The 135,286-nt window shown below is 31.9% G+C and overlaps 11 protein-coding genes, 1 long non-coding RNA gene, 1 other non-coding gene and 2 pseudogenes across 18 annotated transcripts; 6 read left to right on the plus strand and 9 right to left on the minus strand.

The window, feature by feature from the left end:
• Window positions 1–23,823: 23,823 nt before the first annotated feature.
• Window positions 23,824–28,598, plus strand: LOC129902421 (serine carboxypeptidase-like 17; annotated as a pseudogene).
• Window positions 28,599–29,163: 565 nt separating this feature from the next.
• LOC129902423 (UDP-glycosyltransferase 79B3-like) lies at window positions 29,164–31,906 on the minus strand (annotated as a pseudogene).
• A 1,377-nt stretch (window positions 31,907–33,283) lies between these two features.
• Window positions 33,284–34,249, minus strand: LOC129904275 (uncharacterized). Its single transcript, XR_008770413.1, has 3 exons — window positions 34,168–34,249; window positions 33,554–33,629; window positions 33,284–33,388 (listed from the first exon to the last, which is right to left on the minus strand). It is a non-coding gene; the product is annotated as an uncharacterized LOC129904275 (long non-coding RNA).
• A 2,541-nt stretch (window positions 34,250–36,790) lies between these two features.
• LOC129903388 (protein TIC 22, chloroplastic) lies at window positions 36,791–42,099 on the plus strand. Of its 3 annotated transcripts, none has more exons than XM_055978924.1 (9): window positions 36,791–37,336; window positions 38,024–38,086; window positions 39,084–39,158; window positions 39,662–39,712; window positions 39,906–39,965; window positions 40,067–40,132; window positions 40,775–40,810; window positions 41,475–41,610; window positions 41,742–42,099. In XM_055978924.1, exons 1-8 carry the CDS (start codon window positions 36,899–36,901, stop codon window positions 41,565–41,567), a joined length of 882 nt encoding a protein of 293 aa, XP_055834899.1. In that variant the 5' UTR covers window positions 36,791–36,898; the 3' UTR covers window positions 41,568–41,610; window positions 41,742–42,099. The 3 variants fall into 3 exon arrangements, 1 of the variants encoding a protein (XP_055834899.1); XR_008770269.1 differs by having other exon boundaries at window positions 36,792–37,336; window positions 41,475–41,669; XR_008770268.1 differs by having other exon boundaries at window positions 36,793–37,336; window positions 41,475–41,659.
• Window positions 42,100–44,177: 2,078 nt separating this feature from the next.
• LOC129904582 (UDP-glucuronate:xylan alpha-glucuronosyltransferase 2) lies at window positions 44,178–48,755 on the plus strand. 2 transcript variants are annotated; one of them, XM_055980143.1, is made up of 4 exons: window positions 44,178–44,631; window positions 45,269–45,902; window positions 47,212–47,619; window positions 48,065–48,755. In XM_055980143.1, exons 1-4 carry the CDS (start codon window positions 44,461–44,463, stop codon window positions 48,589–48,591), a joined length of 1,740 nt encoding a protein of 579 aa, XP_055836118.1. In that variant the 5' UTR covers window positions 44,178–44,460; the 3' UTR covers window positions 48,592–48,755. The 2 variants fall into 2 exon arrangements, with proteins under 2 accessions (XP_055836118.1, XP_055836119.1); XM_055980144.1 differs by having other exon boundaries at window positions 44,548–44,636.
• On the minus strand, window positions 46,072–46,144 carry TRNAR-CCU (transfer RNA arginine (anticodon CCU)). The gene has a single exon. It is a non-coding gene; the product is annotated as a tRNA-Arg (tRNA).
• Window positions 48,756–55,231: 6,476 nt separating the features above from the next.
• Window positions 55,232–58,561, plus strand: LOC129903068 (UDP-glucuronate:xylan alpha-glucuronosyltransferase 2-like). The gene is made up of 5 exons (XM_055978549.1): window positions 55,232–55,456; window positions 55,808–56,033; window positions 56,493–56,885; window positions 56,977–57,366; window positions 57,932–58,561. The coding sequence occupies exons 1-5, from the start codon at window positions 55,292–55,294 to the stop codon at window positions 58,450–58,452; spliced, it is 1,695 nt and encodes a 564-aa protein (XP_055834524.1). The 5' UTR covers window positions 55,232–55,291; the 3' UTR covers window positions 58,453–58,561.
• Window positions 58,562–61,042: 2,481 nt separating this feature from the next.
• LOC129902311 (protein WEAK CHLOROPLAST MOVEMENT UNDER BLUE LIGHT 1-like) lies at window positions 61,043–67,911 on the plus strand. 2 transcript variants are annotated; one of them, XM_055977499.1, is made up of 3 exons: window positions 61,043–61,169; window positions 63,985–65,121; window positions 65,563–67,911. In XM_055977499.1, the coding sequence occupies exons 2-3, from the start codon at window positions 64,021–64,023 to the stop codon at window positions 67,432–67,434; spliced, it is 2,973 nt and encodes a 990-aa protein (XP_055833474.1). In that variant the 5' UTR covers window positions 61,043–61,169; window positions 63,985–64,020; the 3' UTR covers window positions 67,435–67,911. The 2 variants fall into 2 exon arrangements, with proteins under 2 accessions (XP_055833474.1, XP_055833475.1); XM_055977500.1 differs by having other exon boundaries at window positions 61,043–61,159.
• A 194-nt stretch (window positions 67,912–68,105) lies between these two features.
• Window positions 68,106–71,554, minus strand: LOC129903944 (protein CYPRO4). The gene is made up of 2 exons (XM_055979467.1): window positions 69,767–71,554; window positions 68,106–68,683 (listed from the first exon to the last, which is right to left on the minus strand). Exons 1-2 carry the CDS (start codon window positions 71,408–71,410, stop codon window positions 68,393–68,395), a joined length of 1,935 nt encoding a protein of 644 aa, XP_055835442.1. The 5' UTR covers window positions 71,411–71,554; the 3' UTR covers window positions 68,106–68,392.
• Window positions 71,555–72,671: 1,117 nt separating this feature from the next.
• LOC129903873 (alpha-amylase-like) lies at window positions 72,672–74,267 on the minus strand. Its single transcript, XM_055979387.1, has 4 exons — window positions 74,178–74,267; window positions 73,956–74,099; window positions 73,087–73,844; window positions 72,672–73,002 (listed from the first exon to the last, which is right to left on the minus strand). Exons 3-4 carry the CDS (start codon window positions 73,837–73,839, stop codon window positions 72,748–72,750), a joined length of 1,008 nt encoding a protein of 335 aa, XP_055835362.1. The 5' UTR covers window positions 73,840–73,844; window positions 73,956–74,099; window positions 74,178–74,267; the 3' UTR covers window positions 72,672–72,747.
• Window positions 74,268–75,845: 1,578 nt separating this feature from the next.
• LOC129902425 (alpha-amylase-like) lies at window positions 75,846–78,969 on the minus strand. The gene is made up of 4 exons (XM_055977659.1): window positions 78,877–78,969; window positions 78,181–78,319; window positions 76,838–77,646; window positions 75,846–76,488 (listed from the first exon to the last, which is right to left on the minus strand). Exons 1-4 carry the CDS (start codon window positions 78,967–78,969, stop codon window positions 76,234–76,236), a joined length of 1,296 nt encoding a protein of 431 aa, XP_055833634.1. The 3' UTR covers window positions 75,846–76,233.
• A 1,721-nt stretch (window positions 78,970–80,690) lies between these two features.
• On the minus strand, window positions 80,691–83,478 carry LOC129904330 (alpha-amylase-like). Its single transcript, XM_055979890.1, has 4 exons — window positions 83,322–83,478; window positions 83,063–83,195; window positions 81,671–82,476; window positions 80,691–81,076 (listed from the first exon to the last, which is right to left on the minus strand). The coding sequence occupies exons 1-4, from the start codon at window positions 83,397–83,399 to the stop codon at window positions 80,822–80,824; spliced, it is 1,272 nt and encodes a 423-aa protein (XP_055835865.1). The 5' UTR covers window positions 83,400–83,478; the 3' UTR covers window positions 80,691–80,821.
• Window positions 83,479–86,958: 3,480 nt separating this feature from the next.
• Window positions 86,959–88,316, minus strand: LOC129904127 (sterol carrier protein 2). Of its 2 annotated transcripts, XM_055979662.1 has the most exons (5): window positions 88,199–88,316; window positions 87,887–88,032; window positions 87,736–87,796; window positions 87,487–87,589; window positions 86,959–87,254 (listed from the first exon to the last, which is right to left on the minus strand). In XM_055979662.1, the coding sequence occupies exons 2-5, from the start codon at window positions 88,016–88,018 to the stop codon at window positions 87,173–87,175; spliced, it is 378 nt and encodes a 125-aa protein (XP_055835637.1). In that variant the 5' UTR covers window positions 88,019–88,032; window positions 88,199–88,316; the 3' UTR covers window positions 86,959–87,172. The 2 variants fall into 2 exon arrangements, with proteins under 2 accessions (XP_055835637.1, XP_055835636.1); XM_055979661.1 differs by having other exon boundaries at window positions 87,887–88,316.
• Window positions 88,317–92,998: 4,682 nt separating this feature from the next.
• On the plus strand, window positions 92,999–96,339 carry LOC129904124 (thioredoxin-like 4, chloroplastic). The gene is made up of 4 exons (XM_055979659.1): window positions 92,999–93,103; window positions 94,904–95,540; window positions 95,807–95,860; window positions 96,014–96,339. The coding sequence occupies exons 2-4, from the start codon at window positions 95,070–95,072 to the stop codon at window positions 96,134–96,136; spliced, it is 648 nt and encodes a 215-aa protein (XP_055835634.1). The 5' UTR covers window positions 92,999–93,103; window positions 94,904–95,069; the 3' UTR covers window positions 96,137–96,339.
• A 1,545-nt stretch (window positions 96,340–97,884) lies between these two features.
• LOC129904425 (abscisic acid 8'-hydroxylase CYP707A1) lies at window positions 97,885–101,576 on the minus strand. The gene is made up of 9 exons (XM_055979993.1): window positions 101,306–101,576; window positions 100,762–101,083; window positions 100,331–100,480; window positions 99,983–100,234; window positions 99,786–99,875; window positions 99,450–99,528; window positions 99,084–99,190; window positions 98,845–98,963; window positions 97,885–98,259 (listed from the first exon to the last, which is right to left on the minus strand). Exons 1-9 carry the CDS (start codon window positions 101,515–101,517, stop codon window positions 98,154–98,156), a joined length of 1,437 nt encoding a protein of 478 aa, XP_055835968.1. The 5' UTR covers window positions 101,518–101,576; the 3' UTR covers window positions 97,885–98,153.
• Between the last annotated feature and the right edge of the window lie 33,710 nt (window positions 101,577–135,286).

The following is a 135,286-nucleotide window of genomic DNA, read 5'->3' on the forward strand; positions in this document are numbered from 1 at the left end:
TTAGAAACAAGTTTTTATATTTTTTTTGTATTTGAATGTGAATGTGAATGCTTCGATGGATGAGGAATTAGTACAAATGAAATTAAGATTATATATAATTACTGTTCTAGTGGGTGCAGCATTTTTTATGGAATCTTTATTCAATTAAATTGATCGATTGAGTCCTTGAGATTATGGAATTTGTGAGATGTGCCCACTCAACTTTCAGAATTTGCAAAAACTTCCCATTTTGCGAGGCTACGAATATCATACTTGTATTTTTAATAACCTTTTATAAGTTTTATTTTACTTTTTAAAAAAAAAATTCACTTATTGTCAAAATAAGATTATACTCTATTTGCATCACTTTAAAAATTAAATTCATTCCTTGATCTCTCTTATATTAAAATCATCTCAATTTTCCTGTCAATGAAAACGTTGCGTGATAACTGTATTTGATGAACATACAACATAGCTGTTAATTAGAATTAATATTTAATGAATAAATAATTCAACTTTATGTATCAGAAACTACAACTTAATTTCAGTACTTTGTTATGGGGTTAAGTAAGAATCGATTCAAAAGTGGTATAAACGTGTATCACAAAGAATATAATACTAGGTCCGGGCATCAAACACTCCACTGGATAAGAGTGTTTGTAAAGCAAAATATATTACTAGTGTTATTTTTAATTGATAATTTCAACATCTTTCCTATATTGTTGCCTGCCTAGAATTGACTTAATGCCTTTTTAGTAGACCTCTGTCTATCTTTATTTGCCTACTATATTAAAAATAGATATCCAATAATATTACTTGTCCAATTTATGAAATCAAGAGATAATTTTAACTTAGTTCCTAATTTATCCTTACCTTTAATTAGTAGTAATTTCCTTATTACATTTTTCAAGACTTTGTATTTATTATATTCAAACGGTAATATATATGATAAAATTACCCTTTTATTTTATAGTTTTTTAAGAATTGTGCAAAGTCAATTAGGGCGCGTATTGGTCGGTTCGATTTGATTTTGAAATTTATCAATTTGACTTATCAGTTATCAGTTTATAGACATGCCAAACTGTTATAAAACTATTAAGATATTGACTTATCAGTTATCGATTTATCAATTATTAGTCATTATCGGTTCGGTTATCAGTTTAACTATTAAGATTTGATACAAAAAGAAACCATTGAAAATCACTTAAAAACAAGGTGACAAACCAAATGAACCATGCACACGAGTTGATAAATTACTTCTTGCTCAAAAGCAAATATAAAACATCGTATAATAACCAAGAGTTTGAGGCATCAAGAAATAAAAGTATGAAAACTAAATCCTAAGTAAAGGACTTTATATATCGAATGGTAATAAATATAAATTATTAAGTTACTATCGGGTTATCGGTTAACTCGTTAAGAAAAAATCTTAAACCGTTAAGAACCAATAACTCGATAATAAAAAAATTAAAATCATTATCGAAATCGCTAAACCAATAACCCATTACTAATAAACTAATAACTCTTTTACGATTTGATTTATCAGTTTCGGTTCAATTTTGAACAGCCATACAGTCAGTAGTGGATAATATTGTTGGACAGAAGGAGTATTTATTAAAAATAGTCTTTTTATTTCATTTGATATGACACTATCTCATATGTAAGTATGTTTCAAAATTCAAATTAAAAATAAGAGTATCTCTTCGTACTTTTAAAGTTGGAAGATAGAAAAAATCACTCAATTTCTTGGCTGTTATAATATATTAGATAGCATGTAATTTTTTTAATTTTTTTTGTATGTAATTAAGCATATATTATTATCATAGAGAAGTTTACAACTCAAAAAAAGAAAAGACAAAAAAAACTAATCTAACTGGACAGATCGAACATAATTAATAACTGTTATGATCTTAACCAGCTGATAAAATGTTGTCGTTAAGAGTTGAAGTCCGAAAAGAGTATAAATTTTAACTGAGTAAATAAAAGAATGAAGGGCCAAGATTTATTTTAATTAATTAAGCTTAAGGGACGAGATCGTGCCACGTGGACTGATGGTTATATATACAATCACAGAAGAGAGAGAAGGCCAACTGAAATCTGGTAATTCTCAACCCTTTGCTCGTGCTCTCTTCGCCCTCTTAAATTCTCTGCTTATCTCATCTCAATCTGATTCTTTTCTCTCTTCTTCTCCTTCTGCAGATCAATTTCCGAATAGAGCTCAATATCAATCTAGTTTCTTTTACTAGCTAGAATTTTCCAGTTGTTTGAGTACCATTTCTTTTCTTTTTTTTGATAAATCATAGAAAATTCCTAAAAAAGTGTTGAGTTGATTATTTAATTTCTATATTTGAATTTTGATTTCAGTTGAGATCATAACAATTGGTATCAGAGCATCGATTGTACGACCTATGGGTAAGAAATAACATAAGGGACTCGCTGGAAGGTAACTGAGGACAAGCTCACTCGCCATGAAGAAATTTTGACGGATCTGCTGAGTTCTCAATAAGAGGCACGAAATACACAAATCGAAATTTAAGGCACATTAGAGCTTATTCTTGAAAGGCTGAGTGCGTAGGAAAGAGCTCCTGCTGGTCAAACTTTCGGAAGGGTTTTACTTTCAATTCTAGCTTAGAATAATAGAAACCGACCCCAATAGACTCTTATCCTTCGACTAAGATGGGAATTGCCCTCTTTTGAAGGTCAGGAACCTAAGGTATGGATTCGAAAATGAGAGAAGTACTTTGTTCAATATAAAATACTTGACGAATATAATGTGGAATTTGCTGTTTTTTATTTGAATGGATTGGCTGAGGATGGTATCATTCATTGGTGTTGAGTAGAGGGCTAGTGACTTGGATCAAGTTCAAGGAGGAACTAATCAGTCATTTTGGTGAAATACTAGTGGAAGATGTGGTTGAGGAATTCAACAAATTAAGCCAAGTAGGTTTTGTTGATAAATTCCTTGGGAAATTTGAGGACCTTAAGGCTCAGATGCTCATTCAAAATCATGCACTAAATGAAGCTCACTTCCTGTCTAGCTTCATAGGAGCGTTGAAAGAAGAAATCAGATTTGCTGTTAAGTTGTTTAAACCTACTATGTTGAAGATAGCCATTGAAAAGGCTAGGATGCAGGAGCTAGTTATTGAAGCTGCTCAAAAGAGGAATAAGACAAGTACCTGATCTACTCAACCTGTGACTAATACGGTTGTTAACAAAGAGCCTACTAACCCTGCTGTTAAACACAACATTTTGACTCAGTATAGAGGTATATGAGCATAGGAAAATCAATCATTTGTGCTTCAAATGTGGAGAGAAGTATGGGCCTGGTCATGCCTATAAAAAGTGGCAATTAAATTGTTTGATAGGGGAAGTAGAGGTTGAGATTGATATGAATGAAATTATTACACCTCAGGAAACAGATGAACCACCTGATGTAATGATAGAAGGAGTAATAGAACAAGAGATTCAACAAGTTGTCTGCCTGAATGCCTTGACTGGTAATAATCAAGGTGAAAACACTATTTTAATAGGTGGTACTGTGAAGAAGAGACAACTTACTAAATTGATTGATTTAGGTAGCACTCATAGTTTCATAGATGAGCACACCGTCCAAGCTACTGGATATCACTTAAGCCATTGCCCTCCTGTGAAAGTGACTGTGGTTGATGGCAACTATGTGATGTGCACATCCCATTGCAAGGGTTTTTCATGGAAAATATAAGGGAGAACATTTATGGAAGACCTACTTATCATTTTTTTTAGGAGGTTGTGATTTAGTACTTAGTAATGACTGGATGAAGAAGCACAACCCCACCAAGTTCGATCATGAAAGAAGATGTGTCATTATTGAAAAAAAACCTAATAAACTAGTTTTGTCGGCTCTAGTAGAAGGTAGTTTGAAGATTCTTACCTGTGGTTCCATGAGCCGAATACTGAAGAAAGGACATGATCTTAACACTCACCTGTTCATGATAAGCATGATGCCAAATGCAAGTAAAGACCCTACTGATGCTGCATTAAAAGAGGTGATAGATCAATATGTTGAGGTGTTTGCTGAGCCTAAATCCCTTCCACCTGTGAGATCATTAGATCATGCCATTTCACTAAAGCCTGGGGCTATGCTAGTTAGTCTAAGACCCTATAAATACAATTACAACTAGAAATATGAGTTGGAGAAATAAGTTAAAGAGATGCTCACTAGTGGAGTTATTCAGCCTAGTCAATCTCCATTCTCTTCACCAGCCTTACTAGTCAAGAAGAAATATGGTACTTGGAGATTCTATGTTGATTATATGGGTCTTAATGACATCACTATTAAGGATAAGTACCCTATTCCTATAGTGGATGATCTCTTAGATGGGTTGTGTGGTGAAGTCATTTTCTCCAAGGTCGATCTCAGGGCAGGCTACCATCAAATAAGGATGAAAAGGGAGGATGTGTTCAAGACTACTTTTAGGACGCATGCAGGACATTATGAGTTCAAGGTGATGCCATTTGGTCTTACCAATGCCCCATCTACTTTCCAAGCCCTTATGAACCAGGTTTGCCAACCTTTTTACGAAAGTTTGTCTTAGTATTCTTTGATAATATACTTGTGTATAGCCTTACAGTAAATGATCATGTGCAACACTTCAGAGTTGTGTTTGAGACCTTCAAGAGACATTCACTCTATTCTAAGAGATAAAAATATTCATTTGGCCAATCACAAGTAGAGTACTTGGAGCATGTTATTACCAGAGAAGGTGTAGCTATTGATCCTCACTAAATTAGAGCCATGGTTGAGTGGCCTAGACCAAAAACACTCAAAGCTCTCAGAGGATTCATTGGTCATACAGGGTACTATAGAAAGTATGTTGTTCATTATGGTACTATCAGCAGGCCCCTCACTGATTTGCTAAAGAAGGATGCCTTCAAATGGAATCCAGAGGCTGAACTAATATTTACAGCCCTTAAAACAGCTATGAGCACCACACCTATGCTTGCACTTCTTGACAATTCACAGGAATTTGTTGTTGAAACTGATGCTAGCTATGAAGGTATTAATGCAGTACTTATGCAAAAAAGAAGACCAATTGCTTAATTTAGTAAGGTGTTGGCACCCAAGAACAGAGGCAAGTCTATTCATGAGAAGAAGTACATGGCCTTGCTAAGTGTTGTGGATAAGTAGAGACACTATCTCCAGTTCAAGTACTTTGTTGTGAGTACTGACCACCACAGCTTAAAGTATTTACTAGAACAAAAGGTAACCTCGTCTATTCAGCAGAAAGGTTTAACCAAGCTGTTGGGATTTGATTACGAGATTCAATACAAAACAGGTGTAGAAAATATAGTTGTTGATGCTTTGTCAAGGCAGCAAGAAGGGCTAGATTCTTTGGATGATCAAGCTACGGGGAAATTGATGGCTGTAAGCAGTTGCACTTCAACTTAGATACAAGAGATTATTGGGGGCTATCAAAAGGATGCTCATGTCCATAACATTCTTACTCTACTGTCAATATACTATCATGGACCTAGTTTAGGGCACTATTCAGCTGGAATACTAAGAAAGAAAGGCAAGGTATATGTAGGATCTCATGAAACTCTCAGACAACAACTCATTTTCTCTTTCCATGACACTCCCCCTGGTGGTCATTCTGGTCAGTTAGGTACATTAAAAATGCCATCACAACTTTTCTATTGGGCAATGATGAAACTTATGGTGAATGATTATGTGTCAAGTTGTGATGTATGCCACAGGAATAAGGATGATAATGCAGCATATCTAGGGTTGTTGCAACCCCTACCTGTTCCAAATCAAGCTTGGTGCCATATCAGCATGGACTTTGTGGAAAGTCTTCCCAAGTCTAAGTCGAAAGATGTCATATTAGTGGTGGTTGATAGATTTACTAAGTATGCCCACTTCATAGAATTATCGCACCCCTATACTGCAGCTACTGTTGCTTTCATATTTTGGAAGAGGATACATAACATACATGGCACTCTTGAATCTATTGTGACTGATAGAGACAAGGTGTTTGTGAGTAACTTTTGGAGAGCTTTATTCAATTTACTTGGCATTCAACTCTATTATAGCTCTTCTCTATCACCCACAAAGTGATGGCCAAACAGAAAGGGTTAACAAATGCTTGGAAAACTACTTAAGATGCATGGTGGCAAGCAAACCTAACCAGTGGAAACAATGGTTGTCAGCAGCTGAATGGTGGTAAAATACTAATTTTCATACAGGGTTGAAGTGTACCCCTTTTGAAGCTCTTTATGGGTATACACCCCCTCAACTGTGTATTGGACCTCTATTAGAAAATGTGGTGCAAGTAGCTGAAGATATGATCATGCAGAGGCAACAATTTTTGCAATTACTTAAGGATAACTTACATGCAACTCAAGCCCGGATAAAGTTCTTTACTGATAATAGAAGAACTGATAGAGAGTTTGCAGTGGGAGATTCAGTATACTTGCAACCATACAGACAAACATCATTAACACTACGGAGGAACCTTAAGCTCAACTCTAAATATTATGGTCCATATTTGGTTATTGCTAAGATTGGTAATGTTGCTTACAAACTAGCATTACCACATGAATCTAAGGTCAACCCTGTATTCCATGTCTCATTACTCAAAAAGAAAGTGGGCGATCGTGTCGTGGTTCAGTCTACTCTGCCTAACACTAGAGTTGATGGTTAGTTTATAGTGCAACCAGTTGCCATTCTGCAAAGGCAAATGGTTAAGAAGAATAATGTTGTTGCTGTACAGGTGTTAGTTCAATGGTCAAATCTCCCTCTTGAGGATGCTACATGGGCGGACTACCAACACTTACGCACCACCTTTCCTAATTTTCATCCCGATCCTTGAGGACAAGGATCATTTAAAGGCGGAGGGTATGTTATGATCTCAACTAGCTGATAAAATGTTGTCATTAAGAGTTGAAGTTCAGAAAGAGTATAAGTCCTAACTGAGTAAATAAAAGAATGAAGGGCTAATATTTATTTCAATTAATTAAGCTCAAGGGACGAGATCGTGCCACATAGACAGATGGTTCACATCACAGAAGAGAGAGAAGGCCAACTGAAATTTGGTAATTCTCAACCCTATCCTCGTGCTCTCTTCTCCCTCTCAAATTCTCTGCTTATCTCATATCAATCTGATTCTTTTCTCTCTTCTTCTCCTTCTGTAGATCAATTCCCGAATAGAGCTCAATATCAATCTAGTTTCTTTTACTAGCTAGAATTTCCCTGTTGTTTGAGTACCATTTTTCTATTTTTTTTTATAAATCACAGAAAATTCCTAAAAAGGTGTTGAGTTGAGATCATAACAATAACCTCTTATCTTCTAAACATCTATCGACATCTTTATTGTTATCCTATTTCATCGTCAAATTTTGGGTAAAATAAAGTTGATTGAAGAAGTTTTATTTAATTCCGTTAATAAAAGAAAATTTCCTCTTTTTTTATTGTTTTGTTTGTCCACTACTTCATATATTATATGTAAAGGGGATGTGGGTAGGATAAAGGGTTTCTTATATATTTGGAAAGTTTGAAATCAAAACTAGGGAATTTTTAACAAACAAGATCAAGAATAACTATTCTTTTGTTTTGACACAAGAAAAACAATTTTTCTACATTTCTTTCTCGTATGGAAGACTAAAAAGACAAATAATCTCTTTTAGAATATTTTTTTCTTCCCCGTATTTATCTCCCGTGCTTTCTTATATTTAATAATTAAACTAAAAAATAATTTATTTTTTGGAAAAGAGCCAAAATTATCCTTCACCTATTTGAAATAGAGCACATATAATCTTAAACTATATTCTGGCTCAAAAATACCCTTCACGTTATACTATTGGCTCACTTCTACCCATCTGTTTGACGGAATGAAATGTGGCATTCCATGTGTATAATTTACGCCACGTAAGACCTCCACATAAGCACCCTACCCTACCCCATCAATTAAAAGACTCAAATCCACCCATTAAAAGACCTAAACCCATCATTGACTTCGTAGTTATGGTTTTCTTGACTCCCGTAGTTATGACTGCCACAATTAATTTGCAATAATTTTTAAGCAAACTATTAATTGGCTATTTAATTTGCTAAAGTATAGTTTTCATCTAGTAGACATAACTAATAAGTTTAATTTTCCAAAATGGCAATAAAGCAAATGTGTAACCTGATCAAGCAGGTGTTTTTTTAGGAAGAAGATGGGTGTGGTCGGGCCTGGAGTGAGCTGCAGAGCAACATAATCGTATGTTCAACGTGATCAATAGATGCTTGGAAGTAGCTGAAGTGTTCTTCCTGAAGCCAAGCCAACAAACAGGGGTGTCTGACTGCCGCAAATTGTTACGGGAGTTGCTTAAAAACTGCTGCAAATTAATTGTGGCAGCCATAACTATGGGAGTCAAGGAAACCATAACTACGGGAGTCAAGGATGGGTTTGGGTCTTTTAATGGGTAGGTTTGGGTCTTTTAATTGATGGGATGTGGTGGGGTACTTATGTGAAGATCCTTTGTGGCGTAAATTAATACACATGAGATGTCACATTTCATTCCGTCAAATAGAGGGGTAGAAGTGAGTCAATAGTATGACGTGAAGGGTATTTTTGTGCCAAAATATAGTTTAAGGATATATGTGTTCTATTTCGAATAGTTAAAGGATAGTTTTGACCCTTTTTCATTTATTCTTTAACCGACTAAAGTAAATTCATATAGTTTAACTTTCTAGCTAGAACGACAAGTATGAAAAAAGCTAAACTATTGGAGTAAAAAGTCCATTAGTACAATTACGTAGTAATACCTACCAGCTATAGCCCTATAGAAAAACTCAAAAAAGGGCAGTACGGTGCACTAGGGCTCCCGCTATGCGCAGGGTCCAGGAAAGGGCCTGACCACAAGGGTCTATTAGACGCAGCCTTACCTTGCATTTCTGTCAGAGGCTGTTTTCAAGACTTGAACCCTATAGAAAAACTCACATAAAGAGAAATTAAATACAAACCTGATGATCAAACCATATAGACAGATTAATATTTTACCATATTCTAAATATGCAAATTACATCACGCTACATAGTTATTTACTTGTTGCAACAAGCACAAGCTAGTGTATTATACCCATGTTTTGTTGCATACTTGACAAGTTGATCCAACCCCACCGTCTTATCAATACGTCCATCGCCACTCTTATCTGCATGGCGGATGGCACGAGCAGCTCGCCAACTCGGGGCATTGGAGCCTAGCTGCCGGAACAACTCCTTCAAATCTTCTTTGTTGAAGTAATTGTCACCCTTGGAATCATATTTCTTTATAACTTTGGTTAGTTGTTCATCAGACAAATGTACATGACTGCAGGGACACTTTTTGTTGTTGTTGTTCCTCCAAGACATAACAAAGTTCGACATATTTAATTTAGATGTATTTTGTGTCAAAGAAAAAAGAAGATTCAAAAAAGTAATGGTTTATATGAGAGGATGTATGTTGTTAATTCTCAAATGATGAGTATTTTTAGGTATATTTATAACAAGTTAGTTCCTAACTAAGGAACAAAACTTTTTCATTTTTCTGACCACTGGTCCACTCGTTTTGTGGCAAGCAGTTATCTCTATTATCAATCCGTGTAGGTTGAGTATTTAAATCACGCTAGAGGATAAGTCATTTTGCATGGTTCAAATTTACATATTTAAAAATTATGTAAAAAGTATTACTGCTATCATTTTAAAATAAGTGAGTTGTTGAATCAATACACACTCATTTAGAAAAAAAAATTAGGACATAAATATGAACAATTAACTCTCTTGAAATTATCACTTAGAAAATGAAAATGAGGAGCAAAAATGAAAAAAAAAAAATCCAACAACTTTCTCGATCTTTGAACAATTTACTTATTTTGAAATATGAAAAAAAAAGGCCAACAATTAACTTATTTTAAAATGTAAGGCAGTATAAATCAACATAATTAATGATTTAAAAACATATATGAAAGAATTATGTAAAGAAAAAGTCATTTAATTTTTTAAATTCATATACTACTACATAAATTAGAACGAAAAGAGTATATATTCCGAGCTTTGTTTACTTCCAACTAATATTCATTTCTCATCCTATTCTTGGTTATGGTCTTTGCGGAATCACCTTAACTAAATTTCTTTTGACTGATGCATGCTTGATTTCTTTACCTTTTTTACTTATCTTATATAGTACTACTGATTATTGAATTGATGTAAAAAGTCCTTTAGATTATGAAATTTGTTAACAGCCCCTGCAAGTTTCAGAATCTGCAAAACTCCCCCTTCATGGAGTTTGTTTGGATAATTTTTTTCTTATTTAATAAGAGATTTTAGATTTGAGCCTTTAAAAAATTTTAAAAATCTTATTGATAATATTGCTCCCAGAATTGAGCCCGACAATGCGCATATTCAATACAACAACAACAACAATGACCCAATGAAATCCACAACGTGAGATCTGGGGAGGGTAAAGTGCACGCATATTCAATCAGGTTTCAAATAAGAATATTAAATGGAAAAAAAAAAGTTACAAGAATATATAAAGGAACAATAATGATTGGAATTCTCTTTAGAAATAAAGTGATAAGAATTTCTTTTACCAGGCCAAATTAATACGCAAGCCTTCTGACGTCACATACATGATATCAGTTATGATCCATTTTCTAGTGGCAAGATTAGAAGGATAACTCGATACAAATTAATTTCATTTAAATTCTATGTATTAATAATTTTTATTAAATGTTAATTAATTAATAGCTCCCTCTATTAAGGCAATAATGTCGATCTCGATTTATAATCGTGAATTTAAGTTATATATATCATTAATATAAGATTTTTTTTATCACTATCATATCATTCAAAAGATTTTTATAAATAAGACTTGAGATCTATTATTTAGAAAATTAAAACGACATACCTATTATGACAAATAAAAATACACTAATGGTGAATATTATAACTTAACCTCTTATATAGTTTGAGAAAATGACTAACAGAGAGAGGCAAAGTCCTCCTAGAAGGTAGAGACGAATATAACATTTCAGATTTACTCGAGCCCAATATTTTTAATTTATATGCAGAAATTTCTTTAAAATTGTAAGGAATATTATATTTGATTCCGTAATTTTCGAACAATGAATTCAACATAAAAAAAATCTTAAATATCAAACATATCAAATAGTATAAAATCCCACTTTCAGGGGGTTTGGGCGGTGGAGTGGTAAAAGAGAACATATACCTTTCCTAATCCATTTGCCTGTTTGAAGATAAGAGTGAGCTTGTGGAGGGCATGCTTAAGAATCTAGACTAGAATTATTCCAACATTATTTAATTACTTAAAAAATATTATCATCATTCATTTTAACTACCATTTTAGTTTATTTTATGTTCATTAATATATTCTCTAACATTACACAAATTTCAAACTTTTGAAAATCCTCGAATTTCAATTTTTGACGAGTCCTTTTCATACAGTTTTTGAAAAAAGAAATTCAATAATGTTTTTTTGAATAGAATAAAGAGAGGTGAGAGGGAAATAAAATAAATTGAGATTGTTCAAGGTGTCAAATTTTGTACCCTTGTATGAGCCAGGATAAAGGGAATTAATGAATCTAATTATTATGTTTTTTTATTCTTTGTATCGTAATTTATGTGATTTTTTAAAAATTTTACTTTTAAAATTTGATCATAAATTCGAATATAATTGATTTTTTAAAAATAAAAATTATATATTTAGAAACTATATAAAATTCACTTTAAATCATAATAAGAGATAATTTAAAATATTTTAAAAAAATAAATGAAAAAAAATGTGGTCAAAGAAAAATTGTTGGACTCTCGAAATTCAAGATATATATACCACATAAATTGGTACGTATAGGAGAAAGTACCTAAAAAGTCACTTAATTAATTAATGTTGATATACATTATTTGATATCTCTTTTATATGTGTGAGTCGTTTAATCTAAAAATTTAAACCATTGAAAATATTATAATTTAATTTAGTTAGTTATATTATGTTTTAATAATATTTCTGCTTTTTGTATTAGGCATAAGTAGAGTTATGGTTGGCCGGTGGCCAGTCTTGACCCAAGGAGTTAGTATTATACAAAAAAGTTAATAATAAAACTACTAGTAGATACATTTTTTTTTATATAGAATCCATCCACGCAGGCTTTCACTTAACTCATAGAGGTATCCGTTGCAGCTTAGGATAAATATTGTGGCCTAACATGAAATATTCCATGATTCTAACGATCATGAAAGTGAAATTGGGAAATGCTTGCGTATTATTGAGGCAATAAACTAGTAAGATGTTGAAAAAATTAACTAAATCATCTCAAATTAAATTATATCATTTCATCCTCCATATATAAATGTTAATTAGTGTTAGATGTAATCATTTCGATTCAATTTAGAAAATTCACAAGTAAATACTACGTAATTATACATATATACCAAACTAGAAGGCTAAGAAAACTCATTGGGATAATTAACTGAGAGAAGAAATTAAAATTGCGAAAGGAAATGTGAAGGATAGGTTATATCATATTGGCTAGAACAAAATTTACATAGAAATTAGAAAACATGGAACACATATATAGACCACATGTCCAACATGAAATTTACATAGCAGCAGTACATATATACTGCAACACCCCAAAAGACCCTTTTCTTCCAAATATTATAAGATGATCTTTGGTTCTCAAACAAACAAAAAATACCAACTAAAAATATAAAAAGGACACACATAATAACACATATATAGGACCTAGCCTAGCTTTTTGTTTTTCTTCGTTTCCCACATGGTTAAGAAATCCTAATGCCCCATCTCAAAGCATATTGAACGAGCTCACTCAATTCATCTTCGTTAACATATCCATCACCATTTTTATCTGCAAAACGAAGGGCTTTCCCAGCTTTCCAACGACAAAAATGCAACCCCATATCTTTAAATGCTAATCTCAATTCTTGTTTGCTAAGTTTTCCATCTCTATTTGTATCGTATTTCATGAGCATACCTTTCACTTGCTCTTCACTTAATGGATAACTTACTCTTTTAGGATTGACAGTGAGCCAAGGCATTTTCTTATTTGAAGTTAGAATAACAAGGGAGTTTCATATGTGTATATATATAAGGGTCAGGTTAGAATTCATGATGGTCATTTTATATTTGAGAATATGATTAATGAGAATTTATTCTTCCTTCAATTATTTTTTTCCACTTGTTCGAATATATGGGGTGAAAGAGATTAATCCCTTGATTTTTTTCATTGACCTCATCAGTTTATATACACAAAATATAAGAGTATAATTAAGCTATAATTAAGGAAACTAAATATCTATATATTAGGAATTAAATATATACAATTTGTTATAATCTGTCAGAATATATTTTCATATATTCTAACACACACCCGCAGTGGAAGCGGGAGGTCGCCGAATGCTAAGACTGTCCCAAAAATCCTCAAATAACACCAACGGAAGGCCTTTGGTGAAGATATTTGCAATTTGATAACGAGAGGGAACATGTAACACTCGAACCTGGCCAGAGCCACCTTTTCCCCGTACAAAATGTATATCCATCTCAATGTGCTTAGTGCGTTGATGCTGAACAGGATTACCAGCCAGATATGGCACTAACATTATCACAGTAAACCAAAGTAGCCCGTGGAATAGGACAATGAAGTTCCAAAAGCAAGTTTCGCAACCAACATGACTCAGAAACCACATTGGCAACCTCTCAGTATTCTGCCTCTACACTCGAACGAGACAAAGTAGCCATGAGATCAAGTTATCACCCATAAAGACACAATAATCCAATGTCGAATGTCGTGTATCGGGGCATCCACCTCAATCAGCATCAGTATACGAGACAATAGTGGTTGTAGAAGAGGGATAAATGTGAAGACCATAATTCAAAGCACCTCGTAGGTAGCGCACGATACCCTTCAGAGCGTGCATGTGTTCATCCCGTGGGTTATGTATGAATAAGCGTACTTGTTGCACAACATAAGTAATATCCGGTCTCGTGAACGTTAGGTATTGCAGTGCCCCTACAAGACTTTAATAAAGAGATGGGTCTTCAAACGGCATGCTCGTAATAGCCTCGAGCTTCGATTTTGGAGCAATCAGAGTAGGAGATGGCTTACACGATGACATGCCAGCTCGGTCAATGATCTCGGCCGCATACTTCTTTTGAGATAAAAATAAATCGCATGTATGACGAGTGACAGTAATGACCAAGAAATAGCTCAATGACCCAAATCCTTCATAGCAAATTCGGAGCTAAGAAGCGATATGATAGACCGGCGGAGGGCATTAGAGGAAGCAGTTAAAATAATATTGTCGACATACAATAAAAGATAAGCCATAGAAGTACCTCGACGATAAACAGACAAGGAATGATCGGTCTTACTCTGAGAAAATCCAAGGGTATGGACATAATCAACAAATCGCTTATACCAAACCCACAGAGCTTGTTTCAGCCCATAAAGAGATTTTTTCAGCAAACACACATGATTAAGTCTATCAGGATCTCGATAAACCCTCACAAATTGCGAATACTAATTTGTTAAGAATTAATCGAATTGAGGATATGTCTATCAGGATCCCGATAGCCCAAAAGTTGATACATGTAAATAGTCTCCTTGAGTTCGCCATGCAAAAAGCATTTTTGACTCAAGTTGATGAATCGGTCACGCCTTGGAGAGAGCCAAACTAAGAACCATACGAATAGTCGCTGGTTTGACAACTGGACTAAATGTCTCATCACAATCCACGCCAACTTTTGGGTTTTACCATCACCTACAAGACGAGCTTTATGTCGCTCAAACGAACCATCAGATTTTTCTTTATGAGTCACATACACCGAATAACATTAACATTTGGAGGACGAGGCACCAACTCATTCGTCTTATTTTGAATAAGAGCATTATATTCATCATTCATAGCCATTTTTCAATTCGGGTCACGAAGAGCAGACATAGGGTTACGGGGTAGAGGGGACTTCGAGACGGATGTAAGAAGGTTGAACGACCTGTTAGGCTTATAGATCACATGCTGACTCTTAGTAACAGGACCGGTGGATAGACTAGAGGGAGAGACGGAGTGGGTGGAGGAGGAGAGCTAGGTGGGAGAGCGGAAGAAGACAATGGGGTCAGCCCAATAGGCAGCAAATGAGTAATCTGCCCAGGTGAGGGAGCGGATCCGCTGGCTGGACAGCAGTGTGGGAGGAAGGTGGCGATCCGGTAGATTTGTGGAGGTAGTGAGATGACGAACTACATAGGGAGAGGGTCCATCGTCTAAAAATTGGTACGTGTGATTTTTAAGAGTATGTAACTTGGTAAAAGAAAATTGTGTCTCATCAAATATTACGTAACGGCTAATGATGATTTTTTGAGATGAAAAATCAAAATATTTATACCATGATGATATGAGGATATCCCAAAAAAACACACGAGGTTGACCGGGGTTGAAATTTATTTATGAGTGTGGAGAAAATGAAAGGATAACATAAACACTCAAATACACGAAGATGTGAATAAGAGGGATCCTTCTAATAAAGAATGCGAAGAGGGGATTGATAGTTTACTAGTTTATGAGGAAGGATGTCGAGTAGGTAAGTTGGCATTTGCAAAGTATGATGCCAAAAGTAAGGAGGAAGGGAAGCATGGCCAATAAGGTACGAACAATGTTATTAATCGTATGAATTTGTCTTTCGACTTTCCCATTTTGAGGAGATGTGTGAGGACATGAAAATCGAAACGACATACCATTGGCTTTACAGAAGTCCCAAAAGGGGCCATTATCAAATTTCATGCCATTATCATATTGAATATTCTTGATGTCCCGCTCAAAGTGAGTTCGAATAAATGTCTTGAAAGTTAAAAATGTGAAAAAGCTTTGTTATTTTTGCGATAAAGAAAACGTCCACAAGAATTTAGAATAATCATCCTTAAACAAGACATAAACTTGATGACCTGAGGAACTCAAAACGGGTGATGTAGTATAATATCACAAACGAATCTATAATTTAAACTTTATTGCACTATATAAAAAATAGCTTTTAGTGGCAATAAATATACAGATTAACAAAGAGTGTCAATTAAGCTTTTACCGGCATTAGTTAATTGTCATTGAATCCAATATCGCTATAGGCTTTAGGGTCATATACAAAAAGTGTAAATTGCTGTTAAAAATACATATTTAACGACAATTAAGCTATTGCCCCTTAATTAATTGCCGATAAAAATTATTTTTGATGTTGTGTTGGTTGTTATGTTGAAAAAAGACTGTTTAAAATTAATTTCAACTTTTTTAGAGAAAAAATCAATTTTAAAAAAGAAGAGTCGCCATTTAATTTTTTAAAGAAATTAAGAAAACTTAATTTAAAAGACCTTAACAGATTTAAGTCTTAAAAATTTAGAGAAAGGTTCTTATTTCTACTTTGAGAAGGTGTTAAGCATTCAAAGTGGTCGCTAACGTGCGGTTATCCGATGATTTGAAAAATTATTTGACTAACTTTTAAAAATATTAATTTAAAAGTAAACGAAGACTTTAAAATTATTTTTTTTTATAAAAAATGATCAAACTTAAACATTGAAAATAATATACATGTGTATAAAAAAAAGTAAAAGTTTATCAAATGACTAAGTAAAGGTAGAAAATCATTTAAAGAGTAATTAACATGAATTGGTTTATCTTTAGGGAAATCTAATTAAGTTAAAACAAATTAAAATAAATATCTAACCAAACATAAATAACATAAGTAAATAAATTATTACAACTCAAATCAATATAAATAAACAATAAATAACACATGAAAATATGGTCCGACACTTAGTTTTTGTACGTCTGGACTAAGCTGTTGGGCTATCTGCATTTTGGGCCTTAAGCACAATTTCACTGTCTATCGCAACTGTATATACACTATATATCGGACTATATATACGTTGTATACAATATTATTTCTGTCTATCAAATTATATACATACAGTATACCATCGATTTGTTCCATTTATTTGTTGTATATCACTATGTATCAGACTGTATATATACTGTATATCAATGTATACAACATTATTTTCTTACATATCAGACTGTATAGATACTATATATCAGTGTATACGACATTGTTTTCCACCTCTATTCTATGTATACAACCCAATATCAGTATTCAAACCATGTATATTAGCTTCCTTTCCATGTATCAACTTTTCAGCAATTCGAGCGAGATGATGGGAGACTCAAAACTCAATGATATGCGAGGATGGAGTCCAAAGATGGACTCGAATAGATATCACATACACCAAAATAAAATTACAGAAGCATTTACTCATTTTAAGCTAAACCAAAGAATATATCATGATATTTTAAGTTATTAAATTGATGAGCATCCTAGAAGTGACTAACAACATGCATATATGTAGACAAAGGAAAGGAAAGAAGAAATATATTCAAGTAACAAAAGAACACGGATTTAATAAATACGCTATACTAGTTCAAATTTTAAAGAAAGAATTAAATCAATTAGGCCATGAAAGTTCTAATTAAATAACAACTTTAAGCATATTTTTATTATCTAAATCCTGTTAAAAGAAGAAATTAAAAACATGAAAATCTATATTATCAAAGAAAACTATTTGAAAAATTAATGAACAAAACTAAGATCTTTCATGAAATAATCCTAACACATGATAGCTAATTAATCAACACGTGCTAACTATAAGAAATTTCTATCATTAATCTAATTATTCTTAATACATGCGGAAGACAATTTCACCACCACCCAAGAGCTTGATGGAACTCCAATTTACAAAAAAAAAATTAAAAATTTAGACTCGAACCTTCGTGGGTTCGATGTTATAAGAACATTGTTCTTAGCCTAAATTTTGACTTCAATCTCCTATTTTTCTTGAAGAAAAATATAGATTGAAAGCTAGAAATTTTCACAACTTTCAGGCTGGGGACAAGAGTTCAAAATCTTAGCCAAGTTAAGAAAATTTCTAATTTTGGGGTGGCTAAAAAAACCTCCCACTTCTTCCCTCTTCTTAATAAGAATATGAGCCTTTATATAGGCTTCCAAAATCCCAAATTTTTCATCAATTTTCGATGTGGGAGAATGGTTTTTTTTTAAGAAAAAACTAAAAATTTCAAAAATACAAACTATAATTAAATTAACCTAACTAACATTGTATTTAGTAAAAAATAAAATCTTTTGAGATGATTTTCGAATAACCACATATATAGTAATTAAAGATATAGTTATATATAAAAATATGTATATTATACTAAAAAAATTTAAAAAATAAAAATAATTAAGAATAACATGAAAATATCTTTGTTTTTATAAAAGCCAATTATTTCAAAAATATTCAAAATTCAAAGAAACTTGATAGCTAATTTACGTTGTGAGGGATCAAAATTGGGTGTGAACATTGGTTCAACCTTTAAGTACGTCCTAAAAGAATACCAGTTAAAAAGGAACTAAATATTGTCTCAAAGAAGTTTATCTAATAATTCTCTTTTGCTTTTGTTGTTCTTTTTGGATATTTTAAAAAAAAAAGATCTTTCAGTATCTTTGAACACTTCTATATATGCTTCGATATTACTAATTTTTTTTCTTGTGATACCAACAGTGACCTATGTGAAAATATAATACCTATGTAAAAATTAAGGGAGGGATTGTGCGTATAGTTAGGTAAATGTAGGCTTCATTGGTTTCACTTAATGAAATTCTAAATTTAAATCATTAAGTTTATCAGTTTATCTATATTTATAGATAATTTTAATTATTCAAACCTTAATTGTTAAGTGTGTGACTTAGTCATATGATAAAATTTTAATATCATTAAAATGTTATATATCGATCATTTAAGAATTTCCACAAAAGATATATACTTCACAACTATTTTATATATCTACTTTCACCGTTAACCAACTTCGCTCAACATTATCAACAGCTACCACAAGGTCCACAATCACCATTCTTAGGCATAATGACCATTACCACCAATTATCACAATCATACGTCAACTATTAACATCACACTAGTTACCATTTGACTTTAAAATCTTAATTTATATATTAATATTTAATTATGTATTCAAATTCATACGTTTTAATCTTGAATGCAAACAAATAGAGCTTAATATCTTAAAGTTGGTTTATTGATTAACTAGCGTGCAAGCTTCGGAAGAAGCGTGATATTTAATAATTGAAATTAAATATATTATTAGACAACTAGAATAATTTCTAGGTTATTGTTGAAGAATAATTTAATTAATTATTAATAAACCACATTCACCAAAAGTTGAGCTACTCGATATTTCTTGAAACCTTTTTCTGTGGAAAACATTGATATTCCACAGAAATTGCTTGAGTTTTATAATAAATGAATTGACAACTCGATCAATCCATTTGATTAAAATTGCTTTTTACGAATCTTTTTTGGACTCTTTTTCCGTTGTAATTATTAACTTTCTCTACTTTATATTTGTTTATATTTTTTTTCCCTAGTAGCTTGGTCGAAAAGCAAGAAAAAGTAATATATTAAAGCATATTAATTTGCTTCGAGTAGTTTTATATATGTAACATTCAGAGCACTAAATAAATCATACTAACTTTTTACTTCTTATCCACTTATTCTTTTTAATATTTTTTTTTTAGCCTGCGTGCATACATGGTAAAGATTACTAGATTTTTATCCCAGAGAATTGATCAGTCTCATGATAGAGAAAGAAAAGTCATGTTTTATTTAATCTTATGCTCTAGCTAGAGCCTAGAAGTGTATCACATTCCTTAGTTTGGAATATTCTACAACATATAAAGTATAAACTCTTTATTAAATTAATTAATACTAATATATTATAGTCATAAACTCAATTTTTTCAATACCGGACTATATATCACGCAATCCATATTCCATACTCCATACAACTTATAAGGTTGTTCGATCAAATAAGAGATAAATTTAAAATTTAAATTTAATGACTTAAACTTTTAAGATTTTCAATATTGAACTCATTTTAGTGTTAAATGACTTTATTGATATATATATCATGTCAAAAATTATGGGTTAACCGTACTTAAAGGGCTACAGTCACCCCTGACTCATATGCGAATTCAGAATTTGAAATATTTTAAATTCTAGTTCAAAATTCTACAACAACTTATTTGATTTATTGGATTCAAAATTCATCATCCATATATTATAATACGTAGCACATTACTTAGCTTTTTTTTATATGAAGCAAAGAATAAGTTCCCCCTATTATTCAAGATTCATTTGGGTAATCATAGATTAATCTATAGATGGATATAAGAACATATATAGAAGATGATAAGACAGGCAGACACTATAAATATGTACCGAAAGTTTAAGAATATACAACAGAAAGTAGAACAATATCTCGCCAAATGATTTATGTTAATCTTTTAACACATTATATGGCTCTCTTTTACATTAATTCAAGAAAGTTTATTATGATTACAAATATGTTTGTTCTTTTAGTTATTCAGATATCATTATTAAGTGTATTTTTTTTAATTCAATAACATAACCATTTAACTGATCTGTATAAATCTGAAATGATTAATATCTATAACAAAGTCTTAATAGATTATTAAAATGTCAGTCATTCAAGAATTTATACGAAACATGAAATTTAATATTCAAATTCATACATTTTAATCTTAATATATATACAAACAAATGGGCCATAATATCTTTGGGGTATCAATTCTAGTGTGCAAGATTCGGAAGAAACGTAATATGTAATAATTGAATTAAATATATTAGACTATAGAATATATAGTTTCTAGTTTGTCCAAGCATAGTTTAATTGATTATTAATAAACTACATGCACCAAATGTTGAGTTACGTTACTAGATATTTCTTGAAACCTTTTTTTGTGGAAAATATCGATAAGTTCTACCGAATTAAATTAAAGATCTTCCTAATTAAGATTATAAAGCATAACTTTATAGTTTTTTACTTTTTATGCACTTACTCTTTTATTTTAGCCTTGTAGAAATTTATATATGTTTAAAGCAGATTTTATCAATCTTATAATAATTAGGAAAACTCTTATTGAATATTATAATAAGTTTAAAATTTTATCACAATTCATTTGATTTATTGAGTTTGAATAACTCATTCGCTAATGGAATCAAAAAAACTCCTAAATCATACTCTATGTATGTCCCTTCACTACAACAAATTCGATTATCAGGAACAAATGATTTCGTCACTTATAAATTATATTCCGTCATAAAAGATTTTGGGTGATAAAAAAATCGTCAATCCTTTATTTCTAAACGTAAAACACTAAAAGTATATAAATACGATTTAATGTTTTGTCGCCAAATAAAATTGCCAACAATAACCCATCGATCTCTATTGGGACAATATTCACATACGTGGCACAGTTGCAACTTCTTAGAGAAAAAATATTAGATAAAAAGTAAGTAAAAGGGAAAGTCATTGACTTGTTGAAGACTGGGCAATCATGAATGTCTTTATCCTAATCCTAAACACTAAATTGGAAGATCACCTAAATTTCGGCTGATAATTAATTATTTAATATCAGATATATATGTTTCATAATCAACTATGGTATAAGAAAATAACAATGGAATCACATAAATATATTTGTACGCCTTCACTTTGCCACAAAAAGATTCTGCACTTGCCAGCTCCACAAGTATAGGTTGGAATAAAATCACATATGATTATAATAATGGAGTTATATGTGTGAATGAATTTTTATATATTCAATGTAATTTAATATATACTTAAAGTTAAGACTACTTGTTTTATTTTTTAATAATGCCAATTTAATTAATTATGGATAATAAATCTGCCTCAACTGTAGTTAAGATGACTCGACGACAGCATAAAAAAGAATTGCACGTGCTTAGTCCAAGAAATTGAAATTAAACTCCCAGTAAAGGAATATGTTAAGAAATGAAAAACAAATTATTCCTAATCAAAAGTTTCTTTTTACTTTTCAAACGTCATGTCCAGTCAAATCAATAATACAAATAAAGTCTAAATGCTCATAGAAAACTAATTAAGTCACATCAAATTAAATGAAGAGAATAACACATACCAAAATAGGAGGCTAAGAAAGCTCACAGGATAACTGAGAGAAGAAAATTTAGAAAATATGAAAGATATATAGATTTTATCATCATTTGGCTAGGTACTAGAACAAAATTATATTTACATGAAAATTAAAACATCGAACATCAGACCACATATGTTCGATATGACATAATTTACGTACCAATAATACATATACCCGAAGACCTTTTTTTTTCCACCCAAATATTACAAGATATTTTTGGTTCTCAAACAAATACAAAAAAAAACCACCCTCCCGTCCCCCACCACCCCCCAACCAAAAAAAAAAAAAAGGACACATATATATAGACCCTAGCCTAGCTTTTTGTTTTTCTTCGTTTCCCACATGGTTAAGAAATCCTAATGCCCCATCTCAAAGCATATTGAACGAGCTCACTCAATTCATCTTCGTTAATATATCCATCACCATTTTTATCTGCAAAATGAAGGGCTTTCCCAGCTTTCCAACGACAAAAATGCAACCCCATATCTTTAAATGCTAATCTCAATTCTTGTTTGCTTAGTTTTCCATCTCTATTTTTATCATATTTGTTGAGCATACCTTTCACCTGCTCTTCAGTTAGTGGATAACTTACTGTTTTAGGATTGACAGTGAGCCAAGGCATTTTCTTATATGATATATATAAGTAGTGGTGGATGAATTTTCAAGGAGGAGTGTTAATATCATCTATATATATAAGGGTCAGCTTAGAGAAAGAAGAATTTATTCCTTTCTTCAACTTGTTTTTATTATACTTGTTGGATGTGTATGTGGAGATATGGGTGTAATTATTGGCAAATTTGACCGTGATTCGGAACATAATTTTTATAGACAAGACAGTTACTCAACTAATAATTTTTATTTTAGAAAATCACTTAACTTTATTTTGTAGCATAAAAGTCATTCAATTAGTACTAATTATCTCAGAATGTCACTCAACTATTGTCATTTCACCTACAAAGTACTAAATATCTAATAATTCTATTTTGCTTAATTGGATGCTTTTAGAATTTTGAATTGAAGATCTTAATTATTATTACAGTATATTTGAACACTTGTGTTTCACGCTGAACTTGATCAAAAGTGTAAGTTTAGAAAAAGCATTTTTTAGGCCTTCATGGATGATTTGCAGCATAATCATCTTAATTAGGGCCTACGGTAATAAAAGTCTTTATTTATGCTAGTTAATCCTACTAAATTGGAATATTAATTATCTAAATTTCGGCGGTAGATCACTTTAACATTTGTTATGAACAAACTAATTAATTATATGAACTATATTAAATTTAAAACTGTTGGCTCCGTAACTGATTGAAATCAAAGCATATAATGATTAATTAGGGTGCAAAATTAAAAAACTTGTGAACATCTTAGAAGAAAGGAATTAATTTGTCACGATTCAAAAATTGAGCACACTTGTCTGGTGGAAAAGGACAGGAGTCATCACACCCAGATTTTCTCACATAATTATGTCACTAATTTCATTAATTCTAGATTTAATCAAAAGTTTTTATTTTGCACCCTAATTAATCATCAATATTTATGGGTGCATTTAGATTTTTAAAGTAGTAGTTGTGCCTTTGGGTCTTTGAAAGAGAAGTACCCCAAAAGTGAAAACATGAGTTTTCGTTTTTGTCAAGCATGTCATTTCATTTACTACTCCTTTTATTTTATTTTATTTTATTTTATATGAATCTGTAATTATTTATTAATTAAATACGTATGTTGGAATTGGTAAAGATGAGGAGTTGCAACTTTTCTACTCTTTTTTGGAATCAGAATCTGAGCCTACTACTGGTCTGTTAATGCCCTTGTCAATGAAATAGGTACTCACATATTTTTTTTTTAAAAAAAATTTCCTCTCTATATTTGATACTTGCATTGAAAACTGATTATGAGCCCATGTGGATGAGCTTAAAAAAAGTAACTTTTATGTATGAAGTGATTTTAGAACTTTGAAGTGCTGAAAGTTATTTTTATAAATAAGCAGTTGAGTGTTTGGATAAAAGTGCTTAAATGAGGAAAATGATGTGAATTCTAGGGTTAAAAGAATAAAAAAGGTAGTTTGGGAATTTAGTTAAAATATAAGGATATAAAAATAATTTCCATGGTTAAAGAAAATGACTTTAAGCAGAAAAAAAAGTTAGGAATTCTAACTTTTCATTTTTGACTGATTTTTAGAACTTTATAGCTTAAAGTTAGCATTAGACAAACACGTTCAAAAGCTAAAAATGAGCTTTAAATTAATCAAACCAATTTAAAGTCCATCCAAACGAGCTCTATATTCGAAATGCATGAATTCTGGCCATTGCGTTTTGCTGAACAAGTCTACAACGGAAGTTTGCCCTCATTCGTACTAAACCCACACGCATGGACCAAGGTAATAATTACATGTAGAAGTGAGAAAATTAATCCATAAAAATATGATTCACTAATTCATTTAAATTTGGATGGCTTGGCCCATCAAAGTTTGAGCTAATATGTAGCTCAAATTATTTATGAAATTTTTTGTCTAAATATTTTTTAAAAAATATTTGTTTTTATTTGATATACGCTCATAAACTAATTAGACATGACATGTTTTCATGGGCAGATTGATCAATGATCAATCCAAACTTAAAGCGGATTAGATGAAACATATTTTCATGAACTGATTTTACCATCCTTAATTACATGAATATAATTATTTCACTATTGTTTTGACCAAAAAAAAATTATAATATAATATAAAGTATATAAATCAAATTCCCTTTAAACTTAACAGTAAAACTTACTTCAGCATTTTAACTATACGAGCGTTTAAATTTCTCCACTTTACAATTTTCAAGTGAATTTAATCCTACCTTAAGAATATAATATCAGTCTTATAATGAAGAGTGCATTACACACGCACCATGTCATTTCTATATCAACACCACATCAGCGTCACGTCAAAAATTGTTTTGATTTTGATTCTTTTTCATTTATTTTTGTTTATGCACGATTTCAAAGCTAATTAATTTTTTTAAAAATAGAGAATTTTTCTTTTAAAAAATTTGAGTTCCATGAAAATGTATTAAAATTTTCAATTAAACTTGCCATTGTTTTTATTAGTTATTAATTTTGAATTGTCCGATAAAATCTCTTTTTTCCCCTATTATTATTAGGAGTCTTTATATTTCAAGAAAAAAATTAAAAATTGAATTTTCAAAGTATAGAATAATTTTTTTTATGTGGGTGTTGAAGTTTCTTGTAACTTTTATGTGTGTGTTTGACGAAAATTGATGGATAATCTACTTTATGTGTGGTGTGGAGTTTGAAAAAAAAAAGAAGGGTGGGGAGAGATGGGGTATGAAAAAGGAGAAAGAGAATGGAGATTCAGAAGAAGAAGAAGATGGCATGATCAGGGCAGAGAGGGGGTGGGATATGTGAGGAAGAAGGAGGAATGGGGCGGGTGGGTGTGAGGAAGAACAATACAAAATATATTTAATGAAAAGAAAAAAAATGGCCCCATTTGTTTTTTTCTTTATTTTTTAGTGTTATTATGCGTTTAAATTATTTTTTTTTGCCACATCAGCTATGTGAATGATATTTAATTCACTTCAAAGTTGTTAAATGGGGTACTTTAACGTCATTGTAATTAAAGTACTAAAATAAATTTTGTGGCAAAAAATTCAAGAGAATTGGATGTATTTTCTCTATAATATAATGTATGCATCCATTTTCAGATAGCAAGTATAATATTCTTGGATCAACCAGTAAATACTGGATTCTCATATGCAACAAATTCAGCTGCATATAAGTCCACTGATGTACAAGCAAGTGAATATGTCGATGAATTCCTAAGAAAGGTATGTACGTAATTTCTGAAAATTGCTATTATATATAAACAAAATTGAAATCATGTTTACTTAACCATTCATTAATTATTTCAGTGGCTTAGTGATCATCCACAATTCATTTCAAATCCATTTTATATTTCTGGAACCTCATAATCTGGCAACACTATTCCAATTATCACCCAGTTGATATCAGATGGTGAGATTCATATATATATAAATGTTGGACATGTTTAAGAGTATGCATGTACACGATACGTACATATTGGATTATGTATACTTCTAGTAGTGCTACACTCTTGTATTTTGAAGAATTTATGCTAATTATATACACATCTGACATGAATCGAAGGGTGCTCAGCTGAACATTTTTCTTTAATTCATATATATAAATATATTTTAAATCTTAAACACCTTTTATGAAATGCTTGATTTTGTCATTTTTTAACTCCACTAATTATGCAGGAAATGCAACTGGGAAAGAGCCATTGGTTAATCTTCAGGTTAATATTTCTTCTTTTCTCTAATTTGTAATCAAACCATACTAATTAATTACCTTCATCAAGTAATCTTTGTTTTTCTTCTAAATGTTGCATGCTTGGTTAATTAATTTCAGGGATATTTAATTGGCAATGCACTAACAAATCATCCTCAAGAAAACAATTATCAAATACCTTTTAGCCATGGCATGGGACTTATATCTGATGAACTTTATAAGGTTAAGTCGCAATTAATTTGCTTTTTCTATTGATTTTCTACATTAATTTCAAAATTTAAGGTTTTAAATTTGATATGTCAAATTAATTAACTTGAATATATTTGTCTGAATAGTCATTGGAGAAGAGTTGTAGAGGAGTATCTACAGACATAAATCCCAACAACACAGGGTGTGCAAGTGACTTTCGAATTTTCAAGCAGGTTAAAACCGTCTATCAAGATAATAGCGAATAAATATATATTTTATGTATATTAATATATGATATATGTAAAATATACATTTTTAATACAAAATATTATATGTATATATATGACTAATGAATTTAATTATTTTTAGTGGATCGACTAAATATGTAAGCTATCGATATATTGATTTAAATTATATATTTAACAATAAAGAATTTTTTACACTATCGATACAGATGATAAGCAATATTAATGGGGAACATATTTTAAGGCCCAATTGCGAAGCTCATGCTATACTACAAGGCCCACACAAATTATCGGGTCAAAAAAGATTACTTCATGATAAACTCATCTCCTTGCAACATGGCGTCCAATGTGCTGTAAGTTCTTTCTATATATAGATTATTACTAGTCAATTTATTCGTGTTTCGCTTTCAAAAAATTGCATTTGATATATATATACACAGATAGATCACCTAACACACATTTATCATTTTTATTCCTATTAACACACTCACAATTCACACAACAAACAATTTCACTCTACTAAATTTACTTTTTTTAAAAAAAATAAAATAGAATTTAGGAGAAGGTGGAATGAGGGAGGAAATTACAAGATGGGAAATCGAAAACTACGTATAGAATGCAATATACAAAATTCTTTATCATAATTGTTGACGTAGTGGACTATAAATGTAAAAGAGTTTTTTTTTTCAACTCCTTCATAGGAGCTTCTGCCTTTTTTCACTCCCTTATTGACTCGAATTCACAATTTTATGGTGCTTATTATCTGAACAATGCCCTCTTGTTGTAAGATAATTTATTGTATTGTTAATGTGTATAACTTTATTATTCCCAATTACCTCAGTTTGATTGGCGCAAGCTTGTAAAGTACTGGTCTAATGACCCTGAAATCCAAGAAGCTCTAGGTACATATATTACAATATGAATATGTTATATATCGTATAATTATCTATTTTCTCCGTCTAATTTAATTTATAGACACCTTTCGAATTTCAGTATTTTTGTAGGGAATCATAGGAAGTTGGATGAGATGTAGGAGAAGTATATATACATCTCCGATAATTACACAATTACGGTACATAACGTTGTACTATATCATGCAAATCTAAGTACTAAAGGTTATCGATCACTTATATACAGGCAATTAATATTCATTGTTACATTTTTTTTTGATGTATCCAACAATAATTTGGTAAAATAAAATGTACATTTTTTATATATATATTTAAACGGTGGCGATCCTGACTATATGGTACCTTTTCAATCGACACAAGTATGGATAAAGTCTCTAAACTACTCTATCAATGATGACTGGTGTCCATGGAACGTAAATAATCAAGTTGCTAGGTAATTAATCTCCAAATTTAACATCCTTAATTACAATTATGATTTCTTAATTAAAACTAATTATTATGTGATCAGTTGATCATAATGCTTAATAATTTTTCTAATATAATATTCATGCAGTTATACGAGGTCTTACTCGAACAAAATGACTTATGCAACAGTGAAGGTATTTGGAATTAATTGCGCCACTAATTTAGTAATTTACATTATATATAAATTATATAAGAACTGAAACAATTAATTCATCTCAATGAGCCAGATTGAATTTTTTTAAGAGCTTTTGATTTATTTATTTTACTTTATTTGTTTTTCTTTAATAGGGAGTAGGACACACAGCTAGTTCCTATAAGCCTGAAGAATGTTTTGTTATGTTCAAAAGATGGATAAATCAGGATCCTTTATAATTGTTTCGATTTTATCTATATATTTTCTCACTATTACTTTCTCACTTGAGGTCAATTAATTACCTACATGAATATCATTGAAGGCGTTAATCATGCTATTGAATTTTGAATAAATAAACCATTATGTTATTATTTTTAAATTTGTATTAATAATACTTGGTTTAGTTAGTTGCAACGATACATGTATTAAAGATAATGCAGGTGTCCTGAATGAGTAATTCATGAATTTTATATTAAGATCAATATCACGAAAAGCATGAGAAGATGATCAAATGTTGATAATGAAATCGAAAATTCAAAGGGAAATTTCACTAAAAATGTATATTTTATGTATATTAATGTATAGAAGCATTAGATGATCATTATAAGTGCAGTACATCTATGAAGATGCAAGGTTTTAAAAGTTTATGGATTCTGAATTTCAAAACAGGATAACAATTGATTGGAGTTGGATTATTCATACATATAAAGTAAATTTCTTAACACAAAACACACTATCTGAACCAAAATTACTTGACTTTGCCAACCCCATAACTTTAATGGTAGATCCGCCCCTGCTAACTATCTAGGTCTTTTCAACTGGAAGTCCATGCAAGTTGTGAATGAAGTTATCAGTATAGTTACTCATAAAGCCAGGACTTGAAAAAAGTTCCTTCCATTTTCTATGATTCTGTTTCAAAAGACAACCAATTTGGCTATCTTTATCCATCACACATTTCACAGCCTTGCACAAATTCTCCTGTGTAAACAAATCATTTTCATCCTTCTCCACTTCTACACCAAACTTGAGTTGTTGTTCCATAAGCCTAGAAATTCAAGTTTGTTCAAAACGCCTTGGCAAAAGTACCAATTGACAATCACACAGTACCAAAGACTCCCACATTGACCCATAACCACAATGAGTCACAAAACAACCAACTGATTTGTGACTTAAAATCTCCAATTGTGGCACCCAACAATCAAGAATCAATCCCTTTTATTGAAGCCTTTCTTTGAATCCCTCTGACAAGGCTTCTTCTACTGAATTTGTCCCTTCAGGTGGCTTAACAACTAAAAGAAATGGTAACTCAGTCAGTTCAAAGCCTAAAGCAATTTCTTGAAACTGTTTCTTTCCAAGAATCAATTCGCTTCCAAATGCACAGAACACGAATGATCCTGACTCGAATTTCGCGAGCCAATTTGATAATCCATGTTCTTCTAAAGACTCCTTTTTCAGCTTGGAAATAACAGGTCCTGTGTAAAGGACTGGCTTTTCAGAATGTGTTGCTATGTAGTCACAAAAGGTTCCTTCAACTTCTCTACATGTTTTCATAGCTATTGCATCGCATCGTGCCATTCCCTTCATCATTCGTTCTTGAAATGTCACCCCCTTGCCATATTCATGAAATATTGAAGTAGTCTTAAAATAGATGATTCTGTTATTTAGGAGGTGTCTGTCATAATTTCCAATTACCAAATCTACAAAAGTTGTTTTTCAAATGTAACCAGGCACTGCGTGCTGGAAAAGGGGCAATACTGCAACAATAGTATTTGTATTACACTTGTCACTTCAACAGACACTTCCTAGTGCATCATAAAGAGGTTTATCCCATAACACTTGCAAACATAGTAACAAAGTTGAACAATCATGCATCCATTAAAAACTAAAGTTGTCACATAACAAAACAGTAACAAAGTTGAACAGTCATGCATCCATCAAAAACTAAGTTTGTCCCATAACACTTGCAAGCACAGTAATGACGACTATGGTAATCGTAAATGCAGTAAGTTGTTTAGTGAAAAGAGACACTAAGAAGAGTCTTTGTTCAGAGAAAGAAATACGAGGAGGAGTCTTTCATTAGATCACACAATTCATCACAGCATTTGAACAAATCACCCTGAAAGCAAAAACTTAGCTGTTAGAATATGAGAAGATAGAAAGAGAAAGAAAAATTAAAGTAAAGGACCTTACAATGTTAAAAATCCTTTTAAAGGCAAGTGTCATGACCCACCAATCATTTTAAAAGGAGAAAAATCTAGAGTTATGGAAATGTTAATGAAAGACTCTAGAACATTATAAAGAAATCTTAAAAACCTTAGAAAACTCTGGATATATAGAGAATTTTAAAAGAGGTAAATATAGAAGTACTTATAAAGGAATTTTTATTTACACTTTAGCTCCTACTGAGTAGTATAAATAGGAGGGGCATTCATTTGTACCAGCATCAAGCAAATCAAGCAATATTCCAAGCAATACAAAGCCTTCTTTAAACACTTTCTCTAGTGTCTTTCTTCATTCTAGCTCAAACACTCTCTCTTGTGTCTTTCTTCAATCTAGCGGTCCCTGAGTGATCTAGTTTGAAAAGTTCTTCAATCTAGCGGTCCCTGATCGATCTAGTTTGAAAAGGCTTACTTGAGCTTACAAGATCGTGAAAGAGTCGCGAGTAAGTTGTTGAGTATCGCACCGAAGTCTTAGTTGAAGTCTAAGTCCGTGACACAAGACCTCAATCATCTAATGCCAATAGTGTTGTCCTTACTTCTATGAGGGTCCGAGAGGGTCCATATTACAAAAGACAAATTAAATAGGGGAAAGTTAACGAACTAAGAGTTACCTTCAACAACATTCAATATGATTTTGTCTGATTTGGAGTCTTTCTTGACTCGTCCTGACTATAGTGTGTGCAGAACCTTCATAGATAAAACGTCGTGAAAACAAAAAGTGTTACCATATGGATCTTCCAGTTAAGGATCCTCACAGTCGACCATTTCAATCTGCCTAATGTTCCCCATCAATGCCTTGGGACTTCAAATCTTTCAACAATTTCCCCACTTCATTATATCTCCGCTGGTTCATTTTTGCAGCAAGAGACAAGCAAGCATAATGTAGTAACTCCAAGCGTTTATTCTACTAAAAAGACATTTGGTTAATTAAATGGCTGATCATTCAAATGGCCCATCATCACACAAAAAAAGGCTTACATTTATGATCCTCAGTTCAAGAATTTTGTAGATGGTTAGCAGTTTTTTCTTAAATGAAAGTTTGTACCCGCTTGCATTGCTTATGCAAAAATTGTTTATGCTAGTCTTTTGATGAATAACAATAATTTAAAGTATACGTAAAATTAGAGATTCACACGAAGAAAGAAAATAAATGATTCTCTCCGTACACCATCTCTTTTGAGATTACTTATTAGAGTTTCGTTCTCCAATCCCATCATGCGGCATATGGTACATTCATCATCCGGGCCCTTAACATCATCTTCATCATTAACGTCCAAGTTCTTATTCTCTATTAGTTCCTTCTTAGATTCACTAAGCAGTTTCGTCATAATGGAAAGTATGTGTCCAGAACTCGCACGACAGGGCTATAACGGAAGAAAACCAAATTTAAACTTTTCCTTAGTAGAGACAGTCAAATTCAAGCACAATCACATAAATCTAAACTTTTCCTTAGTAGAGACAATCAAACTCAAAGCACAAACACTATTTTAGGCATCAAGCATATCACAAAAATAAATATAGCAAGGCAAAACTAAATCAACATACGAGATGCCAAATTTACGTGGAAAACCTTTTCGGTGTGAAATAAAAATCACAAGGCCAAAGGTCCACTATAATCAGCAAGAATTACAAATGTGTTCTCCAAAATGGTCACCAATTAAGTGCCAAACAATGAGTAGCATCAAAAACTAAAGACGTAAAAGGATTAAAATCACCACAACGCAGTTACTGTTCATGAGCTGAGCTAAAATATGGAGCTACAAGACTCCAAATCCACCTCTCTTAGTTCCAATCGAAGATTAAGTTTTCTAAAAATCAGCTCAATTGGACAAGGAACAAAGTGAAATCGCGATTTGAAAATGACCGCTAGGGCTTGTGCGAAAATCTGCACTCTCTCACTTTTCTCTCTATTGTGGTTGTTGATATATCTTATAAATTTTAAAAATAAGACCTAAAAGAAGTCTTACATATGCACCGTAGTTTTGGGCTCATGGGCAAAAGTGGACTAGTCCAAATTGAACGTATATTTATCCATATAGAAAGTAAAAAGACCCAAAAACCCAATAGAACTTGCAGTTAGGGATGTCAAATGGGCGGGTTGGGTTGAAAGTGAGGATATTAAAATGGGTTAAAATAAAATCGGGTTGGGTCATGACCCGCCCAATTTGACCCGCTTAATCTCAATAATTTTAACATATTATTATTTACCTTTTATAACCACAATTTGAATTTCAATTCAAGAAAATATAAAATAAAAGTTTACAAATATATAAATTAATCCTAAAAGATATAAAATAGATAGTAATTTATACATTTAATATAAGAACATACATTACACCAATGCAAATAAAGAGCCTTAAAACGGGTTGAAATTGGAGATTAAATTGGCTCAATTGAAGATTCTTTTAAAATGCGTTAAGACTTGAATGGGTTGAGATTGAACCCAATACAAATTATCTTGAGTCCAATCCATAAAAATTTGGATAGATTACCTATATTTGGGCTTATATTGACACTCGCGCATCCTTATCACGTTGAAGATTTGGAGAAAAAGGGTTGAATAATTATGCATAATGTCAAATGGCCCCTTTTCTCTTATTCAAGCTGGCCAGGTATTTCTTCAACCATATCTTTTTCACAGCGAAGATAGGCGTCATCAAGAATTTTGTAACAATGCAAATTTGGAATTTCGAAACCAACTTGAGAACTCGAGGCCTCCCAACCTTTTTTGTCAAGCGTTTCAATACATTGAAGATCAACATCGCTGTCATGAGTTCCTTCACTTTAGATATTATCTTTTTCAGTTGAATCTGAAATAGATCAACATATACACCCAATAACTTAGTGTTTCATAAACATCGAATTAATCAAATATAAATGGAAAAAAGAATTTCATATGAACAACATAGAGGATATTTCCTAAAAAGTATACTACTTTGTTGATTTTGAGTAAATTTCAAAAGAAGATGTTGCACCTGCTCATTTTTGTTTTCGTGGTTCCGAATGAGGGATTCCATAACAGCTGTGGTCCTAAGTATTGTTATATTATTCCTGCAAGTTGGGAAGATTTCAGCTACCTTTCCTTCTTCAGGGACGGATGCAATAAGAGGCCAGGGTGTTCACCCGAACACTTTGGACAAAATATTACAGAGTATATTTAAGTTAAATTTTCCGTGTTATGTATATCTATTAATTTTTGAACACCCTAAACATATATGACAATGTATATTTAGGTCCAGTTAGTTTTTCGAACACCCTGATAAAAATTCTGAATCCATCACTTTCCTTCATACCTACTGCTTGTTCTTGGATCTCTGAGGCTAGAGTAGAGTCACATCTACAATGACAATATCATTTTCATACGTACAGTCATACACATTTAGGAATAGACTAAATAAATCGAAAATCAGCCATACAGATGGTATTTATTCAAGTATATTCAACAATACGACGATGACAACAATATTTTCATACAAGCTTGATATCCAACATTTCTTTTGATTAAAGCCTGAGGGGACAGTTAACTTTCTTCAAAAATATCATCAAAGAAGAGTAACAAAGAAAAAAAGCAATTGAGATTCATATATACCTTCACATTTCGTCGTCAAAATCTCTTTCTTCATCAATCTTTCGTTTGTAATTAAGAGTTGAAGATTACCTTTGATTCCAAGAAGCTCATCAACATGTGAAGTACTGTTCTGTTCAATCTCATTATGTATTGCTTCAACAAGCCTTATGCTATACTCACCAATCTTGGAAATATTTTTGAAAATGAAAGATCAACTTTTTTTGAAAATGAAACTTCAGCGCGTCTGTTTGAGAGGGAAGCGGTTACGTTATAACAAACTCATTACTTGTGAAATATTCCCTTCATTGTCCTTATTTTGTCTGTTTTTACAGTTTATACTTACAACTGCTTGGGTAAACTCTCAAAGTTTTATCGATGTTATATAAATTGGGACAACATATAGTAATAAAAAATTACATAAAATGTACTAACAATTACAAGTAGCATAGAACATCTAAAAGTCATATTAAAAATCGGATGGACTTTCCAAGTCATACAAATTAAATGAAAAAATAAATATATATTGGGTTTGTGTTAGCACGTACTCCTGAATCTAGTATATATATATAACACTCAGGAATAAGTAAAAGGGAAAACTACACAAATTAGACTCATTGGTAAAACTATTTACCCAAATTAGACCCAACCCAAACGATTTACCGTTAATGGAACCATGGACCAAACTATTATGCGCCTACCCACTTTCTTTTTTCTTATTTCGCGCATGACGTCAGCTTGAGATCAGTATCACAACTATAAATTAATCCTCTGTGATACTATGTCAGTATATTGATACCATATTTGTATCATATAAAACTGAGCTTAATCGTTTGTAATATACCGTCGATATATTGATACTCTATCGATATCATATATAATTGAGCTTAATCCTCTTTTTCTCTTTTTGAAAATTTAAGAAAATTGTATCTAAATTATGACTCTTTTTAAGTGTTTTAAAATTAAAATATTGAGTTGAAATATAAATTAATGATACCATGATAGTATGTAGATATAATGTATGGTATCATGGATGATTGAGTAATATCATCGAAGGACGGAAGGAAACCTCCATGAAAACGCCGCCAGTTACTCTTTGATACCACCAGAATATATTATATTTTGATGGTATCAAGGAGGAAGGAGCAGTCATTCAATAAAGACACTGCTTAGTTACTCTTTGATACCATCATAGTATATTCATATACTATAATATACTGTGATGGTTGGACGTTGACGTCAGCGCGCGGATTTAAAATAAAAAAGGGGATGAAAGTAATAGACATTTAAGGATAAATTATTTAATTTTTGGGATATAAGTGTTCTTTTTCCTAAGTAAAATCTGAAAATCAATGTCAAAAAATGTTTGTTTTTTGAAAATTTATAAAATATATTATTAAAAAAATATTTAATTTGCGTTTACAAGAAAGACACATATTTTGTCAAATATTAATTTTAAATTTTTGATGATTCACTTTTCAATCTAGGTGTGTAATTTCATTTGGACAACTTAAAGTCAAAAAAATGTCTGAATAATGTCTTATATTGGTTTGATTTTATTCCGCTCCTCCTATACCAAATCTGGAAAAATTGAAATGGCATCATTTTTCAAAAAATTATATTAAACCTCTTCTGATTAGCCAAATATATAATAAAGCAATGGAATGCAAATTTATGACTATATAAAAATGCCTCAAATAGGATAAAAGGTACCATTTACATCAAATGAGAACCTCCAGATAAGAATATTTTCAAACTCAATATAGACAAAGCTCGCAAATCAATCAAAGCAAGAGAGGAATCGAAGGCGTATTTAGAGACCATAATAAGAAATGGGTCTTGGGTTCAATATGGGAATACACTGGGCCACTAATATTTACATGGAAGCGCTATCTCTGCTACATGGTTTAAAGTTTGCTATACAAAACAACTTAATTCCCTTAGTAATCGAAACTGATTTCTATGAAATCATCGACATGTTATCTAACAAAGAGTGATTCTATCAAAATTTAACTGACGGTTGCAAGTATCTATTGCATGAAGAAGGAGGGGCACCAATCAAACATATATATAAACAAGCTAATGGAGTAGTGGACTAGTTAGCAAAAAAAGGATGCGAACTTGATACTTTTGGAAGCTTAATGTTGTACCCCAATTCCTCCGCTTTTGCTTATTTTGATTTTGAAAGGGACAGAATAGACACTATATTGCCTAGGCTAGTCTCCTTATGTAATGACTCTTTAGTTTGGTCAATGAATGAAAATCCTTTATTACCAAAAAAGAAAAAAACTTGGACAACTAAACAGGTCATCGTTAGAGGTGTTTAAAATGTTAGATTTCAAATAGTTTAAGTGTTCATTTGATAAACTAAGATCGTGACTAGAAGGATCTAGTTGACAAACGAGTCAAGTATAAAAGTTTCACAGGCTATTCTGCATATATATATATATGTTTTGTATGAATACTTTATCAGGAAATAAGAAAAAAATGAAAAAATTGAAAATCTGCCCAAAAAACTCTAGGTTGTAAAATTCAACTTTTATTAATTTAATTTAATTTAAAAATTCAACATAATTAATTTAATTTGATATTTGAAAAATCTGAATCAAGAGTATGCATGTACAACCACCCCTATGCAAACCTATGTACAATCAATGGAATCCAAACCCTCAACCGGATCGGATATGAAAGCCCAAACTTGAAATATGAAAGCCTTCTTCTCCGAATCCCGTTCCCCTTTCTCTCTGAACAATCAATGGAGTCCAAACCCTCAACCGGATTCGGACCCTCCAGTAGTCTTCTACTTTCTCTTTCCACCTTCGTCCACCAGCACTGCTCCCGACTCGGTGCCGAACTCACCAATCGTTTCGACGAAGCGAAACGGCTCAGTTCAAAAATCGCCGCCGATTTTATTCAGCAGCCACTGCCGGAGGCGATAGGGAGGAGTTGCTCGTTGCCGTCGCATTCCTATCCACTATCTCTTCCGTTCGCTTCAGTTTCGCAGCGTCAAGAGAAGGTCGCGAAAAACAGCGGTTTGAGCTCGGATTATGTGGCTAAGACATTAACTGGAACTTCTGTATACACTGTTAGCAATTCTAACAATGAATTCGTCCTCATTTCCGACCCGAATAGTGCAAAATCAATCGGATTATTGTGTTTCCGTCAAGAAGACGCCGAGGCATTTCTTGCTCAGGTGAACTTTTTTTTATTTTATTGAAATTTTGCTCTATGGAAGAGAGAAAAGGGAGATATGGATGCTCTTTTTAGTTTTTTTTTTGTGTGTCCGGATGTCCAACTTAAATTCATTTTGTACTTGAAATAAGCGCCAATAAAAGTTGAGTTTATTTGGATAAACTCATTTTAAGCCGATTATAAGTTGAAAATGGCTGATAAATCAAAAAAAAAGTTGTCCTGCACCTATTTATTTTTTAACTTATAAACAGTTTTTAACTTATAAGTTTTTTTTAAGTTATAAGCTACTTAAAAATAAGTCAATTCAAACAGGCAATGAACTCATTTATCAAAGTAGGGAAGCAAGAAGCGGGAAAGAAATAGTATATAAAGTAGCACAAAAGAGAAACCCAAGTTAAAGATGGATTCTTTATAAGAATTATTTGGTATTTATCGTTGGAATATTGCCTTAAAGGACAAATTATTTAGTATTGGAATGTACAACAACAACCCAGTGAAATCCCACATCGTGGGGTCTGGTAGTATTGGAATGTAATGAACCTAAATATAGAGGAATTGATACATAAGATAGCAGATACAGAAGACTTATAATGTTGACGTTTTTAATTTGCAATTGAGTTGTTATAGAAATTTCCATATAAAATGGAAGGCTAGTTTGCGGAGAAATGAACATGTGAAGGTATTTCAGGTACGCTTGCGGAAGGGGGAAGTAAGGGGTGGAGCTAAGGTTGTTCCGTTGACACTTGATCAGGTGAATGTTTTTGTTTCCTTTTGCTTTGGATTTTTCTTTCAAAGATATATCTGCTGTGGTGATTTATTTCTTCTTTCTTTTTTACAAGTTTGTACATTCATCAGAAAAGAATTGCAAACTTTAGGACTGACATTAGATTAGTCTACGGAGAAGGCCATTTTCTTGTTTAACGATTGAATTTAACGAAATTTTAGTACCATGAGAGTGTCTGGTAATAGATATGGTATTAGTGAATGGACGTTTTGTCTCTAGTGCTCAAGACTGATTGGTGGAAAGTCAGAAGCTACTGATGATCTACTTGTATGTATATGTTCGATCTAATTCTGTGCATATTTTGAGAACTACTTCTTGCAAGAATGGGTATAAACTTTGATGGTTAGTGAATCATCTATTAGTTACAAAGGGTTGGATTCAAGTATAGCAGAATGGATAATCCGATCCTGACTTGTTTAGATTGACACGTAGTTGATTGATTGAATAAAACAGAGCATGCATCCTATTTTGCATAAGCAATGGAGTATTTTCAAAAGCGTCCCTTGAGGTAAGGCTCAATTAGATTACCTGGCCTTCACAGGTTAAGATTAATTCACTGAGATATTTTCCTTTACCCTTCTTTTTAGTGATTTGTTCACTTTTTTGCATCTTTAAGATAAGTTGTATGCATTATCGATACATTTCGTATCTCTTGTTCATCCATAAAAAAAGGGATCGTATTATACTCCTTTTGAGCCTCAGACTTCTGATTTGTCCCGTTTTATGTATCTTCTTCTGCTATTAAGTTAAAAAGAAGAAGTTGAAGCCCAACTTAAGAATGTAAGACATTTTTGTCTCTACTTAACAGGTCCAGTGTACATTAAGTAATCTATTTCATCTAGTTGCAGTTGTCTGTATGTCCAGGAATTCCTGTTTTTTGCTTTTCCATTTCTTCCTAAAGGTGTTGCTCCGCACTAGTCCCATATTTTGATTGGTTACACTTCTTTTTTGTATCAAATTGCAGGTTTACATGTTGAAGGTTGAAGGAATCGCATTTCGGTTTTTGCCAGATCCTGTTCAAATTAAGAATGCAATGGAGGTAGTTATCTGTGTTGATCTTCCTTAAGTTTTGAGTCTGGGATCCTTGTAGTTTTCACTGAATGCAGTAGAGTTGCACAGGATGCCTATCCAGTTGTGCTAGTGAAAGTTATACTGTGTATTCATCTACATGTGATAGTTTTATGTGAAAGTACACTAGCATGTAGTTTTAACTAATGACCAGATGTAGTAGAATTGCTTGCAACCCACCAATTGTAAGTTTCACTGGCATGCCCTTATTTTTTCTTTTCTCTTTTCTGATAATTAAAATATTTCCAAAATGGAGGTCTTTCCGAGATCTGAACTTGGGTTACTGACATGCCTTGTATGTGGGCTCTTGCTCACTAGCCTAGCAGATGAAGCATATATTACTAATGCTTCACCTCCATTGCCACCCAACTTCTGTCTCCTCCTCCTAAAATTACCTCTTTGGCTAAACGTGATATTTTAATGCATGCTTATTACAGAGTTTGTTCATTTTAACATTGACTTTTTCTGTGACAGTTAAAAGCTTCTGATGTAAAGACCGGATTTGATGGAGTCCCTGTTTTCCAGGTACCATATAAACTTCTTTGCAAACATATGCAAGAAAACCTCTCGCATTATATACTCAGCCTTTGTATTTTTTGGGATTATGAACCTTCACTCACTGGAAAGTTTTTGCTAGACATTTTGTATATTAGGGGGTGGACTGTATTGAATATGATTAAACTCCGCTTAATTCTTTATGCGTTTTGTTCTTGTGCAGTCAGATCTCCTAGTTGTGAAAAAGAGAAACAGACGATACTGTCCAATATACTTTCGAAAGGTATGTTGGTTTAATATCTTGAACTGTAGCTAGTCAAAAGAAAAAAAAATACATGTAAATTATATGATCTATTTCATTTGAATTCAAATTTTGGTATACAGGAGGATATAGAAAAGGAGTTATCGTCAAGGGCATCTAGAGGCTCTAGTGTCTCTCAGCACATTATGGTATCATAATTACTTCTATCTTTCTATGTGCTTTCTGATAGGGCATGCAGATAGATTTAGGATGGTCAAACATGGTAAATGGTGAATATAAAACGTCTCTAGGGAAGTATTTTTTTGGTAGGTGCCATGGAGTAAATTTCATTGGCAGTGATCTCTCTTTTATCAATTCTAGCATTGTCCAAGTGTGGAGAGGATTTTAAAATTTGAATTACATGCAACAGGTTCCACTTGGAGAGTCCAACATAGTAAATTTTGCATGTAATGGAGAGGATTAATGGTTGAAAGTTATTGCTTGAAAAATGTTGCTGTCTCCCTAGTTAATTATCATATTAATGCAAAATCTCTTACTTCAAAGGAAACGGAATTATGAACCCTGAAAGAGGTTTGATGAATGCTAAGGGACATTAATGCTTTGCTGTTAAAACCTTTGTATGTAAAAAATCACCTTGCCCATCCTCTTACTGGCAGTATCTTTTTTCTAAGTTATCAAAATAATAGTGTTTCTTTTTGTTTCTAAAGAAAGGACAAGATTGGCTGGCTTTTCTGTATTCGTCAAGTTTTTTTTGTCATCAGATCTGCCATTGTAACAAGACACTATAGCAGCTTATTTAACTTGCTGATATTCTTTTTCCTCATCAACAGGTAGGGACTTTGGAAGATGTCCTTAAAAAAATGGAGGTAGGTGCTTGGACATTTTCTATGTTGTTAGGCTTTAATTTAAAAGTTAGATTATGTTTTGAATTCTTAGTTTCATTGCTTCTATTGGCATCAATAACATCTGTTCTCGCACTACACACATTGTAAAGATGAACTTCCCCACCTCTGAGTTCAGAATCATAATTGAGGTCATATCAATCAATCAATTACGTCTCGGTCTGAAACTTGTTGGGGGGGCTGATGCCGTAATTATTCAATTCGAATATAGTAACATAATGAGTAAACCAGAAGACACGGAAATTAAGACATTTAACAGCTTTAACCGACTACCCTTTTTTTCAAAGCGATGAGGAAAATACTAAAAACTTACACCAACAGTTCATACTTTCAAAAGATGTTTGCCCATTGTAAAATGGTTCCTTGCTGGAAAATTGGAAGGAAGAAATGGGAAATGAAAACACAAATGCAAGTGCAGAAATGAAAAAATGGAAGGGATATAGCTTATCCCCAAATTTGAATTTCAAACAGTGCATAGAAGAAATGTTTTCTGAGATAACATCTTAAAAGCTTTTCTATTCTATCCTTTGTTTAAGCAAATGTAACAGTATTCCAACATGAAAACGTCCCCCCACCCGTTTTCCCCCTCTCTCGGTTACTTGTCTAAACTTTGTATTTCCTGCGGCAGATAAGTCAGAGAAATTCTGGCTGGGAGGATCTTATCTTTATTCCCCCGGGTAAAAGCCATTCCCAGCACATTCAAGATGTTACAAAAGCATGAATCTCTTGCATGCAGCTCCTGTTTGAAACAAATTAAAATAGAGGCAGGTTCACATTCTCCTCTGCATTTGGTCAACCCAAAGAATCCAAATAGTTAAGCTCCGTATGCTTTCTACCTCTGACTTGTTTTATTAGTAATTTCTAGAAGCATTTACTAATTACTTGATATGTTCAGGTACTGCTGAATTAGCTTAAAGATACACAAAGGATCAAGTTTTGCTTGAAAATTTAATGGAGGGAACAACAAGCATGTTATACATTAAAAGTCAATGAGTTGGTAACTAGAGGCACAATTTACTTGGTGTCATCTGTACATTGCACAGTTTGAATCGATGAATTATGTTTTCACTCTTTTACCAATCTTCTATATTGATGAGGTAACTTTAGTTGGTAATACATTCACTATTTCATACTTTTGGAGGTCATTCTGATCAGTGGCTGAAATTCAATCATATCTGGTGACTTTATTAACCTCATGTTCTTGAATTTTGGTGTGTCGTTTTGTTTATGTCATCCAGTGTTATTAGTCTTGACTTGTGGTTCATGCACGAGCATGAAAAAAACAGTAGACGACATAGTTGAGCAACGCTGATTTGTAATTTGCACCACCTAACTGCTACTGAGCTACTCAAAGGGTGAAATGTGCTGGCCTTCTTTGAATTGTTCATTTGAAGGTTACTCTTAGACAATTGGACTTTGTTGTTTTTCTTTTCATTTTTGGCAAAGTCCTTTTTACCTTTACATATTTCTCTGGGAAAAAGTTTTTGTGATAATTGTGTTCCCAGAAGCCTTTTGAAAATGGGAAAATATGTAATGCAGTCAAAATGTTATGCACCTTTTTGGTTTGCCAAAAATTAACTTACAAGCCTACTACTACTATGTACCTACAAAAAGGAGAAATTTTGACTCATCCGCAACAATGTTCCTTCCATTAATTTAGTTTAATATGTTGTTAACAACGTAGTTTTGATCATTTCCTCTCTGATTAAAAAAAAAAAGGGAAAAAGGAAGATGATAGATGACAAAGGTGAGATGGCTATTAGCTGTTATGCAATACTTCCGTTCGTTTCAAATTATCTTTCGTGTTTTCTTTTAATATGTTCCTTAAGAAAGTATTAGTTAAAAGTTGTTTTTGATTATTTTACACTCATTTATGTTTTAAGGTGTAATCTCTTTTTATTAAATATTTACTTCATTGAAGTGTTTGTAGTCTTCAAGAACAATTATTATTAAAGACAAAATGGTAAAATATCATTAATTTTGTTATAAACTTCTAAAATGACAAATAATTTGAGATAACTATTTTTAGAAATCACGACAGATAATTTCAACGGGAGGAAGTAATATTCGTGTAAATTATTGAAAGGGTTGACATTGAGTGTACAACAATGATTTTCTACCCTAATATCTCTTAGTTTGGTCGACGTGGGAATCTATCGTTTTGGTAAAGAGTGGTTATCCCACCTAAAGCCTATTAAAATGATCATTTGTTAAAAATAATCATTGCTGTTTTATATATTTATTTCTGATATATAAGATAAAAAATTATAGCAATATAAATTACATTAGTTCTAAATGTGTAGAAAATCAAGTATTGGTGCGACCTTGCAATTTTGTAACAGCTAAAAGTGACATTTGTTTGTTCATAAGACATTGACAGGCCAACTACAGAAGTTGTTGGCCTTAAGCTATTAACTGCCCTTCCAAATATTTCAAAATTGTGAATTTTAATACTTTCTTAATTATTTTTTTGTAGTAATTCTTACTCCAAATGGCAAAACATTGTGCTAAGCTGACAAAAGACGTAACTCACGTGTTCTATAATCAGAGGCGGATTCAGAATTTGAACTATATGAGTTTAATCTTTAAGTTTATAGCATTTACCCGTTATGATTTTAAAGTTATAGGTTCATATTTACTATTTATTGATATTTTATAAAATTTCTGCTTCGCTTCAAAAGTAATGAGTTCAGATGAAACCTAGTACAAAAAGGGTGGATCCGCCCCTACTGATAATATTTTTTAAAAAAATCATATTCAGAGGTGAATCCATGATTTAAACTCTATGGGTTCAACTTATTTTAAGCATTGAACTCATTATATATTTATTTAAAATTATGAATTCATACTTACTATTTATTGCGACTTAAAAGAATTTTATACACAAACTTATATTTCACATTAAAAATAATTGGATTTAGGAGAATGCAGTACCACAAGTCTACAGCAGCCTATGAGTGTATCTTAATAATTGTTTATAGTAAGTAAACTATCTTATTATTTTTAGGCCAATAATCTCACTTTAATGAGTGGTTATATAATTATTTTCCTGAGTGATAATAACATATTACATTATTAGTATTTAGTATATAGAAATTAAAGTGGATAGCGAAAAGAGGGTCATTTGCCCTTCCCTTAAAGAAAAACAAATTGACTTTATGGTCATTATCAACTTTGTATCTTGACAATAAGGGATGAGTATTTTAGGAAATAAAACAATATAATAGCTCTTTTTTTCAAAAATAAATAATAATAAAAACAACACATATAAAACATATGGCAAACAATTCAAAGCTCCTTACCTTATTTTGATCTCCAAGTTAAGAAAAGGAAATATTAAAAAGACAAGGAAACAACACTTGGAACTCTCTTAGTAGTTCTTAATTACTTATCCCTTAATCTTTTCATAATTATGCCTCCTCTCTGTCTCTCTAACAACTATTGCCAAATCCCTTTTAAATATTGTTAATCACTCATCTTTTTAAATTAAGCCACTCTCTTACTTGCTTACTACAATTATAATTATTATTAAGTTTGGAGAGAAAGTGAAAGTATACTTTTTATATAGCACAAGAACTAGCACTCTCCTTTCTACACACACCAAAAAAAAGAAAATGATTATGAAGTCCCTTCCTTCTAAAGCATTGATCATCAAAATCAACTTGGTTTTCTTGGCTTGTTTCTTGATTGCTTATGCTGCCATTCTTCTCAAGCCATCAACTTATGTTTATCATGAATATGCAACATTCCTTGTTAGATGTTCATTGAGAGAATGTCATCATAAGGTAAGGTGAGCTTTTTTTGTTTCTTAATTTGTAGGGAAAAAAATGTCCAATAATTTTACGCTTCGTTATACTTTGGAGCTATTCATATTCTTGGCATCAACAAATCGTCTTGTATTTGCTCGACTTTTTAATGGACAAATTCCGTGTTGGACCTTTTTTAAAGGCAAGAGCAAATACGAGATGATTTGCTGATGTTAAAGGTATAAATGAATACAAAGAATAACAAAAGATGAAATTAGGATGTTTTGAAGCATAAGGTGGGTTTTTTTTTTTTATAGAAAAAAGGTCCAATTTACTTTTCTTTTTATTGTTCAATATATCTTAAATTTACACTCTGTATTACTTTAGGGTTATTCACGCCTTTTCTGTCAACAATTTGTTTTGTATTTGCTCTTGATTTTTTAACAGACAAATCCCCATTGGATCATTGTCAAAAGTCAAGAACAAGTACGAGACACTTTGCTAACAAGGGCACAAATGACTAACGAAGGATAAAATTAAGATATTTCGTACATTATAATGCAATGTAGACCATTTTCCCTTCTTTTTATTCAAATTAAAGAAAGTGAAATAAATATTCATATATTTGAAAAAAGAAAACCCCCTGAACTATTTTTCTTCTTCTTGTTTTGAATAGGGAGAAGAAGGGATAAAGATGAAAGCAGTATTAGAAGAAAAAATGGTGATGAATGAAGCAAAAACAGAGAAGAAGATGGTACTAAAGCGCGAAAAGCCGAGTTTTTTAAACAAAATGGGGAGAGGAATGAAGATAGGAATGGTAAATATGGAAGGTGAAGATGTTACTGAATGGAAAGTCCATGGCCAAATAATAAAAATAAAATTCGAGAAAGTCTCGAATTTATTCGAATGGAAAGACTTATTTCCAGAATGGATAGATGAAGAAGAAGAAATGGATGGAACAGAATGTCCTGAAATACCAATGCCAAATTTCAATAACTATAGAAATAATATGGACATGATTGTTGTGAAATTACCATGTAAATATCCACAAGAAGGATGGGGAAGAGATGTTTATAGGTTACAAGTGAATCTTGTGGCAGCAAATTTGGCTGTGAAAAGAGGAATTAAAAGGAATATGAAATTGATCTTTTTGAGTAAGTGTAGACCTATGGTGGATATGTTTAGATGTGAGGAATTAAAGAAAAAAGAAGGGGATTGGTGGTATTATGAGCCAAATATGGATAAATTGGCTCAAAAAGTTTCATTGCCAATTGGTTCTTGTATGTTGGCTTTGCCTCTATGGGGAAAAGGTATGTTACACTTTCAAAATTTTACTTCCTCCTTTCACAATGCTATTCTTTTTAATATTACAAAGTTGAGTATAGCTAGCAAAACATTTGGACCTCTATGACATGATAAATTACATTTACATTCATCATAAAAAATAACACGGTGGGTTAAAAGTCAAAAAAAAGGAGACGCGCCAGGTAGGGGTCGAACCTACGACTTTCTGCTTAGGAAACAGACGCTCTATCCACTGAGCTACAGGCGCTTTTGTGGTAGGAAGTTGTTCTTTAATTAAAAAAATAGTTTTTGATTCATTTCTCTTCACCTAATGGTAATCTTTACCCTACTTGTAATAATCGTCTCAAATGTTTTTGGTTAATATTGTCCGCCAACTAACTTGACTATTTTGAAAGACAATCGATGATATAATCATAGGTTTGATGAGTTATATACCTGTTAGTGTCAGAAATTTTTACTTGTTTTTGAGATACTTTATTTTATTTTTAAAATTATAAATATCACATTTTAAGAAGATTTATCTATAAATATTATTCGGATGGCATGATAAAATAAAATATTCTTGTGTACAAAGTTTTATTGATGGAAAGTTGATTTTGAGTGCTTGGTGACAAAAGGAGGTTGAAAAGCATTATATATCCTGTTAGTCAGTAAAATGGTTGGTAGATTTTGAGAAATTAAATGTCTACTTGCATGCACATATTAAATACAAAATTAATAGGCAAAGGTGTGTCATGAAAATTATAGTAATACACAAAAATGATACAAATATTATTCTTTTTTCTTCATAGGAAGTCAACGAAAATAAGATCTCTAGCTACCAACTTTACTCTCTTCAACTAATCAAGAAGCAAATAATACAAATTAATTGAACATAACCAAAGAGATTATCTCAAATATGTCTTAGTGTACATGCTAGGAGCTTTCTATTATTTCACTAACCTCCAATTTTATGTTTGTTATTACTATTTTTTAATTTCATATATTGATTCAAAAATATGAAGTGTTACTATCATATGATTGCATTCAATATGTATATTAGTTGTACTATGAGTTTACTTCTATATTGCATAATGTTTTCGCTATCAAATCATTTGAAATAATTAAAATATAATAAGTAACAACTCATAATAAGTGGATTTAGTCTAAGACAAATTAGAATTTAAATTTTATGAATTTAGAAGTGTTACTAGTATAATTCTTTATATATATATATATATATAAGTCCATGTAATATTGGTTTTGCATGCTTTAATTTGATATGTTTACTCCCAACTTTTTATGACATGTTTATCAAATATATTTTGATTACAGAAATCAACGAAGTGTATGATATTTCGAAAATTGAAAGCAGCACAAAAGTAGCAACAAGAGAAGCGTACGCCACAGTTCTTCATTCATCTGAAACATATGTTTGTGGTGCAATAACATTAGCTCAGAGTCTTCTTCGAACTGGAACAAAACGGGACCTTATCCTTCTTCTGGATAATAGTATCTCTGAATCCAAACGCGACGCGCTCATAAAAGCAGGGTGGAAACTCCGGTTCATAAAGAGGATAAGAAACCCTAGAGCTGAAAAAAATACATATAATGAATATAATTACAGCAAGTTCAGGTTATGGCAGCTCACAGATTATGACAAAATCATTTTCATTGATGCTGATATTATCGTTCTTCGTAACATTGACCTCCTTTTCCATTTTCCTCAAATGACAGCTACAGGTAACACCTAGTTGTTTCAATTTATGCGTCTTACTTTCTTTGTTTTACTAGCCAATTTTGAAAAAATCACCTTCTTTTGTTTTTCAAAAATATTTTAGTAGGTGTGGATGCGTGGTCGGGGCCAGAAATGGGGAGGAGGGGCAGGGTACTAGGTGAGGAGGGGGTTGGGTTGGGGACGGGTGTAAGGGTGGTAATTGGGGTCGAGAGGAGATAATCAACGTGATGTGTCACTTATAAAATTTGTTCTCTCTTTTTTGAAATATATTTTCACCGTATATACAAAACACACAACACTCCTTTATGAAAATATCATGGCATAGTATAAAGTCACAAGATTCAAGATCATCTTTGCATTCTTAAAATTCATGTACAATCGAAATAAGCCACTAAAAATGAAAAAAAAAAAAGAATTTCAATATTTAAATCTTGAATCTGTCATCTGCAGGCAACGATGCATCAATCTTCAATTCCGGAATAATGGTTATCGAGCCATCAAATTGCACCTTCAAAATGTTCATGCAACGTACAAAAGAGATCATTTCATATAATGGAGGTGACCAAGGTTTCCTTAATGAAGTTTTTGTTTGGTGGCATAGGTTGCCTAGAAGGGTTAATTTCTTGAAGAATTTTTGGTCAAACAATTCCAACGAGGTCAGCCTTAAGAACCAATTGTTTGGGGCAGATCCTCCAAAAGTATACTCCATACATTATCTCGGGTTAAAACCATGGGTATGTTACAGGGACTACGATTGTAACTGGGACATAGGTGATCAACGTGTTTATGCTAGCGATGTCGCGCACAAGACATGGTGGAAACTACATGACTCCATGGATGAGAGTTTACAGAAATTTTGTCGATTGACAAAGCAAAGGAAAATTGAATTAGAATGGGATAGGAAATTGGCTGGAAAAATAGGATTTAAAGATGAACATTGGAGGATTAATGTTACTGATCCTAGACGATTTACTTGATTTTTTCTTCTTTCTTTTAATATCGATGTTTTTTTTCTTCCATTTAATATGTATGCTACTATATACAGTAGTACTTTTGCACAGAGTACTTATGAACATGGCCTTCTCTATTTATTCATGTGTATATATAGAGGATGCTTGTTCTTCATTTTTGGAACATGAAAAATGTTTAGCTATTGTATCTCCTTTTTTTAATTATTATTATTGCAAGAACATTTTATCATATGTTCAGATGTTCAATATATTGAAACAAGTCCTGTTTCGAGTATCTAAATGATACGTATTGACAAATTTAATCATGTTTTATGCCTAATAGACAATACTATGCTTTAAGGATTCGGTCAAGTTATAAAAATATTTTTTCCAACTTATACATCAGTCAATTTTAATTTATATAAGTTTCATTTTAGTAATATTATAATATACAATTTTCAATATTTTAAATTCATTTAACTCTTCAATTTTTCTATTTAATGTATGGTTTTATTGCAATATTAATTTTTGTACAATTAAATTTTGTCATATAAAATTAGACATGTAGAATAATGTAGGATTAAGGTCCATTTTAAGTAGGATAAGACTATTAAAATATTATAAGGTAGAATGGTAGACTACAAAAGTAAGCTTAATTAGTCAACTATAGTACTTAAAGAAATCGATAAACAAATCAAATATTTTAAGTTAAATTATGTAAGAGAGATAAATGTTTTTTTTTCTTAAAGAAAAAACATGAATTTGGTAGAGCATGGGTTGTGTTGTATTAATTTAATGATTACTAATACAACCAACGCAGTGATTGATATACTTCAAAGTACGAGTTATGCTAAGTAAATTAGTCTTTTTATTAGTAGTACTTCCCTTCCAGTCGTTTTTTAAAATTCTGGATCCCGCTCTCAGCTTCGTCGATCCTCTCAAGTTTCTTATCCTATTAAAGGCTTATGGATCATTTTGGAAAGTTCAAATAACAAATCTTTCTTCTATAATAATTATCCTCTCGTTATAATAATATTTACTGTAACATTTAAAAAAATATTCAGACAAAACTTTAGCTAAATTTATTATAGGGTAGGCTCTTTGGATAAATTGTTCTTGGCTATTAAAAGGACTCCTATTGTCTATCCTTTATTTACTAAAGTTTCTTTTCCGCGCAAACAACATTATTATAAAAAAAAAATGAATGTACATTAGTTTTTAACGTTATAAGAATTATTGAGTACACGAAAATGTAAAATAGCTAAATGATTAATTGGGGTAAAGGCCAAGAATTAGCATGTGATAATGAAAGATCAGTTTAAAAAAACAAAAAGAGTATTAGTTGAGCAAACTAATTTTTAGGTGCACCTAACAGCTGCAAAATAAATTGTTTAAATACATTATAATTTAGGTAACACAATATATTTATTTTTTGTATGAGTAAAATATTAATAGAATTTTTTTAAGAAGCTTCCAATAGTGCAAATCTGAGATGTATTGTAGGCTATATATTTAAATTCACAAAAATAGAACCTTCTGCATGTTCAATAAGTTTAAAATTATCTAACTATACTCCTTTATTTCCTATATTTTCCATTATTTAAAAAAATTCAAATTTTTTTTTTCCATCCGGATACATTAATTCAGTAATCCGGATATATTAATTTTGATTCATAAATTATCTCTATATTCAATGTATCATGCTTTAAATGTTACCTGCTGATACATAAAACCCTAATTAATGTATCCGGATTACTGGATTAATGTATTCAAATTACTTTAATGTAAAATGATAATTAGCCCTTTACACTATGTGATTCCTAAAAATCTACTTTTATTTTTTGGGAAAACTGACCAATTGTAAAACTATTTATCCAAATTGGATTCAACCCAAATTATTTATCCTTAATAGACTCATGATCCAAACTATTTATCCTCTTACCCCCACTTTCTCCTTTTTAATTTTGCGCATGACGTCAGCATCACTGCTCATCTACCATTAGAGTATTATACTTTGATGGTATCAAGCAGTTTCTTCTTGATACCATCAGATTATAAGCAGTTTCGCTGAAGCACTGCCTCTTTCTTTTTGATACTATCAGAGTATATATATACTCTCATGGTATCAAACGTGTATTTACATCAGTGTTTTTTTCGTATTCTTCTTTGATACCATCAGAATATATTATACTTTGAAGCAACTTATCAAGTAGTTTCTTCTTGATATCATCAGAGTATAATATATTCTGATGGTATCAAGAAGGAAGAGACAGTGTTTCAGCAAAACTGTTTGATACCATCAGAGTATATTATACACTCTTATAATATCAAATGCGCGAGATAGTTAAAAACAAGGGGTATGAAAGTAACGAGACATTCAATGGTAAATAGTTTCCTTTTTTGGGATATATTATCCCTTTTTTATTATTATTTTATATCTTTTATATCCGTTAAAACATTATTTACACTCTCATATATAAACAATTTCGAAAAATTCATTTTTCATTACTATTTACTTCTACCCACTTACTGGATCGTGTTACAGCGGTAATCATTAAAAGACGGTAAAAATTGGACTTCAATATATATATAAATTGTCTTTTAACAAACAAAATCGACTTCAGATGTCACTTTTTTAGCGTTAAAAATTGAGAAAACGCAAATCAATCTTTAGGGGTTTTTTTCTATAAAAAAAAAATACATGCAAAACACGATTTTTGGAGATCGATTTTATTGAAAAAATAATCAAAAACGTGTTTTTAAAATGAAATAAATTGCCTCTTTTGAAAAAAATATATTTGAACAAAATTATTTTTTCGAGATTTTTTTTTTTTTAAAAAAAATACTTTGGAAAAACTACCTAATTAGATATACATACGATAGCTACTCATTCTCCCTATAATTTGAAATAATTACATATTGCCTCACTAATTAATAATTTCATACTAGATTTCAAGTAAGATACACGTAGATACATGTATTTTTATTTCTGATACACTGAAATAGAGAGAGAGGCGAGCGAGATAGTCTATTTATCTTAGAGACATGCAAATCATACTAGATACATGTATCTGATACCAGATAATTTTGAAATACATATATGTACGGAGAGAGAAAAGAGCCAAGCGAAATAGGATAGAAGTGAGCGAGAAAGTCAAATACATGTGAATCCACTTGGATACAATGTATATGAAATAAATTTCACTTAATTTTGACTTATGTATCCGAGAAACATATATATGGATGCGCTAAATACATGTATTCGAAGATCAAATTCTGGTTTGATTCGTAATATTTAAGACTCGTGTGGAAAAGATAACGGGAAAAATAATCTCATGCCCCATAAAAGCAAAATAATTACAGACAAATACCCCTTTACAATTCATACCCCCCAAAGCATGTGACTCGCGATCAAAATACCATCGCAGTATCAATATACTTACATGGTATTATTGAGGTTTGCTTCAGTCTGTAGTGATAACACCACAGTATATTTATATACTGTCATGGTATCATTGAGGTTTGCTTCAGTCTGTAGTGATAACACCACAGTATATTTATATATTGTCATAGTATCATTGATGTCTACTTCAATCTTGCAGCGACATCTCCATGATATCATCATATACTGGCATGGTTTCATTAAGGATTGTTTTATATAATCAGTAACACTCCTCAAATCATGTATGATACCATTGTAGTATGTGAATATCAATGATGACATCACATAATATCATATATAATAGCATGATATTATTTATCAATGAGCAGTCCTTCAAGTATGTATGTATGTATATATATAATATATATATATATACCGTGATGGTATCATAAAGTTTTTTCTAAGTCATTCGATATTACATGAATGATACTACCACAATATATTCATATATTATCATGATATTAAAAATCCTTGATGAGGCACTTTTAAAATCCTCAGTGATACTATAACAATATATTGCATAAGTTATGGTATCATTAAGGAATCAAATATTTAGGGAAAATTGCACAAATACTGAATGGTATTATTATAGTATATATATATATATATATATATATATATATATGGTATCATAAATACTAATTTGGCCTAGACTAAAGGGGGTGCAAAGGGTAATTAGTCTAGGCTGAACAGATACATAAGGAAATTATTTAGGGATGGGGTATGAAGTGATAAATAATTTGTTTTAAAAGTCTATTTTATATAATTTTATTTGCTCCTAAACTAATGAGATGTGTGTGTTGCTTGCCCTATTATTTTTGATAGCTTGACCAAACCAGAGCCATGGGCCAATTCCTTTGGTGTCCGAAATCAGAATACAAAGTACAATGGGCCACGACGTACTAATGGAGCCTATAATGAATGGGCCAAAGAGGGACCAAACGGAGTATGAGTAATCATGGATTTTGATTTTTTAGTCACGAGTAAAAAGGTGTTTCATTAAGGAAAAATTACTAGAAAAAATATTTTTTAATAAATAATTATTAATTTTAGCGATATTTTTTATTTATTATTATTTATAGCAATATATAAAAATATTATGATATATCTGTCATATATTAAAAGTGAATTATGCATGCAATATAAATATATTATAAGTGTTTTAAAATATATACTTGTTGATAAAAAATTGACACAATGTATTATAAGTGTATTAAAGTATGTGATAAATATATTATCTATGAATAAAACTTGTATTATATGAGTTTTATAAATTATTCTCGCTAATATATATTAAAATTGTATTATAAGTGTTCAGTGAAAAAAATATTATTGCTTCCCTTTCATTAATTTGATTTTATATGACGATATTTATCCAACACGGCTGAATACGTTGAATATAGATATTGATTGTTTAAACTTTTAGATTATGGTCTATTTTAATAGGATATCTGGATATATAATAAAAAATTTCTACTGGATATTTTCTCTTAAAGTTTCCAAATTTTTTTATGTTCTTAAACGTTCATTACATAGTCAGATAAAATATGTCATCTCTTATAATTATACTCATTCACATCGATTGGAACAAATCTAAGTTTTTACAACTTATTGAGTTTAGTGCATATAATTCAATGAGATAATGTTTTTAAGTAATTAACTTGTTTAATAATTAATTCTTGAAAAGAATACAAACAAAAGCTTTTTTCAACTAAAAAGTATTTATTAGTGCATAGATACTCAATCAAATTATTATTTAAATATCTAAATAAAATTTGATCGACTTAAAAGGCAAATATATTTTTTTTAAATAATAATCTTGCTGTTGTAAAAGTATGGATTGCAGCTTCAATGTCGGATCTGTCATAGGATTACGAGCTCAATATGTGACAGTTATAATAATTTAAGCTCTTATCAAAAAGGAAGAAAAAAAAGGAAAACTCATTACCTAAACAACCAACCCCCACCACCCACGCCACCTTCCCCCAGCTAAACAACCCACCTATTTCCCCCCATTGTTTCTTCTTCCCCTCGTCATTGTCCCCTGTTATTCCTTTAAGGAGCTCAATTTTATTTTACTTCTTATAACAATAAATCATTAAAAATAAAAAAAGAAATTTTTAGATTCAAGTGTTAAATAGAAATTGTAAGCAAAAAATATTATTTTTTATACTAAATCACATAAACGGAGATGGCGGTGATAAGTTGCTCCGATGATAGTCAGAGAAGACGAGAGTTGTTCCATGAATCTTTTTCTTCCGTAAAGAATAATTATTTTTTAGCAAAGAATAAAAAACAAAAAAAGAGTACAGGTAAAAAAATTAAAAGAGGTTTTTGGGAAGTAAATAGGAGGAGAGGGGACGGGGGGGGGGAGGGGAAAGGAAGATAACGAACTAGAAAGGAGGGGGTGGGGGAAGGAAGATGATGAACTGGAAAGGTGACGGGCTAGGGGTTGCTTTTTCTTTTTTAATTAAGTAATAATTATTTTTAAAAAATTAATAAAAAAATATTTTTGTTAATTTTCTAGTGCCAACCGCCAAATGTCAATAAAAGAAATGAAAAGGCCGGTTTTGAGATCCTTCCACGTAGGGAGAGTGCAAAACACGTTTTTTTGTCAAATCAACATTTTGTGTTATAGGTATACATTTTGAATAATTTAGGTGTTCAATAGATACTAATACTAGTTAAGGTGTCTAAGTAAAATATGCGGACAATTTTAAGGAGCCATCGATAACTTAAACCTTTCTTTTTACTCGCCACAATTTCCTTTTTGAGGATCAAATGATATAAACTTCGATTAATATTTTAAGATTGATTTTTATTATATTGACATGAAAAAAATTGTAATTTATAGTATTTCTCGTATAATTTTTGAATATCTAAATTTTTATTTTAAAATATTAAATTAATATAATTTAATTTAATTTTAAAAAATAATTAAATTGACTTTCAAAAAACACGAGATAATAATTAAAAAGGACCGGAGGAAATACTATACTAGAACTTCGTTTATGTTTTCAACATAAAAAACAACTAATAAAACCACTTAACGCTTACGGCAAACAATAATTAAAGCTCCCTACCCTTATTTGCTGCCAGCAAATCCCTATCAAACACAAATTAATCACCGACATTAATTATTTATGTCTCCACTTACTATAATTATTTAAATATAGTTACATTCTTTACACTATCAAATGTATTTTAATTCACTTATTATGAACAATTACTCCTATTGAACTAATAGCTAACCATTTGGTTTAATCTGGAAAACTAAAATTGATTATGAAGTCCTTTCCCTCAAAGGCTTTGATAATTAAAATCAACTTAGTTTTCTTGGTTTGTTTCTTAGTTGCTTATGCTGCCCTTCTTCACTGGCAATTATCTTCTCTTCATCACGAATATTCAACATCTACTGTTAGATGCACATTATGCAAATGTCATCATAAGGTAAGTCTCGTCGGATTCACTGTTTATTTTTTCTTATGTAAATTATACACAGTTCATAGTTATATGCATATTCTACATATATTATACATTTGTTGGCTAATTTTAGTATAATAAGTTGGGTGACAATTATTTAGGTTAATTCCTTTTTTTAGTTCAAGAAAGTGAAATCGCTAATACCTGAGGAACGTCTGGTTAGAATTTGGCTACTCCGTAAGGGATTTCGGACAAGAAAGTAACCAATGAGCCAAATTCATCGAGATTATTAACGATTTTCTGATAGTAAAACAAATACTCATATCTTTTTAAAAAGAGAAAAAACCTAGCTTTAATTATTTTCTTGGTATTGAGTAGGTGGAAGAAGAACAAATATTGGTGAATGGAACAAAGGGAATATTGAAGAAAATGGTGAAACACAAAAAGCCAACTTTTGTGAAAGAAATAATGGGGAGAGAAATGAAGATAGGAATGGTGAATATGGGAGATGAAGATGTGAGTGACTGGAGAGTCCATGGCCAAATAATTAAAGTACAATTCCAGAAGGTCTCAGAGTTGTTGGAATGGGATGACTTGTTTCCAGGTAAAGTACCTGGCAAATGTACGTGTTGAGTCAAACTTAAACGGGTCAAATCAGTAAACAAGCAATGATGCAACCTGCCTAAAATTTGAAGACGAGTCAAATAACAGGTCATACTTCAACCTACCCAATGTAACCCAACCTTTCCTCCTCTTCTCTTTTGCTTTTTGAAAATAATAATAATGTGTAAACTAATTTACTTTCTTAAATTATTAGCTTAATTAAGTTTTTCCGAATATACACATGAATTTCTAATTTATTTTTTGGGGGGACATTGCATCTTGACTTGTTGAATTACACTATTTGACCCGTTTTGCCCCCCCCCCCACTAAACTAACAGGCCATTTGGATTTCAACCTATTGAGTTAAGTCAACAAATTACTCCTAACCCCACTCGTTAAAACTTGAACGGGTTGAGCGAGTTACTAAAAGATAAATTGATTTTGCCACCTTTATTTCCAGGACAGATAAATGAGGAATTAGAAGAGATGGATATGAGACAAACATGTCCAGAAATACCAATGCCACATTTCTATAGCTATAATTACATGGACATGATAGTAGTGAAATTACCATGCAATTATCCACAAGAAGGGTGGAAAAGGGATGTTTTTAGGCTACAAGTGCATCTTGTGGCTGCAAATTTGGCTGTGAATAGAAAAAAGGGTAAGAATGGAAAGATGAAATTGATTTTTTTGAGTAAGTGTATGCCAATGATGGAGATTTTCCGATGTAAAGAATTAAAGAGTAGGGAAGGAGATTGGTGGTATTATGAACCAAATATGGCTAAGTTGGCACAAAAAGTTTCGTTGCCAATTGGTTCTTGCAAGTTGGCTTTGACTCCAAGGGAAAAAGGTATGTTATGTATAGTATTTTCAAGTAATTTATGGTTTCTTGCTTACATATGTTGGCAATTAGTAACATTTACTCTCAATTTTCATTCCAGAAATGAAAAAGGTGTATGACATCTCCAAGGCTGAAAGCAGAGAAGCGTACGCCACAGTTCTTCATTCGTCTGGAAAATATGTTTGTGGTGCAATAACATTAGCTCAAAGCCTTGTTCGAACCAGAACGAAACGGGACCTGGTCCTTCTTTTAGATGACAATATATCTGAATCCAAACGATATGCGCTCACAAAAGCAGGGTGGAAACTCAGATTCATAAAGAGGATAAGAAATCCTAGAGCTGATAAAAACACGTACAATAAATACAATTACAGCAAATTCAGGTTATGGCAGCTCACTGACTATGAAAAAGTTGTTTTTGTTGATGCGGACATCATTGTTCTTCGTAACATGGACATTCTTTTCCAATTTCCTCAATTGTCAGCGACAGGTAATTTTAGTATTACTAGCACTCTCCTTATATATACGCTTCATTTGTCTTTGTTTGACTTCACGGTAATTAAGAATATCAAGACGATTTTTGAATTTTGTGAACAAAAGGGTAATTAGTATTTTTGGCATGGTACATATAACATACCATTAGAACTTTCAGTTAGTTTTAATGTGTACTTTTTTGATCCCTTGAACGGTGAATTTTTTACCAATTATTAACATCATTTAATTATTCACATGTTATGTTAGGTTAAGTTTGTGTTGTTACTCGATTTATATATGAGAGGTTAATATAATTCTAAAATTAGTAGGGTAAATCTAGTAATATATTTCTTACATATATAAAGGGCCCAAAAACACACAGTTTAGTTCACTAAAAATTAAGTATGTTTAGTCATATAACACAAGCACAAACATTAGAATATATTTGTTAATAAATGAAGGATAAATGAAAAAAAATGTTGAAAACTTAAAAGCAGTAGTTAGATAAAGAAAGTATATATATGTTAGACTTTGCATATATAGTAATTTTAAAATTTTGTATCCTCCAATATTACTTACAGGTAATGCTGGATCAATATTCAATTCTGGAGTAATGGTGATTGAGCCATCAAATTGCACATTCAATATGTTCATGCAACATACAAAAGACATTATTTCATATAATGGAGGTGACCAAGGTTTCCTTAATGAAATATTTGTATGGTGGCATAGGTTACCTAGAAGAGTTAACTTTTTTAAGAATTTTGAAAATTTGAATGAGGTTAGTGCTAAGAACCAATTATTCGAAGCAGATCCTCCGCAACTCTATGCAATACATTATCTCGGATTAAAGCCGTGGGTATGTTACAGAGACTATGATTGTAATTGGGACGTTGGTTATTTACGTGTTTATGCTAGCGATGTTGCACACAGGACATGGTGGAAAATTCATGATGCCATGGATGAGAATTTGCAGAAGTTTTGTGGATTGTCAAAGCAGAGGAAAATTGAGTTATATTTTAGTAGAAAGGAGGCAGAAGAAATGGGATTAAAAGATGAACATTGGAGGATTAATGTTACTGATCCTAGAAGATTTACTTAACTTCTTGATTGGTTCTTAAATTACTTTGTAATTCCCATTTTATTTAATTTTTATATGTTTTTTTTTTTACCTTAAAACATTATCACTTAATATATACTAATAATTTTGTACAGAGAAAATTATGGGCATGGCCTTCACTCAATTTGAGTTAATTTTCAAATGATGATTCAATTTACTGTTTTTGTAGTGAAATGACTTAATTAATACTTGCCGCTTAAAAGCATCGCCAAATTTAATTTTATAGTCATCTAATTTACAATTTATACATGGTTGTCATGAAGTCATAAAATTCGATAATTTTTTCACTTAATAAAAGATATCCCTGGATCATTTACTTTATAAGTTTTTATCAAGTGAATTTTATTTTATTGAATAAGTTATATCGGATAAATATTATTAGACAAAAAGAAAAATTATATTTAGAATCGAGATATATAAAGGCACTGTATGTTTCAATACAAGAAAGATTTTGCAATTATATGATATGATTTCTGATTTCCCGACCTACTTTGCATCAATAAAATAATGATTGATTAAATGTTCAAGTGAAGCAAATTTTCCACCTTGAGTAAAATATTTAGTTTTTAAAATTTGAAAATACAAAGTAAATCTGTTTGAGTGGAAAATCTGCAAGCATGTGTAGGTACTAGGTACCAACAAAAATAATAATCAATTGACTACGAACTTTATTGTTAAATTGATTGTAGTTAATTTATTTTTTCCAAAATTCATTGCTAATTTCTTATTAAATAGGATTAACAATAAATTTTATTGTTTAACTATAATATTTGTCGTTGGCTAATTTATGTGTTTTTTTAGTAGTGAGGCCATATTTAAAATATTGGAAGATCTTTAAAATCCTACCCAACCTTTCTTAATGACTATTCATGTTGGAGTAATAAGGGGTAATATCATGGGAAAATGAATGTCTTTTTGGTTTATTAAAATGATAAATAATTTGAACCAATTATTTTAAAGTAAAAGTAACAAATAATTAATTTTATAGTAAGTTTATAAATTATTAAGTATTTCGGGACAAGCATTTTTAATTTACTTGATAATTAATAGGAGAGGAATGGAAGCTGAGCTTAGAATGTTAGTTGAGGGATTCTTCTTCTTCACATATTCCATTAATGGTTAATATACATTTAATCTTTTTCCTCCCTTCTAAACCACAATTTCTCTTACATAAAATTATATTATTTTCTCCGTTTTAAAATAATTTTCATGTTTTTTTTTTACTATTTATATACTTTTGACTGTTCTATTTTATTAACATATTTCATCAGATTATCTCACCTTAATAAGTATTTATCACTATATATTTATGCCAATTCCATCAATGACACACTTCCTCTTAAATGTTGTAATTAATACAAAGGATAAAATGAGAAAAAAAAATTAATTTTTTAAAATGATAATTATTTTTAAAATAATTTTTTTAATAAGGACAATAGTATTTTGAGATAGAAGAAATAATTATTAACTTATTATTTATAGTAAACTCATCTTAAAATCTTTTACAAGAATATAAAAATTGAAGGTATGATTTAAGTGGTCGTATTCACTTTCAACAATTTATATTTTTCCTTTCTAAACCATATAATCTCTCTTTTCCTTAAAATAGTCCGTTGTTAGCTTATTTATTATCAATAAAATAATATCGAATCTAGTAGTAATTTCACATTACATTATTAGGTCGGTGCTAGGTTTCGTATACCGTCTAATTCTCTCTTCCTCTCAATTTATACGACAAACATCTGTCACAATTATCAACAATAACAACAAACATATCTAATGAAATCACATAAATAATGTATGAGAATGCTAGAATATATGCAGATTTTATCATTATTTCGTAAAGGTAGAAAATTTATTTCTAAAAGATCCTCAAAACAACTGTAGCAATTCCAAATACAAAAAAGAAAATATAACAAATCACAAAAAAACAGTGCCAAGTCAATCAGAAGGAAGCAAAATAGTGCAATAAATCGAAATATAATCCATAACATACCTGATAGAGTATTGGAAATAATAATAAATAGTGATGGATATCCAAAAAACTAGAACTATAGTACTACTAGTAGTACAATAGCAATATTACACTACCTATTAACCTTCTACCCTAATGCGAATCATTCACGCTCTCCTACCTAAGGTCATGTCCTCGATAATCTAGATCCAAGTCATATCATGTTGTATCATTTCTCCCTAATACTTCTTCGATCTACCTCTACCTCTCCTCGTACCCTTTATAACTAATAAAAAAATTACAGTTATATAATTTATTTTAGACTAAAAATTTTAAAATTCTTTTTTAAAAAAATTATATGACTCAATTAAATTGCTATCACATAAATTGAAATTAAAAGGAAGTGAACATACCAACCAAAACAAAAAAGGAACATTTTGAGGGAAAATTCTAATTTTGGGGAAAAGATTTTATTTCCCTTTTGAGGGAAAAACAAACAAACAAGAGGGATAGGCTCCACCCACGTGTTACAGTAACCTCCTCTTCTCATTTTTTTTTTTCTTCCTTTTATAAAGGAACAGTTCCCTTCTATTTTCCTTTTTGTTTTTCAGTGAATTTTGTGACCCTATATTTTTTGTGTATCTTTTTGTTTATTTCTCTTTTTCGGAGAGAATACCCACAGAAAGATACATTGAAGAAAAGATTAAAATAAATAAATTATCATCATTAATTCTGGTGAGTTTTGGTAATGTTCCTCTCCTTCTACTCTTTTTTTCTCTTTCTTTTGGAATGGTGTTTAATTTGCTAATATTCATGAGTTTTATCTTCTAATCCATCATTAAGACATGATTATGTTTAGTATTTAATCATGGGTATTTGTTATTTGGTATAAAGGAGCAATCTTTGGATACCCCAGAAAGGATTAGATGTAAATGAGGCCTAATTTGAGATTTCTGTAGTTTGTTTTTGAGCTCGTATTTAATCAAGAATCTTGTTTAGCTCTAAATTTGAGTTCCAGATTATTATTTTTTGTTTAATGGATTCGGGAGATTTATATATTGATTGACATCTTGATATTTCTGTTTGGGGATTCTTTGTTTTGCTTTTTGAAGGTATGAAACTTGCAAGTTGTCATTTTGTCCCAATAAAAGTTGGATTTTCCTGTAAAAGTTAATTAAGTTTGAAGCTATTTTTAAGGTTGGGTAATCTTTTTAGTTTAAGCATTGATGGATTTAATTTGAAAATATAGCTGGTTGGAAGTTTGGTTATTGGAGGAAGGTTGAGGTAGTTATAGAAATAAATCTCTCTTTAATGATTTCTCTTTATGTTGGATTTGTTGGGATACGCCCACCTAGACACGCGATGGGCCTGGCTCGAGAGGGTTCATATAGCTGACTCTAACTAGTTGAGGTTGAGGAATAGCTGATTGATTTGATTGATCTATTTAATTTCAAGGGTTTGCTGGTTTTGGCCTATTTGATAGACATTGGTTAAGTCTGTTGCTCATATAGCAACATGTCAATACGATGCTTGATCAGCTTGATTATACCCAGACATGAATTTATGTTTAATTTTTGGTTGTCTGTTGTTGTTTCATTTATTGATATCCGTGGTATTTAAGCTTCAGGCGAAATGTCTAGTTCTACCCATACTATTGTTTGACAATGGAAGTTTATTTATCTCGGTCAATCATGGCCTAGCCCGATGGTCTAATTCTTATCCTAACACAACACGTATGTTCTAAACAATTGTTCTCATAAACCTGATATCTGATTATCAAATTTTGTCAAAAAACATGTTGTAGAATCTATACATGGGATCAATGTGATTTTGCTTCAGGGTTCAACTATCACTTGTTAGAATGTCCATTCTAATATAGTTCAATATCATTTTTACATCCAAACTGTTGAACTGTTGTGTTACCTAAAAGGCATGGTGGCAACTTGTTTCCTTCTCAAAGCCTATTTTCCACTTCTGGATCCATATGCCTAATTGATGTCAGTCTTTCTAACAAAAAGTGTTAAATTCTGCATGTTGTTGTTGTATTTTGTAGTCGTGTAGTTTCTTATTCTTTGACGTGTATTGCTATTTGTTACTCCATTTGCCGGATATGTTGCTATATTTCCTTGCATCTCTACTTCGAAAAACTTCTCTTTTGATCCGAGGGTCTATCGGAAATAGCCTCTCTACTCCACAAAGGTAGGGGTAAGCTCTGCGTGCATCTCACCCTCTATAGACCCTACTTTTGAGATTACACTGGGTTTGTTGTTGTTCTACATTGTTTGTAGAGCTGAAGATGTTATCCAGATGCTAGCTTCTATTCCAAGATTGACAGACACAATAATACGCATTATAAGTGCATTTTGATTAGCCAATAGCTTTTTTGATTTTAATGATTAGTTATCTGTTGGCTGCAGTGCATCTTGTTTCAACTTCAAACGTGACACAATTTCTTGTTTTTTCTAAACTGTTTTGGTATGCACTTGCCTAAGCTAGTTGGAGGATGAAACTTCCTTAGTTAGACTTTTCTTGCTATCAGTGTCATTAAAATGTGATTACTTTGTCGTTTAAAGCAACAGAGCAATGCGAGTAGAAGGATTCTTGTCTCACAGGTGAAGTGATGCACTTCAGACTATAAAATGCAAAATGATCAAACAATAAGTGTCAATACTTTAAAATATGAAATGAAAAACGGAAGGAGGAAAATAATAGGGCCTTACTAGTTGTTACCTTCTCAATAATAATAATAATAATAGGGCCTTATTTCTTTATTTGTTTATTTTGGTTGGGGGTCTGATTGGGGAGTGGGGCTTGAGGTAATAGTAGGGTTAGGATTTCTTTTTAATGCTTGCACATGCAGTTAACTGTAGAAAATGTTAGATCTTCAACAAATTATAACCAAGTCCAACCCCCCAACCCCCCCCCCCCCCAACCCAAAGGAAAAAGGCCATAGAAACTTGTAGTTTATAAACTTGCACGTGCTGACTGCTGTACACCAAGTTTCATTTGATTTCTAGCTTAGGTAAAGAATGCACTTCTAGTGAGACCTTATGTCTACAATCCAAATTGTCAGTCCGTAATACTCCCTCTGCTTGAAAGTGAATGTGTCCTTTGATAATAGTTAGAACTGTTGTATTCATTAGCTAAAAGGAGTCCACATGCGGGTTAGAGTTATTCTCTGTCATCTAATATGCGAAGGTAGAGTAGATCTAAATCTTTTGGTGAGGCATATTACCATAAATCTCTTCAAAAGCTTTTTGGTAATTCTTTTTACCGTATTCAATTGAGAAAATTGTCACATTTACAACGGATGTTATAGAACAGGTGTGATCTAGTATTGTCCATGAAATGGTTTCAACTTTCAAGTCTTCAGTTTACATTCCTATAGTTGGTCCTAAATAAACCATTTGTCATTTTCTCAACTACATTCACCTCCTGAAGATATATTCCTCGTGTCTATTAAATTATGGCAGATCTACATCTCCTAACTTATTCTCGTGTCTATTAAATTATGGCAGATCTACATCTCCTAACTTATTCTGTGATTGTTTTATTTCTAGGTCCCAACTTTGTTCGCTTTAGTTCTTAATTAAGAAATGGGAGATGCTAAAGATATGCAGGGAAATGCTCCCCCAGAATCGTCCTATGAACCTAAGGTTTCCTCTCCAAATGATGATCAATCACATAGTGCAGCTCAAACCAGCCAACATACCAGTGAAAAAGAAATTTCCAAAGTTAAGGAGACAACTGTGGATGCTTCAGAGCATTTAAAAGAGGCTTCTCACAGTTTACTGCAGGAAAGTCTGACTCCTCCAGGAGAAAATTTAATATCGGCAGCTCCCATAAAATCTGATGGAATGAGTACCATTTCTGAAACAGGACCTTCTCAAATGGCTTTTGATACACCTACGGTTGAGCCAGAAGCCTCACCTCAATTAGCACATGATCTGAAAGCAGACCCTTCTGCACATAGTATTGCAACAGCTCTCTCAGAGTCTAATTCATCATCCACATTGGATGCAAAACCAAGTGAAATCTTGGAGCCAGCATTGGACATGGGTTCTAATGTTAAGGTTCAGAACCAGCCAAATGATTCCTCTGATGGACCAACAGCGGAGATAGATGCTTCATCAACATTAATGGGGAATCCAGACACATCGCCCCTAAAAGAGGAAAACAGAAAGGAATCTTCTGAATGTGTTCAGTCTAATCATTCAGAAGTAGCAAAGGAATCTTCTGAACATGTTCAATCTAACCATTCAGAAGTAGCAAAGGACTCTTCTGAACGTGTTCAATCTAACCATTCAGAAGTAGCAAAGGAATCTTCTGAACATATTCAATCTAATCATTCAGAGGTAGAACCAAATAATGCCTCACTGTTTCATGTGCCAGATAATTCTTCTAGTAGTACCTATATCAATGCGGATGAGTCTTCTCCTTTATCCACTCAAGTGATGAGGAAACCAGAAAATAACCATCATTTACTGACACCAGATAACGTTGGTCGCCCGCTAGCTAAGGCTTCCACTTTCTCTGTAAGGACCTCAATACGCACTGCTAGTCCAAAGCATCCTGAAAAATCTGACATAAACAAAGGCCATATCGATACAGCAGCGCCAATTGAATCTGTGAAGCAGGCAGTTTCCAAGTTTGGAGGGATCGTTGACTGGAAGGCTCATCGTGTACAGACTGTGGAGGTAATATACACTTCTCTATCTTTTGTTTTTCTGATAACCAATTTCCTGTCAGAGATTTCATACCACTTTATTATTCTAATCATTTTATAGTTGTATCTGCAAAGAATATTAGTTTAGTTGAATATGCACTAGCTGTTTCGATTTTAAAGTGTGTGCTTGCATCTACTTAAGGATAGCCTAGTGTAAAGGGTCTACCTCCAATCATGAACTTGTGGGTTTAAGTCACCAAGAGATCAAAGGTAGTAATAGCCAATAGGCACTATTGGCCTGGGTAGGGGTTGGGGGTTTGTTCACCATATCAAAAGGAAAAGGAAAAAAATCTTATGGACATGTACACTGTTTCTTTTAGGTGTTTTGAGTGGGTCTAAATCTCACATCAGTCTCACAATTTAAGGTTCTAGTCCTTGACTATTAAAAATATCTTTCTCCTGGCTAATGCAGAGGCGGCAACTTGTTGAACAAGAACTAGCAAAAGTGCAGGAGGAGATCCCATTTTATAAAAAACAGTCTCAGGCTGCTGAAGATGCAAAAGTGTTAGTTTTAAAGGAACTAGATGGCACTAAGAGACTTATAGAAGAATTGAAGCTGAACCTGGAGAGAGCACAAAAAGAAGAGCAACAAGCAAAACAGGATTCAGAACTTGCCAAGCTCCGGGTGGAGGAGATGGAGCAGGGGATCGGCAGTGATCTTAGTATTGCAGCGAAAGCACAGCTTGAAGTTGCTAGGGCCAGGCATGCAGCTGCAGTTTCTGAGCTAAAAACTGTAAAATCTGAGTTAGAAGATCTTCGAAAAGATTATGCTTTATTGGTGTCTGATAAAGATGGTGCGGTGAAAAGAGCAGAGGAAGCAGTCTCTGCATCAAAAGAAGTTGAAAAGACGTTGGAGACTTTAACTATAGAGCTCATCACTGCAAAGGAATCTTTGGAGGTTGCTCATGCTGCACATTTGGAGGCTGAGGAACAGAGAATTGGAGCAGTTATGGCAGGAGAGCAAGATGCTTTAAACTGGGAGAAAGAACTAAAGCAAGCAGAAGAGGAGCTTGACAGACTAAACCAGCAAATTCTGTCTGCAAAGGATCTCAGACGAAAACTAGATACTGCTTCAGCTTTGTTGCTGGATCTCAAAACTGAGTTGGCTGCTTACATGGAATCAAAATTGAAGCAGGAGACCGATGAAGAAGGAAACCTGAATGGCGAACAGTCAGATCCAGAGAAAAGAACTCACAATGAGATACAATCAGTAGTGGCCACAGCTAAGAGGGAACTAGAAGAAGTGAAACTCAACATTGAGAAGGCTACAACCGACGTAAATTTCTTGAAGGTGGCAGCAACTTCATTGAAGGCAGAATTGGAAAAGGAAAAATCAGAACTAGCCGTGATCCAACAGAGAGAAGGAATGGCATCGGTTGCTGCTGCATCTCTTGAAGCTGAGTTGAGCAGGACGCAATCAGAGATTGCTCTTGCACAGAAGAAGGAAAAAGAAGCAAGAGAGAAGATGCTAGAGCTTCCCAAGCAACTCCAAGAGGCATCTCAAGAGGCTGATCGTGCAAAATCACTTTCTCAAATGGCGAGGGAAGATCTGAATAAGGCAAAAGAAGAAGCTGAGCAAGCAAAGGCTGGAGCAAGTACTGTACAAAGTAGACTACTTGCAGTTAAGAAGGAGATAGAGGCTGCGAAAGCTGCAGAGAAGTTGGCATTAGCAGCTATCACTGCTCTAGAGGAAAGTGAAGCAGCTCAAAGAACCAAAGATGAGGAGACCCCACCTGGAGTAACTCTCTCTTTGGAGGAGTATTACGAGCTCAGCAAGCAGGCTCATGAGGCAGAGGAGCAAGCTAACAAAAAGGTAGCTGATGCTCATACCCAAATAGATGTAGCGAAGGAGTCGGAGCTGAGAAGCTTAAGCAGGCTGGACGAGGTTAATCGTGAGATAACTGAAAGAAAGGAAGCTCTAGGAGTTGCATTGCAAAAGGCCGAGAAAGCCAAGGAAGGGAAGTTGTCTGTAGAGCAAGAGCTGAGGAAATGGAGAGAGGAGCAGGAGCAGAGACGGAAAGCTGGTGTATCCATTCCACCTACAACAGGGAGTCCTAGAAAGTACGTTGAGGAGAACAATGAATCAAAGTCCTCTGAAAGTGCACTGGAGGCTACTGCATCTCATGACAGCACAAGTCCAAAAGCCCAACTGCAAGCAAGCAGCACTGAAGCTGATTCATCTCCAGATGTGAAGGTTCCAAGGAAAAAGAAGAGGTCCTTCTTCCCAAGGATCTTCATGTTTCTAGGCAGAAGGAAAGCAGCACAGGCCAAGTCTGCTCAATGATTGCTGCATGTACATCTTGTCATTGTTAAACAATTGTTTCTCCAAATTTTTGGCTGTTTGTCTCGGTTGATAAAGCAGAAGGGTAATTCTTTCACAATATGTACATACAGAGCATTCTTTTAATTGTACAATATTAAATTAATTCTCAGTCACTTATAGATAGCATTGTAGGAGGGGAATAAGCTTGATGCAGGTTTGGCTGCAACCATCATCTAAGAGATTCTGTAATTAAACAATTTAGTGCTTCAAATGCCCATTCCTGCTAGTTTTGCAAGAAGCTTGCAGGAGTTGATTAGTTGGGCTTAATCGTCATTTCTGGGCTCGTATTTCATTTTTGACTGGTTTTGTAAAGAATAATGAAATTGGGTGAGTGCTTCATTATTTGGTAGGCATTCATTCAATCAGCCTAGTAGTGCCTGCTTGTATCCACTTTCTCTAGCTTATGCCAACTAGTCTTGATTGCGTTATATTTTCTTTCATCGTCCTAAGAAGTTATGAGAATGAACACTTCCTGAAAATTGTGACACTGGTCATGAGGCAATAAGCAAAAGATTCATAGTGCAAATGATATCCAAATGTTATTCTCTCCATTCATTTTTTACTAGTCTGTATTTGATTTAACACACCCTTGACGAAACAGTTAGTAAATGAAGACAGACTACTGAAAACAAGTCAACTACTTTATATCAATAGGGATGTGTCCAAGAAAAATAGAAATATTGGAAAATGTAAATCACCTGGAATCGTTGAACGGGGATCTAAAACAAGCAGTTCTTTATTACAACAACAATAAAGTCAGGTGAGGATTACCTAGAAGTAGGAAGACTGCCTTTTCAGGTCTTCAAATCAAATTAATACATCAAACTAGATGTGCAATTTTTCAAGCTACTTAGTGTGAGAGACACTAATTCTGCTACAGATATACCTAATAAGTTGCATATATGAACAAAATGATTGTTCAAATTTGTAAGCGCCTGCTAGAGATGCTGAATGAGCTAACTTTCATGGGGGTTGCTACCACCAGTGGTGCTTCAGGAGAGTCAGAAATAGCATATTTGTCATGCATGAAGCGACTTTCTACAATAGAGTCGTCTCTTAGAACTATCTTGTAACAATAGCAGCTCTTCAATCCCACCTGATTCTTGTAACACTCATGAGAACCATCCTTCACCTGTTGAAAATTCCATATCACACTAAACTTCCCAACGGTAGCAACGAGATGGCGCTCCTGCTTCCCATTCTCGGTGACCTAAAAAGAAAATTCACACTAAGAAAATGAGCATCGGTGGACTACAGAATTAACCAGACAATCTGCAATTTATATCAACAAATACTAGCAGTTCAAGTTTGCTGGATTTACTTGGAAAGGGGTATAGTAGGTTAAGATTAAAAAAAGCAATGTATACAAGCTGACAAAATCTTCATCCATAGTGCATTTGAGCTTCCCGATGAAAAGACATACCTTATTTCAAGCTGCACTTAGCCTGACTCCTTTAAATTCAGTATTTGGATCTAAGATGATAAATCGAGTATGATACCTCTCCCCAACCAATGGATGCTAGAATGATATGTAAGAGCATGACTACTCGTAGGATGAGGTGGTTTTAATTTATCCTTTTTTCTTCTCCATGGTTTTAACATCAGTATACATGAAGTTGTGCTAGGGAAGAACTTCACAGTCTAACATAAAAATTATTTAAATCCAATACAGCATGACTGATGAACCATCTAAATAAGACTCAATGCTTAAACAAAAATTATCAGCTAAAGATCATCAAGAATAGTTGTCCTAAAAAAAAGAATGATCAGTGCAAAACCTCATTACACCCAAATTCACTAAATTATTTGATAGGAATTCCAAAAGCCAATCCATCTCACAGCATGCATTGCAAAAGAACATACTTTGTGCTGATAAAGGTGCACAAGGGTATAAATTTCCTCTTCAATTAGAAAGGTAAAAAAATAAATGAAAAAGAGAATGAAAAATGAAAACGAGAATGAAGATTTAGAAAACTAAGGAAAGTCACACCAAGTCAAATATATTGATGAATTCGCAAAACATTCTGTAGCTGTGGACACCTCCTAGAATTTATAGCTGAATATGCAATCCATCACATATGATATTAGAGTGATATTACTATAAGGAAGAAAAAGAAGACATGGACACTTAAAATAGATTTCAGAAACGCATCAATGTCATGTCCTTTGCTTTTAACACATATCACAAGGAATTAACTAAGCAAAAATTATTATGTTTGCATGAAGGAAGTGAATGCTACATACACAACAGTTACAAACTAAAAGCAAGGGTAGAAGAAGAGAGAACTCATACCCATGAAAATTGAGCACTGCGGAACTTGTTAGCTCCAGCCATATGTGAATCGAGAGGGTTTAGTTTTAACAATCTTGGAGCGGAAATCTTATTCCCCATGCGACCAGCAAAACCAGTCTTAGTACTTCCATTCTTGTCAATAAACAAGGTACATATCAATATCAAGTAAGTATCAGTTGTCCCCAATATCCACTTCCCATCATAGGTAACATCCACATGAGTGATAGGAGAACCAAGGCCTGGAAAAGCAGTTTTAGCCTGTCTCATGGAACTGCTAGAGTACAATCTAATCTTGCCATCAAGTGAACCGACAACAATTGATCCATCACCAGTAGTAGCAAAGCACTGAAAGTTAGTTCCCCTCGAAAATTGATGTCCTTGAGTCCAATTCAGCACAGGAGTACTTTCATTGACTAGATCCTGAACCATCCCATGCCGATCACGCATATCCCACCTACACAACCTATTATCATCTAGCCCTAAGAAAGTTGACCCCGAGGGATCCATCTGAGCTCCTTTGCTATCATTAGTGATATCCCTCATTGTGATATCAGTTCCATCTTTCTCAAACTTCCACTCACTAACAACCTTCCCAGTTTCGATATCAAACTGATGTAATCCCCGAGAGTGAGGCTTCCTATCAGTCACCGGACTCATGAGAAGCATATTAGTCTCAGCTCTTAAAAGTAGAGCTTTCCTTGGAGTGGAATTAGCTACAGCAGACCTTTCCTTATCAAAATTGACACAAACACCTTTTCCACTTATCCCATGAGTATAATTCCTCACAACCTGAATTCCAGAATCACTTATAAGAAAGCTATTATCCAATGCACCTAATGCCAAGCTCTGAATAGCTCCGCCTTTAGCTGCCTCCTCAAACTCCTCCCTCAAATCATGGTTAACCCTCAAAGGTGTCTTCTTCTCAGACGTAGGGCTCTTTGCAAAGCTATCCCCAGCATCTTCCCACATTGAATCATCCGCAGCTTCTGGATTCGCCCACCCCATAAAGTCCTTACCATACACCTTAACTCTATTCTCATCATTTGCTTCAAACCCATAAGTGTTCTCAAACAAACAGCTCTGATACGTGTCAATGAACGCCTTATACTCTTCCTCCCCAAAGAATTTCACAGCCCAAACCCCATTCGCCACAAAATCCACCCTTTTCTGCTCCTTAAACGCCTTCAGTTGCAAATTCTCATCAATCTTAGACCGAACCCTCGATCCAATTTTCAAAACCCACCAAGCATTCTCCTCAGTTTCTTCATTTTCATCATCATCCGACCCATCATCACTACCCGATTTGACAAACGAATAGGCCGTCACCTTATCGGAGACGACCCATTTGGAATTCGCAGTGTTCCCACCAACATGAAGGTAAAGTTTAACAGCGTTTTTCGCTGTGGGGGTTTTGGCATGAGGAGTACCATATTTAAGCTTTAAAGCTTTCAGCTTAGCTTCAACATCGTCCAAAGAAGATGGGGTTTTGGTCTGTTTTCGGTCCATAGAAGACGGCGTCGTTTTAGCGTCTGAGTAGTTATCTTCGTCTTCCTCTTCTTCCCTTGTTCGAGAGTCCGACCCGTATTCGGATTCAGATTCGGAGTCGGAAAGCTCCAGATCTTCACGGCTGTGATTAGCACCCATTTGAAGAAAGGAATTTTGTTGATTCAGAGGAAAATGGGAAAGCAAAAATGGGAGATTTTTTGAGGAAAAGGGAGAAATGTGAGGAGCGCAAATTTAAAATTTTGAATTTTGACGGTTGGATTGACTTATTAGGGTTTCAACTGGTACCCTTGGACTTGGGAAGATTCCATTTAATTTTTTTTTACAATAAATAAATAAATGAAACTTAAAAAAGAAAATAAATCAGCATTAATACTTAGTAGAGTACAACTTTTAAGAGCCGTTTCGCCTGGGCTCAAATTGATTAATTTGAACTTCAAAGTTCAAACTCGAAATATATATAAGGAATTTTAAGTTTTCATTCATGAAATTTTAATAATGTTTTCGTATTTAAACACAAATTTAATTTGTATTCAACCACCTACTTAGTTTTTATCATAAAATTAGAAATGGACATAAATCTTGAAAATTGAATTATCGAAATGAATAGCCCCTCAAGAAGCAATATATAAAAATGATAATTTTTATTATATTATCCCTACTTATTATATGTTGAGAAACGAATTGTAAATAATTATGGTACTTAATAATAATAGCAAATAACAACATGTGTAGTGTAATCCTACAAGTTCGAGAGAATAAAAAATAGATATAATATTACTCCCTTCATTTCAAATTAAGTGATTTTTTTAGAGATTTTTCATTGTTCAAAATAATTAAATTGTTCAAAGTTCAAGACAAATGTTTGATTTTACAAATTGGATAAGTAAAATAAACATCTATTTTTAATACTGTAGACAAATAAAAGTGGACGAAAAAAAGATTTTGACTCTTTTGTCCTCATTTATCTGTCATCTTTTCTCAAATTATATATGGTATTTTTCGTTTTCTCAAACATATTAGTGAATACACAGAGATAATGGACGAAAAATACCAAGTCTAAGTTGACTGATGAAGTTTCTGGTGAGTATTAAAGTTGATCCGGACTTAAAACTAACGAGCTCACATAGGCGGAGTTACTTAGAGGTTAGAAGCGTATGTTAAATATATTGAAGTTTATGTTAGTATATGTTAAAAATATTGAAGTTTATGTTTGTGTATGTAAGATAAATACCTGACCAAAGTATATTACAGAATACTGGATTAGTCTCAAGTTCAAAATTGTGAACAATTATTCTCTCTATTTAATAAAGAGTTGGGTTGGAACTAAGTAGAAGAGTTGGAAGGAAACATAAGCAACCATCACAAATCTCAAAGGAAATTTTTGTGCCATATATTGAATTCTATAAATTAAATACATTAGCTTCATTCAATTGAATATTGTAGTAAAAATTTCCTATAAGATCAAATGACAATTTTTATGCCTTTTTCTCCCATACAGCATAGTCTTGTCCAGTAGTTGCCACTTGATAATTTGGTGGAATAAGACTTCCAAGATCAGTTTTTGGCCCAATCTTAACAATAACCTTCTCATCAATCATTGCTACATAAAGATCAGAATCAGCTGCCAGAATTTGCAAATTACTTGTTTCAGATATCCCATTCCTCTTCCTAATAGAAGCCAACGCTGTAATTCCGTCTTTCAATCCCCAATCAAAGAAATGGTCATAAAACTGCAACAACAACAATATAAGTTTAATGTGTGGAACTTAATGTAAGAAATGCATAGCAAGAGTTTGATGAGACGGAAAAATTACCACAGAAGGAACCCCTGGATGAGTAAGAATATACGCGTATCCTTGTATAACTTTATCTGAAGGGAATGGCCACATATGTTGTGTGGAACCAGTATCATGATTATCGATAAAAGTCACTGCATTTTGAGGTAAAATACCAATCAAACCAGGAGGTTTTCCATCTGAATTTTTCAATTTGCCTAAATTCCCTTGTACAGCATCTTGTAAAATCCCTTTAGTTGGGAAATCAAAAGCTTTTGAACCACCAGCATTTTGGACCCAATTAGCTATAACATCCCTATTAGTGTCCCAGTATTCACCAACTGCAAAATCCGGGGACGTGTTTCCCATATAAATCTTGGTGATACTTGGGGCATATCCTTTAACAAAATCGAATCTCCAACCTTCAAATCCAATATCAGATTTGAGCCAATTCATCCAATCTGATAACTCTTTTTGGACTCTTTCGTTAAGATGATCGATATCAGGGGCACCTCCAAAGTCCTCACCAGTGTCATCATTTCCAGTGCCATCAGAATATTGTGTGTCACCTTTGCAAATCATATTCGGGCCCCAATCAAGACGGTCATCAGACGTTCCACCTTCAAAGATGCAGTATATTCCCCTGCTATCTTTTTGATCAGCACATCTGTGGTTTATTACTATATCAGCAACAGCTTTGATCCCCTGACCATTTAACGCCTTTATAAGATCTTTCAGTTGTTGCCCATTCCCAAACTTTGACGAATCTAAGTCATACAGTTTCTGTGGCATATATCCTGCCACGAAAAATAACATATACATGACTCTGTGTATTATTTTATATAAAATAGAATGAGTGACCTAAAGACAAAATTGTTCCTGAAGAGATTGAAATAAAATAATGTTACCTTGAGGCGAAACAGAATTAGATGGTGGTGGTAACCAAACATGAGTAATTCCAGCATTAGCCAAGTATGGAACTAAGTTGATGAGAGTGTTGTACCATCCACCTTGCTTATTACTCGATTCCCAATTGAATCCCTAACAAATCACTAAACTAGAAGAAATAAGTTATATGTGAAAAACTTGGACGATATACAAATCGATACATTGAGGGGGACAAGGGGCACCTGAAACAACACCGTTGGAACTGCAAATATAGGAAAAAGAGACAGAACTAAACAAAGAGGAAGAAGGAGATTCATTGTTATTTGTGTTGTGTTTTGTTAATTCTAGGATGAGGAGAAAAGACTGGCAAGAAGCTCAATTTATAATTAATGTTTTGGCACAAAAATGTTGAGACCTTTTTTGCCTTCATTTATGAGTAACCAAATCCAGTCAACTATGCATTATTAAGAGTCTTTTGGATTATGAGTAATAGCAAAATCCAATCCAAATATGCATTTTAAAGTTTTCTTTTTCAAATCAACTTATCTGGGGTGACTCAACGATCTCATGACCTAAGACAAAATCATATTAAGAGCCCCTTAAATTTATTTTGTAAAATTTGTATATGAACAAAAAAAATATTTTCTAAACAATGGATTAATCATTTAAGACAAAGAACAAGAAATTTCAAAAAAAAAAAAAGAAGGAAGAAGAGCACAAAAAATAAAGTGGTGGATTATCAATGTTGAGGTCTAAAATTCAAATTGAAATTTTGATTTGCCTATCATCACAAAAAAAAAAGAACATACATTACAAAGTTTAAGCACGGATAACGTCAAAAATATATACACCTTTTGATTAAATTTTTGTTCAAATTTAAATGATAGTTGTAGTTCATTCTATTAAGTAGCACTCATTAGTGAATATCTAAACTAAATTATAAAAATTTAATAGAATATGTTGAATTAAACGAAAAGAAAACAGGTGCATGAATGCTTTTATGTTCATCCAATTTCAGAGAAAATTGAAAAAAAAATTCATTATGTTACCGAAGTATATAACATAGTTCATATATAAAAAAATAAATAAAATTGAAGAATGAAACAAATATACTAATTAATGAATGAAAAAAATTATCATAATTTTTTGAACTTATTGGTATGAAATAACCTCAAATACTATAACAATTTCATTTACATAAATTATATGATATATAATTATATAATAAAATTAGTAAATAATAATTTGAAGTAAATTTGGGGCCTTCAAATTTTTGGGGGCTAAGGCAATTGCCGTACTGGCCAAGTCGTAGAGAGCCGCCCCTTCAATTTATGCATTAAAGTTCTTGGCTATAATATTGAAGAAAAAATCGACATAACTAATATCTGCATAAAATAATACATAAATTTTTTCATAATTAATTTTTGCATTACTAATAACTCTAACTAGCTAGAATAAGTAAAATATTAATTAAATTAGACGTAAGAGACAGAGTAATTTCAACAAATGTGTAATTAAGTTTACAATGTATTTTTTAAGAAATATTGAAAAATCTTAGAAGACAATAATGTGGACCAAAACTAGGTACAAGATTCAGTTTTCAATAGAGAAGATTTCTCCGGCGGTCATTTAGCTTTGTGTTTATCGCAACAAAAGTCACTTTTCTACTTTTTTTTGTTACAGAATAGTCATTCAACTTTAAAAGTTATCATATAAAACTCACTTTTTTTATTTTATAGTATCGTATAAAAGTCATCAGACTTGAAGTTTTTCATAGAAAAGTCATCAATTTAGAGCTGACATTTGAAATAGACAATCACTGAAAGATTCAGTAAACAAGAGATCAAAAGGCAAATATAAAATTTAGTATCATCAATTTATGGTTTACTGCTGAATAGTGAATACTAGTTGGACATTATGGTCCAGCTTATTTTTTTCATGATGTCTCAACACTAATGCTAGTACTAAAAGACCGCGTAGGTTAGGGAACTCGCCCCCTTCACTGCTTCCACTCCAACTCGAACAAAAAACCTCTAAACATCGCACGTTAGGTTTGAAACCGCAAACTGGAGTAGCTGGGCGAAATATTGAACTCCTTTACCACTAAGCTAAGCCATTTGGATTGTGCTCAGGGGGTTCAATGATAAATATATACACGCAAATCAAAAAAAAATATCTTATATATACAGTGTAATTTTTTAACGAAGAGGGATCGGATGAACCCCTGGACCCAACGTAGATCTACCCTTGGTCCAGGAATGGTCCGCAATGCTAATGATACTGTTATTATTCATAAACTTATGCCTTCTTTTCCCACACAGCATAGTCAACACCTGATGTTGCCAATTGAAAATTAGATGGAACATGATTTCCAACATTGCCAGGTCCAATCTTGACAACAATTTTGTCATCAATGTTTGCCACATAAAGATCACTTTGAGCTTCCAAAATCCTCACTTTGCTTGTTGATGAAATCTCATTCCTCTTCCTAACTGCATACAAATCTTTAATTGGTTTCCTCATCCCTTGGAACAGGAAGAAATGATCATAAAACTGCACGCACAAAAGAACAATTAATTATGCTTATCAGTTAGAAGAAATTTACTTAAAACTAACTTTGTAAATCTGACTTGAGTCAGTTTCACAAATATTGAGCTAAGATTGTTCTCATCAGATCTAACGAGTAACTCATTCCGTCTAACATACTTTTTCATGACTGATAGACAGATGGATTTACATTATACACATTGACAGTATAAAAGATCTTTTACATTTCCAGTGAATTGTTACACGCGACAGCAGATGAGTTACCATTTTTACCACGTTGCTATCATATATGATTTGATCGTTGATTATACAGTACCGTTATTTCATAAAACAGATCAAAGAAGAAATAACATACCACTGATGGAATGCCGGGATGAGTTAGAATGTAAGTGTATCCCTGAGTTACTTTATCATTTGGATTTGTAGGGAATGGCCATTGCTGCTGTGAGTAAGTATCATGATTATCAATAAAAGTCACAGCATTCTGAGGCAAAATACCAATCATTCCTGGAGGATTTCCTTTATCATCTTTCAACAAATCAAACCTCTTATCACCAACAGCAGTACCAAGAATACCTTTAGTCGTAAAATCAAATGTTGTCACAACTCCACCTGCATTCTGAACCCAATGAACTAAATCATTCCTGTGCTGATCATAGTCCGGTTTCCCATCCGGTTTGTTATTAAATTTCAAGAAGAACTCCCCGACAGCAAAATCAGGTTTAGTATTGTCCATGTAGATTTTAGTGAACCTAGGTGCATATCCTAAGACCATGTCGAATCTCCAACCATCAAAACCAATTTCAGTCTTGAGCCAATTCATCCATTCTGATAAGTCTTTTTGTACTTGTGGATTAGCATGGTCTATATCCGGTGCATCGCCCCAATCTAAACCTGTATCGGTGTTACCTTTGCCATCGGAAAATTTAGTATCGTTACCACAAATGAAACTTGGACCCCAATCTAGCTTATTATCAGGGGTACCACCTTCAAATAAACAGTTGATTCCTCTGATATCTTTGTTTTCAGCCCATCTATGGTTTATAACTATATCGGCAAGACATTTGATCCCTTTATCGCGAAAGGCCTTTATTAAAGCTTTAAGTTCTCGCGAATTGCCATAACTTGATGTATCCAAATCATACAATCTTGATGGCATATACCCTGTCAATTTGAGATACGTAAGTGTCTGCTGCAGAACTACAGTATTAGGCACAAATTCAGACGAACTCAATAACTTTTGCTTAGACCTTGTATTTATATTAGGAAATTCATTTGATATGTATACATATTTAATTACCAATCAGTAACTAAAACAAGCTATGAGAGTTAGGTGAACTTCGAATCTTAATTCCGCCTCTAACTACTAAAATGGTTCCAATTCCTTGAAGACTATAGCAACTTTTTTTATGTGGGAAAACTCCCTTAATAAGTAGAACTTTGTTTCTTGTGTTTTTTTTCCTTTTTAGTATGTTTAAAAAAGAATGTCTCTTTCATTTTTCGTTAACTCTTTAATTTTAACTTTACACATGATTTGTGTAAGACCACAAGATTAAATGACATTTTAGTACATTCTACCTACCTTTAAGTTAAGACTACAAGATTCAAAAGTTTTTTTTTTTACTTTCTTAACTCCGTATCTAGTCAAAACCAGACAAATAAATTAATACGGAGAGAATAGAAAATATCTATGAGCACCTTGGGAGTGATTTACAAGGGAGTTTGAGGGTGGGGGAAGCCAAACATGAGTGAAACCAGCATCAGCCAAATCTGGGACTAATTTAATAAGATGATTCCACCATCCTCCATCTTGCCCTGAAGAATCCCAGTTAAATCCCTGTTTTATCAAACGACAAAAAAAATCAGTTGAATTTTTATGAAAACTGCCAAATAATATTATAATACAGGTCTTCACATGATCAACAACAATAAACTCAGTATAATCTTACAAGTGAATCTGAAAAGGGTAGTATGTACAGACTTTAGCCCTACCTTGAGAAGGTAGATAGATTGTTTCCAATAGGCTCTCGCTTCAAAAATAGATGAAAAGGATGACACTAGCAACAAGTAGGAACAAAAACAAGAAAATACAATAATCGAGCTCAACCAATAGAAATAGAAATCTAGGAATACAATAACTATGTCTCTCCAACATAAAGGGATTTGTCTTTTATATATTCTCTCTTTGTTCTATGTTATGTGCTCTTTGTTCTATGTTATGTGTGTTAGTTTGACTATGCACCGAGTTTTAAAAAGTGAATTGAGACTTTTGAATCTTCTAATGAATTGAGACTTTTGAATCTTCTAATTTTAAACAAATTATGGCATAATATACCAAAATACCCTTGGAATCTTGTTAAGAGACATAAATTAAAACAGATGAACTATGTATACCTGAAATAAGAAAGTAGAAAATGCAAATGCAGGCCAAAGAATCAGCAAAAGGCAAACTGAGAAATTGGGGTTTAATTTTCTGTTGGTTTTCATTTTTTAATGTTTGTTGTACACACTAATGATTTCTGAACTTAGATGTTTTAAATATATAGTGTGTTGCATAGCCTATATGGTAGACTTTTCCAATATATAATAAGTAGAAACTAGAAGCATTCACTTTCAATATTTGACAAAATCAACAAAACTGTAGAGGCTGCTATAGAGTTTTTTAGGGCTAAAAGATCATATCTAATTATCCTTCTGTGTTGGAAATTATTTTTACTACTTTTATCTCCTTGTAGTGCTAGAAGCTACAGACATGTCGCAAAAACATAGCGATTAATGAAGTGATATATGCAGTAGTTTTCAAAGAGATCATGGACAAGGAAAACATGTACATTAAAGAAATCATGTAAATTTGACTGATGATATTTCTGATGTGAAATAAAATTTATCTTGCCACTGATTTAGAAGTTGAAAGCCTAAGACGAGATGTTTAATTAACAACAACGTCTATGAAGGATAGAGTGTACGCGAACTTTACCCTTACGTTTGAGAAGTCGAGATGGAGCTAAAGAGAACTAGGGATAGTTTTACTTTAGAAGTTTACATATACATTTATGTGGTGCCAAAATGAGCTCAAATATAAATAATCTGCCCAACTTGCCCAAACTTTTATGGGTTGGACTCAAGATAATTTGTATTAGGTTCAATCTCAACTCATTCAAGCCTTAACCATTTTAAAAGAATCTTCAATTGAGCCTAACTTAATCTCCAATTTCAATCCGTTTTAAGGTTCTTTATTTGCATTGGTGTAATATTTGTTCTCATATTAAATGTATGAATTACTATCTATTTTATATCTTTTAGGATTAATCTATCCATTTATAAATTTTTCTTTTTATTTTCTTGAGTTGAAATTCAAATTGTGGTTATAAAAGGTAAATAATAATATGTTGAAATTATTAAGATTAAGCGGATCAAATTGCGTGGGTCATGACCCAACCCGAATTTTAGCCCAACCCATTTGAGCGCAAAGTAAATTTGGGCGGGTCATGACCTAACTTAATTTTTATTTCAACCCATTTTAATATTCTCAATTTCAACCTAACCCGTTCATTTGATACTTCTATATAAATTGATGGTGTAAAATGATACTCCTTTAGACTATCAAAATTACTTTAAAATATACATTTACACACAACTCTACGTAATAAGCATTCGCTAACAATATGTAAAACTGTAACTAACATGCTATCAGTTTCAATTATATATATGACATGGTTTGATAAGTTTTTTTTTTTTAAAACAAATTGAAATCCTTTAAAAGTTGTGAATCTTAAACGTGTCATTACATTTGGATAGTTGCAAGACTTTTGAAACTTATGAACTTAACATGTCATAATATGTTTAACTATAGAAACTTCTCATTATGAGTAATATGAAAGTTTAACCTCAAATTATTTTCAAATGTAGAAATGTCTCTTTTTGCAATAAAATAATAAGAAAATTATATTGCATAAACTGAAACATTTAAAATATACAAAAATTATTTACAGTTTAGTCCATTTTAGCAAACTTCATATTGAAGCTACATTTGTCGTTGTTGTTGCTTCCTCTTCTACGGCTAGCTCTATCAAAACCTAACTTCATACCCGAAGATTAAATATTTGAAAAGTCAAAGTTCAAATAAGACGTTTGACTATGAAATTAGGCTTTATCGAAGCCTAAATTAAGACATAGATGTAATTGCGAATTGAGCAAGGTCTGTCGAATTGCATATAATTTCTTGAATTTTTGGCATTCATTAGGTGTGTCCGATATAAACCACATTTTCAATCATATGACATTACATTTTATCCATGGACACTTTTTGTATTGTAAATGAATGGCAACTACAATATGTTTATGCCTTTTGCTCCCATACAGCATAGTCTTGTCCAGAAGTAGCCACATGATAATTAGGTGGGACAAGATTTCCAAGATCAAGTTTTGGCCCAATCTTGACAATAATTTTCTGATCAATCATTGCTATATAAAGATCAGAATCAGAAGCCATTATTTTCACATTGCTTGTTGCAGAAATCCCATTCCTCTTCCTAATAGAGATCAGTGCTGAAATTCCATCCTTCAGGCCCCAATCAAAGAAATGGTCATAAAACTGCAACCAAAAACAAGAATTTAAAGCTCCTCAGCTACTCACAAACAACAACAAAAATAACTATACCTCAATTCAATCAAATTAGGATCGGTTATACGAGTCATATTTTGTTGGCATAATACATAAACAGACACTCAAACTTGACATGATCAGCTGACAAGTAAACACTCCAACTTTAAGAGTGCTGCGTGCACATCTAGACTCTTAACACTCCAACTCATCCTTACTATGTCTCGTGGACACCTGTGGAGGTGCCTAGATGATCATTTTGTATGTTGGAGTATTCAGCTTTCACAGTATAGATGAATTGAGGTGTTTAGATGTGCATACTCAAAGTTGGAGTGCTTACTTTTCAGCTGAGACTAAGTTTGAGCGTTTGTTTATGTATTATGCCTCTGCTGTATTATGAGAATCGATCATTAGTTAACTAGTGTTATGTTTTCTGTCAGCCTACTATTGAAACTGGCAATGTGAGCAAGATCATGCAGGCCGAGTTCCTCAACAACCTTGAAAAGAATATAAATTTCTTGTAAAATAGACACAGTGACAAATGCATAGTAAGAATTTGGTGAGGAAGGAATATTTTGTTTTTACCACTGATGGAATTCCTGGATGAGTGAGAATGTATGCATATCCTTGCATAACTTTGTCTGAAGGGAATGGCCACATCTTTTGTGTCGATCCAGTATCGTGATTATCGATAAAAGTCACAGCATTTTGAGGCAAAACACCTATCATCCCTGGAGGATTTCCATGGGAATCCTTCAATCTCCATAACTCTCCTTGAACTGCAGCTTGAAGAATTCCCTTAGTTGTGAAATCAAAGGCTGTTACAGCCCCACCCCCATTTTGAACCCAACCAACTAGCTCATTCCTATGATTGTCCTGGTTATATTCCAGTTTTTCGCCCTGTCCATAAGCAAGAGAGTCCCAAAATTCACCAACTGCAAAATCCGGGGACGTGTTTCCCATATAAATCTTGGTAATGCTAGGTGCATATCCCCTAACAAAATCGAAACGCCAACCATCAAATCCAATTTCAGATTTCAGCCAATTCATCCAGTCTGATAACTCTTTCTGCACTCTGGTATTAAGATGATCGATATCAGGGGCAGGTTCAAAGTCCAAACCCGTGTCTGGATTCCCTGTGCCATCAGAATATTGTCTATCGTCCTTGCAAATGAAAGACGGACCCCAATCAAGACGGTCATCAGATGTTCCTCCTTCAAAGATACTGTATATTCCCCTAGTATCTTTTTTATCCGCGCATCTATGATTTATCACTATATCAGCAACCGATTTGATCCCGTGGTCATGTAAAGCCTTAATAAGAGTTTTCAGTTGTTGCTGATTCCCAAACTTGGAAGCATCCAAGTCATACAATCTTCCTGGCATATAACCTGGCATAAAATATGGGATAAGCCTTCAAGTAATCCCATTTTGTAATAACTACATCAATTTTAATTATGGCAATCCTTCAAACATGTAAAATGCATGTCATTTATAGGATAATTAGCTCAAACTCTCGTCTTTAACTTGTGAATTCCATCCACTTCCTAACATGGGAACGATAAATATCATTTCTTTTTCCATCAGTCGTGGTGTTTGGGATAACTTACATGTGTCTATAATTTTTATAAAAACCTAATATAACTTTTATTTTTGTTTTCATTTATTAAGACTATATATAACATATCAAATAAAAAAAATTATATTTCTGAAAATATTTTGATAAGGTCTCTGGGTTAATTTGAGTTACATATCAACCTAATTTTATGGACTGAGCTAATAAATAGGTTGGTGATTAACTTGTCTAAACTTGAACGGGTTGGACGAGTCATATTTTAATGGGCTAATTTTATCAGCTCTAATCTCGAGTAACTCACTAGGTTGAACGGATCATATTTTCATTGAAATTTGGACCGTGATCTTCCATGGTCATATTGGCTTTATTGACCACTAGTTCACAATCACACAGAAAATTACCTTGAGGAGAAACAGAGTGAGATGATGGTGGTAACCAAACATGAGTAACTCCAGCTTTAGCCAAGTCTGGAACTAAGTTGATGAGAGAGTTATACCATCCACCTTGTTTTTTACTCGATTCCCAATTGAATCCCTAACAAATAAAAATAAAAAAATTGTACAAAACTTCATTTTTTTAAAAATAGAGTGAGCAAGTACATAAACATAGAGATACGTATACATTGGAAAAGTTTGATGATATTAAGGTTCTTGGGTATACCTGAAACAACACCGTTGGAGAAGCAAACATAGGAAGAATGAAATAGAGAATTAAACAAAGAGGAAAAATGGAATTCATTGTTATTGTGTTGTGTTGACTCCAGGATGAGGAGCAAAAGATGGGAAAAAGAAACTCTATTTAAAATGTGTTTTAGAGACTAAAGAACTGACTTTTTTTTGATACGTACACACACTGGTACAAGATTAACGGACTGGAAATTTCTCAAATGTCACTCAACTGCAGCAACATATTTAGAGATTGCTTATAATCTGTTTTAAGTTTTTTTGAATGTTTGACTGATCAACTTAAAGTCATTTTGTGCTTAAAATAAGCCTTAAAAATAATTTGGTCTGTTTGACTTAATTTATCTACAACAACTTATAAATTGTTTTTAGCTTATTAGTTTCTTTAGATAAGTTAAGTCAAACAGACCCTTAATCTAATACCATTCTGAGTATGCAACTTTACACCTGTTTTGAGAAAAGGTAGAGAAGTTAGTTGTTTCCTACACATACCTTTGGCTCGAATAAGAAGGGTAACTCAACTATATACAAATATATTTGGTAAAATCACTTAATTTAGTTTTGTATCAATAAAGTCACTCAACTTTTAAATTTTCTTTTACAAAATGACTCTAGTTGGATTTTACCGTCCATAGAGAAGATTTCATTATTTTGGTCTTTCATCTCGACTCAAATGATAAGCGTACAAGACACGGGAATTGAATTCTAAGATGGTACGCCAATAGGCTTAAAAAATTGAAGTTGTGGAATAAAATTTTAGAATAAGTTTTCACATGTGTGGGTCATAGGTGCACCATCTAGAATTAGTGAATTTAGAGTATATGTAATTTGTTTTTAAAAATAAAATAAAATTGTTTGTATATATGATTCCAGCCGAAAATACAAGTATGTTCGTCTGCAGGGTTGTGGACTGCATCCAAAGCAGAAGGCTAGATCTGCACAATATTGTACCCAAATCATAGGGGAATTCATATCTTGATCCAGTTCTATCAAGAGTCGGGGCTTTGGTAGGAGCGGAGCTAGAGTAACCTTCTTTGCCAGAAAATCACATGGTATATATAAGATGAAATCTTTTTTTATGTATGTATAGTAAATGTTGATGAAAATTTTGTCTTCTTCTACTGGCTGTGGGCCAAATGAAAAGATGTGGTGATGGTAGAACAAAGATGCATTTGAAAATGGGGAAGTTTTCACATTAACCAGATAATGGTGGGAACAGCCAGAGAATAATTCAGTGACAGATACTGGGATAAAGGAAGAAAAATAGCAAGTGATCGTAGCATACCCCGCCCCCCCAAAAAAGTATCCTTTAGTCCAATATAAATAAATTGTTACACTTTTTTATGATCCAAAATAAATGAATTTTTCAAAATTCAAAATTATATTAATTATTTTTTTTAGATTTATCTTGTTTTTTTTTAATGGTCTGGCATGTGTTTCAGTTCCTGTTAAAACAAAATCTAAGGCTTGTACTACATTCTTGGATTTTGTCAAAGAAGATCGCTTCGAAGGTATTGAAATCTTGTTTTATAAATACTATGTGTGTTGCCCAACCACAAAGGAATTCAATGCTCTTCCGAGTCTAAATAGGTGTTCACTAGACATGAGTTTGGCCTTTGATCACTCAATATCACCTCATTACAAAGTTATAAGTCATAATTTTGGTCTCCCTATTCAGATATACTCTTCAGATACCAAGTCTTGGAAGAAATCACAAGCTCTGTTTCCAGAACCATTTCATAGCCATTTGGGATTTGTTAAGGAAGTCTTCTTTAATGGAGCAATTATTTAGATATTTGAGGAGATAAACAGCTTTTGATATTTTGATATCGATAGAGAAGTTTTCTACTCTTATCCAATGCCTAAAATGGAAATTTACATCTGGTTGGCTCTTCAAACAGTGAGTCTTATCATATTGATGTCTTGAACTGGGAAACGATGACTACTCCACTTGGAACCTAAAGTATCGCATTGATGAATGTAAACCAACTTTTGCATTTAGGGAGATGGTTTACAGTTATACTAGTTATCCAGGATATTCAACTTCTCTTGAATTTTCGTCTACTGTGATACCTCTAATGGCAAGAGAAGGGGATCAGGAACCATATTTAGACATCTATGTACCACGCCAAGTTAAATTACTCCATGTAAAAGATAGGACTTCCAGGAAGTTAGATTTGTCAGTTGATCATTTGATTGAGAATCCATTCTGGATAGGAAATAAACTGAGCATTTTAGAGCCTATTTGGATGGACTTATATTAAGCAGCTTATAAGTTAAAAAAAATAAGTAGGTGCAACCCAACTTATTTTGACTTAGTTTTCAACTTATAAGTTGTTTAAAATAAGTCCATCCAAACAAACCCAAGTATTTATTAGGGCTTATTTTAAGTACAAAATGATTTTAAGTTGGCCAACCAAACACTTAAAAAAAGCTGAAAACAGCTTATAAGTCAATCCAAACGGGCACTTTTAGTAACATAGGCCAGTAGTTTTACAGGGAATGTATCTGGAACTTTTTACTTCAGGAATTACTATCTTTGTTTTAGGTTCTTCCTTCACTCTTCTTTCTTCTTCAGGATGCAGCAACTATGTACTTATGACATTAAACAGAAAGAAAAAAAATTCAGTTCAACTAACATAATCATAATACTGAATCACCATCAGTAATATTATAATCTCGTATAAGATGAGACATAATCATAATTCATAAGGCTAGGTAATAATTGGAAGATCACATCAAAACCAGACTGTATGGTGAAGTTGATTGAGCACAAGAAAAAACAAAGTCAAGTTGCTTAATCTCGACTATTTAAGTTCTCTACATCTATTTGGCTCTTTCTATATACACACACACATTTTAAAGTGTGACAACATCTGTGAGCCGGAAAGTTCAAACAACAACATAGTCGATGTAATCCCAAAAGTGGGTTTTGGAGAGAGTAATGTGTACGCAAATCTTATCCCTGCCTTGGGAGTTAGAAAGGCTAAGTCCGATAGACCCTTGACTCAAGGAAATACATATCAAAGCAGATACTAAAGAAAGCATGAAAAAGCATTCTGGAAAAAATAAAATAGGAACAATAACTACAAAAAAAATAATGCGATAATCGAAATCCAAGACAGTAGATAATAACAAATATTGGAGGACAAGAACATGCTTATAACAAGCTGTCAATCCATGATTAGGTTTCAGTGAGACGTAATGTTGAACAATCATCTAAATTCAACCAGCACATACGTTTCACTAGCATTTGGTTACTTCACCATTTTAAACAGTAACTAGTTTGCTTTGCAAATGAGCAGCATTTCATCAGCCAGATGCTGTATAATAATTGAGATAGGGTTTACAATAATTAACATTTTAGCCCTAGCACTTCTAACAGAGTTTCGCATAACTACACTTAATTGCAGTAGTAGTATTAGCCAACTATCATGGACAAAGCTGCATAAGCAACTTATGTAAGACAATGCTAATATAAGCAGATCTCCACTAATGCCACAGAAGGCTGACTCCATTTATCTTACAGTCGCAAGCAGCAATTACAAGACTTGTATAAAACAAAATAACTAATGTAATATCAGCTTTCATCATCTATAAAATGATAGACATAATTATACGGCGTAAAATGTGAGCATTTATATTTCAGTTCCTTTAATATAAGCCCAGAATTTCACTACTACATCATAAAGGAACACAGAATTATACCCAAGAACAGACAGATAAATTTAAATCCTCCTTAATTTTCTTATCGTATTATCTGATTTTGTGACTCCAGAGAAGAAAACCTAAAAAGAAGTCTTTCTACTGACATTTTAGAAAATTCGTTCACATCTTTGAGGGCTTTGGGAAAATATCAGGTGTGAATTTCTGCGCTGCGCTTATGCTGCCCTTAATCTTCATTGCACCCCTGCATCAAGATCCAATCGAAAATGACAAATTTCCAAAAAGCTCAAAACTTTTTGTGTCGCAAACAGTATAAAAATTCCCAACAATTGAAAAGGGCAAAGAGAACCTATGTTGCTCGAACTCTCCAAACATACTGGGATCCTCCAAAAATGTACTACTCTGCTACTTTTGGAGGATCTCACAAGCATCCTTTTGAGGAGTCCGAGCAACATAGAATTGAACGATAATAGTACCTCATAAAGGCAATTTGAGGGTTCATTTTTCCGGTGGCGATCTTCACAAAATCAGCATCAGTAAATGAAAAGGTTGCATCAGGCTTCCCATCCTCATATGGCCCTAAATTCCCAAATAACAAAATACCCAAATTCAATTCGGATCCAAGAAATTCAATTAGCAACCTGACCTAGAAACTGATAAATCTGGATCCTTTTATCCCAATACTGTTTCTTTTTTTTTAAAAAAAAAAAGTTAAATAATCTAACCTTCCCTTGTTTCTCCTTTCTTCAAATCAACAACATACACCTTCTCATTGAATCCAATTTTCTGCCAATTCAGAAATATAAAAAATCAATAAAATAAAATAAAAAAAAGCTACATATATACATGAATATAAAAATTAGGGGAAAATTATACCTTAGGTGCGATGTTGATTTGGTAAACAAGACCAATTTTCTTAACGAGTGCCTTGCCAGCATCAGTAGAAAAATGAAGTTTCATTTGATCGAATATAGCATCTGATTTGAGCTGAGTGGAACTTTCCGCCATGGCTGATTCTTATACTGATGCGAAAAAGTAAACTCAAAGGGTAAAACAGGAATAGAGAATTATGAAGAGTAATTCCTACTATATATAGAGAAAGAAAGTAGCCAGTAGAGCATTAATGGGAGATGAAAACTTGGAATTCGGTGGAAGAAAGATAAAAATAAAGATTGCAGTTTTGGTTACCAACGAAGAAGACGAGTAATAACTGCAAGAGAGGTAGTAGGTGGCGGATGATTACTTGATTTGGGATAGACACGCAATTCAATGTGCGAGATAGGATGACGTAGTACCAAAGAATTTGGGCTTTATGCGTTTGTAGTCCAAACAAAGAGTTGGTCAGTTCAGTGTTTTAAAAGATTCCGTTGGAACTCGTCTTGGGTTCATTTTGGGATGGGCTCTAACAAAATGCTTTAAGACTCAAGTGTGAGACTTAATTTGATAAGATTTATGCCTTAAGCGCCCAATTGTATGTCTTAAGCATGTCCAACATTCAACGCTCGGAGCTCGCCCAACAGATCTTACACAAATTATGTGTTAAAATCTTTAGTTAACATTGTTAATCCTCATAATTCTTGAATAAATGAATGATGCTTAATAATTTTTAATCTATAAAGATAAGAAGATTGATAGTAACTCAAATAACAAGTTATAGTATCACATTTTTACTATATGGTAACACTATGAATGCGATTATATATTATGTAACATTTCTATTAAAAATACGTAGCGAAAATTTACTTTTTCTCTTATCATTGGTCTTCATGATTTTGTCATATGTCTCAAAATTATCATATTTTATTTAGCTATTTGAAAGTAATTTTATTTTTATTCATGATAGAGTGATGTTTTTATTATAATATCAGTAAGTTTTATTGATTATTTTTTTTAGGGGGTAAATTGTATAGTATGATAAAAAATATTTTGAGAAATAATTATTCTTTTATTATTAGAAAGTTAAGATAAATTATTTATATTTGTATAGTCATGATAGAAGTTTTATTTTTTGAGTTTCCTTAATTATATTTTTAATTATTTTAAATTATTGATGTATTTTTATAATTTTGTGTTATTATATTTTTACACCATATTGTTAAAAATTTAAAGATCTATAGGTCTTCTGCCTCATCCTATAAAAATATCTCGCCTCACGCCCCCGCCTTTTAAAACACTGGGTCAGTGCCTTAACTCATCCAACCAAACTAAACAAAATAGAAGCCTCTCATCTGCTGCCAATTGTAATTGCACTAGATTGAATAGGTTAAAGGATTGTGTCGAGCTGATCTTAGTTTAGGGCTTTGTTATGAGCCCCATTGTGTTGATACTTTGGGCTTACTCAGATCCACAAGTTCGTGGGCTAAAACCAAAACTTAGTTCAATGAGTTTGGGGTGATGAATAGGGAAGAAATTGTATGAGCAGCAAGGGCCTATCTAGATTCCTTTCTCTAATAATCCCAAGATAAATGCATTATCTTGGGTTTGTTTGATTATTTATCCACTATTTATATCATAGTAATTAAATAAGTTATCTCATATACATGATAAAATAGCTTATTCAGGAATAATTTGTTCTCAACCAAATGATCCCGGCGTAATTGCAGTTGTCACGCCTAGTTCATTACAATCTTAAAACAAAACCACAATTATATTGATGATTAAAACTAGCCATTTGTCTTGTTATTAAATTAATAGTGTGTTTGTGTGATTTTCCCTGGTTGTATTTAGACAACAGTAGGAAAGGAACGCAAAGTCATAAGGACTTTTAAGTACAAACTGTTAGGATAAAAATAAGGAAAAATTACTTAATTGAGTGACTTTTAAAAATTAATTACTGATTTTAGCGATATTTTTTATTTATTACAATTTATAGCAATACATAGCAATATTATGATAAATCTACACTTGTATTAAAAGTGAATTATGCATACAATATAAATGTATTATAAGTGTTTTAAAATATATATTATGTTTGTATAATAAGAAATTGACATAATGTATTATAAATCTATTAAAGTATGTGATAAATGTATTATCTATCTATAAGACTTGTATTATATATGTTTTATAAATAGTTCTCTGCAATATGTATTAAAACTGTATTATAAATGTATTATAAGTGTTCAGTGAAATTTTTTTTATTGCTATAGATGGTAAATATTTTCTTAATATTGTATATTTATGTAAGTTTCCCTAAAAATAATCAGGTGTCATGTGGAAGCTAACAAAATAAATTTCGGAAGATCATGAGAAAGAAGACAAACGAGAAATATATCAAAAGAAACACAAATATTTAACGTGGTTCGGTCAACCAAGCTATGTCCACAAGAAGAGATGAGCAATCCACTATAGTACAAAATATCGAGAGAAATAACCTCACACAATTCACTCAGAATAAAAAAAAGTTCACACAAGTGTTAACGTAACACTTGTGTCTCACCGTTTCTCCGCTTACACAAAACTCTCAAAGCCCCTAGGACTACATTGTGAATGTTACCAGGTAAGAAGGAATGAGCCTCTATTTATAGAGTTATAAACTTTTTCCTATAAGAAAAAGAACCAGCCAAATATAGAGGATTTTGTGTTTTCCTTTTAAGAAAACTAAAAATCCAATTATATTAGGAAAGTCAGCGCGAACACCCAACAATTCTCCTCCTTGGCCTGAATTTTCGATAAAATAAATTTGTTCCATCTTCTTCACATAATCTTCAACAGGTTGCATTTCCATCTTTAAAATTTCCTCCATCAATTCTATGTCTCACACAGAGAACCTTTTCTTCTCTCTTCTCTTTTATTGAAAGTTCTCTCAAAAACTTTTCTTATGTGCCTAATGTCTCTCAAAGATACTACCAATGAGCAATTGAATAATTCTCTCAAATCATCCTATTTATAGAGTGGTACTTTTTCCTACAACCAAAACCAACTCCAAATAAGCTTATAATTTCAATCATTTTTCAAATAGGATTGGGAACCAAAATAGGAAAATTATTCCAATCCTTTTACAAATAAAATTAAGCCACGGGCCTTTGGCTGGAACATTTGCCATAGCCCAAAAACTCCTCTTCCAGCCAAGGAGCCAAATGGACTTCAAGTGGAGAAACTCTTGACAGACTTCATGCCTGCGACAATACTACAAAACTCATGTTTTTCTGCTATCACCACTTTTGTAAGCATATTAGAAGGATTGTCATTACTGTGTATCTTCTAAACCTCAAATAATTTCTCTTTCATGACCATTTTAATCCAATAATATTTTCTACTAATATGTTTGGACTTAGAATGAAAGGTGTAGTAGTTGGTGAGATAAACAACACTCTAATTATCACAGAGTAAGAAGAATCCTTGATTGTCCAAAGTTAAGATCTTTGATAATGTCCTTCATCCAAAGCAATTCTTTGGCACCTTAGTGATAGCAATATATTCGGCTTCTATGGTGGATAGAGTTATGCACTTTTGTAGTTTAGATTACGAAGAAATAACTCCTCGTGCAAAAGTGATCAAAAATCCGAAAATGGATTTTGAATTATCAAGATTGTCTCCCAAATCAAAGTTTGTGTCGCATACAAGTTCAGACTTACCACTGCCAAAGCACAACTCCATATCTGAAAGTACCCTTTAAATATCTTAGTATCCATTTTAATTGCATTCCACATAAAGTAGTAAGATAATAAAATCATCATCAAAGAACTTTTGAAAGAATACACAATGATCTGAAGAAGTTTTCTTGTATCCCTAATTTTCGATGACAGATTCAAAGTTTAAGTACCACTTCCTTGGAGCTTGTTTCAAGCCATACAAGTTCTTTCTCAATTTGCAGACATAGTTTTCTTTTCCTTTAACTACGAAACCTTCAGACTACTCTATGTAAATCTCTTTTTCTAATCACGATGAAGAAAAACAGTCTTGACATCCATCTGCTCAACCTCTAAATCTAGACTTGCGTCTAAGCCTAGAACCATGCAAATAGAAGACATTTCACAACAGGAGAGAAAATTTCATCAAAGTCAACTCCCTTTCTCTGGCCAAAACATTGACAACTAACCTCACTTTATATCTAGGTGCAAATGTATGTTGCACTTGCTTTACTCTAAAGATCCATTTATTTATCAAAGCTTTCTTACTTTTCGGTAACTCCACTAACTCATATGTGCCATTCTCATGAAGTGACTTCATCTCATCGTTCATGGCTTCTATCCACTTATCTTTATGGGTATCTAGCATGACTTCATCATAATGTTCAGGTTCTCCCATTTCAGTCAAAAATATATATTCATTAGAAGAATAACGTGTTGATTTTAGTTTCTCCCTAGTAGATCTTTTACAAAAGATTTTTGGAGCATCTGAAGTAGTCAGTTGAACATGAGTTGGTGGATGATCAACTACAACATCATTACAAAGAGCATCTTCAAGTTCCTCACTCTGATGATAATTCTGATCTTGATTCCCATCGGCATTAGTATCTTGGATTTCTTCATATGCAAAAGATGTATCAGTACTAGAAACTGGATCAACATCAACCAAGCTCTCATCAATCTGAGAATCTGTTTCCTCAATATTGTTAATATCTTCAATTGTTTGGTCTTCAAAGAACATAACATCACGACTTTTGATAAGCTTCTTATTAATTGGATCATAAAGGCGATATTCAAATTCATCTTGACCATAACCAATGAAGATGCACTACTTAATTTTAATATCTAGTTTTGATCTCTGTTAGAATATGCACACAAACTTTACACCCAAAGACTTTCAAGTGATCATAGGTAACATCCTTTGCAATATTTTTTTTTTTAAAAAAACATATCCTACCAAGCAATTAATTAAAGCATAAACTCATTAAATTTAAATTTTGTATTGCTTATGTACTGAGATAAATAAAATAAATGGATAATGCAATTTTCTCAGCATTTAAGTGGAAATGGGAAATCAGCAAATTGATTGGTCACTCAAAACTGTAAAGGGCCCCAAAAGACAGCAACATGTGAAGTGGATAAAATGATAATAGCGAAACGTGTCCTATTTCTCATCCAAATAAAATATAAAAATTTGGTTTTTTATTGCTGTGTTGCGGAGTCGCGCCATTGCTGCAAACTGGTAATTACAGATCTCTTCTTAAACCTTACTATCTGACCATATCCCTTTTGTTTCTTCATCGTATTGGTTCAATTTTAATTTTACTCTGTTGCCTTTTCTTGATTTTTGTTGATCTCATTTAGCTACTTTTTTCCCAACAAAATGTCATAGTAATTCTTTCTTTCTGAGTGATTTATCTCATTGTTTGAAGAATTATTAAGGGTTCATTATCAAACTTGCACTACTAAAAAATCTGTTCAGCGTTATTCCCTCATATATTTTGATTGAATCAGTGGGAGGAAAAAAATAGGAAGTTTTTCACTGTTTAAGTGAGAATCTGTTTCCTTACCGTATATTTTCCCAATGAGCTGGTTCTGTGGAAAATGAGTGGGAAAAATCATGTTCAATTGCACAAATTTTGCATTGATTTGTGGTGGAAAAACCTTTGTTTTTAGTAATGTTAGTCTTAACGGGCTACTAAAACACTCCAACTCGTCTCCGTCTCCTCTGTGTCTCATGGATACCTGACACTGAAGTGACACATAAATTTTAGAGGTGTCTAGATGATTTGGAGTGATTAACTGACACTGTGGAGACAAGTTAAGGTGTCTAAATGAGCATATTCATAGTTGGAGTGCTACTTGCTGAGGCCAAGTTTGAGTATTTGTTTATGTATTATGCTTCTCTAGTTGAACTTGTTATGTACCAATGTTTACAGACTAAATGGGCTTTCCCACCTAGTAGACTAGTCATTTGGTTGGGTTCTACTGTTTGGTGTATAACATTGTTATCTCATCAATGCTTGGGGCCGCGACTGAGATTGTTGGCCTAGACCCAAGAGGGGTGCCAACTGTGACCAACGTGGTCTACGATGCTCAAACGGGGGTAATGGTTATGTGACAATTGTCCCTCATTGCTCCTGGAACCACACATGCCACCACTTTGCGTCATCTTTTGGGTTGGGCTCTCCTGTTTGGTCTATAAAAGAACTTAAGAATTTTCTTAGTGGAATTTGTTCATGTTGCCTTAAATAGACATTGTAATAGTGGATATTAAGATAGAAAATGCAAAGGAAGTTAAAGTAATTCCAGTTTCAAGAGGCTTATAGGATGAGTTTTCAGGATTGTGATACTTGGGCTAGTACCTTAATGGGGATAATCTAGTTCTGCATTTTAGAGATTTATCAACTTTTCTTGTAACGACGCTTATTTTTGGCCTTATCATGTAGTGATAGTTGAATGATTTCCAAATTTTCTTAATTTTGAGTCCATAAGTTACGAAGTCAAGGGACTAGCTTTGATTCATAAACACTTAGCTGGTATAACCATGGTGAACAGACTGAAGAAAGATAGAGCTAGACTTAGCATTGTAGGTTCTAGTTGGTAGAACCTTTATAGCATACTGAATCCTTTAGGGCTCATATTTTGTTATAGACTCTACTTTTCACTAGGCAAGAATTTTTAATTCTTCGTTTGCTAATATGGCATATTCGATCTGCATGTAAAGAGACTCGTATAGCATATTTTATTTTGTTGAAGTGCAGGATCATGATGAAATAGATGCAATTACGTGTTGTGTTCTCTAGTTTTGTTGTTGCAGATGTAGCAAAATGATTTCTTCTTGACCTCACAAACATGCTTCTGCTTGTTTGTTTGTTTGTTATAATCCGTGAAATCAAGCTGATCTTTTTTTTAAAAAATAATCTGTTTTTGTCCTTCCTAGCTTACAAATTTATGAAATACATGTGGCAACCTCTTTATTGTAAACAGCAATAATTCTTTTCCTTTTTCAATTCCTTAAAGTCTGGCCTTTTGATTTCAGCATACTCTACAGTGTAATCTCATCAAATGAGTATTTGATCTGAAAAACCACCAGGACTTCTCGCTTTATAATGTGTGGATGTTAGATTTTGCTTGTCATAAATCTCGAAGAGCTTTCCATTTGGAGGAAATACAGGTTTCAGGCAATCAGTTCTTAATACAGATTCATGCAAAGACTAAGCATTCTTGATTGGCAGTGTAACTTGAGTTTTCGAAGCATAAATCTACTAGATGGTGAGTCAGCCCATACATTGCTTCACTCGTTTTCCTGTAGAAGAAGCAGTGAATCATATCATCCAAAGACAAGACTTTATTCAAAACTTAGACATGCAGATCCGAATGTCACTCTTCAAAGTCTAATGCGTCAGTGCTCAGAAATTCAGAGCATGGTTCATGACAACATTGATGAACTACTTGTCGAAGAGGACGAGGTATGTCCTGTTGAATGTGTAAGAGAATTCAAGACTGATGAGGAATTCTCCACAATACTGGAAAAAGCGAAAAAGGCTGGTTCTTTGGTTGTGGTAGACTTCTATCGCACTGCCTGTGGCAGCTGCAAGTACATAGAGCAAGGGTTTCAAAAATTATGCAGGGGAGCTGGTGATGAACAAGCACCAGTTATATTCTTAAAACACAATGTAAGTACCACATTAGACATAATTTATAAAGGAAAAGCCTTGATCACTCCACTTCCATCTCTTTCACTTAAATATGGTTATCTAAATTTCTCCTCGAAGGTTCTGGATGCATTTAAACTGATATTAACCTATTCATTGCATTTTTTGTCGAAGCATGGAGCATTTCTGTATTAGTCTAGACTTGTTAGTAGCAAATGCATCTCTCTTTAACTTTTTTCCTACAATGAAATGAAAGATAGTGTGAATAATCATTTCCGTCTCTCCAGGTGATCGATGAATATGATGAACAATCTGAGGTTGCTGAACGACTGCGAATCAAGGTGAAATTTTTGATGGCTTAAAATCAATTTAGAATTCTTCAATGCAGCTAGAATTTTTACTTCTCAAATCTGATTGATGGTGTTACTAATCTCTTGTAGAATTGCTTACGCAACAAAAAATTGATCATCTCAAATTTCTTCGACTTTGTGCAGACAGTACCCCTTTTTCACTTTTATAAAAATGGAGTCTTATTGGAAGCTTTTCCCACCAGAGACAAAGAAAGGATACTTGCAGCTATTCTTAAATACTCTGCTCCAGCTTCGGCGGATGCTTGAATTGGTCTGGTTTGCACTTGCTTCGACATAATGTTAGTGCTTCTGTATAATCATTCTTGGTGCTCAGCACACATTGAAACAATTTCTTCCTTACCACATCTGTTTAATAATATCTTTGAATTTGTTGTTCTACTTAAATAAGGATCCATACTGGATACTCTTGCATATTGATAGTCCTTTATTTATATATATTGTGTATCCGATATCACTCCTGTGCTTTAGTTTTTTAACATCTTTCCGATTTCTTGCAAATGCATTGTTATTTCCCAATCTCAGAACTAATAGAAATATACCTAGTGGGACTATGGTGACATCGGTAGATGTTGCTATTAGATACTCAAAAACCTTGTGAACACCTGGGACTCTGAGCCCATCCTTAGGGGCCAGAATCAATCCTTCTCCCAGAGTTAAAATGGCCAAAGTTCTGGAGTAGGAACTGTGGGAAAGTTTAGATTGGTAGATGAAAAGGGACCTTAGAAAAATGAATTCAAGCAGCTGCTGATCATAAGCATTAGATGAAAGCTGCTTCTTTATAGAACCTCGAATTTGAGTTTTAACTAATTGGGGAATTTTGAGAGGTGAGGACTGCAAATTTACACGTAATATTACATGTAATATGTTGCATAAAAGCTAGACCTAATCAAAGTAGTTCATATGAGTCAATAAAGGTGAGATCCTAGTGTTTTCAATGTAAGTGCTCTTCTTTAGATTGGCTGCAGTTTGTAGACATTAATCCAAGCCAGGAATATACAAAGATGACGATTCACATGAAATCATGTCAATAAATATCAGCAATTCCCAATTCATGGTTCACCTAATGTTGGACCCCATCTTATATTGTTAACACTCCAGATCGATATTGTCAACACCTGGGTGTGCAAAGGGGTGTGTGTTTGAGTTCTCACATTGGTGAGTGATCGGTTCTTCAGTCTCTATCTATGATCTTAAGCAATATCAACTGATAAGCTACGCACAATGTCCATTTTCTTGATACAAGTTATGTCAACTTTTTTAAGAACATGTAAGTAACAGGAAATAGTAATGTAGAATAAAATTGGAGCAATTTATAAACATAAAAACGTGTCAATCTTTTCGTAATAGACAAAACCTAATTGTTGGAAATGACCTATCTTATGTCGCCCTTAATTATTACTATTCTATATCCAATGTTTCTCAGTTAAGAATCAAATTAGTATGTGTTTGAGAAGTATGATGAGGTTGTAAGCCAACAGACAATTGATGTCTTGATTGATAAGAGTCATGACTGTTAATGTTTCCTATGTCAATGAAGGAATTCCTATTCAAGAGCATTATCTGTTCTTTTTTTTTGTTTTCCAACTAGTGTTCGTTACCCATAGAATTCATGACGAAAGACTCTTCAAAATAAAAAGTGTACCCAACAAAGACGACTCCATATTCAGGAGCATCATCTCTCTGCTCATACATAAAAGTGTACATGCAGTGAATCAGAAGGGGAAAATTATATATTCTTGAGAAGCCACAAACTCTAGTAGCCACATTTTAGCAGTGTACAAGGTCAATCATAAGTTGTCCCTCCACCCCACCCCATCCCTTTTATTTTCTTTTGGGTATTGTGCTCTCCAGCTGAGAGATCACCCACCACTTTTTAACTCACCCAATATAATCTCCAACACTTGGCTCCTCAATAGTCTCTTTGATAAGGACCTTACAACAAGGACTTGTAATAACAAGACACATGGCAAATGCAAAAGATACTTGAAAGAAAATCCCATTTTTTGCCAATCCCAACACATGGGCAAAGTCTACTTGCTTTTTTAGTCAAACAGAAAAGCTAAAATAAAGGAAACAAAAGAATTGAGTCATCAAATTTTACACTTTGTGAATTCCAATTCTTGAAAAAATTGAAATGATACAAAATGCAAGCTGTAAAGGAACTCAAGTTTTAGTAATTTCTTGAATATAAGTACTAATTTGTAGGGTGAATTGTGGAGATCTCTTTCATCCCCTATATGGTTGATGTAAATCAGAAGAGCCATTAGGTTGATGTAGTAGATTCTTTCCAAAACCTTGCTGCTAGTCCACCCAAAGGTACTGGGAATGGTCCATATTGAATCCCACTACCAGATCCTACCACTTCCCACCTGTAAATAAACAAAAAATCAATCAATCGACTACATCTCAATTTCATTAACTTTTACGAATTACACTAATTAAACAAGAACTTAAACACAAAAATTTCTTTTTAAGAATCAGATCGATTATGTTTTGAATAAATAACATCGTTAATCACACGATAGCTATAAAATGATTATGAATATGATAAATAATCTAAAAGTTGATGTCTAGATCACAATTTCGACATGTAGCAGCACGTATGCCTTGAATAAGAGGTGGTCAAATATTGGTTCTTACCTCTTCTTTTGAAGAATATGACGACTTATCGATTTAGTCAATCTCAACTTATTTGGTATGACTCATAGTTATTACTATTAGTTCAAAATCATATACATTTATTTACTCACTATTATCTGTTTAATGAAGTTTGTTACAAAATAATGACAGTAGTTACTTTTGAGGAAAACACTAATAAGTGTCCTAAACGACACTTTACAAGATTAGATGACACGTAATTCATTATTAACTCATTAAAAACATGATTTAACATTTCATGATCATATGATTATTGAAAGGACATTATTAAATTAAAATGAAGAAAAGAAAAATACCTGAATTTAGTGACTAGATGATGTGTCATAATAAGAATTTCCAGCTTGGCAAGTTCATTCCCTGGACAAGCGTGTACTCCACTGCCAAATGGCATAAATGTATTGGGTTTCGGCGCATTCTGCAAAATATAAAAATAATAAATATAATTAATGCACAATTTTCATTTGTCGTTATTTTTTTCTTAACTAGTAAAGTATATATGGGGTAGGTAAATAAAATCATAAGAGTCTTGTTGTACCTCAAATCTTGAAGGATCAAATTTTTGTGGATCAGGAAAGAACTCTGGGTTGTGATGAATATTTCTGAACAAAGGCATTACCTTCCATCCTTTTGGAATTAGGTACCCTACACCCAACATTTTCAACGAGTTTAATTTCTACGTACTGATGATGCAATCATATCTCTAATAAAATAATTAGAGATAAATTTCTATATATGTTACTCGAATCCTACAATATTATTAGGCATTTAACAGATCTTTCAAAAGTTATTGATTTTGAAAGAATTTGACTGAGTATGACGATATTTTTAGAAGATCCGAACAACATGAATTCGAAAAATATTGACACAATCAGTATATATAATTCAAGTACTTTTTCAATACCTTTGTATTCTACATCAGCCACAGCCTCTCTAAATGCGAAAGATATAATGCTAGCCAGTCTCAATGCCTCCAAAACAACCTAAACAAGACACATTGTCAAGAGGTTAGTTAATATTAGACTATCATACACTCCTACAACTTTTGTTAAGAAAATCTTAATAAGTCATGTCTCTCGTTTAGTAACAAGATTGGAGCTATAGTTCTGCTTATAACGAGTTTGACATAACCTAATAATTATAGCTTAAATCTTTTCTTAAATTGAGAATCTCTAGACTCAAAATTATCTATAGACTTAAAATTCTAACTCCGCTTCTTAATTTTACTAAAAACTATTACCTTGTTAGTGATGTGCATCTTTCTTGTTTGTGTCCATGTCAACCCATGATTTTCTTGTTCATTTGACTGCCAGATCACTTTCTGTTCAGACTGCATAATTATTACCAAACATTAAATGCCAACACAAAAATGTCTTCAAATCAATAGTAGTTTTTTTTTAAAAATAATTCAAAATGGAATGTTCTAGATGTTTTTACCTTGACACACTCACGAAGCTTAGGATTATCATGAAGGTACTTTAGAATCCAAGTCAAAACACTTGCTGTTGTATCTTGTGCAGCAAATAAAACTCCAATTATATTATCAGCAATTTGATCTTCATTTAATACCAATAATCCTTTTTCTTCTTTAGCATTCAAGAAACAACTCAACAACCCTTTCTCTAGTACCTTCTTCTCCTTCCTTTCACTTATTATTTCACTTAAAATCTTCCCAAGTCTCTTTCTTGCCTACACACACAACAATAATAATAATAAAAACGTGATCGAGTCAGCAAAATTAACTACATAAAATTAAGTGATATGACTAATTAAAATGACACTTACTTGAAGGGCCTTTCTGTAAGGACTCCCTGGAAATTTTGTTGGAAATGAATTGTAACCTTTATCAACTATGCTATAATTCTTCTTCAATTCTTCCTTCACATGATTATCCAAACGTCCAAATATAGCAAGTATACCTACTTCAAAAGAAAACTAACACACACACACAAAAAAAAAAAAGAGTCAAGGAAAAGTACTTATTTAAGAAAGATAAGAGTGTTTGGTCACTCTTTTAGAATATAAATTAAGTATTTTTGGGTAAAAAAATACTTTTGAAATCTTGATCAAGCAAAAATAAATGTTTACAAATTAATTGACCAAACATAAAGCTCCAAAAATACTTTTCGAAAAACACTACAAACAAAATACTATTTAAATAAGCAGATTTTGAAAATTTGGTCAAACTGAATTAAATGTTTTAAAGTAAAACCAACCTTTTTCATCTCATGATAAGTGTTGACAACATGTCCACCAGCCCAAGATTTCAAGGCAGAAATTGATAATTCTTCGATGTGAGCGATTTGATTACGAATGGATTCTGGATTTAATGAAGCTTGAACAAATTTTCTTAGGTGATTATGATAATCTCCTTGGTGAAAAAAAAGTGCTGATTGACCAATTAAATTCTCTTTGCTTTTAGGATAAGTTGGCTTGAACAAATTTGCTTGGTTCACTAGTACAAATCTAGCAGCTTCTGGACTTGCCAACATCACACATGGACAACCTAGTATTTTTGTCTTAAAAATTTCACCATACCTGGAAAAAAAACCACATCAATTGTACAACAATTAATGTTGTTTTAGTACCAAAAAGTCTTCAATCACATTGGAAGTAAAATGCATATAGGGCTCAAACTAAAGATCTCTCCGCTATAACTCTTGTTGGTTGTATAGAGGGCAGGGACGTATATACGTGCATAGTGAAAAATACAATTACTACTAAGACATATATAAAAAAAATTAAAAAATGAAATGGTACCTTCTTTGCCTGTTAATGAAGAAGGCATTAGGGTCTTGAGAGTAAAGTTGAAGAGTTTCTCCAATATAAGGCCATCCCATTGATCCAGGAGGAAGTTTGTAAGTTTTTTTCTTGGATGGTGATTTGTCACTTTTTCTAAAACAAAAATAATATGAGAGGGTACTAAGAAGAAATATCAAGACATAGAAAAATATTTCAAAATAATTAACCATGTTCCTATGTTTTTGTTATATAGATTTGACAAATGAAGTTTCTTTAGTGAATGAGGTGATTTTTGTTGTTGTTGTTGAAGAGTGGAGATGGTGGTAGCCTTCTTTATATAGGCATGAAAGGGATGTGAATAGGAGAATATACTAGTACTAGAATTTCAAAAATAAAATAAAGTGTATATTCTTTTATTGGTCAAACATTAAATTAGATACTCTATTAGTTAAAATTCAATTTATTTCTTTATTTAGCCTCACTAATAAAGGTAAATTAATAAATAACATAGCTAATTTTGTTTTCTTAATTTTGGGATTTGAACATAATGAAAGTGGATTGGAATGATAGGTGTGTATAGGATATCGGGTGTAAATAAATATTAAATAAGAGATTATATTAGACACAATTCAATATATTTATTTATTTATCCTCACCAATAAAGGTTCTTTTATTGGTCAAACATTAAATTAGATACTCTATTAGTTAAAATTCAATTTATTTCTTTATTTAGCCACACTAATAAAGGTAAATTAAGAAATAACATAGCTAATTTTGTTTTCTTAATTTTGGGATTTGGACATAATGAAAGTGGATTGGAATGAAAGGTGTGTATAGGATATCGGGTGTAAATAAATATTAAATAAGAGATTATATTAGACACAATTCAATATATTTATTTATTTATTTATTTATCCTCACCAATAAAGGTAAATTAATCAACAGTTTAGCTATTTTTTCATAGGAGTTAAATCCAAGAAGAAAGAATGAGAGTGGATTGAAATGAGGAGGTGGATATAAATATCAAATGCAAATAAATATTAATTAAAATATTAAATAAGAGATTATATTAGACACAATTCAATATATTTATTTATTTATTTATCCTCACCAATAAAGGTAAATTAATCAACAGTTTAGCTATTTTTTCATAGGAGTTAAATCCAAGAAGAAAGAATGAGAGTGGATTGAAATGAGGAGGTGGATATAAATATCAAATGCAAATAAATATTAATTAAAATATTAAATAAGAGATTATATTAGACACAATTCAATATATTTATTTATTTATTTATTTATCCTCACCAATAAAGGTAAATTAATCAACAGTTTAGCTAATTTTTCATAGGAGTTAAATCCAAGAAGAAATAATGAGAGTGGATTGGAATGAGGAGGTGGATATAAATATTGGATGCAAATAAATATTAAATAAGAGATTATATTAGACACAATTCAATATATTTCTTTATTTATCCTTACCAATAAAAGTAAATTAATAAATAATTTAGCTATTTTTTCACAAAATCCAGGAAGAAAGAGTTCCTGATTTGTTTATTTAATTTTGGGATTTGGACATAATATATAAGAGTGGGGATTGGGCATGAAGAGGTGGGAATTAATTTTTTTTATAAGGATCGAGTATTATTTTTTATATTGCATTTGTTAGTTATTAATTATTATCAATCAATAGAATATAATGAAATATATTTTCATCCATATATAATTTAAATGAAACTAAAAGTAAGTGGTTCCAAGTAGATTATACTTTGTACTTATCTAAATGAAATAGAATGTAATAAGTGGTTACAATATGTAATAATAATTAGTTACTACATACTTATCCAAATGAAATAAAATGTAAATGGTTACAAAAAATTTACATACTTATTCAAATGGAAATAAATGTAGGTGGTTACAAAACATGTACATACTTATCCTCAACAATAAAGCAAAATTGATAAATAACTTTAGCTAATTTGCCAATGTATTAAATTCCAGAAGAAGAGTTATTGACTTTTTTTTTCCTTTCACTCTGGGATATTGACATAATATTATGAGAATTGAGAGCAGGAATTGGTTAGAGAATAAGTAAATATAAATATTGAATGTGAATAAATAGTTATTAATGGTGGAGGGTGGAATGAGACCTTTGAGTGTGACTTTAAGAGAAGACGGAATAAAATTGCGCACTGAATGTGATTTTCATATTCGCCATTATACACATGCAACTAACTTTCTATCTCATTATAAAAGATAGATTTAAAATTTAAAGTCGATTAATATAGAGTTAATACCGTTCATTTCACAAAATTGCCAAAATGCATTTGCTACTATGATCAATAAAATAAAGTAATGGAATTAATACATTATTATCCATAATAATTGGAATGAAATATGAAGTAAGTGGTTAAGTGGGAAATCTTAGTAGCTCAGTTAATTGGCTATCTGAACTTTGGCCTTCTTAATGAGGGTTCGACTCCCCCACCTTATAATCTTCACCCCCATTTTCCTTTGCCCCCGATGTGTGCAACCAAACGTATTTATGCAATACTTACTTTAGACCAAAATTATAGTTTATTACACTTATTATGAATGTAGTTTATAATCACAATTCAAATTTCTCAATCATTAAAATTACTATGTAAATTTTGATTTGATCCCTCTAAGTACCTTCTCTGAATCATTTAAGGAGAACGAATAAGAGACTCGTGAAATTATCATAAATTAAGTCAGTTGAACGCTCAACTTCTTAAACTTTTATATGATAATCCATAGTTCGATACTATCAAACATTGATATTAGCAATGTAAAGAATAGTATACATATGGAAATTGCTTCCCTAAGAAAAGACGACATTCCTTCCTTTGGCACTTCATAGAAAGTGAATTAACTTGAACAGTAATAATTTGGCAACATATATACATACAAAAAAAGAAAGAAAACATATATGATGGTTTGTACGCTTCTACCAGTAAACTATTGACCTAGGTTCTTACTACAATAAGAACAGTAAATAATAGAAAAAGTAAAAACACAACTGTTTTATGTGGAATCCCCATTGCTCAAGGTAGGAAAAATCATGACCTGTCTCACAGGATTTCACACAGATTTCATTATTAAACAAGGAGCAACAAACGATTACAAACTCTTGCAATCATAAGGATTAAACTCTTAATCCCTTCCCCCTTACTAAGACACCTAGAATCTTCAACCACTAAGCAATAACTCTGTTGCCTACTAAACTAATCCCCTCAGATTAATTTAGACTTCAAAACAATTCATCCTAACTAACTCTAGCTAGGGGTGTACATGGACCGGGTTGGTTCGGATTTTTTACAAACCAAACCAAACCATTTGTGTCGGGTTATTAAATCTATAAACCAAACCAAACCAATAAAAGTCGGATTTTTCAATATCAATTTTTCTCGGGTTTTTCGGGTTTCTCGGGTTTTTCGGATTTTTCATAGTATCTAATAAAAAGCATAGAGCAGTGCTTCTTAAAAAGAGTTCTAGTACAAAATATCAACATATAAAATGGACGCAGAACACTGTTTGAAGTTTTAACTTTATAAGATGGGCTTTTTTTTGTATATTATTTAGATGGGCTTCTCAAGTCCAAATATAAATGTAAGAAAGAAAACAAAAATTATAAAAAAAATTTAAAAAACATTTATAAATTATATTTTAATAAATATTTTTATGTATAACATAATTTAAAAGTAGTATATCTATAATCGGGTCGGTTTGGATTCGGTTTGACTTTTTTTAGTTAAAACCAAACCAACCCTATAATGGTTGGGTTTTTTTTCAAACACCAAACCAAGTCAAACCAAACCACTAGTCGGCTTTTTTTTCCGGTTTGATTCGGTTTGTCGGTTTGGTGCGGTTTATCGGTTTGCCCTGTACAGCCCTAACTCTAGCTATGGATTACAAAATGAGCAAAAACAGATTCAAAGTAAACACCAAGCTCCATCCTAGATTAGGACCTGATTTACATGAAATGAGTGAAGAAATAAAACTTAGAAACAACACATAATGACAAACTCGAGCTCCGTAGTTGTTCCTTCGTTTCTATTTCTTGAGAGTGAAAGTGTTCTTGCCTTTTGATTGTGTGAGATGAATTCCTGAAAGTTTGTTTGTGCCAATATAGATGAGACATAATATTGGATGATTATGTCCTCTTGGAGCAATTCTATTTGCCAGAAACCTGCCACATTGACACAGCCCAAGCACTCACAAAACGGTTACAACAGTGTACTATTTGTCGGCTATCACTTTAAATTGCACATATCAATTCGATTCTAACATGGAATTAGGTCCCACACCAAATTTCAATTTGTCAAATCATCAAAACTACAATCTAATCGTAAATGATCATTAATTAATTCTAGGACAAAATTCTATAGATGGAATTGACCCAACATAAAAATAGTTGCCTTGAAGGGTTTCTTGAGTTTGCTAGAAAGTAGAAATACTGTTGGGAACTTGACTTATTCATGAAATTAAATGTGGGAAAGAGAAACTTCTTTCCAAATATGTCACACACAAGAGCATGACAAATAAAACAAGCCGGCCAATGGACGTGAGCTGGTTACCGGTTCAATCAAATTTTATATTTATCTTAAAAATTCATAAAACAACAAGTTCATAGACTTCAAATTTTGAATTTGGACATCGTAATACCATATCTAATTGATTTCTTCATTCTTAATTAATAAAAATCCACATCAAGCTAGATTTTTGGCCTATCAAAAATACTACACGCGCATGATAAATAAATCTTGTTGTACCAGATCTAAGATTACAAGTTAGTTACTAGTAGTATAACTACAATATATAAAATTTGGACCTTCTAGGAAGCCTTCTGAATGAAGCAATTTCATTTGTCCAATTGTTGATGTCACCGACCAACAAATTAAGAAACTTCCAGTGTTTTCTATTGACTTTTGTTCCTATTTGTTCAACAATTTAAAGTAATTTTGATATGTTCGAGCTTACATTTTATGGACGTAAGTGTTTGCAACCAACATGTAAAAAAAAGTAAATGATTTACTACTATAGAAGTTAAATTACTAATATTGATATTGTTGGAAATAGCTATTGAATCATAATGATGAGACATATGATTTATGATTGTTGCAAATTCTCTTTCGTCGGCAAAAATCTGGAAGTCTACCTTTAGGTATCGTTTGAGCATAAATATATTTGGAAAAATTTGAAGAAAAAAACTTGGGAACTAAGGTTTGGCGATATAATTTGTTATTACTTGGCAAATATATTTGGCAAAACATTCCAAGTTCCCAAGTTCTAGAAAAAAATTAAAATTTGGGCCAAGTTCTATTATTTGCAAATTAATTTTTAAAAATTTAAAAATTACCCCAAATTTTATATTTTATAAAAACACTCATTATCTATTAATCTCAATTAATATCTACCTACAACTAACTCCACTAAAAAGAATAACTTGTTTTTGATGGGTTATAATTTGTCTTAAATCAATTAAAAGTTTGAGCATGTAATTATTGTACTGTTCTTGCCCATATTGTTGTTTTTGTTATTGTTGATTTCCATTAATTATGTTATATAAGATTATTTTTAATGGAACATATTCATTATAAGAATTTTTATAACTAGATTATAAAACATATTTTTTTCAAAGCCAAATATTTCTTCCAAAATCTATAGGCAAACACATGATGAAACTCGAAAACTTCAAAAAAAATAACTAACCAAAAATACTTAGAAATTTGTGGTCAAACGCTAACTTAGAGCGAAAATGCTTTTGGATAAAATTGTAGGTTCAACTTTGCGAAGACAACAAATATTTGGTACTTTGTTTTTAGCTGAGTCGAAAGCATTGTGGTTTGATTTATGGAAGACACTGTGGTTTTAATACGAAGCCCAGTTTTGTACGTAATAATAAAACAATTACGATTGTTGAAAAACTTTTTAAAATGTTTTTCCAAAATTGAAAAAAGTAATAATGAAGATAATTTTGCTATATTTAACTAAAGTATATATATATATATATACCTTACTTTCTCACATTTATGCTACATACAATCATGTCTAACCAATATTTTCCACAATTTTGATCATCAAATAGTGTTTACACGGTTTGCACCAACAATGTTGATTAATTATCAACTTACTAGAAATTATCGACGAACTAATCATATTTATATTTAACTGCATGTTATTAAAAAAAATTGTAAGTGATAAACTATTTAGTGACAAATTATATATCGACACTTTCCTAAATCCTAACTAATTTCCAAATTTTTTTCTAGTGATATGGTTGAGTGATTAATTAATGAAGTAAGAATATGTATTAATTAACTATGATTTTAATAATAAATGCGTATATTTTACATAAAGGCATATGTATGTATTATGTGTTCAACGAATTGATATAAACACTAGATAAAATAGTTAAACCGTTAAACCTTACTATAACAGTCATAATCTATATATAACAATCATATTTTTTTGCGAAATCAATCTTTTATGTCATATTTTATTATATATTTTTTATAAAAATATTTCACTAAAGCAATTAAAAACTATCGAAGCAAACAACATCATATCATGAGTTTCTTGCATGAATGGACCCACTGGTCTTAGTTACAAGCAGTGATTAGGGACTTACATTTTCTTTTTTTATAGTTTATTTACTAGTGTTAAATTATTTTAACGAATTTGAAGTTTCTAACTGACGTTATAGCTAGATAGAGAAATAATATACTTTCTAGTATTTAAACAGTGTGTCTTTAATTACTCACATACTGACAATATATAGTTCTCAACTAAGATATATAGAGGCGTAAAGCTTATCATTTGTCTACAATTATTATCATTATTGGATTATTCACAAGACGTAAGCACGCAAAAAAAATCTTTGAAAATCAAGCTTTATGTTATAATTGACATAAAGTTCGACTAATGAGCTGTTTCTCAAATACTTCACAACATTGCTTTTCGTAATAATCATGATAATAGCGACAAATTAAAATTCATTAGAATTAAATAGAAGAAATAAGCTTATTAAGGGATAATATTTTACTTGAAAACCAACCTTTAACACAAATAAGATATATATTTCAATGAATCGTAATTAAGAAAATTGTTGCATGCTACTGAATTATTTGATTGGCGTACTAGTTATGTATAAATTAAAATATAGTAATAATTGTTTATACATATAAATTACCATCAAAAGGCTATAATGGGATGAATGATATAAGTACTTATTCATTTTTATCTAGAGATCACGTTTTTATTGTTTGTTTTCCCTCCTAAAATGGGATTTCTTTTCTTGAAGCTGGTTTTTTTTGTGAAAAACAAAACTAAGTGACTAAGTACATTGCATTCTTAGGCAAGATTTACATAAATTCCATTAGTTAAGGGCTCATTACGTGTCTTTCTATAAGGACAAAGTACATCAAAATTGATTGTCACTTCATCAGAGACAAACTTCAAGAAGGATTAATCAAGACAGCATATGTGAGTAGTAGAGAACAACTAGCTGACATTCTAACAAAGGCTCTTGGACATCAACAACACGACTTTTTACTTAGCAAGTTGGGTATGAAGAATATCTTCCATCCTCAACTTGAGGGGGAGTGTTAGAATTGATTGTATAGTTCAATTGATTAAGGCACACTTTTTAGAATCAATTAGAAGAAAAGGTGGTTAATTAGTTAGAAGAGGTTAGATCAGTGATTAGGACAGCTGTCATTAGTTTGTTATTTACAGCTGTATAAAGCTAGATGAAACAAATATTTTTGTATAATCTTTTTCCCAATTCAAGACAAATATAATTTCCCCCCTTTTTCTCTCAATTTCTCTTCTAGATTCTTCTTCTTTTAGTAAGAAATTTAACATAGTATCAGAGCTTTGACATTGTTAATCTCATTCTTCTACCGCTTCGTAGTATCTTCAAATTTTCTCTTATGCAACAGCCTCAACTCCTCGAAGTTGTTTTTTGAAATTGTTCAATTCACCTGCAAATGGCCATGGATTCCACAGCTGAAGTTTCTGGAACAACACAGGCTAACACTCAACAAATTGACTGCAATGATGTGATTTATGTTCATCCGTCAGACATATCAAGAACATCCTTGGTTCCTCAGCTACTGACTGGAGCAAAGTATTATTCTGAATGGAGTAGATATGTGAAAATCGCACTTCTCATGAAAAATAAGCTGGGTTTTATTGACGGTATTTGCACTAAGGCACAATATGTAGGAAATGAATACAAATTGCACCAATGGAACCGATGCAATGCAATAGTTTAGGCATGGATAATGGCACCTATTTCAAAGAAATTAAGGAGAGGCATCGTATATTCAACAAGTGCACAGAAGATTTGGGTAGGATTCAAAGAAAGGTTCGAAAAAATCAATGCGACAAGGATCTACCACATATAGAAGGAAATTAGTGATTTAACTAAAGGTATTACGAGTGTGTCAATCTATTTTTCATTACTCGCTGATTTATGGGACGAATTTGAGTCTATGATACCCTTTCTTGGTTGTGATTATGAAAGATCCAGAACTTTTATGGAGTATTTAGGTCTGCAGAAGAATATGAAATTTCTTATGGGGCTTAATGAGACTTACTCACCATAGAGGAGCCAAATTCTTATGATGGACCCAACACCTGGACTTAATCAGGTTTACTCAATGATTATTAATGAGGAAAACTAACGCATGAATGGAACGTATGGATCCCAATCAGGAATTCTGCACAGCGGAACTATGAAGGGCTTAGTCATAGCTAATGCGTCGAACTTCAAATTCACTGCATATGGAGATTCGATATATTGCACTTACTGTCAAAAGCAAGGTCATGTAAGAAAATTTTTCCATAGACTCATTGGTTATCCATCCAAAAGGTTGCTCCAGTCGCCTGAAGCCTTGTGGATTGATTGTGGGGGATTTAGGCGTGTCACGCCAACCATCTTCCAGTTCCTTTCAGTTCACCAACAATAAGAGGACACAGGAAACTAATAACAATGGTGGTTATCGGAATAACAACAACAATACTGGTTATGGCAACTCGAACAGAATGGGACATGCTCCTTATTCAGTTCTGCAGAAGATACCTTCATTGAAGAAACATGTTATGCATTCTTGTAATTGCCTTGTATGTCCATTAGCCAAAGAACATAAATTACCTTTTCCCACTTGTTCTACTAAGTCTAAAAGACCTTTTGATCTTGTTCACATTGATGTTTGGGGTCCGAATAGAGTATGTACTTACAATGGCTTCAAGTACTTTCTTACCCTTGTTGATGATTGTACTAGAATGACATGGACCTATCTCTTGCGTGTAAAAAATGATTCATTTGCCATATTGCAATCTTTTATCCAAATGATCCAAATCAATTTTTTACCTCTGTCAAACAGTTTAGATCAGACAATGGTTCTGAATTTTTTAATCAACATTATTCATCCATTTTCCTATCTAAAGGTGTTAACCAAAGTAGTTGTGTTGACACACCACAACAAAATGGTGTAGTTGAACGTAAATATAGACACATTCTTGAGGTAGCCAAGATATTTAAATTCCAAGCTCATATTCCTTTAAAGAATTGGGTTGATTGCATTTTTACTGCCACATATATTATTAATCATCTGCCAATCTCAAGTTCTATTTAGCAAAAGTTCATTTGAATGTTTTCATGCCCATGCTCCCTGCCTGGATCACATTAGAACCTTGGGATGCTTGTGTTATGCTACCATACCAAATTACTCAGACAAATTTTCTCCCAAATCCATTTCTGCAGTTTTCATGGGATATTCCTCCACATAGAAAGGCTATAGACTCCTCAATTTAGAAATAAGTGCCTTCTTTATCAATAGGGATATTATATTCCACAAACACATATTTCCATTTCAATATCCTAAGTCTGTGTTTTGAAGCATTTGTTCACTTCTTCTTATAACATTGTTCCTTAATTCCTAACAACTTCCTTCACACCTATTGTCACTGATGTTGAACTATCTGGTCTATCCAATGTTCTTTCTTCTTCTTCCCTCATCCCTGATTCATCTTCTACACTTTCTACTGCTATTTCTCCTACAACACCATCATCTCCTGTTATACCTACATCTCCTACACTACCATCTTCTACTGCACTGTCATCTTCTTTTGCACCCCCACCTCCAAGGAAGTCTACTAGATTTTCCAAGCCATCTATTTGGCTTACTGATTACGTCCATCCTCTTCTCCCTTCTTCCAATTCCCCTCTTTATCTAATTAATCAGTTTGTTTCTTATTCTCATCTCTCCTTCTTTTTTCAATCTTCACTTATTGCTCTTTCCTCTCATTTTGAAACCTCCACTTATGCTCAATCCATTCAGGATCAGAAATGGGTTCAGGCCATGAAGCTTGATATTGAGGCACTTGAAGCCAATCATACTTGAAAAGTGGTTGATTTGTCTGTTGCTAAGGTTCCCATTGGGTGTAAATGGGTGTTTAAAGTAAAATATAATGCTGATGGCTCCATAGAAAGATACAAGGCTTGATTAGTTGCTAAAGGTTTCACCCAAAAGAAAGGAATTGACTTTCATGACACCTTTTTCCTATTGCAAAGATGACTACTGTTAGGACAGTGATATTTTTAACTGCTTTGTCCTCTTGGCCTATATTTCAAATGGATGTACATAATGTCTTCCTCAATGGAAATTTGACTGAGAAAATGTACATGACATTAGCTCAAGAATTTGGCAGCGAGGAAGAGTCACAGAAGATATGTAGGCTGCTCAAATCCTTGTATGAATTTAAGCAGGATAGTAGACAGTGGAACCTCAAATTAACTGAGGCACTTGTACAGGCAGGGTTCATTCAAAGTAGACATGACTATTCATTGTTCATTAAGATTGATGGGGCTAAATTTATTGTTTTACTTGTCTATGCTGATGATCTTCTATTAACAAGAAATGATCTAAGTGCAATTAAAGAGATACAATATGCTCTACACCAAAAGTTGAAGGTAAAAGACTTAGGTGAACTAAGATATTTCTTGGGGATAAAGTTTGCAAAATCCAAAGAAGGGATTACTATGTCACAGAGGAAATTAGGACTAGCACTTACTTGGTCTAATTTCAGAATTAGGACTAGCAGGATCGAAGCCCAAGAATGCACCACTTGAGCAACATTTGAAATTGACATGTACAGAATATGATGCATGTATAGAGAATGGTGCAATAGACTTGCCATTAGAAGACAAGGAGAGTTATCAGAGATTGATAGGCAAGCTACTGTATCTTACAATAACAAGATCAGACATTTCTTATTCAGTATAATGCCTTAGTCAGTTTATGTCTGCTCCAAAACAGTCTCATTATGAGGCATATTTGAACATAGTAAGATATATAAAGAAGCAGCCAGGTTTAGGATTACTGATGGAAACTACAGGAACACCACATGTGACAGCTTATTGTGACTCTGATTGGGCTTCATGTCTAATATCCAAGAGGTCAGTCACAGGGTACCGTGTAAAGATTGGGTTATCACTTATATCCTAGAAGTCTAGAAAATAAAGTACTATGTCTAGAAGTTCAACAGAAGCTGAATACTGGTCTACGACATGCACTGTTTCTGAACTAATTTGGATATATGGTTTACTGAAAGAATTGAAGGTTAAAACACAATTGCCAATGAAGATTTTTTGTGACAACAAAGTAGCCCTGCAGATAACAACCAATTCAATGTACCATGAAAGGACAAAGCACATCGAAATTAACTGTAACTTTATCAGAGACAAACTTCAAGAAGGATTAATCAAGACAACATATGTGAGTAGTAGAGAGCAGTTAGCTAACATACAAACAAAGGCTCTTGGACATCAACAACATGACTTTCTACTTAGCAAGTTGGGTATGAAAAATATCTTTCATCCTCAACTTGAGAGGGAGTGTTAGAATTGGTTGTATAGTTTCATTAATTAAGGCACACTTTTTAGAATCAATTAGAAGAAAAGGTGGTTAGTTAGTTAGAAGAGGTTAGATCAGTGATTAGGATAGCTAGTTTGTTATTTACAGTTGTATAAAGCTAGATGAAATAAATATTATTGTACAATCTTTTTCCCAATTCAAGACAGATATAATTTCCCCCCTTTCTCTCTCAATTTCTCTTCTGGATTCTTCTTCTTCTTCTTCTAGTAAGAAATTTAACAAAAAATAGGTATAATTTGTTCCAAATACATTGTATCCAAGTGGATTCGCTGTATTTAAGATACTTGAACTCTCTCGGCCACCGCTCTCATATATTGATAGCATATCTTCTTATGTATCTGTATTTTAGAATGTATTTGGAATGTATCTGGTATATCTAGTGTGATTCGCATATCTGGGATATACCTCGCCTCTCTCCTCCCTCGCTCGCCTCTCTCCCTATGTATATGTATTTTAGAGTGTATCTGATAGCAAGTATATATATATATATATATCTGACTTGAAATCTGGTATGAAATTATTTATTAGTGAGACAATGTATAATTATTTCAAATTATAGGGAGAATTAGTACATATGATAGAAATGTTTGTGTAATTAGGTAATTTGGGCTTAATTAAACCAATTAATGTAATTAGTCAAATGACTCTTAAGAGTAGAAAAGAGATTAAAAACATCTGGATCAATCAATATAATTTGGGGCTCTGGCTTTATTACTAGGCACGTCACTCTATCTTTAATTTCTCCTTTATTAATCTCCATAAAGCATTGCTGCATGCTGGACAGCTTGAAGTCATAATTAATTCCTCACTGTTTAAGAATTGAGATTAAACTCAATTTCTATGATTGGATGCTATACTACTATTATTTATCAAAATTTTAGCATAATCGACGAAACTTTTTTCTTTTTGTTTCTGTACGAAAACAACACAACTTTAAGAATGTGGTGGGTAATTTGCATGCAGGAGAAGTTGCGTGGTTGCATTTGTATCTTTTTTACGGCTGAATCTCAATATCTATCGGATAAGAACACAAAGCAATGAAGTTTAGGATAAGAGCATGAGCTGATCTACAATTTCTAAGTGTGTCATCTCGGAAATCTAATAACTTTTACGCGAAATCCATTATTTATATTAAAAAATATTTGTTGGAAATTCCATCGATAGTAAAGAAATGTATAGGGGGTTGCCCGGTTCCCCTTATTTATAGGTACATATGAAAGAAGTTATAATATATAACTTCCCTTGTACACTAATAACAAGTTTGTCTAAGCTTTTTGAAAGGTCAAAAATATTTATTTAGAAGAAAAAAAGAAAAGAAGAAGCTTATAATGGATAATGAAGGTGTTTGGTTAATTTTTTTTATGAAGAAATAAATATTTTTAAGGGAAGTTTAGCTTCTCTCAAATATAAGTGCTTCTAATTTATTCTTAATGATACGAAATTACTAATTATGATTTAGCTCACTCCAAATAAGTCATCAAACAAGGAATAAAACAACAAATTTTTATTTTAGAACTATTTATGCTTATGCTTGTCCACCCTATCGACAACCCCTAAATGCTCTTCATTCATGTAGTCTTATAATTTTTAAAAAATTTATATAATCATTTTAAAATTACTTAATTATATTATGTGAAAAATAGTGACTTTTGATGCTCAAAGCATACTAGCTACAACATATTGTAGCACATGATTTTTCCGTATACATCAATTTCGTTCCTATAGAAATTAAAAAGACTTTAAAATCGTGTTTGGACATATATATAGAAGATTCTAGTTTAAGAAAAAAAAGGTAGAGGTATAAATGGTATGGAAATGAAAAGGCGGTGGGGAAATGAAAGTGTCATACAGCTAATTGTCGGCAACCTTAGTATCTCCGATCGTCCATTTCCTTTTTTCTCAGACCAAAGCGAAAAACGAAAAAAGAAAATCGAAGTATGATAACTAATTTGAAACGAAAGAATATAAAAAAGCAAAGTAAAAGAAATTAATTCCCTGCTTTATTTCATTAACATAATAAGTATATATACACCTAATACAAGCGTCTAATACAAGGAAACTAACTATCTATATATGAAAACTAAATATATACAATTTGTTATAAATCTGTCAGAATATATTACCATATATTCTAACACAAAGTTACATGTGGAGGTCGGCTTGTTCCTATGTATAACTAATACTTTAGATTTATTGAACTAATAAAAAAGTGTTCCATGCACAATAATTTGAATTGTTTGTTCTAATTTATAATATGAGATGAGATCATTCAGTTTTTATATAATGTTCATAACTTTCAAAGAATCCAAACTTTTGGTCTATTTAAATTTTGAATATTACTACTAGCTATGTGTTAATAATAAGATAACCACCAATTTATTAGATTAGACTTATCCAAATGCGCCTTTAGTTGCTTCTTAAGGAATAACATTTAGTGGCGACGGAATATAATGGACATTAAAACGAACTATTATTGATGAAATAATAGACATTGCACATAATACGATCAATTGAACTGAATCGACACTAAAAGTCACGGGCTAGAACTCTTGCTGAAGATATATAAGTAATGTTTTTCAGCAAGTGAGATCACCACTAATGATTAGTTATAGTTATGATCCTATTAAAGTGGAATCGATTCATTAGTTATTGATCATTTACATCTAGCCACAAATATAACGTTTATTGGTGACTCTTTATAATTATCACCATTGCAAATAACATTTAGTTATAAAAGTACTCACAATAACGTGAAAGTCGTCGCCGAAAACCTTTAGGGGATGACGTGGACCTTGTCTACATTGTATTTTCCACAATGTTTTCTTAAAAGATAAATAGATTTTTTATTTATTTTTTTGTGTTAATAAAAAAAATTATCCTAAAAATATTTATAATGTATACATATATGTCGAAGGTGGGTCTAAAGGTGTAAGGTGGTGGAAATGTAAAATATGGATGTGGGAGTGAATATAAGATGTGTTGAAGGGTGAAGAAAACACAAACGAGGAATGTCACATATGGAACCTAGTTTCTTCATTTAAAAGTAATGTATTGCTCTAAAAAATATCATTTAAAATTTTGACCAAACATTGAATAAATTTAAAAAACATTTCATCCCTACTAGTACGCCCTCAACCTTTTCATTTTTCTCTTTAATTTAAATTTAGGCCAAAATAGTTACAGTTTAGGTAATTACATTCTGTAATTGTAGCTATAGCAGTTGTTTGTATAATTCACAAATCCATTTGTGTAATTCGCTGTGAATATATAAATGTATTTGTATAATTCATTGGCAATATACAAACAGGGTAAATATATACAAATCATGTATTTATACATTTTAGGAATTTTTTAAAACTTATACAAATCAAATATATTAATATTATAATTATAACAAGCATATACAAATTTTAGATTTATTCAATTAGAAAATTCAGAATTTATACAAATAAATTCAGAATTTATACAATTGGACGCTTAATTATACAAATTCTAGATAATTATAGTCATATATATATATATATATATATATATATATATATATATATATATATATAATATATATATATATATATATATATATATATATATATATATATATATATATATATATTACTGGAAAAGGTTAGTAACGAGTAGGAATTAACTTACAGTATAGTTATGTATATTAATTAACTAGTATATATTTGTTAGTGCGTGTCATTTTCCCAATTAATTAAGGGTTACAAATATTTAAAAAATATATTAATTTGCAAAAGAGTATAAAAAAGGAAACACAAATAAATACTCGTGGCTTGATCAGTGAGTTTGTCACATTCAAGCCAGCTGGTGACAAGTGTCGTAATCTTATTGGTTTATTTATCTAGAGGGTTCTAATAGTACGAGAACCAGAATTTTATGGCTATTTTAAGCCCTAGCCCCACAAATGTGGCTTTCCTTCATAAAAGGGGTTTAGGGAATGTCTTTTTGGCCCCTTAACAGATTTGGCAAGGAAGTTCAATAGGGAGAAATGATTTTCTGCTTCGGATTTTTTTAGTTGTTAAAGTGAAATGTTGTTATAGATAGTATTAAAGATCAATTTCATGAAAAACTTACTGTTATAGTACAAAACTTCTCCCTCAATTTCAACTTATTTGTATGGTTAATTGGTTTTGACTAAATACAAAGCTTAAGAAAGTAAATAAATTTTTTAAATCTTGTAACTTTAAACCAAAAATATATAAAATGTATCAAAATGTTTTTTATTTTTTATAGTCTTAAACATGTTATGTAAAAAGTTAAAGATGTATGTTATACAATTTTTTAAAACGGATTAAAAAAAAATTAAAACAAATAAATTGCAATAAAGAAAATAGTATTTAAGAAAATGATTGTTATAAAAAAGTCGATTATATCTCTTCTTTTTTTTTTTGGCCTTTTAAAGAGGTATACTATACAAAGCAACTTTATTCATTAATATTTTAATATATTTTTCTCTAGAAATTGATGTTTTTTCTCTACCTTTTTGTTAAAAGAAAACTAATTAATTTCTGTGCATAAATTTAATTACTCTTTTGGCTTATTATTGAGGCTTTATAGAACCATAATCGGACATAGTAATTAAAGTATTATCAATGAAGGAATAAAAAAGGAGTCGTTCATAACTAATCTAGTATATTTTTTTAGTATATATATATATATATATATATATATATATATATATATATATTTCATGACTTCATGTATATGTCATGTCGTTGAATTCAAAATTTAAATCTAATAAATTCAATTTTAAATTTTTAGATTGAACTTATTGTACATATAAAATTGTGAATCCAAAGAAATTTGACATTTCAATAATTTTAATAGTTCTTCACATATATTATTTACTTTTACTAGTGAATACATTTTGAAAACACTAAATTCAATTGAACTCATAATTAAAGCACTACATCTGTCTCCGCATGTTTTTAAATAATCATGAACAGAAACTATGATGAGTAAGTTTCTATTACTTGATGATTAAATGTTAAACCAGATTAGGAAGAGACAAATCGCTAACACTCATCAAAAGAAATATTAATTAATGATTTTTGCACTGTTTCTATTTTATAAATACATAATCAGGTGAGTAATATTTTATTTCCTTTACTTTTTCAACTTCCACAAAAGTACTACAGTCCAACTATTTACCAAACTGAAAGTGTAATCTCTTTTGTGTTTTCTTGTAAAATAATGCAAATTTCTTGAATAAAAGGAACAATTTAATATTAACTCGTTGAAATTTTATTTTGTTGGATAATATAAGTGCAATTTCTTCGATAAATCTCATATCAAAAAAATACAGGAAATATATTCAATATATAAGAAAAAATTTTTAAATTCGAACGATGCATTTGAAAGCCGTCCAAATCGGACAATATAGACTTAAATGTTACATATGGTATCAGAGCTACTACACGTGCAACCTTAAATGATGGTGGGGCAAATCTCACATCAACCATATATGTGAAAGATATTAAATACATATGAAAGCAAAACTTAGATCCTAATGATATGTTTTAAAACTATGCGTGCTTAAATCCAAAACAGACAATATCACTAGGTTGAATTGTTACAAATAGAATGAAGTAATTCTTAATTATCTTTAATTTAAAAAAATGGAAATCTAAGCATTATCAATTTATTGTGGGATGAATCATGAAAGAGCACGTTGAATGGTCAAGTACTTAACGAATAGGTGGTGGTTTAGTGTCTCATTAATTAGTAGTAATAAAACAACTTACCATAAATGAAAGTTGCAAAACCAATTATTCGATATTGTCTAACTATTTTAGGAAACAAAATCTTCATAAGATCTGAATAAAGATATTACAAATGAACACCTGTCTCAACACACAATGACACATGAACATATTTCACTTTTATTATATAATGCAATGCAATATCATGCACGTCACTCTCTTCATATTTATTTAATGAAGAATTATGATATGTGGTGTCGGTTGTTCATTCGTCACTCTACTTTTAATTAATTAGTGATAAAAAATAAGTGATTAATATAAAATTATCAACCAAAAACAAGAAGAAAATTTAAAAATAAAAATCAGACTATGTTTGGGTGTGCACTCATCTAGAACCAAAGAGTGTTTGGACGTGCAGGGGCTGATGAATGAAAGAAATATCACATTGATGGTTAATAAAAAGGTAATTTTCATATATGATCTTGGGCGCTCTTTTTCATTTGAATTAACTTTTAGTATTAAATTAGACACACAATTTATTTAATATAATATCATAGTCGAGTCACCAATATTACACTCTCTAAACATATTGTTCACGCATCGCGTACCGGAATGAAAATTTAATCTATAAATATCATGTTTACTGCATGTCTGAAACAGACTCTTGTCTTAAACTTTAGGTAATTAATCTAGATTATAAACACAAATAGGAATTGAATGACTTGTTTTTTTTGTTTTTTTTTAAATTTATAGAAATATTTGTTGAAAGGAATGATGAATGCATAATTATGTATTTAAAGATTTAGTGTGTGCTTGGTGATATTTAAACGTTAAGATGATATGATCATTAAATTGTCAAAGTAGGTAACGGTTATTTTTGTAGAAGGTATAATCAAGTTAATAATCGTGTATTCTTTATGTGATATCAGAGTTAAGTTCATCGCAATTCTTAATTTATATAATATTGTGCTCCTATATTATATTGTTCATGCTCCGATTGACAGGCCTGGACATGCAGAAGGCGACATTGTTAATAGTCCTACATTATTTATGGGACAAATAATTAGACTTGTTGTATGATCTTGGACAATTTTTGTCCCATATCTAAAAAAATTTAATTAGCTTCAAGATCATTTTCTTAATATGATATCAAAGCAAGACATACATTCTAGATTTGACTTCTATCATCACTATCCATTATTAATTTTTTTTTACGTGTTTGATCAATGAAAAAAAATTAAATGTGCACGTGAGGAAGCAGTCCAAAACTATAATTATGTAAACACACTACAACAACAAAAAAAAATCACGACAATAAATATGTACGTTAACAAAGAGTGCTAAAGCTTTTATTGGGTTAATTTCAAATATTGTTGGGTGTTTGCCCCGAATTTTCTAGAATAATTGGATTTTTCTTTTCATAAAAGAAAAACATTAAGTCTCAAGATTTGGGTAGTCATTTTTCTTGTAGAAAAATGTTTATGACTTTATAAATAGAGGTTCATTCCTTGTAACTCGGTAACATCCATAATGTAGTACTAGGATCTTTGAGAGTTTTGTGTAGGAGGACACGGTGAGACACAAGTGTTATATTAACGCTTGTGTGAACCTCTTTTTATTTTGAGTGAATTGTGTGGGGTTATTTCTCTCGATATTGTGTACTCTCTTTTATATAGTGGATTGATCATCTCCTCTTGTGGGTATAGATCGATTGACCGAACCATGTTAAATAATTGTGTCTCTTTTGGTATATTTCTCATTTGTCTTCTTACTCATGGTCTTTGGAGGTTTGCTTTACTAGCTTTCGCATGGCAATTGATTATTTCGATCCTAACAAATATTAACGACAATTAAGTTATTGCTGCTAAAGATCATTTTTAGTGTAGTGAAAAAAGCATGGGCTTTTCTCTACAATAACCTTTTAGATAAGATAAACGAGTTTAACAATGAATAATACTCAAATTCCTCCCACATGTCATAGCCTTGATAGATAGTGTTACTTGATATTTGTTGCTGGTAGAAAATGTCAGATATTACATAAAATTATGCAAGGTACGCACAAGCTAATTCGAACACCATAATTATTAAAAAAAAAAACTCACGTTTCTACTCAAACAAGATTGAAGACATAAAAATGCAGGAAAAGAAAGACAGGGAAACCAAGTTCAATTCCAAGGAGACAATCATGCAAGTAAAGAATGTGTTTTTTTTTTTTAATAAAATTAGTACATACACGTTGTCGTCTTTATGCAATGTTCAACAAATTATGCAAATGTTGTCATGTCCAACTGTCTAAAATTTCAAAATTTGATGAGTTCAATTAGGCAGGAGATCTTCTTTGGGATACTGTTTAGGAAGTTCATGTTTTCCCAATTGAAGATAATATACGTGTCGACATTTAATATGATAATTTGTGCTTTGCAATACTCAAAATTCGACACCTAGCTAATACATTGTACTTTCATGTACCCTTAGTGCTACTGATATTTTGCAGATGAATGAAAATGTTACTCCTTTCAATCATGCATATATTCAAGTATATCTATAACGATGCATGCTTTAAATATTGTGGGGTTGCATTGCTTTAATTTTATTCCTCATCTAGGTACATTATATTATATTGTGAAGTAGAAAAATATTCTAGCTTAGGTAGGTGTTTCCATTTCTGTACAAAACAATATGAGCTGTCGTGGAATGGTTGAGATGATGGCAGGAGCGAAATTACAGGGGTACGAGGGGTGGCAATCGAACCCCCTTTGTCGGAAAATTACACTATATATATACTGCGAATTTTTTTATTCATGTACAAATATTATTTTTGCATCCCCTTAACAAATGGAGATTGTGGATTAGTGGATAAGACGCTTGTGATTGAGCTCGCAGTTGCAGATTCGATTCTCGGCAATGACACATTTTTTTACTTTTTTCATCCAGTCCCTTAAAAAAATGAAGTCACTTTATTTATTATTATTATTATTATTATTAAAAAAACGTGGGCCATTTGGGATGCCCATGGCTTCCAATTCCAAAGTATTTCTTTTTTTCCCTCTTTTTTTTTTTAACCATACTCAAAATCACAATAAATCCATTATTGTTTCTTGTTAGTTGTTAATCAACCCATTTTGTGAAATGGGAAACTGACGACTGACCCATTTTCCATTCATGAACCCCAAGCCTTGATTGTTTTAATTTTTAAATGTTGTTTGTTTGCAAAATTGATCTTCTAGATATTTATTTTTAGCTAATAAAAGAATCAAAGTGTAGATTTTTATTTAGTAATCATTAATCAATTTTCTTTTATGTGTGTTGAATTGTGGTTAAGTTGTTTTCTTACTTATTGAGACATTTGGTAGAGTTTTTGAAATGGGATATGCTTAAAGAGTTAAGGTTACTAATTTTTTTTGTTGTATTGCTATATACAAGATTGAGTTTTTATTCTCACAAGATTGAGTTTTTATTCTCACAGTTAGATGTTCTTAAATAGGCTTTATTTTATTGGCTTTTAAGATTGACATTGTGTCTTTAATTCTAACGAATTTTTTTATTATAATTCAGTCTCAAAAGTCAGTGAAGAATTATTTTATCAAAGTTCCAAAATCAAGTTTGGACTCTCATGATCAACCTAATCTAGAAGAAAATGTCAACCACTTAGAAGTACCATTGCTTTCTTCTCAGGAATTTGATTTGAATTCTTTAAAGCATGATTCGGGTGAAAGAACTCAAATCTTGGACTTTCATCCAAATCATCGTGATGTCATTCGAAGAGAATACCTTAGGAGAGGTCCTTATCAACCTCGGCTTAAAGAGTATCCTAAAACAAAAATTTCTAGAGACATGCGTCATTTTAATCCTCAGTGGTTTAGTGAGTATTCTAATTGGTTAGAGTATAGTAAAAGTAAAGATGTAGTCTTTTGTTTGAATTGCTATCTATTTGCAAACGATAATATTCATCAAGGAGGGGGTGATGTATTTTCGACCATAGGGTTTAGGAGTTGGCAAAAAAAAAGAGTCTTAAAAAACATGTTGGTGGCGGAAATAGCATTCATAATCAGGCAAGAAAGAATTGTGAAGATCTAGTGTGACAAGAACAATCTATTCAATCTGCAGTTGTGAGGTAAGATTCTCAATTTAAGCATGAATATTGGCTCCGCTTAACTTCTTCAGTTGATGTTGTGAAGCTTTTTTTGAATCAAGAATTGGCATTTTGGGGTCATGATGAATCTAAATCATCACTTAACAGAGGTAATTTTCTTGAAATTCTTTCATGGTATTCTGAAAGGTGTGATAACATTAAAGATTTTGTATTGAAACATGCTCCACAAAATGATCTGATGACTTCTCGAATGATTTAAAAAGAAATTGTGACTGCATGCAAAATTGAAACAATTAAGACTATTATAGAAGAATTAAATGGTGATTACTTTGCCTTGTTGGTTGATGAATCTTTTAATGTATCGCGCAAGGAGAAAATGGTCGTTGTTTTACGATATGTTGATAGAATGAGATTTGTGATGGAGCGACTTATCGACATTATTCATGTTTAAGATACTTGTGCATTATCTCTAAAAGAAGCAATTGTTAATTTACTTGCTCAACATTTCTTGAGTCTTTCTTATGTACGTAGACAATGTTATGATGGGGCAAGTAATATGCAAGGTAGAATCAATGGCCTTAAAATGTTGATTAAGCAAGAAAGTAGATCGGCTCATTCTATTCATTGCTTTGCTCATCAACTTTAACTAAGTCTTGTTGCGGTTTCTAAAAAGTGTGTTGAAGTGGGGGAGCTTGTACTATTGGTTTCAAGTATTTTGAATATGTTGGGAGCTTCTTTTAAACGCATGGATGAATATCGAGAATCTCAAAAGAAAAGAGTTCAAGAGGCATTAGATATGGGTGAACTTGAAACTAGTAGAGGCTTGCATCAAGAATTTGGTCTTACTAGAGCTTGTGATACTCGTTGGGGATCCCACTACAAATCTTTTAGTAACTTTATTCTTATGTTTGGTTCAATTATTTATGTACTTAATGATATTGTTGTTGATTCACATTGTCCAGATGAACGTGCCAAGGCAATGGAATTTCTCAGAGCATGTCAAACATTTGATGTTGCATTCATATTGCATTTGATGAGAGATATTTAAGCAATCACAGATGAAGCTTAACAAATGCTTACAGAAAAAAGAGCAAGATATCGTAAATGTCGTGCTACTTGTTCAAGTAGCAAAGAAAAGGTTGCAAAAGTTAAGAGAGGAATAATGGGGTTCGCTTATTGATAAAGTATCTAAATTTTGTATCAAGTATCAAATTTTGATACCTAAGTTAGATGAGCCGTACTTTACCTCTTTGAGATCACGGCGTAAACTTGCTGGTTGTACTATCTCACATCATTATTATGTTGAAGTGTTTTGCAAAGTTATTGATTGGCAAATTCAAGAGCTTTCTTATCGTTTCGATGAAATAACGATTGATTTGCTTCATGAAATTGCTTGTTTAAATCCAATTGACTCATTTTCTAGTTTTGATCTTAGGAAAATAATAGGAATGGTTGAACATTATCCTAATGACTTTGATGAATTTAATATGAGGGTTCTTGAGAATCAACTTGCGAGTTACATTATTGATGTTCGTGATTTTGATGAAAGGTTCTCGGATCTAAAAGCACTTTGTGATCTTTCAAAAAATTAGTTCAGACAAAGAAGCATTCAAACTACCCTCTTGTATTCCTCTTAGTGAAACTTGTCTTGCTCTTTCCAGTTGCCACTGCATCCGTTGAAAGAACTTTTTCGGCAATGAAGTTTATCAAGAATGACTTGCGGAGTCGAATGAATGAGAGTTATTTTAGTGGTTGCTTGATGCCTTATGTAGAAAAATATGTGTTTAATAGGATCTCTAATGATGTTATTATAAAAACATTTCAAGGAATGAAACCTCGTCATGTACAGGTATAGTAATATGCTTGCACTTTCAATAGAGAATTGTGTTTGTTTTGATTTCTTTGCGTGTTTATTTTTTAATTTTCTTAAACCCCTTATCAAATATTCTGGTTCCGCCCCTGGATGATGGGATCCCACCATTTTCAATTAGAGGTCTCAGATTCAAGATCTTGAGAATGACAAAAATCCTACTGGAAATGCCTCCGCCAAAAATGTGGCCTTGCAATACACAATTCCAAATTTAATTGAGATATTAAACACAAGTCACTACTAAAAAATTGCCAAAAAGCGACGGACTGCGTCGCTTTTTTGCTCGACGCTTTTGAAGGAGCGACGGACAGGGTCGTAAAAAGCGACGGACTGCGTCGCTTCTAATTTTTTTAATTAAAAATTATATATAAAAAAACGACGGACTCCATCTTTTTATTTTTTTTAAAAAGAAATTATTTAATATAAAGTGACGGACATTTAGTCTCCGTCCGTCGCTTTATTTATCTGAAATTTTTCCAGAAAAGCGACGGACAGGGTCCTTTAGTCCGTCGCTTTTCTGAAAAAATAGAAAAATAAAAACCAAAAAAGCGACGGACTAAAGGACCCTGTCCGTCGCTTTTCTGAAAAATATAAAAAAAAACAGAAAAGCGACGGACTAAAGGACCCTGTCCTTCATTTTTTCTACAACACTTTTGACAGCAGAAACCTGCAGTTTCTGTTGTCCACCTGCAATCAAAATTCAATTCAATTGTATTCAATTCAGCCCATTCAAACACAAATAACAATAAATAAAATCCGCAAAATACATAATAACAAACATAATTAAACACTTAAAATGAATAAAATCATAATTTAGAACGATTTAAAGTGTTTCAAAGTTAACAAAAAAAAATTCAAAATGTTCATAAACAAACATAGGGAACCCTAAGGACTATTTGTTATATATTCATCACTATCGTTGGAATCATCCGGAGTGGTCGCTCTTGAATAACGGGGCGGAGGCAGACGGGCGAGGTTGAGCACTTGTTCTTTAATTTTCTCAACTTGTCCATTCATACTTTTTTGATCCTTGATCCTTTTTTTCTCTGATTTTGCCAATGCGCGTGTAAGTTTTGCAATTTGCTGAGACATTGCAGCAATCTGAACCCCGTCAATGGACTCGGCTTGACGCGATGATCCAATACCTTCTAAACCTGATTGGAGTCGTCGTACATTATTCCTAGAGCCCATTCCATATATTCGGCCCTTGTGGCTGCCTCCAACCACTTTTTCTGTCTAAATTTGAGTGGACTGTTCAGGCGTTAGCTGAACTGAATCTTTCATCTCACGTATGTGCCGCTCATAATCTTGCTGCATATTAGAAAATAAAAATTATAATCAAACTATATATATATATATATATATATATATATATTAAAAATAAAACTTAGAATCAAAATATACTATAATATATCTTAAATAACTTACATAGGCTCGTTCGGCCCTTTCCTCCTGACATTCAGGTTGAAGTTATAAATTAAAATATCCTAAAATTCAAGTATCTAAGTTACTCAAACTAGCTATAAAGTTTAAAGAGTTCAAAATTTATACAAACCTAAAAAATTTCTAAGTTTAACTTCAAAAGTCCTAAAGTTCAATTTCATGACTTTAAATATCTAACTCTACTTAGCTTAATTAGTTCTAAAGTCTAAAGATTTCAAATATTATACAAACCTAAAGTTCAAAATTAGTATCTAAGTTATTCTAATTATAAGTTCTAAATTAAAGTCCTATATATAATTCAAGTATCCAATTTCCAATATTTTTCTAAGTTTCAAACTTCAAAATTTCCTATATTCATGTATCTAAGTTATTCTAAAGTTCAACATTAGCTTAATTAGTTAAAAAAGAAGTTTAACCTCAACAAGATTTCTAAAGTAAACAAAAATTTCTACTTCAAAGTTCTAATTAAGTTCAACTTCTAAATTTAAGTATCCTAAAATTCAAGTATCTAAATTATTCTAATTATAAGTTCTAAAGTCCTAAAACTCAAGCCTCTAATTAAGTTCCAATATTTTTTTTAAGTTTCAAACTTCAAAACTTCCTAAGTTACAATCCAATATACAAACAAACTATAAATATTTAATTTATAAATAATTATTTATGAAAGAATTTCAAGAAAATTACCTTTGTCCGTTGCTACGTTAAAAAAAACTAAAAAAAAAATAAAAGCGACGGACGGCGTCATAATATTTAATTTATAAATAATTATTTTTTAATAAAATATATAAATTATTTATATAAAAATAATATTTAATTTTAGCGGAAAAACCTGTCAAAATAAGCGACGGACTAGGTGTCACTGTCCGTCGCTCCTATTAAAAAAAATTTAAAAATAAATAAAAACAACGGACAATGTCGTTTTCTCCGTCGCATTTTATTTGCGATGCAGTCCGTCGCTTTTTGTTCTGTCGTTTTTTGGCAATTTTTTAGTAGTGAGTTGAGAAAATCAAATATATATATATATATATATATATATATATATATATATATACTAATTTTACAGCGCACGCATTATGGCCTTGCTATGCGCAATTCCAAATTTAGTTGAGTCATAATATGGTGTGTGTATATATATACTAATTTTATAGCGCATGCATGCTGTGACATGACGCAATTGGAGAGTTGAAAATGTGGTTGGGATCGAAATAATGAAAGTTATCATGTGAAAGCTAACATTTTAAAACAACGATAAATGAGAAATATAAATTTTCCAGAAAAGACATAGTAGTAAATTTATGGTTTGATTTAATCTACGTATGAGTAATAAAGAAAAAGTACAAAAATATCGAAACAAAATTTTCCTCCTAAATATTCCAGCCGAGGTAGGTGCGTGCTTCCATTAATTCTGCACTAATTTTACAGTGCTTTGATGAGGGTGACGCAATTGTGGAGTTGAAAACTTGAGATTATAAACGTGACATATTATTTTTGGTGATTATATATAGAACTTATGAAATTTATGGCCTCAAACAGATTTAAAAAAGTAATATATCACGTAAACTAGAAATGAAGAGTGTATATATATTAAATAAATTATATTATCAAAATATTGAAAGTATAAAAAAAATTAAATACTATTTGTGAATTCATTTTTGTGATAGAAAATTATATTAATTATAATTTTTATCAGATTATTAATTTACTAATCAAAATAATAAATGATCTGATTATAAATATATATATTTTGTGCGCCGTTAGTATATAGAACTTAATTACTTGATAAGAGTAAATATTTTGTATACCGATAGGGGTCGTTTGGTAGAGTGTATTAGCAAAATTAATGCATGCATTAATTAAGTGTATTAGCGGTATCTTATTTGGTACACTTTTTCATATTATGTATAACTAATGCTTCCATTATTTATACACTCTAGTGTGTATTAAAGTGTGTATTACTAATACCATGAATTTTTAGGTATTAGTAATGCAAGGGGATTTAATGCATGCATTAACATAATTAAAGACCCAATTGCCCCTCAAAATCTTTTTTACATCTTTTCCATCATAATTGTTGAGGGTATTTTTGTAAATAAATATTTTTATGCAATACATGTTATTTTTAATACACTAAACCAAATAATGCATAAGAAATATTTTATCTATAATTAATGCAAGCATAACTAATACAAGCATTACTAATACACTCTATTTAACATTATTTTTATACGCTCTACCCAATGACCCCTTAAGTATATATGACAATTAGAGCCTTTTGGATGAACTTATTTTAAGTAACTTATAAGTTGAAAACTACTTATAAGTTAAAAAGAAATAAGTAGGTGCAGCTCAACTTTTTTTGTTGACTTATAAGTTGTTTTCAACTTATAAGCTAACTAAAATAAGTCCATCCAAACAAACTCAATAATTTATTGGGACTTATTTTAAGCACAAAATTACTTTAAGTTGACCAGTCAAACACTCAAAAAAACTAAAAATAATTTATAAATAACTTATAAGCCAATCCAAACATGATCTTAGACTTGCCGGATACATCCATTGTGCATAGTACAATGAGTTCAAGTACAAGTGAATAAATTCGAGTAATGCACACAATGAAAGTTGGCTTACCCTTGTCACTAGTACTCTTACAAATATATCATTACAAATTACAAAGTGTCCGATATCCATTTTGATGGGGCTCGATTATTTGGATTTGTATAAGAAAATTTTACTTTAGGATTAAAAATTTTCTATCAAAGACGATTCCATACACTATAAAATTCAAATTCAAAATCTTTAATTAAACATCAATAAATACTTTTCACTTCGCCTCAGCATTTGATGGCATATAAGTGACTTATACTAGTAGTAATAATAGGAGATTGGACAATTTTGAGTATTTATAACGGAAAAAGGATTTTCATGTGTTTATCAAGCCATTCATCAAGTTTAGATATATGACTTATTGTCGCGTTTTTAGTCTTCTACTAAGCACATGTGCGGCACTTGACAATCATTTGCTCACGGTTTTGCTATGCCAAGTCAGCCTAAGACTATAAGAATCACTAAGAGAATGGAAGAGATTTAGAGAACACAAGAGGATTGCTGGAAAAGATTGAACTGTAAAAAACTTTGATTTTTGCTTGATAATTTTATAAATGGATGCCCATCTATTTATACTACTTACTTAGGAGCTAATATGTAAATAATAGTTGTTAAACAAGTTCCTACATATTTACAAATGCGTCCCTTCTCTAGAATATTCTGCAATATAATCCTAATATATTCCAAGGACCTTTTATGTAAATTCATTAAAATTCTAAGGTCTTTTAAAGAAGTTCTCCACATATCTCTAGAATATTCTACCGTAGACTACCCTTCTTTCTATGTAAGCCTGCCACATTGATAACTTTGTACCATATGGCACATACATGGCACTTTATGTGGCATAATGACGTGGTGGGTCGTTACATCATGAGATATTTTTTTTGTGTGATGACAAATTACATTGCTTATTTCTCCATATATTGTTAAAGAAAAAAAAAACTATAAGAAGCACGTTTTCATTATTTTAACTTTAATCATAACTACCACGTGACTAAGAAATTATGAGTTCAAGTTGTGGAGCAATGTATTATTATAATACACTCTTATGCATGGCAAAAACTTAATGCAATGGACTGTTCTTTTTATCCACCTAAAAAAAGGGAAAAAATACTTTTTACCTGAAAGAATGCTAAATTGACAAATTGGATAGGTTTTCTAAAATAATATTGTATCAATTTGTATCTTGAATAGATATGCTCAAATCTGGAACTTGATGTCATATTGACAATTGGAAAGGCTACTATTTGTTGTGTATCTTCTATAGGATGTGTTCAAATTCGTAGCTGATAACCCTACCTTTTTTGTGTTCAATTTAGAAAGGGGTTTCTCTTTAGTATTTTCAAATAAAAGTAAGAATGATTTGGGTGTGTTTGGTACCGATGAAAATGTTTCTGTAAAAATATTTTTTTTAAAAAGAAAAGTAAGTTATTTTTTTAAAATGTTTGATAAGTAAATTATTTTAAAAATATTTATATGTAACCTAATAATATAATACGGGAGTAGAGATGGGGGCTCAGGGTGGAATTGTCAAGAGGTGGGGCTTAGTTGTGTTGGAAGATTGGCAAGAGACCATTAATGTAGAATGTCACCTATAAAGCTTGTTTTTCTTACATTCATTAATGGAGATTATTTTTTTCATTTTTAAGGAATTTATTTTTCGAGAAAAAAAGGTTTTCCTCCATACCAGACATGAGAAAATTATTACTTGTTTAGTATTTCAAAACTAAATTTACATTTTTATTTATCACTTTTAACATATCAAGAAAATACAATCAATGTTTTTTTCATGTTTTATCCTTAGCATTAATTACTTATTCCTCAAATTATTTTTTTAAACTTAATACTAAGCATCAATTAATAGAGATAGTGTCATGCCAATTATTATTTTCTTAATAAATATGTAAGCCAAAATCTTCATTTGTTAGAAAGATTTTGACACAAGTTTTACCCCTTTAACTTTTTTAAGACAATAGTCATGTCAGCAGGGCCAGGGGCAGAGCTGTGATGATGTTAGGTTGTCCAGTTAGACATTCTTCGTTAAAAAATTATAATATATATAGATCAAATTTTATTTTATATTGATATATATATATTATTTCTGACACCTTTACAAAAAAATAGACTCGAGTTACGCAGTGGCAATGCGCACAAAACTTACACGATGCCAAGTTCAATTCCGTTTGTCCGCGCATACTGTTTTTTAATTGTAATCTGCTAAAAAGCCGTAACATATTAAAAATGCACAACTTTAATACTTAGTGAGCAGTAGCTCAATAGCAATTGGGTGTAGAAGTATGCATGCAATATCGAATCCCTTTAGGGTTATTTTTTTTAATTTATTATCCAAAGTTTGGACACCGTTCATGAAATTTTTGACTATGTCATTGAGCGGAACAAAAATTCTTACTAAGAGACTTCAAAATATAAAATATGAATGCACAAAAAGGTCGTAGAATTCAATATCTACGATATATATACAAATAAAAAATAACTTTAATAATATATAACATTGCAATTTTTGATCGAACATGTTCGAATGAACTCACTGAACCCGTGACAGCTCTGCCCAATCACTATGTGCATCGTCGTGTATATTCACACTATTCCAAAAGGCAAAAGTTGCTGCATGCATATGAAGCATATTTAATTATTATATCATATATATTCTACTCTATAAAATAGGTACTATATTATATACCTATACAAAAAGCAGATTTTATACGATTCCCACCATGATCCTTCCATCACCAACATTCAACACGATATTTTCACATATATACTAGATGCAAAGCTTCGTGTGTAAGCACGTACCCAACAAATTATATTATACCACTTTTGGATACTTATTTGCGGAAAAAAAATGTATTGACATGGGACCTAATTATCAATGAAAAAACATTTTGTGAAGCACATTTATAGTACAAATATTGAAATTCCAAAATTATCATCGATTTCAAGTAAATACATCGACAAAAAAGATGCCTACTTCTATTATGAATGACTAATTATACAAATTTCACTTTACAATAAAAAGGGGGTGTAGATTGACGAGCAGCTTAAAAATATTTAAATTTCGTGAATCTTCTAATGATTGAATTTACTTGAGTATAATAGCATGATTATGAAATTATTATAGCTTATAACAACGTAACCACTCTTTTTTGTTTCACTTTGTTTGACATTATTTTCTATTTAGATCGTTTCAAAAAGAATGTTCCACTTGTTTTAATTTGTTTGTCTTATTTTCTTTTCTTTTTAGTTTATTTCAAAAAGAAATGCATCTTTCTTTTTCTTTTTTGGCAACTCTTTAATTTCAACTTTCCACGTGACATGTTTAAGACCACAAAATGGAGAATATTTTGGTACATTTACATATTTTAAATTTAAGACGACATGATTCAAAAGTCTTATTTACTTCCTTAAATATGCGTCAAGTCAAAATCAGACAAACAAATTGAAATGAAAAAAAAAATAACACATGTTCAAATATATTTTTTCTTAACGAATAGTTTTTACGGCCACACAAATATGATAGATCAAATTTCCATAATTAGAGTTTTCTTCTTGGCAATGTATGATTCAAATGTTGAAAATATATATTTTTGGTGGGATCCGTTTATGATTCTAAATAAATATACTAGTACAAGCTATGGATGTCATCTTCCCTACAAATAGGTACATCATCATGAATTACTTGATCTTCTTTTCCTCCAACGAATATATAGATAGAATGAAACTAAATCTCCTTTGTTAAAAAATTATTTACCATGCAAATAAAAAATAAAATAATTTTTTTTTGTATGTGTATAAATTTTTGAATATCTTGATAATATAGAAGTATAATTTCAAATCTTAGATGAATCATCTTGTCGGAATTTAATTTTTCCTGCCGCTAGCTATCAATTAATTTATCTCAATAACAGAGGAGAATTCAAGATTTGAAATTTGTGTGTTCGAGTTTTGGATTCTACCATAGCTAGCTAGCCCAGTTGATTGATTTTAAAAAGCTTCCCAATTTGGCATATTTGGGATTTGATAATTTACATGTTGCAATTTGGTCGGCTCAATTGGTTACAACAAAGTTAAGATTCAAGGGGAGATGGGTTTGCAAAGTAATATTATGATCCTATATTATAGTAGTTCCAAAATGTATTTAAGGACTAAAATAAAGAGAGAATTTTAATTTTAAAAAATGTTAAAAGTCATCATTAGAGGAAATCTTACACAATTACATCAGGATCTTCATCATGTTTAGTTGTCAAAGTATTTAATTATTAAATGAAAGTGTCCCTTTTAAGTGGAAAAATGATTATTAAGTAAAATAGTCAAGGTGCATTCAAACGTGATTTTATTATAATAAAAAAAATAAGTCACGTAAAATATTTAGGATCAAAAACATGTCACGCAATTTGATAGGGGCAGCATACTGTTCCATATCTTTCGAAGATGATGAAATTATTTTCGATAGACTTTCGATTCAAGTAAAATATATTTTTAAAAATGGAGAATAGATATATAATTAACGAAATATATGTATTATTTGCATGGACCCTTCATGCATAAAATGTCTTACTTTTAACTAAAAACAAAATATATGTCCTAATACAAAACTGGCGTCTTTATCATTTGATATATTACTAAGGTTGAGACAAAAATGATACTATTAGTATCTACTATTTCCCCATTTGCTAAGAATTTCTCCAATCTCTATCAAGCCGCAATTTATTTATTTAATTATTTATTCTTGAAGTTGATTTTTATTTTTAAAAAGGAACATTCATTTTTGAAGGAAAAAAAGTCACTTTATTTACAATATCCTAGTCAATATTCGAAGATAAAGCATGATGTGGGTGACTTTTTTTAAAACAAATTTTCCAGGCTCAAATGGATGCTGTAGCCACAACAAAAGGGGGGGACTACTAAAGAACAATAATAAGGTAAAAGAGGGAAATAATATACACTTATTGAATGCTTTATTGTGGTTTTATTGTACGGTGAGGAATATTGGATATATTGATCTATGATCTTGATTGGTTGAATGAAAAAGAAAAAGAAAAACAAAGAAGAGAAGGATAATAAAATGATGTTATCATAAGTTAAAAAGGACCATACACTAACTCCTATTATGTGTTAGCTTCAAAGAAGGATTGGTTTATATTGTTCATAGTTTTATCCTGTATTTTTACGGGAGGCTATTTTAATCGCTCAAAAATTCATAATTTTCCAACTTCGATGTAATCAGAAGTGTACAATCTAAAAAAAAATCGGGAGTATTTTGTGGTTGAAATGAAAATCTAATTGATATGAGTATCCCATGAAGTCCACTTTGACTGATGAGATTCATAATTTAGGGGCCACACCACACACCTTTTTTATTTTGTAATCAATTTCCAGCTGGATGGAACTTTGAAAGTGAATGAATTATTGAAATGGATAGTGTTCTTGGTAACATGGGATAATTATAGGAATCAATTTTGTAAAAAAAAAAAAAAAGAATTCTCTAAGATTGTTGTAAACAAATCAATCATCAATTATTTTTGACTTTGACAGCTCCTTCATTCCCACTAAGCTAGTTATGTGAATGAAATTGTCTTGGGTGGTCTTGAATTTGGCTTGTGACTTTGTTTTCACTTACTACTTTGTGAATGTATGGACCATTTTGGCTGCATAATTGTAGGAAGATGAAAGTGAAAGAACAGATTCTGTGACTCACCTCCATAGATATTTACATACATAATACTTCCTCTGATTCAACCTACCTTTACCTTTTTGTCATATTCATGAATTTGTGCATCAAAATTCTGGATATGGAAGGATCAAAAGTAACAACTCACTCCAATCAAAATTTCATGTTCAAAACAATCTCTTTTTTTTTCATAAGAGTGGTGTCTGCACACACCTCAACTAATTCTACAAGTATGTGCTACCTTCCCACTGGCACAAATACACTAAGTGACTCTGTCCATCAAAAGTTAAACAGATGGAGAGAAATCATCTAGGGTTCTATTAAATGAGTAAACTACATAGATTCAAAAATATCAACAAACTTTCAAAGACCATGAGTTACCCAATCCCATTTCAATGCATGCAATTAGAATAGGACTAATCATTTGTATTTCCAAGTTGATGCACCTTATGCTAAAGTTTTCAAGAGTTTATAACTAGAGACTCTCAACATTAGAGATAGTTATTGCATCATCCAGTTATGGTGTAAAGAGGCAACCATCCCCAGGGAACTGAAAGTATGAGGATCATATCTATTCAGGATTTCAGACTAAACATATGAGGATCATATCTATT

This window comes from Solanum dulcamara, chromosome 9 (genome assembly GCF_947179165.1).
Source record: "Solanum dulcamara chromosome 9, daSolDulc1.2, whole genome shotgun sequence".
Classification (NCBI taxonomy): Eukaryota; Viridiplantae; Streptophyta; class Magnoliopsida; order Solanales; family Solanaceae; genus Solanum; species Solanum dulcamara.

Excerpts from the sequence above, each read along its gene's own strand:
- LOC129903388 (XM_055978924.1), top strand. The coding sequence starts at position 36,899 with ATGGAGTCCAAACCCTCAACCGGATTCGGACCCTCCAGTAGTCTTCTA. Across the intron at positions 38,087-39,083 it reads TTCCGTTGACACTTGATCAG|GTTTACATGTTGAAGGTTGA; the intron begins GTGAATGTTTTT and ends ATCAAATTGCAG. Across the intron at positions 39,159-39,661 it reads AAATTAAGAATGCAATGGAG|TTAAAAGCTTCTGATGTAAA; the intron begins GTAGTTATCTGT and ends TTTCTGTGACAG.
- LOC129904582 (XM_055980143.1), top strand. The coding sequence starts at position 44,461 with ATGATTATGAAGTCCCTTCCTTCTAAAGCATTGATCATCAAAATCAAC. Across the intron at positions 44,632-45,268 it reads TGAGAGAATGTCATCATAAG|GGAGAAGAAGGGATAAAGAT; the intron begins GTAAGGTGAGCT and ends TGTTTTGAATAG. Across the intron at positions 47,620-48,064 it reads TCCTCAAATGACAGCTACAG|GCAACGATGCATCAATCTTC; the intron begins GTAACACCTAGT and ends TGTCATCTGCAG.
- LOC129903068 (XM_055978549.1), top strand. The coding sequence starts at position 55,292 with ATGAAGTCCTTTCCCTCAAAGGCTTTGATAATTAAAATCAACTTAGTT. Across the intron at positions 56,034-56,492 it reads ATGGGATGACTTGTTTCCAG|GACAGATAAATGAGGAATTA; the intron begins GTAAAGTACCTG and ends CTTTATTTCCAG. Across the intron at positions 57,367-57,931 it reads TCCTCAATTGTCAGCGACAG|GTAATGCTGGATCAATATTC; the intron begins GTAATTTTAGTA and ends TATTACTTACAG.
- LOC129902311 (XM_055977499.1), top strand. The coding sequence starts at position 64,021 with ATGGGAGATGCTAAAGATATGCAGGGAAATGCTCCCCCAGAATCGTCC. Across the intron at positions 65,122-65,562 it reads ATCGTGTACAGACTGTGGAG|AGGCGGCAACTTGTTGAACA; the intron begins GTAATATACACT and ends TGGCTAATGCAG.
- LOC129903944 (XM_055979467.1), bottom strand. The coding sequence starts at position 71,410 with ATGGGTGCTAATCACAGCCGTGAAGATCTGGAGCTTTCCGACTCCGAA. Across the intron at positions 68,684-69,766 it reads GCAGTGCTCAATTTTCATGG|GTCACCGAGAATGGGAAGCA; the intron begins GTATGAGTTCTC and ends TTTTCTTTTTAG.
- LOC129903873 (XM_055979387.1), bottom strand. The coding sequence starts at position 73,839 with ATGCCACAGAAACTGTATGACTTAGATTCGTCAAAGTTTGGGAATGGG. Across the intron at positions 73,003-73,086 it reads ATCCAGGGGTTCCTTCTGTG|TTTTATGACCATTTCTTTGA; the intron begins GTAATTTTTCCG and ends TTGTTGTTGCAG.
- LOC129902425 (XM_055977659.1), bottom strand. The coding sequence starts at position 78,969 with ATGAAAACCAACAGAAAATTAAACCCCAATTTCTCAGTTTGCCTTTTG. Across the intron at positions 78,320-78,876 it reads TTTCTACTTTCTTATTTCAG|GGATTTAACTGGGATTCTTC; the intron begins GTATACATAGTT and ends TTGATAAAACAG. Across the intron at positions 77,647-78,180 it reads CCTTGTAAATCACTCCCAAG|GGTATATGCCATCAAGATTG; the intron begins GTGCTCATAGAT and ends TCAAATTGACAG.
- LOC129904330 (XM_055979890.1), bottom strand. The coding sequence starts at position 83,399 with ATGAATTCCATTTTTCCTCTTTGTTTAATTCTCTATTTCATTCTTCCT. Across the intron at positions 83,196-83,321 it reads CTCCAACGGTGTTGTTTCAG|GGATTCAATTGGGAATCGAG; the intron begins GTATACCCAAGA and ends TTTATTTGTTAG. Across the intron at positions 82,477-83,062 it reads TCACTCTGTTTCTCCTCAAG|GTTATATGCCAGGAAGATTG; the intron begins GTAATTTTCTGT and ends ATTTTATGCCAG.
- LOC129904127 (XM_055979662.1), bottom strand. The coding sequence starts at position 88,018 with ATGGCGGAAAGTTCCACTCAGCTCAAATCAGATGCTATATTCGATCAA. Across the intron at positions 87,590-87,735 it reads GAAAGGAGAAACAAGGGAAG|GGCCATATGAGGATGGGAAG; the intron begins GTTAGATTATTT and ends TTGGGAATTTAG. Across the intron at positions 87,255-87,486 it reads CCTCAAATTGCCTTTATGAG|GGGTGCAATGAAGATTAAGG; the intron begins GTACTATTATCG and ends ATCTTGATGCAG.
- LOC129904124 (XM_055979659.1), top strand. The coding sequence starts at position 95,070 with ATGCAAAGACTAAGCATTCTTGATTGGCAGTGTAACTTGAGTTTTCGA. Across the intron at positions 95,541-95,806 it reads TTATATTCTTAAAACACAAT|GTGATCGATGAATATGATGA; the intron begins GTAAGTACCACA and ends CCGTCTCTCCAG. Across the intron at positions 95,861-96,013 it reads CTGAACGACTGCGAATCAAG|ACAGTACCCCTTTTTCACTT; the intron begins GTGAAATTTTTG and ends GACTTTGTGCAG.
- LOC129904425 (XM_055979993.1), bottom strand. The coding sequence starts at position 101,517 with ATGGTTAATTATTTTGAAATATTTTTCTATGTCTTGATATTTCTTCTT. Across the intron at positions 98,964-99,083 it reads TTGATCCTTCAAGATTTGAG|AATGCGCCGAAACCCAATAC; the intron begins GTACAACAAGAC and ends TATATTTTGCAG. Across the intron at positions 98,260-98,844 it reads CATCTAGTCACTAAATTCAG|GTGGGAAGTGGTAGGATCTG; the intron begins GTATTTTTCTTT and ends GTTTATTTACAG.